Raw genomic sequence first — 121,896 nt, 5'->3', positions numbered from 1 at the left:
CTCCCCTATGCAACCTGGAGTGCTAATTTCCTGTCGTAAAAGAAAAAGAACCCATGCAAACAGGATTTATCCTAAAGGGACAGGAAGAGGGATCCTTCTGTGGACTACTGGCAGGTGAAGATCCTCCTGACCTGTTGGATGTTGATCATCATCCAGAGGTGGGTAGCTGGCTTGTTTTCCCTGCATTAATTGAGTTCCCACTATGGGCCAGGTAGCAAGCCAATCAGCACTGAGAATAGAGAGCAGAGAGAAATCCTTCTTTTCCTCCTAACCACCCCGAAATGCAAGTTGAAGGGAACAGTGCCACCTGTCCAATCAGCGAGTCGCTCAGTGCCCAGTACCATCCACCACTGCAGGCCCTGCTGCCTCCCAATGCTCCACCCCTGTCCCCAGCATCCACCAGCCGGGGCATCGGCACTGGGCAGGGGAGCCTCTGTTGGAGGAAGGCAGAAGTGGGCACAGGACTGCTGGCCAGCCAGGAAGCAGAGGCAGGGGCTGTGGGACTCCCAGAGAACCTCTCAAACAGCAGAAGGTCAGTTGTCTTATTTCTTCCATGAAACACTCCTTCCCATTTTAATTTGGGATACAGCTTGTAGTGTATTTTACACACATGTGCGCGCGCGCGCGCGCACACACACACACACACACACTTTATGAGGCTGGTAGTGTCCCTTTTTTCCTTCAGCGATGGCTAAATCAAGGCTGAAGTCACCAGCATGTTACCTGTGAGCTGCAGCAACGCCCTCAGGACCCTGGGGACACTAACATGTTAGTGGCACCAACAAAGTGTGTTTTCCAGCCCTATTAGGAGGTGACCAGTGCCTTTCTCTTTTGTATTAGCATGCAGCATCCTTCTCATTTATTAGGCAATTGTGACACCTGCTGTCAGAAGTAAAGAACTTTCCCTCCTGTCAGGAAGCAGGTTCTTGAGGAAAAGGCAGAAGAATTGCCAGACCACGGAAACTTCTAGGGAAAGATGAGAAGATCACAGTAAAATTTGCCCTGGTTATTACAAGTCCGGTTTTACCCAGGTGGTGTTTTGTGCTAGAACACTGTAAACAGCCCCAGGCCTCTCTTTACCTCCTGTCCCTGATTTTACCGAGGATACAGTAATAAGCCATTTTGTGACCACTAGATGGACAAACACTTGCATTCATCCACCCAACCTTTGGACTGGACCATAGCATTCTCCCCTAGTTTCTGGCTCCCTCTGTAACAGGCGCACACACACATACACACACACACACACACACACACACACACGTAGTTTTAAGCAACTTGACTGAGTTATAATTTATGCTATTACCTGAAAGTGTAGTTCAATAAACTTTGACAAAACGTAACCACTCTCCCAACCAACCCACGGAACATCTCCATTCCCCATTGCATCTCCGTGTCTCTACCCATTCAGCCTCGGTCTCACCCAGGACCCATGCATCACTGACCCGTTTTCCATTACCATAAATTAAGTTTGTCTTTTCTAGAAGAACAAAGGAAATCATGCAATATGTGCTTTGTGTCCAGCATCTTTCACTCACAAAATGTTGAAGAGATTCATACACTGCTGCAGTTACTATTGCTGAATAAGTAGTTTCTTCAAACTCGTGGCATTAGTCAGTTTCTGTTACTATAACAAATAAATGAGGTGATCACTTGTAAGAAGAAAACGTTGGCTTTGGCTCATGGTTTTGGAGGTTCCAGTCCATGACTGATTGGCCTGATGGCTTTGGACCTGTGGTGGCACACCATGGCAGGAACACGTGGAAAGGAAAACTATCCACTTCTCGTAAAGAAGACAAAGACACCAGGGTCCCACAACACTCCTGGGTCTGCTAGCTTGCAAATTAGTTATTCTTCTCTTTCTAGTTAGTTACGTTTTGGATCTTTCTTCCTTTTTTAATGTATTTACCATGATAAATTTCCCTCTTGTCTGTCTCTGTCTCCCATGAGTTTGGGTATGGGTTTTCCTTTGCATTGGTCTCAGTACATTTTCTGATTGCCTTTGCATTGGTTGTTTTAGAGGGTGGGGCTTAACAGCCATACAATTGTGGGGTTTCCAGTTTACTTTTTGCTATCATTTTTCTAGTTTCATTATATTGTGACATGGGAAGATACTTGGTATGGTTTCAGTTTTGGGTTTTTTTTTGTGTGTGTGTAAGATTTGTTTTCAGGATAAACATGTGGTTTATCTTGAATAATGTTCTGTGTGCACTTGAGAAAAACCCTTATAGAGTGTTGGATGGAGTAATTGGGTGGAGTTTTCTGTATATGCATGTTAGATCCAGTTGGTCTGCGGTGATGTTCAGGCCCTGGGTTTCCTGTTGGTCCCTCGTCATGGAAAGTGGGGTACAGAAGTCTCCTGCTATTACTGTCAAGCTATCCACTTCCATTATGCTTCCTGTATTTACGGGCTCTGGCGCATGATGTTTACAGGCGTCATATTATCCTGCTGGGTGGACCCTTCCACTGTTGTTGCTTGTGTGTGTAAAGGAAGTTTCCTGTGGAAGTCATACAGTTGGACCCTGTTTTGGGTTTTGTTTTGTTATTTATCTATCTATGATTGAGGAATTTATCCCATTTATACCAAAATAATGACGGACTCACTGTTGTCATTTTGGAATCTGTTTTGTCTAATAGATTTTATTCTTAATTGCCTCCCTTACTGCCTGTGTTTGGGTTAAATTGATTTTTCTTTTGTAGTAAAATGTTTTGATTCCTTGTGTATATAATCCACAGTAATTTTCTTTTGTTTTTCCCTGGAGATTACATGTATAATATTCTAAAGCTATAACAGTCTAATTTAAATTAATATCAACTTTATATTTCTTCCTTCCTCTCATGGTATATAATTGATAACACAAGTAATTAGATCATTATACAGAATAAACCCATTACCAGAGACTAATAATTGTTTTATGTTTTTCATTTTAAATCCCATAAATGAATAAAAACTGGAGTAATGAATTAAAATTATAATTCTCATTTACGTGAGAATATTTGGTTATACTAAAAAGTTTGTTAATGTATGGCCTCAATGATTCTTCTTGGAAACATTTTAATTCTATGAATATTTGGAAAATTTTTATGCATTTAATCTGAAAAGATTAATGAGATCTGCAGTTAGTATAGTCAAATATTTAACTTATCACTTGCAAATTTAAATTACCTTCATTTATCCTATATATAACCTTCAACAAAATCCCTCAGTGTAGAACTAGTACAAATAAATATCAGAGCTCGCTGCTTAACTTATGGATCTCTTTCTGTCTTTGTCTTTTTATGTCTATTTCATCTCTTCTTCCAACTTATTATCTTATCTACACGAACCTACTTATTTGTACATAGTTTTTTTTTAAGTTTAAGATAACTCACAGGGGCTGGGGCTGGGGCTCAGTGGTAGAGCGCTCCCCTAGCATGCACGAGGCACTGGTTCGATCCTCACCACCACATAAATGTAAAATAAAGATATTGTGTCCACCTAAAACTTAAGAATAAACATTTTTTTAAAAAAAGATAACTCACAATGGCACGTGATGTGCAAGAATAAAGCATAAATATGAAAGAAGAAGAAAAGTGAACCTTGGGTTTTTAATATTCATTATTATTACTTTTACTCCTAATATGCATAAGAGGTGTCCTGGATGAGAGTGAGGTTAGTTACCAGTATTTTCATAATGACAACACTGCCCCCTTGTGGCAGCTCTTACCCTGGGATGACACACTGACAGCCAGATGGGAAGACCCCCTTTGAGAGGGCCAGACACTCCCTAAGCAGGGATGGGGAGATCTGGGTTTTCTTTGCTTGCATCTAGGAGAAGGCCCAGTGCTTCTTTTACTTTTAACAGAAGAAGGAGGAACAGCCTTTGCTCCTCTCAGACAGAATGAAAAAGACCCTGGATTTTCACTCTAATCTTTTGGGATGTAAAAATACACTCACCGAAGTCTCCAGCTTTGCTAGGCTGGGTTAAGTCTCCAAGGTCCTGGGACTCCTACCTACAGTTAGGCACACTCCTCTGGATTCCCCCAACCACCACCTTATTGTAAATCACCTCCAAGCCTTGCTCTCAGTCCAGGGTATGTAATATGTTTAAATTTTATTCAGAAAGTTCTAAATCTTCAGAAATTTGAAAATAATTTTTATGCATCCCACAGAAATCTAACAGCAAACCCATGAAATCAATACTAACGAGAAAAGTAGATCTAAATACTGCTGGTAAAGTCCTTGAAATTCTCTTTTGGAGTACATCCCAGAAATCCACTAGTTTCTGAGTTAACTGACTCTCTAGGATCAAATGTATCTGCATATAGACCTGTGGATGTACACACAGGAAACAAAGGTGTAAAGCAAATCCACCATTCTTACTCCAAAGGAAAAAAGTGACTACATTGTTTGTTGGTTTTGTTTTGGTTTTGCATCCACTTGGGAAGTTAAAATAAGCTTCATAGAAACAGAGGACCCAAATATTCTGTCTGTAGATTAGAGAGAGCTTCACTGGGTTTACTGAAAAACGCTCTTTCAGTAATTCTACTCTTTGAGAGTGCTTCTTACAGAGCGCGTGGTTGAAGTCAGATTTATTATTATTAGGAACAGAACATTTTAGAGCTAGGAAAAAACTTTCACTACCTAACAACCTTAATGGATTTGGAGCTAATTTTAGAAAAACGGACACACATCGATCCTGGTGCTGATGAGGTTTGTGTTTCTTTAGATATATATGCTCCCATCACCTTTCTGTTTTTCCAGTTACTCAAATGACATTTCTAACTGGTCTGAATCAGAAGTTTCCAAAGGAGAAATGTGTTTGGGTTTAACAAAAAGATTATGTACCTTTGCAAGAGGTCGATGTGGTCTTCTGACCAAACCCGGACCTTGCAGGAGAGATTGAGATGGAACCCTTATGCTTACTTAGGACCTGGGTGGTACTGCAAAGCTATTGGTTTGCTGGTCTGAGAAACCCCAGCAACACCAAACCCACTGCACAGAGGAGGACCCAGGTTCACGAGCGCAGGAGGAAGCACAGTCATCTTTTGGAAGCTTTGGAGGATTTAACATTTAGCTGTGTGTGCGGGCTACAGTAAGCGCTCAGTCAGCGAAAGACGATGTTAGTAAAGGTCACTAATAGGGGTTGTGTTCATTTTGTCGGATCTCAGAGGTGATGTCTAGATTTTCTTGATTTTTCCATAGGGCCATTTTTCTTTTCCTTGCTCTTTTCATTGGCCCGTGTGTGTGTGTGTGTGTGTGTGTGTGTGTGTGTGTGTGTGTTCGCCCGCCCCTCCCCATGGGTGTGTGTGCAGTGCTGTTACAGAGCTCTTTGAGAGGTCTCTACTCCTTCTGCTCTCCAAATTCTCCTTTCAGTTCTTCTTAACTAAAATGTAACATAAGAACCTTCGAGGGACAAAAAATAATAATTCAAGACAGAAATATACTCTTGGGAAAATGATTCCTGCCCTTCTCTGCCATGGCTTCCATGTAATAAAATAGCCAGTTCCAGATGCGGGCGTGTAATTATAGAAGGTCTGCTCTAGAAGGGGATCCTGAAGCAAAGCACTACACGGCTGTCCGTTTCAGTCTGATGCTTATTTCCTTGGAGTTTAACCTGCCTAGCATTAATTTTTTCAACATAAGTTTGAGAATCTCTTTTATTTGTTCTTTTTAGTTATACATGACAGTAGAATGTATTTTCACATATTATACATACATGGAGTGTAACTTCCCGTTCTTGGGGCTGTACATGATGTGGAGTTACTCTGGTCATGTATTCCTATATGAACATAGGAAATGATGTCCAATTCACTCTACTGTATTTTCTATTCCCAACCCTCCTTCCCTTCGTTCCTCCTTGTCTAATCCAATGAACTTCTATTCTTCCCCACCCCATCCTCCTTATTGTGTATTACAGTCCCCACATCAGGAAGAACATCCAGCCTTTGGTTTGAGAGGACTGGCTTATTTCACTTAGCTTGATAATCTCCATTTCCATCCATTTACTGGCAAATGCCACAAATTCATTCTTCTTTATGGTGGAGTAATATTCCAATGTGTATATATACCACATTTTCTGTATCTATTCATCTGTTGAAGGGCACTGAGGTTAGCTCCATAGCTTAGCTATTGTGAATTGAGCTGCTATAAACATTAATGTGGCTGCATCACTGTAGTATGCTGATTTTAAGTCCTTTGGATATATATTGAGGAGTAGGATAACTAGGTCAAATGGTGATTTAATTCCTAGTCTTTTGAGGACTTTCCACACTGCTTTCCAGAGTGGTTGCACTAATTTGCAGTTGCAACAGCAATGTATTGAGTGTACCCTTTTCCCTACACCCTCACCAACATTTATTGTTACTCATCGTCTTGATAATTGCCAATCTGACTGGAGTGAGATGAAATCTCAATGTAGTTGTAATTTGCATTTCTCTGATTGCTGGAGATGTTGAACCTTTTTTCATATATCTTTCTACCTTTGTATTTCTTCTTTTGAGAAGGGTCTGTTCAGTTCCTTTGCCCATTTATTTATTCAATTATTTGTTTTTTTTTTTTTTTTTTTTTTTTTTTTTGCTTTTTGTTGGTGTTTGTTTGTTTGTTTTGGTGTTAAGTTTTCTGAGTTCTTTGTATACCCTGGAAACTAAAGCCTGATGACAAAGGTATTTTCTGTGCTACTCAGCAATGAGAGGATGGAATAGTAGAACCTTATAAACATATTCTCTAAGAGACCTGAGCTTGCATGAAGCTCCACCATTTGCTGATTGTCTTTAAATTTCCCTCTTGAGTCTCGGGTTTTTATTTCTAAAATGTCTCAATAATAGCCATAACACTGATTGTTAAAACTGAATGACTAAGTGCCTTATAGAAGCCAAAGCTCCGAGTATCAGTTTTCTTTCATCCTGGCTGGAGGGGTTAATTCAAACCTGAATCCAATGTGTGCATTCTGACCTAGGGAATCTCTGGGTGCCCAAGTACCCTCCGAAACTCTCCCTGGTGTCAAAGTTAGCAGTGGGGAGTTCCTGGCACAGGCTTGAGGGCCTCCTTGGCCTCTGACCCTTGAGCAGTGAAGTGCTGCCACTCCAGGCACACAGAGATCCAACTGTGCCGGAAGGTACACTTGTGGGTGAGTGCGATCTGCAGGCCCTGAATGGGCAGATCACAGAGATGCCCTTGCTTTCTTTTCTACTTTCAGATGAAAAACATGATGGATGTCCCAGCCATCTCAGATTTTAATATGACCCTGGCTCCCAGCATTTGATAGTCCACAAATAACCAGGGAACTCTGGGGCTTTTAAGCAGTCTTGGGTTTACACTATGGAGACCAGGAGTGGTCCAAATTTTACCAGAAAAATGAAGGTTGCCGTGAACACTTTCAGTCACAGTAACAAGCGAGAGTGATAAAGTTAAGATAAAATAATCAAATTATTGAACTCCCATTTGAGTCTGTATCTGTGAGTATAGCATGCTTGGACTGGTGGTGTTAGACCCTGCACAGGACAGACGGATAGGAGCCACAGATTCTGTCTTCCAGAAGCTTGCACATATTTCCAAAGATAAAGTTTTCAAAGTTTTCCTAATAATTCCTAATTTTACTAATCACTTGCAAATACTTTGGAACAGTCATAGGCAGAGACAATGTGACTTTACAGATATGACTTTAAGATCTAAGCCAACAATTAAACTTAACACCCAGACCTGACTGCGACTAGTCCACACCAAGAGGTAAAGAGAAGAGGGGACCCTCCCTCCAAGCTGCTCACCACACACTGGCTACCGACTGCTGGGCACAGGCGGGCACAGTGTTAGCACTCGGGGAAGAGAGACTGGTGTCATGAAGACCATGGGGCCAGACCATGGAGCTCTGCGTTCTAGAGAGGGACTGACCATATCGTCAAGCTGAAGGAGAAGGGCATGGAGCGAGACTACCCCAAAGCCACCACGGAATAACGAGGGCTTTCTGAGTTCCGCTCAGTCAGCTTTGAAAACGTTGCTTCAGCTGAAACCGTAGGCAGATGAAAGGCGAGTTGTGTGGGAGAACCCACCCAGTGTGACCATCAAGGGGTCAAGGGTGCCAAGAACTGGGCTGATCACCAAAAGGTCATTTGACTAATGGTAAGGTCCCTTCTCCCTTTCCGTGGATGGCTATAAAATAGTTTGCAGATCGCAACTGGACATGTCTTAAGTTGGTCTCAACATGCTGCTAGGAAATCCTCCCCAGGAAGTCAGAGGAGTCTAGAGTCTCAGAAACTCGTTTATGAGACTCGGGTTCTTGAAAATAAAATATAAACTAAAAGGACAATATGGTTCCATGAATAACTTTCACTACAAGTCGCTACTGAGAGTCTACCCATGTGTGAGGGATGGTTCTGGGCATTGGAGATGATGACTTGATAGTAGACAAAAATCTCTGCATAGCATTCCAATACCTGTAGATGGATCATCCCTCCGCAATGGGGAACCCAAGGAAGGCATCCTGGGTGACTTGGTCAGGGTGCAAACATCGTAGGGTGACCTTCCATAAACCAGAGGTGGGTGAGGTTGCTGCTGGAGTGACTCAGTGTACAGGGTCACAGAAGACTCTGTATCATTATTCTAGCACGCTCTAAAATAATGATACAAATATATGACTTGCCAAGTTCAAGGAACGCAGAAATAGCTCCTTGCCGTCACTACAGAGTAAATGTGAGAGTGGAATAGCCTCCTATTATCATTATCAAGCATTAATACTGTACATTAATTATATGGCTACACTTTGATGGGAGTGGCAGTGCAGTAGGCTTTTATACACCAGCATCACCACGAATATATGAGCCATGTGTTGTCACCCTGAAGGGGTGGCTTAGAGAGAATGATGAGAAGGACAGGGATGGTGGTCCGTGTTAACTCTTGGAGAACATTTTGAAAACCACTGAGGTTGCTGGAGCGGGATTTGAACTTCAGAGAGTTAACACGACATGTTTGTAGATGAAGGAAGTTAGACCTGGATTCCTCGCCTGTGGACATTCTCTAGGACGGAGGGGAGGGAAGATGAAGGAGGGACCCTGCCTGCTGCTGTGAGGTCCTTGAGGAGGGGAGAGGCTGGGGCCTCGTGTTGTGGTAGAGATGTTGCTGCTCCCTGAGAGCATGGCCCCTCAGCCACGGTCACTGAAGCAGTCAGAGGATCTGGGCACAGGAAGGTGGCAGACACAGTCGGGAGCTTGCCCTTCTGATGGTCTGTTTCTTCAGTGGATCAGAAGGAGGAGTTCATCACTGATACTAGATACCAGGAGGGGAGTGGGAGGGCGCAGGGGTGAGGGGAGGATGGGACGCTGTTCTGCAGGAAGGTGGGACTTAGGGAAATGTGAACGCCTTCTCCTGGGGCCTGCTCATCCACGCAGGGGATATCAGATCAGACTGCATCTCACGTGCTGTCACCACGAGGACTTCAGTCTCCACTGTGTAAGCCACTTTGCTCTCCCAGAAGCCAGGGGACTCCTTCCTCAAAGCTGTAGTGAAACCGAATGAACTTGAAAGTGAGAAATAACATCCACTCTCTGACGAAATTGATTGCCGTACATATGCTATGAATTCTTTTTTGTTCATTATCTTACTTAATTTACATACTGATCCTGTGTAGAAATCACTATTGTTCCCACTTTACAATGAGGCCACCGAAACTCTAGAAATACTAACTCGTTTAATGTCCTTAGCTAAGGAATGCGATTACTGGGATTTAAGGGTGAAATTGTACCCCCTGCTAATGCTGGGTCTGCCACTCCCCAGGAATAAGATCCTCCCTTCACGTAACAGCCTGACTCGGTTTTTTTAAAAAAACTTCTTGTTGCATTTATTACAGGAGATTTACTGTGCAGGCTAATTAATAAATTCATGATATTCCATTTGCAAAATGGAAACTGTGATAGTGATAAAATGCCCTTGATTTTTCATAATCATATTTTATCTTTTATTTTTTTCAAGTGAAAGTTTTTGCTTATAATAGAGGAACTCTAAGAAAAGGAGGTGGGGAGGAAGTAAAAACATGGAACCGAACACCTTAATATTAAAAAAGACTTTAGACATCAAACATGACAACAATCTCAACTTATAAATAAGGCATCATCGGGGCCCAAAGAAATCAGTAACTTGCCGAAGGAAGCTGAATTACTTACAGGAGAACACAGAGTTCCTGGTTTTGAATGTGGTGTTCTTTTCAGTGCACTTAAAATGTAATTAGTAGGCTGCGATTGACTTCTGAACCTACCAAGAGAATTACAGGTTGACCTCAACTAATGTGGCTTTGAACTACTGTAGAATATTTCTTTAAAGTCAGACAGAAATATCTAATTTTTAACCCCATGTTAGATGTGCAGTTGACAAACACTTCCTCCATTCTGTAGCTTCTCTCTCTACTCTGGTGATTATTTCCTTCGCTGTGCAGAGTTTTTAGATTGACATCATCCCATTAGTCTCTCTTTGCTTCTGTTTTAGGGTCTTATATAAAAAGACCTAAATAGTCTGGAATATTCCCCATTTTCTTCTAGTAGTTTCAGGTCCTATAAGTTATGTCTTTTTTTTTTTTTTTTTTGAGTTGATTTTTTTTTTGTCTGGTGAGAGGGTCTAGTTTCATTCTCTACATACAGATGTGCATCTGCACAGAGGTACAGGCGCTCACTTCCCGGCTTTCTGTTCTGTTGCCTTGCTCCACCTACATAAAATGGTCCACCTATCTTATGCCAATGTGGGATGTTAACACTGCTGTAGCTTTCTGGTATGTTTTGAAGTCAGGTAGTGCAATGCCTCCTGCTTTATTTTATTTTATTTTTTTATGATTGCTTTGGCTATTTTTTTGTTTCCATATGAATTTTTGAATTACTTATTCTAGTCTGTGAACACTATCTTGGGTGTTTTGATAGGGAACGCACTGTGGACCTTTTCTCCTGATTGATTCTTCCTAACATAAATACGGGAGGTCTTTCTACTTCTAAAAAAACTTCTCTTTAACTTCTTTCAACAGTGCTTGTAGTTTTCACTATAGAACTGAAAGACCTAAGCAATCTCATTCTACTTGGGACCTCATTTGACTCTGAAACTTAATCTCTGACCTATTGTAGTCCTAAAGTCAGGAAAATACTACAGAAAAGCTCTGTGGAAACAGTTCTCGGAAAAGCCCAGATGGTGATCACCTAAGATAAGCCAAGATATCCACATATCTGGCATTTGCTGGTAAATGGATGGATCTGGAGACTATCAAGCTAAGTGAAATAAGTCAATTCTCAAAAGTCAAAGGTTGAATGTTTTCTCTGATTTGCAGAAGCTAATCCAAAATAAGGGTGCTGATTTAAAAAAAAAAAAAGGATAAAAGTAAGATTAGATGAGTCGACAAAGGGGAAGAAAAGGAAGAGAGGAGGAATGGGATAGGGAAAGACAGTGGAATGACTCTGACCTGTGTACATATGTGAATATACCACAGTGAATCTCAACATCATGTACAGCCCCAAGACACTAATTTTTAAAAAGTAACCATAAGTAAGTAACAGAAAGATCAGTAGAGTAGAGAGAAGGGGAACAGGGGGTGGGAGGAAGGGAGGGGAAGGGGAAATACTGGGGACTTTTATAATTATGCCATACTTTATTCTATTGTCATATTCTATTGCCATACTTTATTCTATTTTATTCATAGAACTAAGAAGAATGAATAAAAAAAGGAAAGAAAAGAAGGTTTCAAGAGCTTGCTCTTCAAGTTGCCAGCTAGGAGAGTGGAGTGGGGTGAGGAACAGAGAAGAGAAAGCTGAGGAGGGCAGGCCTGAAGAGGTATCTGGGTGGTGAGAGATCTAAGGAGAAAGAGGGCAGAATCTGGGCACGGCAGGAAGCCTCCGGACACGTGCTGTTGAGGATTCTGTAAAGGGTTCACACCAATGGCAGTGAGGATCTGCACAAGTCAAAGTCTCCCTCCTGGTGGACACCAGGATAGGAGTCCACTGAGCACCTTCTGGGAGAGGTTGCTTGGCTAATTCACAGCAGGGGGTGGAGTGGGGCCGAGCAGATGGGAAGGGAACAACACACTCTCATAGTTGCTTAATCTTCTCTGAAATCTGCTTTTGTCTGACATTTAGACTCCAGGGAGTTCCTTTGATATGGAAATCTGTTTCAGGGTTCATTGTTTTATTTAAAAAGCTTTGTATGCTTTAGTGAGCCCATTAATTTAAATACAGAAAGCAGGGACCTGAGAATGAGAATAAATTATAGACTTTTATAAAATGTTTTCTACCATCCCAGGCCAATGACCCAGTGGAGTTCAGAATGGAGGGATAATGTTTTTTCAAAAGATTGATCATGCAGCGATTGTGAGAAAGAAGAATTCTCTGCCTCCATCAATAAAGAGATGTCCTGATATGTAACTTAAAAGAATATGGAGCAAGGCAGAACTTTTCTGATTCTCACTTATTATGTGGCTCAAATAAGTTGCAGAACTTTTTGTGAATTCTGTTAAAGTTATGATTCGCTAAAGAGTTGACCATAACTTGCTCAATGATGTCAGACAAATGGCTGAAAGCCATATTGGTTAACATGAACTATGAATAATTAAGATGCCATGGCTAGTATTCTAAAAATTGATTTATTCTGTTTTCCACGATTTGAGTGTAATAAGGGAGAACCCAAATGTATTTCTCATCATACAACTTAAAATGTTCAACTGTCACTGTGCATGAAGTTGCTAGTTTCTAAGGAGGTTTGTTTAGTGAAGGGCCATCAACTGAGCTGATAGATGGTCAAAAATTCTAGTGGTAGAAACGATCATTAGGTTAAAGTGGTTTCACTGGTATATTCTAAACTTCTGGGAAGAGGGGATATAGTCAGATAATAATCATGATGCAAATTAGTTTAGTAATCCTTTTCCTTAATTCATAGCAAGTGTCTATATGCAAGACCCTGATAGCTTCTTGGTGGTGCAATACCCAAACACAAGGGTTTCCTGGAACTTGCCTTTTCTAGAGCAGACAAATGCTCAAATAATTGGACAAATCAGTGGTTTACAAACCAACCTAAGTTTTCAGAAGGAAAAGTATCTTGTTTCACAAAGAAATATGGCTGTAGACTTGGGGGTTAGGGAGAACTTTCTTGAGATAGTGACCCTAGAACTGAGAACTGAAGGATGGGGAGTGAATTTGGCCACAAGGAGGAGAGGAAAAGACTACAGAATGTGTCCCGTGTCCCTTTAATGGGAGAAAGGGTTGAATTTTGGAGTAAAGACAGACATCCAGAGAGGCTGGAGCTCAGACAGAGAAAAAAAGAATAATAACAGTTGAAAACATGAAAGTACCCACACTGAAGATTCATATTTAAATACTCCTTAAAATATTCAACATTCATCGACTTTTAATATGCAGGAGACATTGCTTTTAAGTGATGCACATGAATTACTTCATTTATTCTTTACAACCGCTACAAATTAGATACTATTGTTTTCCTCATTTTGGGAAGAAAAAAAATCTTAGGTGCAGAAAAATCGGATATTGTCTAAAATCTAGAGGTAGGAAGGTTAAGTGCTGGGAATTGAACCCAGGTGAAGGGGCTCTGAGTGGCTATTTTTATCTACTTTATAATTTCCCTCATAATTATAATAATAATAGTTTATTTTGATGAAGTGCTTTCTCCATACCAGATATCTTTCCAAGTTTGAAAATGTATTAATGTCTTTACTGAATAAAAATCTGTTGGCAACCTGTTGTTCCAGGCACTGATGATATGGTGGTAAACAAAACACAGAACAGACACCATATTGTCCTCCCAGACACTCCTTATATTTTAAGGAGTGGAGGGGTTTGGGGAGGAAGGCGGAAAGTGCTGGGGAGTGGTACTGTGCGCATGCCTGAGTATCTAACAGTAAGTGCCATCAGTATGTGCAACTATAGGGCACCAATAAAAATGTGGGAAAAGCAATAAAATAATACAAAAAATCAAAAGTAAATAAAAAAATAAGTACATTTCTGATGGTGACTAACGCCAATCAACCAAGGGCCCTGCAGTGCCAGCACGGACATGGAAAGGTCTATTTGGCACAATGTGCTTGGAGTAGACCTCAGTTATGAGATGATGTTTGCGCAGAGACCTGAAAGGAGAGAGGAAGCAAGCACGTGACTATCTTCAAGGAGAGTGTCCCTGGCAGAAGGTACAGCAAGCCAAGACCCTTGAAGCGGAATGTGCCTGGCATGCTCCATAAATACGCATGGGCACACAGTAACTGGCTCTGAGTGGAGAGGGAGGGGGATGGTAAGATGTGAAGCCAGAGAACATCAAGATAAACCATGTAGGTCCTGGAGGCTATGACAGGACCGTGGCTAGCACTCTGAGAGGGGAAGCCATTGAAAGGGTCAGAAGAATCACATAAGTGGTGCATCTGGAAGAGGCACAGAGAACACATGGCGAGGGACCAAGAGTAAAACTGTGAGATAAGTGAAGAGGTGATTTCAATAAACTAGGGTAGAGATGATGGTGTCTTGGATCAGCACAGTAGAAGTTAAGTGTGGGAGGTGGTGAGAACCTTGATGTCATTTCAGGATAGAAGCAACTAGATTTGCTGACGAGGGTGCAGCCAACTGTCAGGAAAAGAAGGGATCAAGGATGATTCCTGAATAACCAAGTATGGAGTTGCAATATCCCAGATAGGAAAGTCTGTGAAAATACCAGGTTTGGAGGATGAGAGCAGGATTCAGACTTTGTGCTTGTGTTTGAGATCTCGACTAGACCTTCAAGTGGAGAGGTTCTGAGTCTGAAATTCAGAGACCAGGTTAGATGGAGAATTTGGAGGTCATCATTTTATACAGGAATGTCTAAAGCCAAAAGATGGCAAGAGAACCACCTCCTTTGGTGAGAGAGAAAAGTTTCAAGACTTGAGCCCTGGGAATCTGGAGCATTTAGACACTGTCCTGAGGAGGCGAGTCAAAGAAAGAAGACTAAGACGAGGCAGGAAATAGCATGGAAGAGATGCACTGCTTACAAGGAGCTAAGCTCTTTCCAAAAGATGGAAATGGGCTAGGAGACGTGGTGCTCACCTGTAATCTCAGCTAATTAGGAGGCTGAGGTAGGAGAATCACAAATTCCAGGCCAGCCAAGGAGAATCAGTGAGATATAAAATAAAATAAAGTAAAGTAAAGTAAAATAAAGGGCTGGATACACAGTTCAATGGCAGAGCACTTGCCTCAAACCCCAGAACCTCAAACACAAACAAAAAAAGATACAAATATCAGTTCTATCAAATCCTGCTAAAAGGTAAAGTGAGTGAGTATTGAGAATGGACCACCAAATTTTGCATGGCTCAAATCACTGGTAACACCCACAAGATCTGATTTGTTGAGTAAGATAAACTGACAGGGACTGGAGACCAACTGTGGGCTCATTCATTGAGAAGTTTAATAATTGTTAAAAGAAGCCAAGAATGGATAGTAGCTGGGTAAAAGGGAGAGTGACATTAAAAATAAATAAATAATTTTATTAAAGGATAGAAAAATGTTCACAGTGATGTATGCATATATTAATTGAAATACAGATGAGTCAGGAAATAACCATTGATTTGGGGCTGGAGGAAGGAATAGAAGTGAATACTTAAGTGGTGCATAAACTTTCAAATAAGGGATGGCACATCCATAGAAAACAGGAAGCACACAGACAGACCATCAGGGCACAGGTATTGATTGACAGCAAGGTAGCAGTGGTAATGGAGAAAGTGAGAGCTCTTCTGATGGCTTGTTTCTCAGTGAACGAGCAAGGCAACTAGATAAGAGCAAAGAAGAGAAGATTGAGAGATTTGAGGACAGAAGAAAGAGTGTAAAATAGCCAACTGAAAGAGTGGACAGTGAATGAACCAGGAAATAGAAGATTGTTTGTCGCACAGATTAATTTACTTCTCATGTCAGCCCCATGAGATAAATATTATTATGCCCATTTTATAAAGGAGAGAACAGAAGTATAGAAATATTTCACTTCTTGCCTGAAACCACAAACTTAGTGACATACAATACAGCTTTGGGAACTTTAAAGTCTACTGGGTCTTTCTGCTAGCATCAATGAAAAATTACTGAAGCATTTTTTAACAGGGATTTGACATAATCAAGTTGGTCCTTTGAGAAGATCTCACTTGCTAGACTTTGTCTTAGACTAGGACAAAGACAGAAAAGATAGAGAGAAGGAGATGGGATTTTTTTTGTAGGTCAAATAAACAGCCTTAGTGATGGAAGGATTGTGAGAGATACAAAGATGGTAATGACTTTGAGAGTTGTCATGCTAAATGGAGGGGGATCAGTAGCTGAGACAGAGATTCAGTGGTGGGGGTGGGGGGTAGAACTTTAAGTCCTGCTCATGTGGAGCTTGTGTCTCCCAAATAAGAAAGTTGAATAGAAAGTTGGCTGTAAAAGTTTGTTGTTTAGATGGCTAGAAACATAAAATCTGAGGCATAGAGCAGAAAGATAACCAAACCATATCTGAACACGAGATGGTTTGGGAATGAGCATAATTAGAGGAAAAGAGGGTATAGGATAATACCTGGAGGAACTCCAAACTTAAAGGCTAGATAGAATGGGTATGTTTACCAGTTGCCGGAAAACTAGGAAAAAGGTAAGAAGTCTGTTATGTCAAAGGAGCTAAACATAATATTTTTATATAAAGGGTAGTAAAAGGACAAGTAAGATGAGGAACTAAAATGCCCACTGGATATAGACACAATGAAACCACTAGAGACATTAAGCCACTCATTCAGATCATAATAAAGGTAGATGCCATCCTGAAATGTAGCAGCAGGAGTTGGATATAAGAAAAGAGCCTCAAGTTGGGCGCAGTGGTGCAAACCTGTAAACCCAGCAGCTTGGCAGGCTGAGGCAGAAGGATCATGAGCTGAAGCCAGCCTCCGCAAAAGTGAGGGGCTAAGCAACTCAATGAGACTCTGTGTGTAAATAAAATATAAAATAGGGCTGGGGATATGGCTCAGTGGTCGAGTGCCCTGGAGTTCAATCCCCAGTACTACCTCCACCAAAAAAGAAAAAAAAGTGGCTCAGAAAGTCCTGGTAAGACATAATAGCAGGATTGAGAATTAAGGATAGGATTTTTCCAAAAGGGGAGTTTCAAGCTTGTTTAAATCTCAAAAGGACACTTGCAGTTGGCATGGATTGCTTCAGTTGGTGGGAATACTGGGGAGACATTGCGAGTTGCAGGAGGGACAGAATCCTAAATGCAGACCAAGGGCTGGTACTAGCAGGGGAAGTTCTCCTCTAACACCTCAGGGAAGCCAGACCTTATAAAGAGCTTCACCCCAGTCCTTTGTACACTCGGCTATCCGTATTTTCTTTTTTGTATTAATTTGAAACTACGCTATGTTGAAAGGCAATTCACACCTTTTGTTATATGTTTTGCATACACATCTGGAGTTTCTGTCTTTTATGTGATCTATGACATATACAAATTTTCAATGTTTTTATCTTATTTAGTAAATGTCCCCTTATGGCTTTTACCTGTGGTCATCAACATGGCTGGGCTTCACCTTCTTCAACCAAACTAGATATCATCCTTCAATATGTTTTTTTTTTTTTTCTAAAACATTCCTGTTCTTTTCACTTTTGAAGTTTTAGTAGATCTAGAATCATATTCTGTTAGGCATGAAGTAGGAATCTATGCCAAGCCACCTCCACCACCACCTCAGGGGTTCTTTAATTAGCACACGCTGTCCAGCCCTCAGGTTTTGGCCTCAAGCATTCTAGCAACTTGTGCAACTTGGTCAGGAACACTTCCTTGTGCCAGATCAAAACTGCCCATCTAGCTGTTAGGCTCTGCATCCTTGCGGTAGACCAAGGACGAGGAGCAGGGCACAGCTCTTCTCAGGTGCCGGTGCCCCTCTTCCACCAGGACCGTTCAGAATGCTCCCCAGGTCTATATTTTTGATGATTTTACTCATTTCTCAGGTCAAAGGTATGTCTTACTCTTTTTGTCAGGGTTTTCTGGTTGTACTATGAGGCAATATCTCTTTAGCCACAAAGTTTATAGTAAATAACAAGAACAGTAGCTATGCACAGGTGATTTTGCTGAGAACCGTTAGTGTAGAACTTGGACTAGGTTATGGCTAATCCTGAGGTTTGATGACTCTATGAAATTCCATATCACTCTTAAGCACTCTGACCCATAGTGGATATTCACCAAATACCTATAATAACGCGGGACTGTGCTAGCCATTAGTCACATTGTACATTAGAATGTTTAAATTCAATAGTATCTTCTCCACTTTACAGATAAGGGACATGCGAGTAGCGTTTACAAATCAGAGAGCTACTCATGATCACACGGCTGTTAAACTGGTGAAAACTTGATTTGAATCAGAGCATGTTCCAAAACGTGCATGCCTTCTCCTCTTTATAGCTCTTTAAGGTCCCAGATCACCTCACAGGTGACTATCAATGTGATAGGACCTGAGTAGAGAAGATTGTGTTTATCCTGACGTGGGGCTACCTACAGTTCACTAGCAAGTGAAAGCCTCTCCCTTCACTATAGAGTTAAGACCTCAAGTGTAAATGTTCCTCAAAGACAAAAATTTGGTAATTTACATAGCCACAGGACCTTCCAGTTCAGGCTTTGATAAGAGGCAGAACCAGAGACAGGTCTGGGGAGAGTATCGTGACAAAGATGGCCAGTACAGAACAGGGTGAAACTATGGAAGAAGACGAGGGACGTTTATGTCTTAGACCCCTTTCCAATTTTACTTATATTTTCCTAGTTTGTAAATATCCATCTCAATGTTGTTGGGTATAAAATGAGAAATATGCACAGTCAGTCTCTGTGTGGATGAATGTTGACATCAGCTGGATTTCCCCCCTCATGTTTTTTTTTTTTTTTTTTTTTTTCCTGAAAAAGTGATCCTTGGAGCAGATCTGTACCAACTGGTCCATGTGAAACGGCTTTCTTTGATGCAGAAACGAGACCTTGACTATGCCCATGATCACCATGACGTGCCGGTAGGAGTGTCATTCAGCAAACACAGTTTATTGCTTTCAGAGGAATATGGAAAGCTTCCTCGGGGTCCAGCCAGAAGCAAATAGAAAGAGAGGAGTCTCAGTTCTTGGGAGGACTCCCATTCAGCTTACAGCCTGTGCTCAGGGGTGCACAACCCCTCAATGGGTTAGGAAACAAACATCAGGTTTTAGGGGGCGCCATTAAGCAAGGTGTTCCAGCCACACTTCTCCAAGTTGGTCTAGAGCCACCTCACTTGTTCTGAGCGGGTGCCCATGGAATGTCATCCTGAGAATTTATTTTGTTTTCCCTGAGACCTAGCATGCAGGTTTATTTGCCTTACAGCCAATATATTCTGAAGCAGAATTGGACAATTTTCTTAGGAACAAAAAGTCCTTCTTGCCCTGTACTTAGAAGGATGTTTGTGCAAGTCTTGAACTTTAAAAATATTAAAATATTATTGTCAAAAGAAATGAATGTTTATCATGGAAAATGGATAATAAAAGGGAGCAAGATTCACAATTAGTTTCTTTTCAATCCCACGGTTACGAAAAGTCTTAGATGAATGTTCTTGATGTGTATCATTAAACACTTGCAGTTTGCATTTTAGGTTTTAAATTTGGTGCATGGAAAATATGGACAGGTATTTCACTCCCACAACTATCCCAAGGCATTGAATTGTTTCTCTCCACCACTGCAGCAGCCTGTTTCCCAGGCTCTCACTTATTAGATTTCTCAGTCAAAGGAAGATAATTTTCAACTTTCCAAACTGTCCCATTGATACCTCTGTCTCAGGGCTTGAGACAAAAAGTAACTCTCCCTCCAATCTCATTTGGTAATGATGTCTATTTTTCTCCAATAATTATCTTTATAAATAATTTTTCTCTTGATTTCCAACTCCTTTTTCACCTTCCCGTCATTTGTACTGGTCAAAGGCTGGTATCCAATCAAGGATGCACAACCAGTTTTCTACCACAGTGAGCTCTCCTGGAAACTATTGTCTTAAGCCTTCAATATTAATATTAAAATTTCCATTATGAATATATAGCCTGAATACAGGTGGGAAAGATTCAAGATGAGCCTGGAGCATTTTGTAGTACTAGAAAGTGCCCAAACAAATGAACAACCCCCTTTCCCCCCCAAAAAAAAACACACAAAGCTCCAAACTCACATTGATGAACTCAGGAAATCACTTAAAAAACTCTCAAGGGCCAAAGCTAGGATAATTTGAACAAATAAATAATATGGCCTTGTACTATAACCTGAAGAATAGACTAAGATCTGTGAGTCCATACAGACATAAATAAACCAAGGTGGAAGAATAGGCAAATCTCTCATCTTAGAAGAATTAAATAATTTATGTAGACGTATCTGTTTCCACGAGGTGGAGCATGGTCCCCACCCCTTAAGTGTGGGCTGTGCATTATGATTTCCTTACAGAGAGTACAGTATGGAGGGAAAGAAGAGAGCCATTTCACACAGGGGAGAGGTAGCAAACGCCACCTCAGCCCCGTGATGAAGGCCAACCTCGTGAATGCAAGGTCCTCCTCATAGCAAGGACTCTGGATGTGACAAAATGGCACTTTCTCTGGTGGCTTTCACCCTCATATCCATAACTACAGACTAACCATAAGGGAAAAAAACATCAAAAAATTGAGAGGCATTCTACAAAGTACCTGTTGAGTAGACCTCAAAATTGTCAGTCATTGAAAATTAGGAAAATCTGAGGGTTGAGGAGGCTGAGGAGCCATGACAGATAAACAATGCGGTGCCTGGAAAGGGATTCTTGAAGAGCAAAATGTCATTATGTAAAAACTAAGAGAATCCGAATAAGTTTGGATTTTAAAATAATAAAAACATATCACTCCTGGTTCATTAGTTGTGACAGAAATACCACAGTAATGTAGGATGTTAACAGTAGGGAAGCCTTAGTGCAGAATGTATCTAAGTATGAGGTAATGTCTTCCCAAGTATTTATAAGTCTCAAAAAAAAACCCTAAAATGAAAATCCCATTAATTTCTTAATTAATAAAATTTCACATTCAAATATTCAAATGATACAAAAAGCCCCACTGTGCCATCCTTATGCTCACACATACGCATATATGTTGAAATATGTGACTCGACTGTTCTGGATGGAGCACATTGCTTCTTGCCTGCCCGCCTGTGAATTCCGTCGTGTCTTTATTATAAGTCCTTTTTTTTTTTTTAAGTTAAACTTGCAATCAAAAAAGCCTGAACTGTGCACACCTCACGTCCAACAAATACAAAACTAAGGTCTCCAACACCTCAGAGCCGTCCCTCATCAGATCCTCACCTGGTCATGACAGAGTTAAACAGGATACCCCAAACCCTGGGCTCCTTCCTGACAATCAATGTCTGGTGCATCTGGAGTCTAGCAGGTGCATATCTTTGAGGTTACCTACTCCTCTTTACTCCCCTGCCAAGGCACCTGCTCTGCACCAGCCGCCTTCCAGGGGCTTCCCCCTCCTCAGTGCTGATTTCTCAGACCCATGAAATTCCATGCTGGCCTCCCCTTAAACCCTTTGCTTGTCTGTTCTTAGGAGGAGTCTCAGGCCTTCACCTCTGTGGGCTGTTCTTGTTAATTTTCTTCCTCTACCTCTCCCTCCCACTTGTGCTAAACGTGTCCTTGATTTTTCTAGCAACCTTGAACTTCTCCCTCCGTGTTCCTCCAACCAGCCGGGTTCCTTCCTATCTCAGAATCTTCACAAACGCTGTTTCTTGCCTGTGATGCTGGAATACTGCTGTGGTTCTCCTGTTACAATGCTTATCACACCTGATTCTGTGGCTATCTGGTCACCTTCTTTGCCAATCTAGAGCTTCTGTGAGGCCAGCGGCCTCCACCTTGTACACCACTCTGTCTTCATTATTATCACTGTACTTGAAGCTGCAGCTGTCAAATAAATGGACATTGAGCTCAAAGAAATTTTTACAATGAAGACCGACAACTTAAATTATGAAAAAATTATTATCAATCATAAGAAAATAAAATACTACCAAAGAGAATGGTAAATGGTCATGAAGCAGAAATTCATATTTTAAAAAAACTACAAATAATGAAACACACAAAAGAAAATTACCAATACCAATGGCTATCAAACAGAATATCACAACAAGTTATATTGTTTAAAAAAATTTATTAGTAGTAATATCTATGACTGCAACGTTGCCTACCATCTTTTACTGGTAAGCAGTCAACATACCAGTAATAGATATGAGTGCTGCAAATAATCACATGAAACCAGTATTAATTTTTGGTGAAGTTCTACATTTAGATTTCCTTTCTTTAGGATATTTATCAGTATTTATCAAAAGCCCTACATTTTTTTCCAAGTTGTCAACATTGCAACTCTAAGTACAGTGAACATCCCAAAACAAATTTCTGATAATTGATTCAGATTAAATAAATGATGCATGATGTTTCACTCACATTTTGGGGAGGGGCAGCCTTAAAACACACTCTTGCAAGAGAACATTTGTAAGGGAATGGTCATGATTTCTTAATTGAAAATGGAAACTATAAAACAGCATATACAAAACTGCTAAAAACAAAACCAGAAAACAGAAGATCTATGTGTTTTGGAGGCACTCTGTATGGACATACAGGAATTTGTGTATGGCTGGATGAGGGGAGAATATTTATTGTATTTTATTATTGTTTCATTTCTAGAGAAAAATGTCCTTTGAAAATTTTAATTAAGAATAACTTGGGTGAAATCTTCCTTCTAATACTAGCTCTCTTTAAGTCAAGCACGCCCAGTGTTTGCTCCCTGTAAGGACGGGTAGGAGCTGGGGATCGGTGACCACTCCTGCCCCACACCACCCACTAGCAGCAGGCTCCTGACCAGCATGTGTGGAAGTCACATGACAGATCTTGTTTTTTCAGGAAGCCTATGAAGAAGAATTGTTGTATGAAATAAAACTCAATAGAAAAACCTTAATCCTTCACCTTCTAAGATCAAGGTAAGTTCTAGTGTGATTCCATCACTTATAGATTTAGTCATCTCTGATATCCCAGTTTTTCTAAAACTGCCAGTAAAGTTAATTCTTCAAGTCACTGTTACCTCTGTATTATGTGAATTCTTCCTTTTCAGATATAAAGTCATTGCCTTTCAACGACTTAGAGACAGCTATCAACACTCTTCTGTGGTTTCTAAATAACTCTTTGTTTGGGGCACTTGGAGTTCCTGAGCTTCATAGAGACACTTTAGGAAAAGAGTTGACACATTAGTGCTTTTTGAATCAGTAGAACAAAAGAATTTTGAAACCCATGGTTTTGAAATTGACTTCTAAGTTGTTTAAAATAGATATAGAATCAAGTGTTTTGGAGAGTAAGCTAAGAACTGGGAAGAATTTGAAATCTCTTCTTGAGTCCTTCCCTTTGCTGTTAATTTTCACAGTTTTTCTCTGAACCCTTCCTACATGGGATAGCTGTATCTCAGAGACCTAAACTATAAAAGCCCAGGTTGTTGTCAATTGTCAGTCACTTGGAATGGTGCCACTATTAGAGAACGGAGACTCAGGTCTGTTAGCTAAAACAAACAAACAAAAAATACAGAAAAACGTCCTTCCCATCCTAAATTTCCCACTAGACAAACATGCAGAAAATTCAAGCCTAATAGCATGATCATATTAATAATATTTTCAGATTGCATCTTCTCCACATGAAGGGAGCTAATATTTATTAAGTGATTTCTGTTTATTTTTTATTAAAGTTATTTCTTGAGTCTTACAATATCTATATGAAGTAAGTACATTAAAACAATAGCTTATCATATATAGCACTGAATCCCACTATTAGGTATTATTATAACACACCAATAAAAATATGGAAAAATAATAGCTTACCCAGGGTCACAATGAAGGGGGCTTTATGTTTCTGATTAAAATTTAGAGTCACATTATCAGTTGACTGAAGGTCATTCAGATTCTCTATTTCCCTTTGTGTCAGTTTTAAACTGAGACTTTCATGGAAATATGGGTTTTGCCTAAGTTGCCACACTTGAGGCATAATGTTTCATAATATCCTCTTGCTCTTTTTAAATGTCTATAGTATCTTCAGTGATAATCTTCTTTTAAATTCTGATATCAGTAATTTGAGTGTTTTTTCCCTCTAAGAGAGTTTATCAATTATTGAAAGTGTTAAATATTAAGTAATTAACATGACATTACTTTATAGATATGCCATTGATGCTATTAAGAAGTTTGTTCCAAGTGTTTTGTTTGCATTCATCTAAACATCAATACTGGGATTTACACTGATTTATTGTACCTGTTAAACTATGCTTGCATTCCTGAGATAAAATTTTATTTGCCTATTATTCATTATTTTAAATTATATTGTGGTATTCAACTTACAACTTGTTTATGGTGTTTGAAATGTGTTGAAGTTGACATGAGATGACATTGGTCATATAAAATTAGTAGGAGCCCAGCACTGTGGAGCTTGCCTGTAATTCCAGTGGCTGGGTGGGCTGAATCAGAAGAATCCCAGATCTGATGTCAAATCTGGGCAAATTAGGATACCCTCCCCCCCAAAAAAAATGTTTTTAAATGAGAGCTGGGGATGTGGCTTTTACCAGTAAAGAACCCCAGGGTTTAATCCACAGTTTAATCTATTCATTTTAATAAATAAAATGATTTGGGTAGTGTTTTCTTATCTTACATTTTCTAAAGATATTATTCTTCTAAAATATTTGATAGTACTCACAAGTTTTTCACATAATATTTGTTACCTGATATTATGTGTAGACTTCCTATGTTTACTATTTACATAATACACTATTTTTCATTCACTTTTCACTATGCTTTTGTCTTTACATTTAAAATGTGCATTTTGTAAGATGGCAGTTAGCCGTCGGCTCTTGATATTTAATGAATTCTGTCAAAACCCCCTGATTTTTAATTGGGATGTTTAGTCCATTCATGTTGCACGTTGTCATCGGTAGGGTTGGATTGTAAGTTTTGTTTGTTTGTTTTGCTAATATTTGATCGTGGTCTGGAGGCCGCTCATCACATGGTTGCCTTTATTGCTTAGAGTTTTAGAGTGAATCGTCCTCACTTCCTCTCTGCTCTCTTTTTTAGGGAGTTCCTGTCCTCAAATTACAGTGAGACCTTCTACACCTTGAAAAAAAAAATGCTCGTCCATCATCCTCTAATCACGGTAGCTTACAGAACCTTTCCGCGTCACTTTTCTGAAACTAATCTTTCCTGATGTGATTTCAAAACTCAATTCAAGCCTTACCAATTGCTCCAAAAGGAGCAAACCCTGAATTGCCTCATCTCACTGAATGAGGCCCGAATAGAAAACATGCACCTTTCTCTAAAAAATGATCCCCATAATGTGTCTTTCTTTAATAAATGGACTCTTCTAGAGTCAATATTGTGCTAAGCCTGGAGGAAGGGCAAAGCAGGACCCCAAAGAAGGCTAGAGCATCCTGGTGGGATCTACTTAAGCTAGTGATGGTGGTCTCTTCTTATTTTCCATATGAAACTTTGTTTTAATCACTATTATTCTAGAGGATATAGATTATATTTTTTACTTCACTTTCCTTCCAGAACATACCGTCTGCCACCCTCTAGCCAAGAACAATATAAGTCCTTCTTACCAAAAATATGTTTAAAAAACTTATTTCCTCTATTGGAAGCAAATGCCAACCTCTGGGAGATCTCAGTTATCATATTGAATCGTCTTAAGACACAGAACCAGAGGAAAACTGGGTGACATTCCTTTATGCAGGGGCTGTGGTCATCCTGTGAGGGTGTGAGGTCCCCAGAAGGCTATGCACGTTATCCACAGGCAGGAGCTGAACAGGTGGAAATGGTGGGAAGAGTAGCACCGGACAGGACAGGCTCCCCATGAGCAAAACACCATGAGGAGTTGTGGGGTTGCCAGCAGGATTGAAGCAGAGAGGCCGGAAAGAAGGGCATGAGGGGGGCTGGGAGGAAGGCAGGGTCTTCTTACAGGAAGCATCAAGAGCTTGGCTTGATTTCATAGGCAGCTGGGAAATTGTAATATTCACCCAAGAGGGTCAGCATGGCAAAGATTTTAGGATGAATTGAGGGAATGATATTTACATAGAAAAGGTTTGCATATCTGAAACTGGTGTCATCACCTAGCAGAATATTGAATGTGTGATGAAAGAATCCATACTTGGTTTTACACAAAGTAATGATGTAATTAAGGTTCAGGATCTCTAAAGCAGACTCAAATGTTTCCAAGAAAAAGAGTGTAATTCAGAATGCACAGGAAAATGTGGAACCTAGGAATGAAATACTAACGTGTCTGAAAAGAAAATAATGAGATACTAATATTTACACAATATTGATATTCATACTTACATCAATCCACTCTTCTTCTACGTTAGGAGCACTGCTTTTACCAAGGATCTATTATACATGAATTTGATTCTGCAGCCAGCATCAGCACGTGTAAAGGTCTAAGGTAAGGCAGAGTATTTTCCTCTTTCTTACCCCGCCCCCCTTTTTTTGGTTTCTTTTGGTTCTAGGGATTGAACCTAGCAGTGCTCTACCCCTGAGCTACAGCCCCAACCCTTTTTATTTTTTATTTTGAGACTGGGTCTCATTAAGTTGCTATGGGGCTCACTAAGTTGCTCAGGCTGCACTCAAACTTGTGATCCTCCTGCCTCAGCTTCCCAAGTCACTACAGGCATGCACCACCCCTCACAGCTTCCTATTTCTTTTATAACTTTTCCTATAAATGTTTAAAGACATGTTTTTTACTTGTTTCTTTTTACTAACTCTCTAAATAGAAAACATAATGGATAAAGGGCTATAGTATATTTTTAGCAGTGAGTGTGAGCTCCTGTGATTTATGTTCATTTTGACAAAAAGATGTCTAACACACAACCTTCGCAAGAAGAGATTTGCAATGTATGACCAGAGGATTCAGAGCTGGGGGTGGCCCTGGAAATCTTTTAGTTTGTGCTCTTATGTTAGAGAACAGGACACTACATCAGAGACTTGCTCCTGAACATTCGCTAGAGTAGAACTGAATCCAAAGTCCAATTCTCTTGAATGCTAGTTCTGAGTTCCCACTATACCATGGCACTTTAGTGAGTTAGCATTTACTCAACTGTGTTTACGATCTCTAAAGGGTTGGGGGGGGTGGGTATTGGGAATTGGGAACTCGACCACTGAGCCACATCCCAGCCCTATTTTGTATTTTATTTAGAGACAGGGTCTCACTGAGCTGCTTAGCACCTCACTTTTGCTGAGGCTGGTTTTGAACTCTTGATCCTTCTGCCTCAGCCTTCCAAGTCTCTGGGATTACAGGTGGGCGCCACCACGCCCACAGCTCTATGATCTCTAAAGAGTAAAATGTCAGAGGTAATTCTCTATAGATCTTGGACTCGAGGACAAAGAAAGGCTCAAGGAAAAGAAGGAAGATGAGGGGTCATAGAGGGTGGGACAAGGAGCTTTCCCTTGAGTCGCCCCCCCATGTTCCAGCCTTTTTAAGAAGGAGAACCCCTTTAGTGACAAAATTTCCCCAAAGTAGTTCTGTATCTTCATATATTTATTCTGCACTTAATGCACAGACAAAAGAATGAACAAAATTTCTGCAAAACTTGAAGCCACCAGGGTGGGAATTATTATGGTACCTAGAAATTGGATTGTCAAACTTCTGAAAATCCATGTCAACTGACTTTTAGAAAATGTTCTTAATTCTACCAAAGCCCACATGCTATCTTGCTTCTGTACCGCCAGGAAACCTGGCTTCCTGTTCATGAAGTCTTGACTTTGTAATTTCTCATTTTTCAAAAGATAAAAGTCAGTAAAATGGAACAGGATAGTTATGGACCTTGAATGCATGTGGTGTTCCAATTCCCACAGGGGATTCTTCAGGGTTCGTGATCAAAGGTACCTCATTGAACCAGTGAAATACTCAGATGAGGGGGAGCATTTGGTGTTCAAATACAATGCCAAGGGGCCGTATGCTACCAATTTTACTTGTGCGGAGCTCAATTTTACCAAGAACGCTGCTCCAACGGACTCCTCACACAAGGGAAACTACAAGATGGAAGTGAGTGCTGTGTTTAAGTCCTCTTACCCCAGGGGAAACACACCCATCCCCGACATTTCCTGGTTTCCTGTAGGCTCTGGAGATTATGAGTCAAGCCAGTGAGCACATCGCAATCTGTTTCATCAGTGTCAAGAAAGGGGATGTCTACAGCCCTCTATATCGAAGACGGAAATTTTCAGTGTCTTGAAACCTGTCTTAGACAATGTCTCTCTCCTTGCCTCCCCTGCCACCTGGGGACTGTCAATGACAAGCCCTATTCTCCCTTCCCTCAGGCCAGATGTCCTGATGGTGAAGGATAACTAAGAACAACAACAGGTCTGTTTCTGATGGGATGGTGGCAGAGTCCTTTGGTTTTAGACTTATATAATAACTAGTTGTGTAGAAAACTAGTTCTTATCCCAAAAGAACCAAGAAGATATTTGCAAGAAGAGATTTGCAACATATGACCAGAGGATTCAGAGCTGGGGGTGGCCCTGGAAATCTTTTAGTTTGTGCTCTTATGTTAGAGAACAGGACACTACATCAGAGACCTGCTCCTGAACATTCGCTAGAGTAGAACTGAATCCAAAGTCCAATTCTCTTGAATGCTATATACCATGGCACTTTAGTGATATGAACATGAAAGATCCATGTTTGTTTATCATCTTCTCAGGTCCAAGGTCCAGTGTCTGAAACTTACTGGATGACTAACAGGAGTCTCCTGATAGAATCACTCAGGGAAGAGACAATTCCTTAGCTCATGAAAGAATGAATGACTTAAATCTCTGAACAAGTCCCTTTCATTTGTCCTCAGAGAACATGCCCACTCCTCATTTATGCTGAAATCATAGAAGAACTTCCTGGTATTGGTGTTTTCTAGAAATAAGAGACCTAGATTTAGCGATATTCATCTGTTTCCTTGGAATTGAGACCACTGCCAATTAGGAGTTTGGGAGGCAGGAAAAAATTAGGAGGGACATGGTCAGTTCTGTCATTCAGTCTGGTTGGAGCTCTCACTATATATATATATATTCATGGGTGCTTCCTACATGAACTTGCTTATGAACCATTTAATCTGTACATGAAAGAAAAAGAAAAGGAACCTTAAGTATTAAACATGGGATTCATGATTATATTATAACTCTTGTCTAACCTTAAAGACTAAACAAAGGGTAGTCAAATATGGAATGTTGCTTCAGGATTATTAGATATACTCATTTAATTCACCTTCCAGTGTCAGCAAGATTAATTTTCTTATCTTAAAAATGATAGCTTTTCAGAAATTCACTGTTAAGTTTAAAAATGTTAGCATACTTCATTGAATTGTTCATCAATTTCCAGAGCATCCATGAACAAAAGTATATGGAGCTGTTCGTTGTTGCTGATGATTTTGTGGTAAGTTTCCAGAGGAACGTTTTCGCTTTTCATTCATCCTCATGAAACCACGGATGTGATGGAGCCCAGAGTAGTGGTGCTCTAATCAGAGTGCTATTCTGGTCTCAAACTTCTGTTTTTAACTTCTTCAAAATACATGCATATAAGAGATGATTTAGGTCTTTTGATATTGCAGGGGACTAATCCAAACTAGAACCCTCCTCCCCACTGTGAACATATGGAGATGCTGAGCAGCATATGAAAAGTTGCAGACTTGGCAACACTCTGTTGTGGATCTCAAAAGAAAACATTGAACATTTCCAGATAATAAAAATTAATAAGAAAATCTCCATCAGAAAAGGAAGTCAAACCCAAAGCCTTGGTGACCCGTGACATAGAGAATACAGTTGTGATGAGTGAGGAATTAACCTCCTTACAAGCAAAAGTCTGGCCTTTGGAAAAGAATCCTCCACATAATTCTCAGAGCTAGAAAGGGCTGCCCCATCCCTAAAAAAGAAAAAGCTCCACTGAAACCGTAAAAGATAAAGGAAGTTTGGTTTGCCCATAGGCATGGGAAGGGAAAACATCACCCAAGAGAAACCAGAAATTCTAAGCCTGCACCATGCACAGAGAGGGAGCATGGTAGTTGGTGATTTTGTTTTGTTTTGTTTTTCTTCAGCTGCAGACATATCACACAAAGCTTTCAGCATAAAAACTAACTAGATATCTATCTGGTAAACAACTTGAGCTGAAGTAAAAAATGTCCTATAAAGACACTTTAATAATCCAAGACGAAATGAATCCCATGAGGAAGGGTCAGCCAGCATAGTGAAAAGGAGACTACGACTACCAAGAACTATCAGTTATCCAGTGATACCTTCAAATCATTCTTCATCACGAAAGTATAGGTTTACAGTTATCAGAGAATAAAGAAAGTGAATAGAATAGAAATTACAAAAAAAAGAATTAAATGAGATGGTAAAAAATGGCCAGCTTCCTTGCAAAACTATTCCACATTGATAAAAGGAAAACGCATATATCCTTGAATGAATGAAACAGCAGATTAGACACAGGTGAAGAGAGAATCAGTACACTGGAGGATGGAGGTGACAGGGAAACAACCACTTATTGAGCACAGATAGGTACAGTTGAAAACTATGAGAAAATAGGAGACATTAATGCAGAATAGAAGATTTCAGAGACTGAGTGTGGGTTTCTGGATGACAGACACTCTTTGAGAGGCAATTCTTGAAAATGTTCCAGAAATAAATAGGACTAAATAAATTAGTTAACAATGTAGAAAAAAATACAGAATAGTGAATATGAGGGGGGAACTGTAACAAAATAAACACTTAAATATTAATTAGAACAAAGAGAGGGATTTGCACACTATTTAAGCAAAAAAAAAAGAAGGCTTTTTTTCTTTATAACAGCTCATGATGGATGAAGCACTTTTATTGAGCTTTTATGAAGCTCCTACTATGAAAGCGTGTTGATATGATGTTTTTATTTCCAGTATCGTAGGAATGGTCAACCTCACCATAAACTAAGGAACCGAATTTGGGGCATGGTCAATTTTGTCAACATGGTAAGTTTTGCTGTAGTTTGAGTCAAGCTGAACATACAAAGAACATTCTGGGGTCTGTCTCCATTGGATTCTTATAGTAACCTTGATACAGTGGGAGTCCACATCATAAAAATTCATCAAGTAAAAATGACTGACAAAAATCTATTGAAAAAATTGTAGCAACCGATGACAGCTCTGAGTTTTTGGTTCTCTATATCAATAACATTTAATATTCAAATAAGTTTTAATATTTATCTCTAACAAAATTGATGAAGCAATATACAAAAAGTTTGAAAGCCAATCACATATAAACTGAGTCTCACGTGTCGTATGACCTTGTATGAAAAAATGTCTCTTCAAGCTAAAACTTATTGCCCAAGGTTTGGCACAGAAATTAGGGTAACTATTTCAATAAAATATATTAAGATGACTGCTTTTGGTAGATTTTAATGAATTATAACTCTTAAACAAATTGTGAATTTTATACATCTCTCTTTGCTGCCTTCTCAGACACCCCAGCCCCATTACTAGGATAGAGAGGAACTATGGGAAGATGCTGGAAGGAACAGCTAGTGGCTGTTTATTCAACAGTTGAGGAAACCTTAACTTAGTTATAGTTTTTGACTGCTATGAAAACAACTGCTGCAAACATTTGAATGCATCAGTGTGGGTGAACATAGAACTTCATTTATTTTATGCAGATAACTAAGAGGTGGGAATGCTGGATTATATGTCATGTGTATGCTTCCTTGATTGTTTCCCATGGATTTATATTTTATTTTTAATTTTCATTCAGTTGAAAATGTTTGATGTTCTTTATGGATTCTTTTTGTTTCAGTGCTCATAGCTAGGAAGTTGCTTCATTTGCCAATATTTGGGGATGTTTATGGTTTTTGTTACTGATTTCTAATTTTCATTCCATTAGAATTAGAGACTGTTTTGTCAATTTCAATTCTTTTACATTTGTTGAGTTGTTTGTTTTTTCTTGACCCAGAATCTGATTGTGTTAGTCAGATATTTTTTTACCACTCTGACCAAAATACCTGAAAAGAATAACTTAGAGAAGGAAAGATTTATTTGGCTCAGGATTCAAGTTTATACTGCTTGAATACTGCTTGAATTCTCTGAGCTTCTTGGATCTAGGATTCAGTGTTTCCTATTATTTTTGAAAGTTCTCTTCAAATACTTCTGCTTTATTCTCTCTCAGCTGGCTCCATGTTGGGGGGCCTGAGGTGAGGCAGAACATCATGGCAGAAGAGTATAGTTTAGAAAGTTGCTCGGATCATGGTAGCAAGAAGGAGAGAGAGAAAAAAATTAAGAGAAAGTACTCACAAAGGGCCAAGGACTTTGAGGGTTCATCCCCAGAGACCTACCTACCACTTCCAACTAGGTTCCATCCCCCAGTAGAGTCCATTCAGCTATCAATGAAATAATCCACTTGATGGCTTCATCAGAATGGATTAACCCACTGATTAAATGTATTAATCTACTGATGAAGTCAGAATCTTCATGATCCAAATCCTTCCCAGAGTCCTGCCTCTGGACATTGCTGCCTTGGGGACAATGTCTTCAGCATAAGATTTTGGGGGAACATTCCAGATCTAAACCATAACATTGGGTCTAGCATAGTTAATGTTCAAGAGTACTTGTAAAAAATATTCTGCCATTGGTGGTTAGAGTTCTCCATAAATACCAGTTATGTCAAGTTGATTGACAGTGTTTGTCAAGTTCTCTCATTTCTCACCACCACACTCTTGTCTCTGGAAGAAAGTTACCATGCACAGTTCACACTTCTGGAGAGGGGAGTCATGCTTCCTTTCCTTCAGAGTAGAGAATCTACATCAATTACTGGGAATTCCACACAAGAGGTATTTTCTTTCAACCCATGAAGTTATTTCTTCAATTGTTGTTGAATATCAATAAGGGCCATGGGGCAATATGCTAGTTGATCTGTGTGTCCCTTTGGCATGCCACTATCAAAGTGTGTGAGTGAGTGTGTGTGTGTGTGTATGAGAGAGAGAGAGAGAGAGAGAGAGAGAGAGAGAGAGAGAGAGAGAGAGAGAGAGAGATGGGGGAATGTGTTAGTTTATACTGTTTGAATACTGCTTGACTTCTCTGAGCTTCTTGGATCTATGACTCAGGGTTTCCTATTATTTTTGAAAGTTCTTGACCATGTTCTCTTCAAATATTTCTGCTTTATTCTCTCTCTCTTCTTCTTCTGGTATTTCAGTTATTCATATATTAGAACCTGTGATTTTTCTCTTCTGTTTTTTTCACTTCTTGTCTTTCAATTTGGGTCATTTCTATACAGTCAATAGAATGCTTTCCTTAATTGTGTCTTGCCTTTTCAAGTGCTTATCAAAGTTATTCTTTATCTTCACGACTATAACTTTTCTATCATTTCTGTTCATTCTTTCTTAAAATTTCCACCTCTATGCTGAAATTAAAATCTGTTCAAGAATGTTTTTCACTTGTTTTTTTTTAAATTTCTGAATAACAAATTACTACAAATTTAGTATCATAAAACAACATCCATTTCTTATCTCAACTTTATTTTAGGCCAGTCTAGGTACAACATAACTTGGTTCTCTGCTCACATCTCATAATGCTCAAATCAGGGTGGGGAATGGGGGTTCAGCTCACGTATGTTGTTGGCGGAGTTTAACTTGCTCAGTTGTAGAATTGAAGTTCCCACATCTCATACAAGTGTCACCTTGGCTGTACTTGTTTCTAGAGATCCTGGTCATTCCTTGCTGCCCAGTGCTTCCATGGACCCTTTCACAGTGTGGCAGCTTCTTTAAGCCAGTGAGGGAATTTGGTGGTCTTTTATAAAGGATTAAGTCAGGTACACCCACAGAAACCCTCTTTGGTTTAATTGCCCTGATTTGGGAATTCAAACTACATCTGCAAAATCCTTTTACCTTTGTCATATTATACCCTGATCATAGTAGTGAAATATTCACAGTCCCACCGACATTTAAGGTACTGGGATGTTTGTATCAGAAGACAGGAGTCCTTGGGGCCCTCTTAAGATTCTGAAACCACTTCCATCTTTTCCACTAGATCCTTTACATATTCCTGGTGATAAAGTTAAATTCCCATCCATTTCAACATGCAGGTCATCTGTGTGTCCAGTTCTGTCAACTCTTTGCTCTTGAACAGTGGGTGGGATTTCCTCACCTTCTGGTGTATTCTTCAGTGTTCCATTGGATAGTGGGCACTATGTGAAGATGGGTAAAAATAAGGAAATGGTATTTATACCTGTTCATGATGCACTTCTTCTTCACTAGGTCCTTCACTGTTCAGTGGAATCCTTCCTGTTAGAAATCCTTTTGTTGCTACTCTTAACTGCAGTGCACCAACATTTCAAATCCCACTGGCTCACCTCGTGCTTAGCCTGGGGCCAGGGTTGTTGGAAGGTGTTCGTCCATGTTCTTGCTCCAAGTTCACTTTGCACATTGATGGCCAGTACCCAGATCCCTCCTCAGGCTCCCTTCTGTTCCTCGGTGGTGATCTGTTGATCGATACTTGATGCTGCAAGCCTGGCTGTGGCCTCAGAGCATTCCCTTATCCTGTTCTTTTTCACCCTTAGAAAAGCACTGTGCCAGGGTTACTGGGTGGGCAGTTCTAATGACCATTCTCCTCCTCACAGACGGGAGACCTCAGCTGGGCTCGGGACATTTCCTGCTCTCCTCCAGGGGCAGAAGGTTTTTCTATTTACCCTTTCTTCAGTCACATCAGCCTTTGTCCTTCATTCTAGACATAAAAAAAAATTTTGCTGTGGTTCCCTTGAAGCTTAAGGCTTTTGCTCCTTGGGAGAAAGAGTCTGATAGATTTGGTTAAATTTTGCAAAGTAGCAGCTGCTGGTACCCTTCAGGCCTCTTCCTCTGAGGGTGTCTCCATTCTCCCTCCTGGCCCTCTCTCTTTGTTAAAAAAATTTTAAATTAACTAATTAATCAATTTTAATTAGGTACATATAACAGCAGAGTGTATTTTGGCTCATTGTACACGATTGCAGCACAACTTTTCATTTCTCTGGTTGTACGTGATGTAGCATGGCATCGTAGGTGCAGTCACACATGCACCTAGGCTAGTGATGTCCATCTCATTGCACCATCTTTCCTGTCCCCATGGCCCCTCCCCAACTCCTCCTCCTCTTTGCCCCATCAAAGTTCCTCAATTTTTTCCCATGTCCCCCCCATTCTGAATCAGCATCCACTTATCAGAGAGAACATTCAGCCTTTGGTTTGTGGGGATTGGTTTACTTCACTTTGCATGATATTCTCCAACTCCATCCATTTACCTGAAAATGCCATAATTTTATTCTCTTTTAATGATGAGTAATATTCCATTGTGTATCTATACCACAGTTTCTTGATCCATTCATCTATCGAAGGGCATCTAGGTTGGTTCTATAGTTTAGCTATTGTGAATTGAGCTGCTATAAACATTGATGTGGCTGTGTCCCTGTAGTATGCTGATTTTAAGTTCTTTGGGTATAGACCAAGGAGTGGGATAGCTGGGTCAAATGGTGACTCCATTCCAAGTTTCCTAAGGAATCTCCATACTGCTTTGCAGATTGGTTGCCCCAATTTACAGTCCCATCTGCAGTGTATGAGTGTGACTCCTGTGAACACCAGAGGAGGCTTGTGGAGAGTCTGTTCATGGATGTGGAGTCCCTTGCATCTGTGTCCATATTCTGTCCCCTGCTGGTACCTTAGCAGTTCCATAAAAACCTTGTGAATTACTCTTACCTGCTCACAAGGTACTCAGCCTCTTTTTCCCTCATATTCTGCCATCTGTCCTTGAAGGAGACTGTCTTGCCCTGGATTCCAGCCTAGCTGTAGGCCCTGTTACCTCAGCTCTGTGATGATTTCAAGAGAAATGTACAATTGGTAAGTTCTCGGGGTAGAAGCAACATTCTTTCTGGCCTTGTACTTGTCAGGCAGGAGAACTCCTTCCACATCTTAACTGTGGCTATCAATTGAGAATCCTCCCCATGACTTTTTATAATTGGTAGGAATTATTATGGCTCTGGCATGGACCCCAATTCAAGACTTTAATTCTCTCCTTGGTTTTCGACCTTACAAGTAAGCATACACACAAAATTATTGCTGAATTCTTACTAAAGTTTTACATTTTATATATGAGGCGGAGGTACATTTTATATATGAGGGGGTGGGGGTCACATATTATGTTACAAATAAAGCCAGGAGTCTTAAAAGCCCTTGAGCTTTCCTATCATATCACTTCTTTTTTTTGGGGGGTGGAGGGTGTACCAGGGATCGAACCCAGGGGCAATTAACCACGGAGCCACATCCCCAGCCCTTTTTATTTTTTATTTTGTGACAGGATCTTGCTAAGTTGCTTAGGGACTCACTAAATTACTGAGGCTGGCTTTGAACTTGGGATCCTCTTGCTTCAGCCTCCTGAGCCACTGGGGTTACAGGAGGTTACTGGGGTTACATCACCCCGCCCAGCTTCCACCATTTCACTCCTGATAATTACATTATCTCATAGGATCTCTCTCATTTTATCTTTCTTCATGCCTTCACCTCTTTTATCTCAGAAGTTCCAAGGTTCTTTCTAGATCATGAAGAGAAATTCAACTTTCTAGAACCTTCCAGATATTATTTCAAACCCACCCAAACATCTAAGAGAGAAAACAGGCTTTTGTTGTGTAGGTTCTGTCCTCACCCAACAGGATGCACCTTGGAAGACGAGTGTTTTCCACCTGCCCTTGCATGTGGTTTTATGACATTAAGCACCCCTGGGAAGGGAAACCCTCCACAAAGCTCAGATTAGAAGATTCCCCCTCTGCAGGACCCAGGTCAAAACATTCATCCCACAGTAAAGAGGAAAATTTGGGTCTCAGGCACGAGTGTCAAATTTGAGGTCCTGACTAGATGTCTAAGCTCATGTGAGTTTAAAAGAAGCCTCGTTCTCATGGTTATTATAGGTCATCATGGAGACATGAAATTCAGCATATTCATATCCTACAGGTTAAGAAAAGCAGAAAATCATGCAGGGTCATTGTCATCGTCATGATATGACTCTGAAGTGTTTTAATGACTAGTTCCAGTAACACTGCATGAGTGACCTTTCTATTTCGGTTTTTTATTTACTGTTCCTCGTTCATCTTTCATTCTCTCCTTCAACTGTGAACTGGTGGTCCTGGAAGATCAGGCTGATAGAACACATGTTCCTTTTTCTGAAAAATCTCCATAATAATTGCCTCTCTGTGTCGACTTTTGTCCTGCCATGAGACATCTGTCAGCTAGGTGTTTACAAAGCAGTTTGGAAGAACGGCGTGAGAGCTCAGGGTCTGTGACTATCTCTGCAAGCTTTGAGAAATCCCCAATAAGGTTTCTCAGACAAAAATGAGGTAGTTATAAAAATCAAGCATGAAGATCAAGCATGTCCCAGCTAAGTTTCTGAATACCAATACCGACATTCAGACTGGCTGCAGAGCCAATCCTGGGCCTAAAGTACAGAGAGAAACAAAGAGTGCTCATACCGCCCTGTGCCACTTGTACTGACCATACATTTTCAGGGGATGTATACCTTAGAACTTTAATAACCTCTTTCTTCTAGATGCATTTTGAGAACGGTGCCTGTGAGGCTTATGATAGTTCAAGGAAAATCAGACCCTGTTGGTCAAGATTCTTTGTTGAGAATGGAAATTTCCCCAGTATCTTGAACAATCAAATATTCATTCTGTTTCAATATATCAATTTGTAAAATAAGAGTTGTCTTATTTTCTTAGGTATCTGACAAGTTTACATTGCTTTTTTTTAAAGTATAAAGGAATACAGTTGATGAAGGATTCTTGTAGCAATTTGAATATGTGAAAAATGATTTCTTCTTTGAACAGATTTATAAAACCTTGAATATTCATGTAACGTTGGCTGGCATTGAAATGTGGACAGCTGGAGACAAAATAGAAATAGATTCAAACATTGAAACTACCTTAATGCGTTTTTCCATTTGGCAAGAAACAATCCTTAGAAAAAGGGAGAATTTTGATCATGTTCTGTTACTAAGGTATGTGACCCTTCTTTTCCTACCTACCTTAGGTAGATCATTTAAGAAAAAATAATCAACAAAGAAATCTTTTAGATTAATTGACTTTGGGTAAGATGAAGGGAAAATTACCATTTCTTGCTATATAGAAAACTTCTAAGCAGATTCTTTAATAATCCTTATTTTTTTATATTGATCAATACTACAGAAGAAAAATCTGGTATATTTCCTGGAAAGAGTTGAAAATATCATTAGGTGAGCAAATTGCTTTGAGAATCTGTGTATATTATTTACAAAAATCCAGCACCAACTCCTTCACCCTCTCATGCTTTGAAAACCCAGTATTACATCAAAACATACCCTTCTGGAAAACTCCTTGGTCTCTGGACACTTCTCATCAAAGGGAGGGCATCCAGCCAGTGGCCATTCTGCAAGACCATCTTCTGCACTATATAAATTGACAGACAAATAATCTGATACGTTAAACCAGCCACAGCTTCAATATTTCTAAGTTGAAGTTTGCATTCCTCTAGACTACTCAGTCATAAATTCCCTTTATGATGGAGCCACATTTTGTCGTACTGTTATTCAAAATACCTAGTATGATACTTGTCCCAGAGGGAAATGATAAGGAGTTATGAAATGGAACTTAATGCAACCTTATGTTTAGCATAGTACTGATATACTAAGAAATGTTAAATTGTGAGAAAAATGATTTGAAGTGATGGCATCTTTCAGCACATCTTCGGATGGCCCTACAGTTACAATGTTCAAACAGTACCCATTTTACCTTACTTTATCTAACTGTAAAGTCAGTATTTCTCTAAAGTTCTGCAAACAGCCTGCTGATCTTCTTTCTGGTGTTATTCAGATATTAGCTTGCAGGCTGAATTCGGAAACACAAAGCTTCTAGAGCCTACAAGGAGGGGTCAGGTCTAGTTCTTTGGTAGATTGATGGGCATGAATCAGACCTCCAAGGTAATATGCTCGGTGTTCATACTTGGATGGTCCATAGCATATAGATCCAGGGGCATAGCTGTGCCTGTCTTGGGCTTGAGTATTCATGCACTATTGTGCCCCAAATTATGAAAGTTGAAGAATAGTAAAATATCACCATAAACTTCATAGTGGGCAAGAGAAGTCCCTTAGCTCCCTGTTTGTACATGTATTTAAAAATAATTAATAAATAAGTCCAGAAGTACTTAAATGGCGATAAGTAAGTAAACTTTTACTTTCACAGAATTTCTTGTTTCTCTAGTAGCTTCTCATATCAACAGGAAGTGTGCAGAAGGGGGACTTAGCATGTTGAGTTTCTCATGTGTCTTCCCTTCTACCTTCGCATAGATTTAGAGGTGGCCAGACAGCCTGTGTGGCATTGTCACAGTGTCACTTTTCTCTCAGGGACCATGAGAGAGGTCAGTCTCTATAGGGTCCTTCTCTGGTGCTTCTCTGGTCATTCATGGAATTCTCCCAAGATCTCCAGAGTTCAGGAAGGCCAGAATTCTAAGGTCCTCCAAGATGCCCAAGTACTGATACTTGGAATGGAGGTGCAGAAGCACTTCATTAGGACAGAAAGAAACGGTGCATCTACTTGACCAAAAAAAAAATTAAAGTCCCCAGGGGGTCACCTCACCTGGCCACATTCCTTGGATTTGATCCTGTGATAGTCTAAGTGTTGTCTTCCAACCCATGGTAGCTCTCTTTAAAATTTTCCCACTTTAAAATCTGTTCCTAAATAAAATTGAGGCAGAATTCATATAATATACACATCTGACATTATTTATTAAGCAATTCAGGAATAGAACACTTTTTTTGGGGGGGGGGGTGACAGGGATAACCAGAGATTGAACTCAGGGACACTCAGCCACTGAGCCACCTCCCCATTTCTATTTTGTATTTTATTTAGAGACAGGGTTTCCATGAGTTGCTTAGCACCTTGCTGTGGCTGAGGCTGGCTTTGAACTCTTGATCCTCCTGCCTCAGCCTCCCAAACTGCTGGGATTACAGGCATGCGCCACTGTGCCCAGCTAGGAATAGACCTCTTTTTACATGACTGCTCTTCTAAATGTTTGATTATATCTACCAAATCCTTTCTGAGTTTCATGGTTGATTGAAAGTTTTAAGATTTTTCAATCACAGCTAATTGTCCAAGGTGCTACGTGAGTTCACCACATTACATTTCTCTCCATGAACTGTTTTAAATTTAACTCATTAATTTATTTTTATGTTTTGTAATTTAAGTGGTTTTGTCCATAACTGAATGCACAGTAGACTAGAATCAAGAAAGACTCTGACCTTATTGTCTTTTTTATTGAAAATAACCTATTTTTTTAAAATAACAATTTCAACCTAAAATTGGCTTTTTCAATGCCTCTCATATACCGTATGCTTCAAATGAGCTCAGTATCAACTAAGGTCAATCTCAATGCCAGAACTACAGAAATAATAGGGCTCATTCATGTGTAAAGGCCTGGACATTGTGCTGGTTCAGTGCAATTTGCTCTGTTTTAATTACAGATTTAGATTGAAGAATGTCTTTGTCTTCTGTTTGCAGTGGGAAGTGGCTGTATGCACACGAGCAAGGAATTTCTTATCCAGAGGGCATGTGCCAGCCCTACTATTCCTGCAGTATCGTGAAGGTGGGCTGTGTTTTATCTATGTTATGTTACCTAATCAAAATGTTCAGATTACATTTCTGTAATGTTCTGTGTCCGCTTGAAAGAGACCACGTGTGCATTTGTCATATATTCCCACCAAGACTTGACATAATGAGACTCATACTTCTTTATTAAATGAGAAAAGAAATGTTTTATTAAAAGAAAAAAACCTATTAATGAATGATAAGGGTAATAATGAAGTGGAGTTCCAAGTTCAAAAGACCATCATGTGCAGGTTAACATACAGGGATTAGTAAAGCTCGTCCGAATGTTAAATCCCATTATTTACAAAGACAGGAAACGTTCACAAAACTGGATGGCTGATTCAGCAAGTGAGGATAGTTGATCCTGCATGACAAGGAAGCACATGGAGCACTTAATGTCATACGATGACAGTCTTGCCTTGCATGTTTAGCAGGCACAAGACCTCTGAATGGTGGCTCCCTCATTTATCAGATCTTTTCCCAAGTCTCAAAGAGTCTAGTTAGTGCTGTTCATGTGACTTTTTTCTGAGAGATTATCACAAACATGAGGTTTTGTTTTATTTCCTGCATTCCTTTACCATCCTTGTGCCCATGATGGTCTTTAGACCTCAAACTTTGAAGCTAGTACTTATTAAAAAGACTATATGATGGATTTATATTGTAATTCATAACTACATAGTTAATTGTGATGCCTGTAGATAGATTTGCCTTTGGTATTTCATTCCTGTGAGTATTACATGAGGCTCTGATGGAGAATGTTACTCTTTCAACTACATTTTTACAAATCCGGGAACATTTAAAATTCCATATGAATAAAATGAGCAAATTTAAGGTGCTCCATTAGCTTTATCATAAAATGATAGCCTAGCTCTCTTGGGAAGTTATTTTTTTCACTAATACAGGGATTAAAACATGAACTAGAACTTTGAGCCTAGGTGACGGACAGTTCTGCCACGTGGAGTCTATATTTCTGACCTTCAGGTTTTCCCTTGTAACACAATCTCCATCTGCAACGTTGCATAGCAATTATTGAACAATGAAAGACTACCGATTAAAAACAAGAACATCACATTTGTTTTTATTTGTATCCTTTTTAAAAATCTGGTATAGAGCAGATGAGCAGTAACATTTAGTTTATTGTATAGGACACTTGTCGTAGTCCATGCAGGCCGCTGGAGATGGCAAACCCCACAAACAGGCTGGCTAATAAACATGGGAATGTATTTCTCACGTTTCTGGAAGATGAGACACCCAAGAACAAGGCATCAGCAGATATGGCATCCAGTGAGGGTCCACTTTCTGCCTCAGAATTGGCACTTTCTCTCTGTGTTGTCACACGGTGGAAAGGACAAGAGGACCCTCCTGAGCCTCTTTTATAAGGGCACTGATCTCATTCCCGAGGACTCTGCTGCATGACCTAGTCGCCTCCAACCTCTGGGGTGCGGTCTTTTTAAAGTATGGATTTTGGAGGGACACAAGCATTAGGCCATAGTGACATGAGTCAATAGTTTCTAGCTCTTTGTCAGAATAGCGGTGTGTAAATCCATTAGTGAATATTACTGTGCCTCCCCCCCACACACATATAAAAAAAAGAATGCCAAAATTTAGAGCTAGAGATACTTAAAAACTCATTTTCCCAACTTTTTTTTTTCATATAATTAAAGAAACTGGGGCAGAGGGGAGGGAAGTAATTAAGTCCAAGATCTCTCAAAGACGTGCTCATTAACTAGTAGCTAGAAATCAGGTTTTTCCAACAACCATTTCAAAATGCTATGTACTATTCAGGGTGCTTTCTGTTGGAAATTTCTAATGAACGTTCTTTTTTTCCCCGTCAGGATCTCTTACCTGACATAAACACAATTGCCAGCAGAATAGCCCATCAGTTGGGGCATAATCTTGGCTTGCAACATGACGAGTTCCCGTGCACCTGTTCCTTGGGAAAATGTGTGATGGATACTAGTGGAAGGTGAGGCTCAAATAATGTAGAGAACACATTTAAATATTTTGAGAGTAGTTTGGGGTTAATTCCATCACTTTAGGAATATATATATATATATATATATATATATATATATGTAGGCTTTTCTGTATAATTTTCTGGGAGATCTTTCAAAATCATGCACAGGGAAGAATTTCCCTTTTGGAGTTAAATCTAATCAACTGAGACTCTTTCTAGTGATACACCAGAAAAAAAAATGTGACACATTATTGCACATTGCAAACATATGTGATGGTCAACTGGTACCAATCTCTACCAAGGTGTTAGTGGAGAAATAGTTCCACACACCTTGGTTTGCTTTCCCTGCTAAAAACTAGAGTTTCCTCCTTTACATCTTTCCTCAGGTGTCATTCTCAGCAAAGCCCTTCCTGGCCAACTGCTTCAACTTTTAGTCCTTCTCCATCACATTCATGATTGGCATTTACACCCTCTTACTTATTGTTTTATTTAGTTTTTTCCTTGATACTTACCACTGTCTAAGGCATTCTACCCCTTGCATATTTAGCTCATTTTCTAGGTTACTCCTGAACTAAATCCAAACTCTGTGAAGTCAGAGGTTTTGACTGGTTTGGTCACTTTTTCATTACTGTTGTCTAGAGAAGTCCCACACACATGTTAAGATCACCTTAAATAGTCACAGAAAGAATGTCCAGTGTCCCCTCATTATTCTTGAATCACTTTGTGGTTAGGTGTTCTAGAGCCCCTTCATAGTAATGCACGGTGTACAATTAAAATGATCAGCCACTCCATGCATTCGTTAAATGATGTGAAATGGCTAAAGCACCCAAGCACAGTGGCGGGCATGGTGCAAGAATTCAGTAACTAATCATCTAATTTTACATCATTATCTGGACATTTAGCAACATTTGCAGGGTCCTGACATCCCCGTCTCATGTAATCAAGATTCTAGAAATCCTTCTGTGTTCAATCATTGTGTCAATATTACTGTCAAGAGAATCAGACAAAAGGAAGATAGAATGGAGGTGAATTTCAGTTTTAAAGAGAGTGTGTTAGACTCCAAAGGATGTGTATGATATTTTTAAATAGTTTGTTTCAACAAACATTTAGAGGAAACTACTCTGCACCAGGCTCTGTATTAACTAGTGGTTATTTTCTTTTTAATAAATATGATGTAGCCTTGAGAAGTTTCTAATCTTTCAGGGATGTTAACAAGAATATACAGTTATTATAAGATTGTTTCAAGGACACATTAGAGGGACTATGGGAGCATCACATACAACCAGTCCAAACGGTGGCTTCAGGTAGGATTTGCTTTGGAGGGAATATATAGCCAAGTACTTTCTTGAAATAACATGTGTTAGCAATGTTTCAAGAAAGCATTTTTGGTAATAATGATCCCAATTCCTGCTCTGCTCTCAAACTTAACATTTATATGGATTTGTTCTAAATTCTTTGTAAAACTTTCACAGGTGCTGTACCACAATGATATGATAAATCTTTATTTTTACCCTACCCTATTTCTAGCATTCCTGCACTAAAATTCAGTAAATGCAACCAGAACGAGTATCAGCAATTCCTGAAGGATCATAACCCAACGTGCATGCTCAATATTCCATTTCCTGGCCCGTCAAATGATTTTCCAGCTTGTGGAAACAAGAAGGTGGATGAGGGAGAAGAGTGCGATTGTGGCCCTTTTGAGGTAATTTGCAATTGATGATGACCTGAAATTACCAAGTTTATGCTCAGCTAGAATCTAGATAGGGGTGTAGCCCAATCACATCAACCATCATCTTCCTTGTCCAGCTCTGGACTCTGCCTTTTCCGTTTTTCATTTGGATACAAGATGTTGGGGTGCCTCATTTCAAGGGTACTTGGCAGATCATGCATGGTGCATAGTGGTCTTGCTGGAGTACACAGCATTACGCTTGTCTGCTTTATGTGTTAATTGGCTTGTCTGTGAGAAGGACCTGAAGGTGTCATCAGGTCTGACCTCGCATGCACAGTAGGACATAACGTCCTACAAGATCTCACAGAGTCGATCGGGTTCTATTCAGGGCCTTGGGAGGTTCATCCGTATCACAGCTGGACAGCTCCCCTTATTAGGACACTTTCTTAATAGAGCAGAAAACTTCAAACCTTTCATGTTTTATTTCAGTCTGGAGCATTTAGAAAAAGCCTTTGAGCAAATTTTAAAGTAATTCTTAATCTGCTTTTTCCCAAGAGAGAAACTATTTTCTTCAGAAGCACATCTAATAAGTGCATGTCCTAGACTCAAATTATCAAGTGCATATAAACCACTGCGGGGTGTTGTTAAGGTGTCGAGTCTGGTTTAGCAGTTCTGCAGAGGGGCTGAGCTCTGCAAACTTACTGAGCTGCAAGCTTCTACCCTTGAGCTGGTCTGAGGACTACTTTTACACTGTCTATGCTCAAGGACCGAAGCCAACAGACCCCTTAATCAGAGTGGAGATGGTGACCTGTCTAGAGACATGAACTAATCTTATAATGGCGCATATTAAAGGTGAAGAGGCTCTTAATTTTGGAAACGGATCCTCTTGCCCATGCACATTCTTTGGATGGGTCTTCAGCTTCACCCTACACATGAAGCACTTCACCTGATTAGATGCAGACAATTTCCTTTGCATTTGGTCTGATCAGACAGGGTCCAGGTGATCGTCCTGCTGTTGTTACATAGTGATGTGTTAAAAAAAAAAAAAAAAGAAAGGAAGGAAGGAAGGAAGGAATAAAGAAAGAAAGGAAGGAAGGAAGGAAGGTAGGTCAGCCTGAACTGAAATACTTGGCATCTTGAGAAAAAGGTAAGATCAGAGCTTTAGAAATTATACTACTCACATCAAACTCTAGCATGAGGCAATGGGAGGACCCTTTGAGGAAGAGGGTCCCTGGGAGAATGGCAGGTCACAGACTTGGGGCTCTGAGAGTTCATAACAGTAGGAGGAGAGGAGGTGTGATGAAGTCCAGGCAGCAGCTCCAAACCTTTTTTCCTGTGCCACACGTGACTAAGGATGACACATCTGGGCGTTGCACACAGAGTCGCACAGAAGCACAACCAATGCTCTCTTCACCCAGGAACCGGATCACAACCCGCCTCTGACATTTCACTTTGGTTTTTGCCAGGAGTGCACTAATCCTTGCTGTGACGCACACAAGTGTATACTGAAGCCAGGATTCACGTGTTCAGAAGGACCCTGCTGTGAATCCTGTCAGGTAAAAGCCTGTGCTGGGAGAGACAGTGTTTGTTTCTGTTTTCACTTTAAGTCTATGTAGGACCAAAGAGCTCTCCAGCCAGGGATGACTGTCCCCATCACCAGTTTGTAGACTGGGCCTTGCTAATTCCCCCCAGGGCTTGTTCAGGAAGGCCCAGACGTGGGAGCATCGTGGAGTGCTAGGGTCTGGGGAGGGACAAGCGAGTAAGCAGACACGTGTGTTTTAGGAGTGAAATCACCTGCCCAACCCTGTTCTTACTCCTCTGCAAATCATTGTCAAGCTCTTTAACCTCAGCTGGGAGGGAAACTGGTATTCCAACAGCAGGGAACTATAAAAGGAAGGGATTATCCTTGGATTGCAAAGCAGTAGTGGCTAGTGGTTAGAAAAAGTCTTAGGGAAGAGGACCAGAAATCCACATGGTTCTGCCTAAGGATTTATTGACAATTTTTCAACTCCATTGAAAAGAAATTTGTCACAATGAAAAGAAAATTGCCTTTCTCCCACCTGCAAGGGGCTTCAGAATCAGCGCAAATAAATGCAGATTGAACAGCTGAATGAGAGAATCGGGATGTGCTGTCCTCCAGCTGCGAGAGCCAGCCTATTCCAATTCATATGCAGGGGTCTGAGTTGGTCTACTGGAGCAAGAGAGGAAGAAATAACAAGAGAACTCCTGCCAGTTTCTCTATTTTATGTCCATTCCAATTGTACCCAGGGGGAGTCTAACATCAGATTTCAAAATCACTATTTCGTGATGCTTAAAATTACGTAAAAATCGAGGCTTTATAAATTACAATAATGCTCTGTGGGATGAAGAGGGAAGTTAGGTTCCACACTTAAAGGCATTTTTGCACATGAGAGTCTCTGTTTTTCTTCAACAGATAAAAAAGGCGGGGTCCACATGCAGACCAGCAAAAGATGAATGTGATTACCCAGAAGTATGTACTGGCCACTCACCCGAGTGTCCGAAGGACCAATTCCAAGTCAATGGTTTTCCTTGCAAGAATTCCGAAGGCTACTGCTACATGGGGGAATGTCCCACTCGCAACAATCAGTGCTTGGAATTGTTCAGTGATGGTAAGAGATGGTCACGGTGAAGGCTGACAAGGAGAATAGCCTTGTCACCTCCCTGTTACTATCCTGTAGGTCTTGGGGGCAAGATTGGAGATGATACCGCCTAGCATCTCTTTAGCTATTACCTCCATTATTAGCTGACCTTACCTCCAGTATTAATGGACCTGCTCAGTATTGAGCTGGTGCACGTTTGTTACTGTTTGTATCTCTGTCCTCTTCCTAGAATATTCTCCTGACTCAGTAGAACAGTTTTTGAATGACTTATTTATTTCATTCTCCTGCACCATGACACTATAGGACATGATACAGAAAGTGCAGTTGCATTAGAAAATAAAGTTTTATGATTCACTAATATTCATGCCTTTGTAATTTTACTTTCATCCTATCATTTTGGATCCCAGGAGCAAAAGAGAGCCACAGTATCTGCTACAAGATGAATAAGAAAGGAAATAAATTTGGTTATTGCAAAAGCAAGGACAACACATTTGTTCCCTGTAAAGAGAAGTAAGTGTCCTGTCATGGTGGTGGTGGTGGTGGTGGTGGGAGCAGAAGTGTTTCATAACAGGGTTTTGAAAACTCAGGAGGCTGCTCTTCTGACAGCTGTCAATCTCCTGTGCTCAGAGATCAGGAAGAGAGCGGGCGGAAGAGAGAGTGTGCACTGTTGCTGGTGTGGGCTGATATTCACATACCCCGTCTACTGCCTGACAGTCATGGATTACACAGAGGAAAGACAAACAGGGGCCCAAGGGAGATTAAGATGCTCGGGAAGGAAAGGGAACCAAAGCATGCTGCCCCAAAAAGGGAATGGGGCAAACCGGACGAGAGAGGGCATAATTCAAAAAAAGGCGGGGAGGAGGAAGGAAGTGAAGGCAAGGAGGAGGAAGTTGAAATTAGGAGAGTGGGAGAATTTGGAATGATTTATTTATTTCATCCTCCTGCATCATGACACTATAAGACATACATACTGAAAGTGCAGTTGCATTAGAAACTAAGGTTTTACAATTCACCAATAGTCATGCCTTTGTAATTTTACTTTTATGTGGACAGACCTGCCCCCTTTCTCTTCCCCTCCCTTGCAGTCTCATGGCTGACGTGCTCAATGCAAGAAAGAATAAGAAGGAAACCTCTTTCTGCTCCTTAGAGTCATGCTAATTCAAATCGCTATTAAGGAATAGTCTTCTGTAAACTTGAACGAGTGCTGATTTCTGAGGATCACAGAGGAATGTTAAAAATGCTTTTTGACACTGTATCTACTCATTTCAGTTCCAGGGTCAGGGCTTAGCTGTCTAATGGTTTTCTCAGCCTGTCTTGGTCCCTCTGCCCTGCTGGTGCGCCTACAGTGACCGGGCCACTTGGCTGACAGCCTGATCTCTGAAGCTCTGTTTTTGCTCCCAAGTTTGAGAATAACCCCCCACCCCTTCTCTTCAGAGATGTCAGATGTGGGAAGATATACTGTACCGGGGGACAGAAGTCATCACTTCTTGGAGAAGACAAGATCTATCACATTAAGGCTGCAAAGCAGAACATTACTGTCAAATGTAAAACCATCTTTCTATACCACAATTCTGAGGATATTGGCCTGGTGAATACAGGAACAAAATGTGGAGATGGGATGGTAAGATTAAAACCCTTTGTTTATGAAAGCATCTTTGGTTAACTGCTCAAAAACATCACTGGGACCTGTAATTGGTTCCGGAGGGCCTTATATATGGGAAAGCAGGCAATTTGTCTTTATTATTGAGGAACAGAATAGCAATAATACAGTAATACTCTTTTATTTAATTTTAGTTATACTAAATGGTATGACATTGTTATAAATATGCTTAATTAGTATATTTCAGCAGACATCTAATGAAGTTAGACATAAGATTTTTCTAATTAACGTAACCATAAATAGTCATACATTCATTTACTTGATCTGTCCAACCACGCTTACTGGTGAAGCCTAGGTTGTCAGTAACTATGCTGGACACAGATCGTTTAAAGATGAGTGTATTTGAAAATTTTATACATTCACTTAAACAGATCATTACGATTTAACAAAAGTGCTTTCCTAGTATTAGGATCAGCAGTATGTACTTGGATCTAAAAAGAAGTAGCTGGTTGCTCTTAGAACACATGTGGCATCTTGAATTTCAGCTTTGGCTTGATGAACATTTAAAAGAATTTTTTTATTTATTCTTTTTAGTTATACATGAGAGTAGAATGTATTTTGACATATTATATGTATATGGAGTATAATTTCCCATTCTTGTGGTTGTACATGATGTGGAGTTTGACTGGTGGTGTATTCATATATGAACATAGGAAAGTGATGTCCAATTCATGCTAATGTCTTTCCTATTCCCATCCTCCCTCCATTCCCTTCATTTCCCTTTGTCTAATCCAATGAACTTCTATTCTTCCTTCCCTCAACCTTATTTGTGTGTTAGCATTAGCCTTGGTTTGGGAGATATTGGCTCATTTCACTTAGCATGATAGTCTCCGGTTCCATCCATTGACCAGCAAATACCATAATTTCATTCTTCTTTATGGTTGAGTAGTATTTAATTGTGTGTGTGTGTGTGTGATACACACACACACACACACAATGTCTCACATTTTCTTTATCCATTCATGTGTTGAATAGGTTGGGATGAACATTTTTTAACTCAGAGAAAATGGGACATTTTATTTATTTATTATGTATTTATTATTTAACTTTCACCTTTGACATTATTTTGAATTGATACTTAATAATTGTACATGTCTGTTGGATGCAACATCACATTTTGATACACGGGTGAAACATGTGATGATCAAACCTCAGTAGTTTGTTATCTGTCACTTCAAATGTGATTTCTTTGTGTTAGAGACATTCAAAATCTTTGTTCTGTTTTGAAATAAACAGTAAATTGCTGTGAACTGTAGTCACCATACTGTACCATAGAACACAAGAGCTTATTACTCCTAACTGTAACTTGTACCCATCAGCCAAACTCTTCCTGTCCCCTTCCTCTTCCCTCCCTCCCCAGCCTATGGTGACCACAGTTCTCCTTGTTACTTTCATAAGTAACATTTTTAAAATGAGATCAACATTTTTTGTCTTCCACATATGAATTAGAACATGCAGAATTTAATCTCTTTCTCTACCTGGTTTGTTTCATTTAATATAATATCTCCCAGTTTATCTGTGCTGACATAGATGACAGGATTTCATTCTTTCTTATGGCCAAGTAATATTCCATTGGTGTATACATAAAACATTTTTTATCCATTTATCTGTTGATGGACACTTAGCTTGAGTCCATATCTTGGTGTCATGCAGGGGCTCTGACCCAGAAAAGAGAGTCAGGGTGTGGCAGGTGCAAGAAGATGCAAGACATAGTTAGGATAGTAGATATGCTTTATTCATTGGTGGCTACAGCCTCCAGCCTCCAGCCTCCAGCCTCAGCTTCAGCCCCCAGCCAGTTCCATTTTAGTCCCATTAGCCTATTTACCCTGGAGTCTTTCCCGACGGCCTCTTTTCTATGCAGGCCAAATGAAGAAGGCACACTGCCAACAGGTTACATAAGGGGCTCTCAGGTTAATAATGTTCATGACCTTGAGTCCACACACTGAATCAATGTTTCTGGCCTCAACTAAACATAACATGGCTGGTTCTCAGCCCTGGCTACACACAAAAAAACATAACATAGCCCAGTGGAAGTCTTGGTGAGGGAGCCTAACTACAGCCATTTGAGGCCTGCCACAACCCTTGGCTATTATAAATAATTCTGTAATAAACATGGGAATGCAGAAAAGTCTTTAGGAAGAAATGCCCACATAATATGCAAAGGTGAAAGTGCACAGCATATTCAGATAATTGATCACTTCAAGGTAGCTTGAGCTTCGGGTAGAATGGCCAAAGAAACAGCTGAACAAATAAAATGAGGCCAGATCGGAAAGAGTTTATCATACCACGGTGAAAATGCTAGAATCTGTGCTGTAAACAATAGCCAGCTCATCCAGAATATGTAGAAAGCACAGAATACTTTTTTAAAAAAATATCAACTATTTGAAATTAAATAGTTTCTCTCCAGGGCCTGCTTCCTGTCCCCCTTGACACCATTGCCCACAAATGCTACAGTGACATTTGCAAAAGGTAAAGGAGAAATAAAAATTGGACAGCAAAAATTCAGGATGGAAAGAAAGAGAGTACAAAAATGTAAGGTTTTAATGGTGAATGACCCAGTCCACATGTTTTAGCTGACCTGTTTCCTGCTAAAGCAATTCAATAAATATCAAAATGGTGAAAATTAAGGTAGGTGTATCAAACCCCAAAACCAGAAAAGTTAAGAAATTCAATGAGATAAAGTGCATAAGAAGCATCAAGTCAAAGAAAATGCCAATTTTCAGTTCACTTCAGATTTGCAAAATCCGCTGAGGTGTGAAGCCAATAACTGGCATCCCTTTTACAAAGGGCAGCAGGGACTGAGATAGGGACACTCAATCATGCAAGTGCACTGTGTCCATGCCACCAGAGTCCTGTCCCTTCATGAGAAGTTGAGGACAAATCACCAGTCCTGCTCTTGATAGTTCTTCACCAGCTCACGATGGCAGATTCATTGCCCAACAAATGCCAGTCTATGGTGACATCCCAGTGACATCAAAGAGCTTTTCCTATTATCCCCCCCCCCAACACTGAAATACAGCTTTTAAGCCCAGTGAACTTCAAATGCAGAAAAAAAAACTTTGCATTCTCTTTGTATTTATTTTTACTGGCAAATTTTAATTTGGTGCAGGAAGATGGGGAAAACATAGCATGTTTCCAGGGTCTTTTCCTTCATTACAGGACAGTACCAGGAACATAGAAAAGGAAACAAAAGAAAAGAGGGAAGAGAGAGAGAGAGAAAATGAAGGAGGAACTTAATTAGTGAGAGGGCACAGATGAACTAAGGCAAAACTGTCTTCATAGTTGTCTCCGTATTAGACCCACAGAAAGGACAAAATCAAAACAGCACAGATCTCAGTATCTTCAGTTGGGCTTGAAGAAAGCTCTGCCTGTGTTTTAAGCACTCGGTCCCCAGGCTACATCATGCAGGTAGACAGACAGGCAAAGAGAACAAGTGGCGGGAGACACAGAAGAATTCCAAAACCTGGACAGAGGAAGCCCATCTGAGAAGGCAGAGATGATAGCTGGCCCCCACTCACCACCCCCCACTGTGAAAGGGCTATACGTTGAAAAGAAGTTCTTAAAAAGCTGAATGCTCATAGTTTCGTTTTATAGAAGTTTTATGCTAATAGTCGAAATAAGCAAAGGGTCCAGAGATTGCCCTTCTCCCACCAGAGTGGTACGTTTGTTACAAGTGAGAAATCCAGATAAACACATAATTATCACCCTGTATCCTTACTAGAGTTCACTCTAAGGAAGGTGAAAATGCTGTACATTCTATAGATTTCAATGAATTAGTGACGACACGTAACCTCCATTATGGTCTCATCCAGTCGTAGTTTTGCTGCCCTAAAAAAAATCCCCTCTCTCCCTGCATCTGGAAACCCCGGATCTCTTTTCTTGTTCCCACGGTTTTGTCTTTCCGTAATGCCACACAGCTGGTATCATGCAGTATGTAGCCCCTTCTCCCACTTAGTAATAATCAGTCAAGTTTCCTCCGTGTCCTCTCGTGGTCCTGTCTTGTCCCTTAGCTTGCCAGGCCCACATAACACACCTCTGTTTGGAAGTCCCACAGTCTACTCATTGACCCCTGCTCAAGAACACCCTGGCTCTCCCCAGGTCTGGGCCCTTAGGAACAAAGCTGCTGTGGCTGTCCATGCACAGATCTCTGCATGGTGCAGGCCTTCACGTCTCCAGGGTAAACACCAAGGAGAGCAACTGTGAGGTCATATGGCAAGAACTGTGCAGTCTGGCTAGAGAATACCAAGTGGCCAACCAAGAGGCTGCGTGACTGCATTCCTAGCAGAAGGAGAGGCACCCTCATGAGTAAGAAAACATAGATATATAGACATCACTGATGTTTCTGAGGGGAATAAAAGGAAACTATTTTAGCCAGCTGGGAAATAAATTTAAATTAAACAGTTAAAAATAGGGAAATAGGATATTTAAAAATTAGTTACAAGCAAAAAAGTCTATTCAATTGAGAAAATCCTAGTTATTTATACTTAACATATTTAGTATGAGTTAAAATATGCAGTCCATATAATTGTTTTTAGAAATCTAGAATCTCAATTTATTCGAACTATTCAACATATGATTAACTAAGACTGATAAAATGCTCCAAAAATAAACATGGTTTAACAAGTTTAGATCCTTACAGAAGAAATCAGAAGAAACTCAATGGAAATATAAGAAATCATAGTAAGTATAATTGTGGTATTTTTGGCAAATTAACATTCAAAGAATAAGGATGTAAACATTTTAATAATTAATGAGCTCACATATAACAATACTTGCACATCTAATGCTTTCATCAATCATTGATACAGGATTGTTCCGTCCACCAAAGATTCTTCATGTGGAATTCCACAATAGAAAACAATCATACCAATTGCAACTAAATCACAAATACTGGGATTTATAATCTCCCATGTGATCATGGGAGGTTCCAATGTCACATATATTATAAGTCATTCTAATTTGTGTTTGCTACTTCACGTCCAGGTTTGCAGCAACGGAGAATGTGTGAACACTGAAAAGGCCTACAATTCAACCAACTGCCCCTCTCAATGCGAAGAAAATTCGGTAAGAGCGGATTGTTTCTTACGCTAATGTCTTATCAGCCAGTTATTTACATAAGCCTTGTTCTTGAGCTTGTGTGTGAGTGTGCTATTTTTTTTAATCAAATACATATTTGTGATCCCTTTTTTAATGGATTATAATTAATACAAAGAGCCAAACCAGGTATTATTACATACAGATATTGCTAGTATTATGAGTAAATGCATCATTATCAGATGGGTAATCTAGAAATCCAGTAATTTATATACATATGAAGTTTAAACCTGAGGTTTAAAATCTGACCTATCACAATGTCACATAATTAAATGACTCCATTGTCAGGATTAACCTAAAGCTTTTGAGAAAAACAGCCAAAAGTTATTTTAAAATTCAACTGTGTTTAATTCTAGCACATTATGTGACACTGTTTTCCTAAACCCAGTTAATCAAATCACTTATTAACATTTATTTGAATATGCATCCCATACTTTCAAGTATTGTATATTTTATGTGGATATATATATATATATATACACACACACACACACACATACATACATACATATATAGGAACTGTCATGCAGCCACTTGGTAAGCAGTTTGGTATTCTCTGACCAGGCTGAACATGCTCTGCCATATGACTAGCAGTTGCTCCTCTTGGTGTGTTAGGTGTGTGTGTATGTGTATACACATTATATCCACTTAAATGTTTAATAACATTTAAATAAACTTAGGAGATGAGTAGTGTTCCTATGCCCTTTGTTATAAGTGGAACTAGGCACACTGATGTGTTTTAGGGAAAGATGGAAAGCCTAGATTTAACTCCGAATGTATGACTCCTGGATCTCTTTTACCATTACATGGTGCTCTTTAATGGACTTAACCTTCTGCTACCACTTTTTCCCCATGTCAGTATGATCTCATTATTTCTAAGTTTAGTATCTGGTCTTTGACCATAATGGGTCTAACTCTAGCAGAGACTATTTTTTAAAGATATGAATGCTTTCTGGAAAGACATGGCATGCTGTCCTGTTCACCTGTCTGAATATGTTGATATAATTCTTTTGTGCAAAGATGTTCTACAAAGGTGTTTGCTAGTTGTATTATATTTGCTTACTTTTGTGCAACATTGATTTTGGTATTCAGTTTAATTCATAGATCAATAAGTGTGTGTGCATGAGTGTGTTTGGTGCAGAATTAGTATGAACCAAAATGAGGTTCAAAACATAACTTACGCCAGTCATTTGGTAAAATTGTGATTTTCCAGGTGGATAGCAATGAACTTGAGTGCCAGTGTGAGGAAGGACAGATTCTCACCGACTGGGAAGAAACCTTAAACATTACCAGTGAGCATCCTAGAATATAATCTCTTACATATACCAAAAGCTGCGTAGTGAAAAAGCCATTTCCTTATTTTCCATATTTGCTATATATTTATTATCTTCTACTGGATTTGTATGTTTTTTTTATCTTGTATGTTTGGGAACTCAAATGGAATTTATTACAATCACCCTTTAGAATTAATAAGTCCTCTTCTAGCTAATCTGACTCAGTTCTTGTGAAAACCCCAACACAACAAAGCCTTTTCTGTAGTCAGTTAATAACCAAAGACCAAAACTCTTCTTACCATTGTGGTTCTCTTAAATGTGGTGGAATCTTAGGTGAGTGTCAATTGGCAATACAGATGATAATCCGTGTAATGTTTTGGCTTCTTATTCTGTATAAAGTACCTGGGGGAAGGGGAATTATAAAGTACCTCAGGAAGGAAGAAGTTGGATTTCTAACTGCTCCATTAAATGTTGATACTTCCTCGCCCTAAGGTCGTCGCCCTGATCAAAACCCATGTTTCTTGACGTTGCAGATATCACGATCATGGTCATTGTGCTTGTCCTGGTGATTATTGGTGCTGGAATTATCATGTTATTTATTCGTTACCAAAAATGTATCAAGTCGAAGCAAGTGCAGAGGTACGTCTACAATTTTTGTGAGAAAGGAACCGTGAACAAGAATATATAAGCCTTGTGGTCTCATGAGATATTCAGTGGAGGAAACTGTCTCTTACTGAAAGCATGTAAGATTAGTAGGAAATGAAACTTTTACATGCTATCTCATGTCCATATGTTTATCCCAGTGGTCCCCAAGCTTTGCTGCACACTGAAATCATCTAGGAGTCTTGGAAAAATTACTGATGTTGATTCCTTCCCAATATATTGTGATTTAATTGTTTTACAGGGCAATCCGAGCATAGCATTTAAAATTCTTTTCTAGATGATTTAATATTTACAGCAGTCTTTTCCCATGGCTGTGCCAATGTTCAATTTCCCTCCTGACAGCCCGCCTGGAGATACACGGGGAGTGGAGAACAAAGGATACTTCGGTGATGAGCAGCAGATGAGGACCGAGTCAGTCTTGCCGGACATCCACCCCCTGCATGTAAGGCACTTTCACCTGCCACAGTTAATGAACTGAGAAGCAGAGCTGACCCTAAGCTAAGTGAGGCGAGGCAGGCAAGGAAGCCATGTAACAAGGTCCCATACAGTAAGGCTGTCTGTCTGTCTGTCTGCATGTGCAGACAGCAGTAACCAAGTCACCATTTCCAAGCAGAATAAGCAGACTAAATATAATGTTTATTTTGTGTTCTAACCATGAACATAAACTATATTCTAAGTCATAAAACAAATCTCAATAAACTTAGAAGAATCAAAGTCATGCAAAAGATGTCCTCAAAATAAAACATTAGAAATCACTTACAGAAAGATATTGAAAAAATTCCTAATTAGAAATTAGATAAGAAACCCTAAAGAGGTCATGCATCAACCAAAAGATAATTAGAAAATATATTAAATTAGATGAATATTAAACTCATATCAAAATATGTGGGGAACACTGAAATTGGTCATTAGAAGAAAATTTATAGCTCTAAAGGCTTATGTTATAAAAGAAGAAAGATGTCAGATTAATGATATAAGCCTTTATTTTAAGAAACTGGAAATAGGAAAGCAAATAAGCCCATCAAATGAAGAGAACAAGAGACTTCAGATAAGTCACCAATGAAATAGAAAACAGAAAAATAACAAAGAAAATCAATAAAACCAAGAGTTTTTTAAAAATGTTTTTTCAGTTGTAGATGAGAACAATACCTTTATTTTATTTATTTATTTTTATGTGGTGCTGAGGATAGAACCCAGTGCCTCACATGTGATAGGCAAGCGCTTTGCCACTGAGCCACAACCCCAGCCCCCTAAGAGTTGTTTTTGGGAAGATTAATAATTTTATAAACCTCCAGCCACACTGTTTAAAAAAAAAGAAAAGTCAGCACCGATTATCAATATCAGGAATCAGAATCAGGAGATTCTATATGTATTAAATTAATAATTATAAAAGATGATGAAAAAGCATTATTTTAGTATATTTACAGATGTAATGAAACTTTAAAATGTTCTGAAAGATACAAATTATCAAACCTTATGAAGAAAGAGATAATCTAAATATTCTTATATCTAATAAAGAAAATTGAATCTGCAGTAAAACAGAAGACATGGTCCTCTACAGAAAAATTTTGTGGAATCTCAATAACAGTGAATTTAGTAAGATTTCAAGATCCACAATTAGTGTACCAAAAATTATTGTGATTCCATAGATGAGCAAGAAACAATTCCAAAAACAAAGTGAAATAACAAAATAGCATAAAAATACAAAAAAAAGGTTAAAATGAACAAATGTTGTGCAAGAAAAGCTATAAAATATTAACAAAAAAATAATTTAGTGCCAAAATAAACAGAAATACATGATCATGGATCAGAACACTCACTGTTGTGGGGCTGTCAGTTGTCCCATATTGATCTATAGTTTGAAAACAGCCCAATAAAAATATCAACAGCATATTATTGTAAAACTAATTAGTGAATTAACAGAATAACATGATAAGAAAATCAGTAAACATAGCCTGAGATCCAGTAATTTCTGACATGAATTCACCCAACAGAAATTTATACCTCAGAGAGCATTTACAGCAATCTTCCAACAGCATAGTTTGCAAAAGATTAAAAGAGAAGACATCCCAAAGGTCTACCAACAGTAAAAGGAATCCAAAATTGCAATACATGCATCAATGGGCCACTTCAGGAAAAGGATAGTAGTTGATTGACTGATGTATAACACTTGAATAAATCTCTCAACCAGATTCTGAAGCTAAAGAATCCAAATCCAAAAGCAAACTGTTAGATGATAGATGATATCAAGCTCAAAATCTGGAAAAGCAAACCTGTGGTAATAGAAGTCAGCATAGCGGTTACCATAGGGGAGAGAGGATCTGCAGGGGGGGATTTTAATTTTCTATTTTTAGAGCTACGTGGGGGCTGGTCACAAAGATGGTTCATTTGTGCAAATTCATCTACCTTTACACTTAGTATTTGTGCATTTGTTTGTGTATACTTATACAAAAGCAGAACATTTGTTAAAATACCAGCCTTAGCAATGCATAAAACCTGAGAAAGAAGCTGTCAAATCCCGCAGAAGTTCCTGCAAGTAGCGGCTTGTTTCACGCCCGTAACAGCTGTGTTTTCCAGTGTGTTTGGCTCACTGAAAGCATCATGTGGACAGATTAAGAAGCTATGTGGTCATTCCTTTTTAAAAAACATCAATAACTGATGTAAAAAGGAACATCCTTCCAAAAATCATACTGATGAAACAGTGAAAAGCATCTTAAAAGAGGAAAAGCCTCAAACCTTGGGGCTGAGTATCAACCAACTGTTGCTGCATGTAAATGCCAGTGAGAACACGACACCAGTACTTTAGAACTGCTGTCCAGTCCTGGTTGCTGATGCTCTGTATACACAGATCCAGATGCTTTGGAAGCTTTGTCCAGGTGCAACGCACCTATAAGCCCTGTATCTTTATAGAAGAACAGGCTCCTCTTAACCCCTGTGAGCGCACAAGCCACATTTGGGCAGACATGCTTCTGTTGAATTTCCCTGGAGTGTTCAGAGAGGGACAGCTTTCTTTGTTATATGAAGGTTTGCTATCATCTTTATGCACGTGTATGTTTTATCATGATAACAACAAGAACAACAAAAGTCTTTGTTTTCTTCTGTTATGTACAGAAAATATATTAGAAAAAAAAAATGTAAGCCTATGCTGAAAGTTTCTGTTCTGAAACTACATGAAGCTAATATCAATCTCATATGTTGCCCCCAGGTTGAAATGTTTAAATGAGAAACTGTATGTTACAGTGTTGGGTGTTAATTATATTAATTATTCTGTGCCTCACACGCTGATACCATTACTTTGCTAATTATGGTTTCCTTAAATTCAGATGTAAGTTAAACACGCTCCCAGAGAAGGGAATCCATGATGCATAGTTATAGAAGCCAGCCTGAGATTCAAGCAAAGCAGAATCTGGGGTACCCGAACAGGTGACCCCGTGATGCATAGCTATAGAAGCCAGCCTGAGATTCAAGCAAAGCAGAATCTGGGGGCATATTTGTTACATTTCAAGACTAAAAATTCCTTAAAGAGTTTTGGGGTTAAATGAAAGGCACTAAGAAGAGAAGCTTGATAAATATTTGTTGAAAATCAGGATAAATTCAATTTACTACTAAGGATGCACTGATGATAGACAGGTTTTACCACAGAGTTTGGGCCATCAGATCTCACATTCAGGGCGTTTATGGTACTTGACAAAATTATTTGAATGATGATGATTTAACTCATCTTGTTTGACACCTTAGCTCCCCATTAAAGGCCAGTCCTCTGCAAAATTGTGCTTGGGGGAGGGATCTTTGGTGTGACTTCCTTGTTACATTACTGAGGCTTGATTTTCCCCCTCTGGCATCCAGTGCCTCTCCCAGGTTTTGTCTCTCCTGGGCCACACCTTCTGGTTGTTTTAATGTCTCCTGGGGACTTAACAGAAAACACTTTGCAGAGGGTAGCCTGAGTCAAGCCCCGCTGTATTTTATTTTATTTTTTTATGTTTTTGGTACTGGGTTTTGAAGCCAAGAGCACTTAACCCACAGAGCTGCATTCCAAGCTTTTATTATTATTTTTTAAATTTTGAGTCAGGGTCTCTCTAGGTTGCTGAAGCTGGCTTTGAACCTGTGATCCTCCTTCCTCAGCCTCCCAAGTTGCTGTATAGGCATACACCACCAAGTCCATCACCCATTTTTTTAATAGGAAGTTCTGGAGATTCCAAAAGACCGTCAGGTGCTAAGGAATGTATCTGGCTGTGGAGCCTCAGGATGCAGACCTATTAAGATTAGAGACTAGCAGACCCACCTGGTGCCATACACAGCATGTAAAGGCAATCACTCTAATGTGTGTCTTGGCTTTGTAGACAGGGCTTGGGCTCTTGGATGTAAGACAACCATCCAGGGAAGAATAGTGTTTCCCTGACTTTCAGTATTCCTACATTTACGCGGGATTTATCCCAGGGATGGCCGTGGGCTTGGGAAATAGTCCTGCTTTCGTGAGTACTAATGGCAGGGAAATGGTCTCTCTTTTCTCTAGCGGAGAACTGCAGAAACCTTGGAGAGCCTCCCATCCAGTTTCTCAAGTCCCCATTACATCACCCTGGTATGTCCCTGCCCTTTCTGCTGGTTGTGGTAGCCTGTGTCCATTTCATTAATCATTTGGATGCCAGGTAATCGTCTGTTGGATCTTTGAAAAGGCCAGTCTCACGGCTTTCTGATTCAGGGTGGAACAGGTCAGTCTGGTGTAGAGGCAGACTCCTCAGCTGCGTGGGGATGAGGAGAGGAGCTGGTAAACCCTGGGCAGCCCTGTCTCTGTTTAACATGTTGGCATTTAGATCATCATGAATTCTTGTCAATTAATTTTTACCATATTAACATATTGTTTATTGGGATTATTGATTTTGTTTTTATCCCTTAAATTCTGCTCCTGAGAGGAATGCCTTTCTCACCTCCCCCTAGTCCTGAGACAAAACACAGTGAGGGTTTTCAATGAGGCTTTGGCCAGCTGGAGGGCTTTAGAAAGCTTCTTTAACCAAAGTGGTTAAAAAAAAAAAAAAACAACTTTATAAAATCTCAGAGAATCACCCAAATTGCTAACTTGTACATGCAAAGTTGTTATGTTAGCTGAACAACTCTCAGAACTGGGCCTGAACACATCAAGACTCTCAAATCTATATTTCAAAATGAGCAATGGTCCTTGAGGTTTCTTTAGGGATTGATGACTGTGATCAGAATACTTTTCAGTCTGTGGTTTCACAGGATCCTCAGACCATGCCAAAGGATCTCAGAGGGGGCTAGACAGTATTTCTGGAGCCAAAGGGCAAATGCCCTTGTAGATGTCCAAATACCCGTGGAGCCAGAGCAGGCCTGTCTTTGAAGTAGGTTTGACTAGGATTCTAGTGGCAAAAGTTTCTGAATGAAGGCTCTAGCTTAAAAAAAAAAAAAAAAAAAAAGTTTGAGAATCTCCTTTATTTTTATTTGTTCTTTCTAGTTATACATGACAGTGTGACATTTATACTCCATGTATGTTGATAATATTATACATACATGGAGTGTAACTTCCCATTGCTGTGGTCGTACATGATGTGGAGTGACACTGTGTGTATTCCTATATGAACATGGGAAAGTGATGTCCGATTCATTCTACTCTATTCCCCATTCCCACTCCCTCTCCTTTTCCCTTCATTCCCTTTTGTTTAATCCAGTGAGCTCTTATTCTTCCCTCCCTGCCCCTTATTGTGAGCATCTGCATATCAGAGAGAACATTTGGCCTTTGTTTTGGGGAAGATTGGCTTTTTTCACTTAGCATGATAGTCTCCAGTTTCATCCATTTATCAGGGAATGCCACAATTTAGTTCTTCTCTATGGCTGAGTAACATTCCATTGTGTATATGCACCTCATTTTCTTTACCCTTTCATCTGTGGAAGGCTCCTAGATTGGTCATTGTGAATTGAGCTGCCATAAACATTGACAGGGCTGCATCACTGCAGTAGGCAGATTTTAAGTCCTCTGGATATTTTAAGTCCTTAGGAATGGGGTAACTGATTCAAATGGTAGTTCCATTGCTAGTTTTCTAAGGAATCTCCATACTGCTTTCCAGAGTGCTTGCACAATCTGCAATCCCACCAGCAATGTTATCAGTGGACCTTTTCTCCAAATCCTCGCCAACATGTAACATTACTTGTATTCTTGAAAATTGTCATTCTGACTGGAGTGAGATGAAATCTCGGTGTAGTTTTAATTTGTGTTTCTTTAATTGCTAGAATGTTGAACATTTTTATATATTTGTTGGCCAATCGTATTTCTCTTCTTTGAAGTGTCTATTCAGTTCTTTTACCCATTTATTGACTGAGCTATTTGGTTTCTAGAGTTAAGTTTCTTGAGATTTTTATATATCCTGGAGATTAATGCTCTTTCTAAAGTGCAGGTGGCAAAGATTTTTCTCCTGTTCTATAGGCTTTCTGTTCATGTTTTTAATTGTTTTGTTTTCTTACTATGAAGATTTTTAGTTTGATTCCATCCCATTTATTGATTCTTGATTTTACTTCCTGAATAGTTGGTTCCTAAACCAACATGATGGAAAGTTGGGCCTAAATTTTCTTCCAGTAGGCACGGGGTTTCTGTCTAAGGCCTACATCTTGATCTACTTTGAGTTTTGTGCAGGGTGAGAGATAGGGGTTCAATTTCATTCTGCTACATATGGATTTCTAGTTTTCCCAGCACCATTTGTTGAAGAGGCTATATTTTCTCTAATGTGTGTTTATGGTGCCTTTGTCTAGTATGAGATAACTGTATTTATGTGGATTTATCTCTGTGTCTTCTATTCTGTTCCATTGGTCTACATGGCTGTTTTTATGCCAATACCATTTCATTTTGGTTACCGTAGCTCTATAGAATAATTTAAGATCTGGTATTATGATGCCTCTTGCTTTACTTTTCTCACTAAAGAGAAAAATAGATATTCTGGGCCTCTTATTTTTCCAAATTTATTTCATGATTGCTTTTTTAAAATTTTTATGAAGAATGTCACTGGAATTTTGGTAGGGAATGCATTAATCTGGGTAGCACTCTTGGTAGTGTGGCCACTTTGACAATATTAATTCTGCCTATCCACGCACATGGGGGAAAATCTCTTACCTAACATATTCTAGGAAAAAGCTGCAAGTTTTTACAAGGACTAATGGTTCCAATAAGACTTCATCTAACTAGTACTATCCACTCCCTCTCCATTCCATAGCAATTTACAAACTGTCTTAGATTTTTCATGGAGCAAGAGGAAGTGTTCTGTGTGTGTGTGTATATGCTCATATGTGTGTGTGCCTGAGTGCTCATATCTGGTGCAGTTCCTGATACAACGTAATTTATTGATTACAGAAATCTACAAGTAAAGATCCCAAAGGAGTTGCAGATTCCAATCAAAGTGCCAAAGTGGTAGGTTCCTTTAATGGAGCACCTCCCCTTTTATTTTTCAAATGCTGGGATTCTTTTGTGCTTTTTATCTACTTTGGATTAGGGATGCCCTCTGAACTTACCAAAAGAACAGGATGGTTCTTTTCATCAGTCTGCTGAAATTTCTAATGTAGAATTCTGCCACGCATATTTTGTCCAAGGCTATTAAACTTGACCACAGGAGCAAGCTAAAATTCAAGAGTGCCAGGGTCTTGACACATATTACAAATAACAACAACAATGTTTCTCTCTCAGACTCTTGTGGGCCAGAGTGTACATACCTACAGGTTCTCCAAGTACATTAAGGAATAATAAGAGAAAAGGCTTGTTGTTCTGATGATTGCTTGACTAAAGTTGTTTTTTTTTTCTTACTAAATAAAATATTGGCTGTAGGTGAAGGGTGATTTCACATTTGAATTACTATGTCTGTTTAGGAAAAAATTGTGAAAAAAAGCATGATTTTGGTCAAAGAGAGAGGAAATGACTCTTGTTTGAGAACTGTTTTCCTCCAAACAGTGTTCTTAGAAGGAATTCCGCCCAATACAGAGACCCTGTCCCTGCTGAGAGAGATACAGCAGAACATTTTCTAATGACCATTTCACTCCACAATGACAGGTCTGTAGCCTAGTGAGAAGAGTGGACATGGTCCTTAGGGCAAGCAAACTGTTTGACATCTTGCACTGGAGAACACATTGTTTTCTTTCTTTTCTTGATTGGCTTGTTCATTTTACAAGTGAACAGTTAGCCATGGCTGAGGAGATTGAAAAAAAGTGTGAATCAATGTAGTACAACAGAACCCAGGAAGGCTCTCCTAGTTAGTAGATAGAAATGACTAACTGAAGTACGTGTCTGTGGATCTCCTGGAAAGCCACTTATCTCTGACCATCTGTTTCTGTTTAGACCTTGAAACTTGACATCCAGAATGGCTGCGCCAGCCTGGGCGGAGGATCCGGAATCTAAGATCTTCACCACCATCGCTCCATATTTGTTAAAAGTATTTCAGTACTTTTTCCAATGTTCTTTATCAACCCAGAAAACGTTTTAAGAGAATTTCTTTCTGTTAAAATTTACTTGTAGAATTCACAACGTACAGCATAGGCATATGCTACAGAAAAAAAAAAAAATGTCTATGGCTTTTTGAATGCTCTTTAGCTTAATATGAAAAGGAGAGTCTCTATGCTCCAGCATTAGCCTGCAAAATGTCAATCTGGTTACTTTTTTAAAAAGCCAAAACTTAGAGGATGCTAAATTACAATCCTGAGTCTAAGAAGCAAAATCGCTCATAAGTGGTTAGTTCTTTGGGGGCATAAAAGTACTTGAGTTGGAACTGGTGTCCTGACATCCTTATCACTAAATCTGATCTAAATGAAAGTGTGGCCTGGGGAAATGCCTAGGAGGGCACAGCAGGGTGGCTGGTTCCAATAGTTTATTAAGTGAAGGAGGCAGAAGAATAGTTACCTTGACTGTAGGATAATCCTCAAAATCACAGGGCTGGCAACCGAGGACACAGAAGGCTCCTGGCAGTTCTAAGTTTGTAGATTTGCCTTTCTAGAATTCCTTAAGAGGCTGATGGACAAATTGAGAGGAAACAGCATTTCAGAAAATTAGCTCCGGCCAGCTGGGAGGACATGCCCAGACCACCCGGGAGGGGCCTTCGAGGTCCTTGGGATGACACAGGAGCACCCAGGGTGCAGTTTCTGTACCTGACCTGCAGATGCCAGTCAGTGTTCCAGGGTGCATGCCTCGAATTGGGTTCTCCTCCGTTCTCAACTTTCTCTTTGTGAGCTGTTTGACCTATGGCAGTTGTTTGGTTCATTTGCTAAAATAAAGATCTCAAGTGCGAAGTGAAACTTTTCTGACTCAGTGAAACAAGGCCGTGGGTGAGGATGGCTGCCGGCTGTCCTTGGCTGGTCTCTTGCTGAGCGGACTGGCTTATTTCTCCATCAGGAACCACAGTGACTCAGCACTTGGTCCCTGTCAGCTTTCCATGAGCTTTTATTGTCCTCATCAGAACCTCCACTTAAAAAAGGAATTTCCATGAATGTGTTCTGAGAGCAAGATGCCAATTTAAATATTTTATATAAATTTTTTGGGGGTAAAAACTCTGTATCAGATGCATAGCAGCCTCATTAAAGCCCACAGTGATCCTCTGACGTCACATTTAAGGGACAGCCATGTCTTCACCTTTTCCTGAACATCACCAAGGCAGAAGGGCTGTAATTTTGGGAATATCTTCCGCCCTCCATGAAAGGGTCACCCTCCCAATTTTTTTTTTTTACTATTCCCTTATGTCTTCTAGGAAATTTAATGACTGTTGTCTACTCTTCTAACTCGGGCTCCACATTCAACTAACTACTAAATTCTGATTCCATTTCCCCTCAAATGTCTTCTTCTTTCTCTAATAATGTCTGGTACCCTGTGAGTCATCCTGCCCTGCTGTTTCCTGACTAGAGACTCTCTCTAGATATCTAATCTGCTTCCCTTTTCTTCAGATAAGGGGCCTGCTGACCGGGCAGCCCCTTTTTGATTTTAGGTCGTGTTCCTGAGCTTTGCCATCCTGCTCAGCCCAGGTCTCAGGGCTTTACCAGGCTCCTTTCAAATGCTGCCTCTGCTACCTGCTTGATTTCTGAGGAGTCCTCTCCTTCCAGGACTTTGGAGAGATTAGGGAGCAGTTCTTCCAGCTTCTCCTTACTAGTTGTCCAGCTAAGACAGAGAAGTCCTGCCCCTGGTGGTGGAGCCAGTCATGACGTCATAGGAATATGCATCAGGGGTCCCTGCTCCATCCTTTGGGATGGAGGTGTGTAAAGACTTGGAATTAAGTTATTCTGCTGACCAGATCCCATAGTCAATGTTTTAGGGGCTGAAGATCTCCATAACCTCCAGACCAGCCCCAGGGAGCTCTACTGGATGTCACCTACATACTACAGCTGCATTCCTATATCCAGCCCCAGGATGAGAGCCCTGCAGCCCAGGCCTGATCTCCAGATGCATAAATGATCTGATGCTCTCTGGCTCTTGTCGCCTCTGGGGAATTCAGTTCTCTCCCTTGAACCCAGAATTGCTGATAGGAATACTGCTATGCATGGACTAATCCACTCGACCTGTGGTCTAAGACCCTGAGCTTCACACCTGCCCTCGTGGAATTTTTGCTGCCCTGACCCACTCATAGATTTAGAATCCTTCCTGCTGCTGGAACCTGGCTAAACCAAGCTGGTTCTCTTCTGGGATGCTGGGTTTGGGGCTGTAGTGAGTCATGGCTTCTGTGTCCTGGGCAGAGGCAGAATGATCAGGAAATGAAGAAATCTTAAACTTGGGGCCCAGCAGGTTTTTAACCTGTTGGCCTCTCCAGCATCTTTTAACTAATCTTTTTTAGCACTACATCTTTTTTTTTCCATGTTCTTCAGTGGGACAGATTTGAGTTGAGGAGGAGGAAACTAAATATTTTATAAGCAAAAGTGACAAAGCTTATAAGAAACAAATGGAACTGGGTGTGGTGGCACACAGTAATCCCAATGATTTAGGAGGCTGAAGCAGGAGGATTGAAAGTTCAAGACCAACCTCAAAAATTTAGTGAGCCCCTGGGCGACTTAGTGAGACTGTATCTAAAAACAAACAAACAGGACTGGGGGTGTAGTACAGGATAAAGCACCCCTGGGTTCAATCATCCCTATTACAAAAAAAGGGGGACGGGACAAAGATTCATTTCTGCTAGCTTGAGTTAACCCTAAATCAAAGCTCTCAGCTCTCCACATACTCCTGGGTGGCATGTGCATGGGGCTGGGGACCCAAGAGAGGAGCACACAAGATAAAATCCATGAAAGATCTGAAAACCAGCTACATCATCCCAAAGGTTGAAGTTCCACACACTTCTGGGGTTTAAGCAAAACATCTGCCCAAATCACTTACCACTATACAGAGCAGGTCCAAGGGCAACTCGTAGAAAAGAAGATAAAATATGAACATGAGAATCAAAATCTGAGCAGGCATATCAGTGGCTACACACTGCAGGAAGGGGATTCCTATAGGGGGACATGGGGGCGGGCAATAGATTTTGCAGTATAAGTCAGGCAAGTCACTTAAAAAAAGAAAAATCAGAATCCATTTTTGGTAAATGATTAAATGCTGTTCTGCCGACCTTGACACATTCTCGACTATATTTTGATATAAGTTCTGCCAGGAATATGGCGCTGGTGATCCAAAAAGAAGCGAAGACCTTCACCTCCCTGTGGTGATCACCGGTCCTCACAGTACAGCATCCTGCATTCTCTCATCTCAATCATCTCAGACAGCCACTCTACCTTCTTCTCAAGGCATCTGTCTTGACAATGATTATAGAATTCAAAAACTCACATTGGCTATGCTAAATTTGGAAAGTTACATTCCAAAGAAAGGTATTAATTTCCTTAATACCATGCAAATGTCTGTGTCCCTGACCACCCATCAACAAAGTTCACAGACCCACCACTAGGTGGCCACACAGCTAACTAAATTTCACTTTAACTGCAAAAATGCTCAATGATTCTCTCCCTTTTCCAGACATCGCTGGGCCTTCACAACCTTGACTTTAAATAAACTTACTAAGAAATTTGCTAAACTGCGTTATTGATTATTAAGGATGAAAATATGGGTGGATTTGACTAGAAACCACTTCCTTCTCTGCCAGGAGTGTGGGTCAAATAGACACCAGGGACCACATGCTTAAATGAAAGGGGGTGGGAGGTGTTAGCTGCCCTGACACCTTTGAATAGAGATTTTAAATGGGAGAAGCAATTGCTCTTTACTCTCAGCTCCCAAGTCCAATCCTCTTAATTTTGGAAAGCCAACAGACCCAAATAACCTAATCTCTTGAAACCAAATTGGAGCTCTTGTTTTTGTTTGTTGGGTTTTTTGGTTGTTTGTTTGGTTGGTTGGTTTTGCTTTGTTTTAACTGTATCATTTGTTAATTTATTTCTTCAAAGGCCAGCAAATTGACATGGCCTACTGCTGCCATGTGTGGAAACCTGAACATCCCTCCCCAGCAACGTGTAATGGATAGTAAATGTCAGGGAAAGGCAGCAGACCCCATGAATTATCTGACTTTGTGGTGGACCCTGGATGACCATCGATGCCCACCTACCAATCATTGCCAAAGAATGAGAAATATTGATGAGATTCCCCAGGCTTATTGGAAGCTTCCTGATCACTTTCTAACTGAAGGCCAGCTTTTAGAAAACTCAAGGGCCTTTATCTAAGGAAGTGGCTATCTTGTGGGCTTGACAGGCTCCATTAACATCTTTCTCCAGGAAAAGCTGTAATCATGAGCTACATGTAATGGATATTGATTGCTAAGAAAAGATATATATATAACTTTAAACCTCTGGGGTTTCCAGGGGCTAAAGGTATAGAAAGGGGGTCTTGAGGATTCCAGGAAAGCCATCTGGACAGATACTGTATCGGAGCCGTTGGGAATCTCACATAAGTGAATGCAGAAGACAGGGCACCATGACTTGCTGTAGCCACCCAAGGACAAACACAACTTACTGAGCATACACTGTTGTCAGGCATCACTCTAAACTCTTCCTTTGTATCATTTCATTTAACTGAAAAACAGATCTATGAACTAACTACTATTATTATTCTCATTTTGCAGCTTGAGAAAATAAAGGTCAATGATTTGCCAAGAGAGAGAGAGAGAGAGTTGATTAAGCCTTGTAGTCAGAATCTCAAACCAGGAAGTCTGCCTGCAAAGGTCGTGCCTTTGATTATTATATGCTGTCGGTGTCAGCACAGTTTTGATAGGGAAGAAGAACTCACAAAAACAACCACCCCACTGCCACCGTCACCACCTCATTTAGACGTGTGCAAGTGAGATTAATGTATCTCTCCCCCACTTTCCATCTACCAAGCTTCTCAGCTCTCGCAGCCATAGTCACAGTGCTGTATGGGTTCACAGAGCAAGGAAGAGAAAGCAAAGACAGACAGCTGTCACCACAACCGAGGTTCCAACCACAACTGAGGTGCTGTTGTAGAAGATGTGAAGGGATGTGAGACTCTCAAAATCCACTCACTCCCTGGCAGGCACTTTGCTGTCCTGAAATCTTGTTTTACAGAGACCTCAGGTTCTAAAGGATTCTTTTCCAATGGACAGGCATCACCCTGGATGGTGCCTTGATTCTGCTCTGTGTGCCTGGGCGGACCTGTCTCTGCTCCACTGTGTGGCAACAGGAAGGCAACAGAAAATTGATGCTTAGCAGCCAGTGGATCAGGGGACATCAGGTGCCAGTAAGGAGGGCCCTCCGAATGAACCTTCTTCCTTGCTTTCACAAAATAAAAGATGGAGCCTATGAGTGGTCACTTTGGACACCTAGGGAAAAGGAGAGCATCTTTATAGCACATTGGTGGCCCTGGGACCCACTGAGTCATTTCACATCTGTGAAATATGCAGAGCTCTGTAGCAAGGATTATTCTAGAGAGGAGGAGACTAGGGATAAGAGGTTCTCAAACACACAGCAGGTAAAAGGAGTAGTAGAAATCTGAATGGACCCCAGACCAAGGCCCTGAATTTAACCATTTCCCACTCCAGTTTTGAGCTGACCCATGTAACTGCCGAGTCACAGGGAACACCTGCGAGACCTGAGTCCATATGGGAAAAGGCAGCTTTGATCTTAAAACTAGCTGGCCAGCAGAGAACACTTAGTGGCCCTCTCTGACCCTAGTCCACGCTTTCCCCTTAAAGCAGCAAGTTATCAGTTCTATTTTTCCATCTTCTCCAGGTTCATCAAAGCCATGACTAGAGGGGAGAAAAATTTCAAAGGTCAATTGTCATTCTTAATTGGACTCAAGAGAGAAATCACTGCTCACATTTTGGAAAAATATGAATGGTCTGAGACACGTCTCCAAGTGTTAAAAACAATGCTCATCCATATTTCAACTATTTTTTTCTCACATAATCAGTGTTGGCCTCTTGTTATTAAAGTTTGTGTCAATAAGCCAAGAATGGGGAATAACAATTTGAGTAACGACCTGAGCTTCCAGGTTGTTCTCTCTTCTCCCAGGGTCCCGACTCTGCAGGTTCATCAGAAAAGCGAGAAAGTGGCTCTGGACTAATTTGATTTTCTCTGAAGTGTCTCTGATGTTCTCTCTGCAGAAGGACATAGCGGGTTCAAGATAGCATTACCTGCTCCAGTTTTGGGGTGGGCTGAGAGGAGGGAGGGATGATCTCATAAGCAACCCACTGAGCAAAATCTTATGACTTGATATCCAGGCGCTGCCACGCAATTCAGAAGAGAAATAAATCAATTTCTTCCATCTCGTTAAAGCTGCCCTGGTGGTTTGACAGGTTTCGGTGCTGAAAATATCACCAGCTGGACACTGGGACACTCGATATCCCACCTTCAGAAATGAATTATCAGGTGCAAGCCCAACCAGATGCTGCCCCGGAGTTCACTTCAGTCTTCAAGTGGGAGAACACGGAGGCTCAGAAGCACAAGGGCAGAATCAAATAACAGCATCTCCCGTGTCACAGAACAGCCAGTGATAACTTCTCCATGAGCAGCTCTGGGGTCTCTTCTAAAAAGAAACAAACAAAAGTAGGGACAAAAGCCAAGAAGATTGTAGATTTCAGAGGAGAACAAAATGGTATGAAAATTTAAAATAAAATAATGAGAAGAATGCATTGACACCATTTAGGTTCTGTGTACTTATTCATTTATGTACTTATTCATTTAAGACGGAATACTTGTCGTATGTGGGTATTGTTCTAGGGACGGGAGAATATATACAGGTGCATAAAGCTCCACCCTAGAAACCCAAGCCCCTCCTGGGAAAGCAAAACAGGCTTCTAAAGAGAGGGACACAAAGTGATGGGAGTGAAGGATATAGAAAATGACATCCCCCAGGATAGAGAAATGACCACCACCCCCCAACACCGTCTGACGGGGAGGAAGAGGGAGGAGGAAGACAATCATTAATCCTCTCCCAGTAAAACCTGTCCCAGTAACAATGGGTGGGAGGGGATGGGAGCAAACTTTCATGCCCTCCTGGTTCCATCCCCAACATCTCCTCCAGAAGCAAATCTCCATCCTTCCCAGCCACAGTGGGTCCTGAAGGGAGGAGCTGGATACTGAAATGCTGGGCCCTGGACTTCACCCTTTCCCATTGCCGATGAGTCCTGGAAGGAGAAAAGCAAATATGAGGCTCTGGGTGACAATGGGTCCCAGAGGAGGAAGATAAGCAGCAGGTGCCAGCTGAGTTCTGAGCTTTTCTCTCTTCCTAGTAACAGTAAGTTTCAGACTTTTTACAACTTTTTTCCTGACTGCCCAAACCAACCACTCTGCTTCAGTCCCCAGTGATTAATTCACTCTCATTGTAACCTGTAAAACGCAGAGCTCTCTGTTACAGGCTACCATCTTTCTACCAGAAAGTGAGCCCCCCAGTGCCTGAGACCGATGGACTTCCCAGTGGAATAAAGGAAAACTTGCTGGTCCACTTGTCTGCTCCTGGGTCATCCGTGCATACAGTGAGGAATGGCCCAGAGGTGGGTGCAACGGCCCAAGGGACAGGAAAGGAGGCATACACTGCTTATTGGGGTGGAGAAGGCTTCACATCGGCAGATTCTTATCAGGGTCTTCACAAGTGCCAAAGGTTCCTAAGCCAAGACTCGGCATTCCCAGGAGAGGGAGTGGATCTGAACATTCAGGAATCTGGTAGACTCGCTTGCGGTGGGTAGTTTGGTACCACAGAGGGCGTGAAAGCAGATTGAAGGTAGGCTGTGTGGCTATTCTACGCTGAGGTTGTAGTAAAGGCAGTGGACTTACTAAATGACTTAAATAAGAGCAACGTGGTCAAACTTTTGAGGTTTAAGGGGGAAAGGAACTCTGTTTTGAAGGGTGGATTAGAGGAAGGCTAACGTGCTGTCCTGGTTAGAAGATACCAAACCTTCCAGAGACCAGGGGAGGTAGACACATAGAAGAAGATGGTTCCAGGCGGATCTTTCCTGATTGGATGAGGGGCAGGGATGAGGAGGGAGAGGTGGCTTGTCTTCTAGGTTTCTGATTTACGTGGGTTACATGGTTCCTTCACCAAGAAATTAAATGTGAAAGGAGAAGAAAGTTTGAAGTGAAATGGAGGCTAACTCTGAGGTATTTTTAAACTGAATTTTATGTAAATAAACATCATGAACAAATATAATAATAAAATACATTAGGACATATTATTCATATATATTTTTCCTCCAAAAAAAAAATAAGACCACTTAAAAATATAGGCTCCATTTTACTCAGTTACTATGCCAACAGCTGACTAACTGAAACCCTGGGCCAAGATCACAGGCATAGCGCAGGGTGAATTTCTCAAATACTATTTTAAATTTAAAAGAAATGTATTCCTTTTAGAAGTAATGAAAAAAAAGCCCATTGAAGTTAAGTAACTTGTGGAAAACAACCAAGATATTGATAATTCTAGATATGGTACCCAATTTCCCTAGCTTCTCAGGCAGGGTATGGTCCCTGCCCATCCTCAGACTAGAGTAGAGTATAAGGATACTCCAGAAATTCACCCCAACTCAGAAGATTCCATAACTCTTCCAGTAAGCTCTACTGTAACTGACAGGTGAGCCCCAATAAAATCCTTCAAAGGAGAAAGGCATCCTGTTTGAAAAGACAGAGTGACACTTTCATTCAATTCTATCCAACACGATCTTCTTTGTCTCCGTTCCTGGGAACATTAGATCCAACACTAACCTTTAATATCTTTTGGGCCTCTACCTAAAGTGTTGAATGCATTTAATATTATCATAATAACTGTTGGGCTAGTCTGCCTTTGTTTGTTCTGAGTCGATTTGGTTACATTTTCTCTTGCCAAAGGTCCATACCTTCCTGCTTGTCTACATGCCTGGTCATTTTTCATTAGATGTCACACTTTGTGAATGTCACTCTTGTTGGCACTGGACATTTTTGTATCCCTATAAATGGTTTTGAACTTGGTTCTGAGAAGCAGTGACATTTTTGGGGAAACAATTTGATCCTCTGGGGCCTTGTTATCAGGCAGGACTGGAGCAGGGTTAGTTCAGAGCTGTTTATCCTCCTACAGAGGCAAGACCTTTCTCAGTACTCCGTTGAGTGCCCCAGAAATCGTGAGGCTCCCCATCTTGCTTTGGGGAGCAGATACTATTCACTCCTGGGAACCAGGCACATTTTCCCAGAAGCCTTTGAGTGTTCTCTTCCCAGTCCTAGGTGTTTCCCCACATGTACACACTGACCAGTCCACATCGCAGGTTCCACGGCTGCAGCTCTGTCTTCTGAGATGCTATTTCCTGTGAAATATAACTTCAGTCCCCTACCTGGGCTCTTGCTTCCTTCTTCTTGGGGACTCCATGGGGTTATGCCTGGGTTCTTCTCCTTGGTGCTGTAGTCTGGAAACTCTCCAGGGAGTGAGTTGGGGAAGCCATAGTTCAGCTCCTCATTCACAGTATCTAGGATCACCGACCTTCATCGTCCTTCACGTTTTCTTCCTTGCTTTATGTCCTGTGTGATTTCACAATTTTTCCAAGTGTGGAGGGTAAATCTGGCCTCTGTCATTTAAACTCGTGCCTGGTTGGGGACACAAGAGGAATGAAGCCAAATTGTAACGTCACTCTGTCAAATGGTAAACTAGAAAGCTGAAGATATACCTTCAAAAAATTATGGTGACTTTTTTTTTAACCCTTAAATTTAAAACTTCATGCTGCTCTGGTACGCAAGCAAAGGGAATCCTCAGTCCTGGAACAAGGAGAAACATGGGCCCAGAGACGTGAGGAAACAGAGCTCACTTTTTCATAATTCTAATTTTTTCACAATGATGTTCTCATGAACATGAGGCCACCTTTTAGAAATTGCAAAATAAAATTGGAATTAAGCCATCAAGAGCAAGAATCCATAGAAAAGTAAATAGTAGCCATGTTAAGATTCACAAATATAATCAAATTGGAATTAAAAGGTGCAAAATATAAAATAAGGGCATTTCTTACATTTACAGAGTCACAAGATGACCACAAAGCGGAAATAATAAACAAAAATAACCTGTATGATTAAAAATAGATACAATGTCTTAAGCAAGTTATTGGAGGATAGGCACCAAGGTTTAAGAGATTAAAAAAGAAAAGAAAAGAAAAAAGATTTGAGAAACAAGGATTCACCATAGTAGAAAAGCAAAGGAAATTCTCCCGATATGGGTGGAGGGAGACCCAAGGTGACTGTCACTGAGGGTGCTCTAGGGAGGCTACTTGTATTGCAGCAGGAGGATGTGGAAGTCTGGAAGAGGTTTCTCCAAGAGGAGATAAACCAAAAGGGAATTGTTGGGTTCAAAGTGGTCCCTGCTGTTCTGAGATGCAGTTTCTACTCCCAAGGGAGTGGTGGGTTCTCAGCAGGGGTGACTTTGCCCCTCAAAACCATTTGGTGATGTCTGGAGACATTTTGGGTTGTTGCAACCGGATGACAAGGGATACTGCTGGGATCTAGCAGGATGACATCAGAGATGCTGCTGAACATCCCACAATGCACAGACCACCTCTAGGCCCTGCACCCTTCCCATCAAATCATCATCAGACCCAAGCATCAACAGTGCCAAGATGGAAAACTGGAAAGTCTGAAACAAAAATTGTAAATGGGTTAACTTCAAGGAAAAAGAAAGTATATGGAAAGAGATGTAAATCACATGTGGTAGGCAGTTCAAATATGAGCAATATTTAAAGCAACTGCCAAAACTTTTTTAAAGGTGGTGAGAGAAAAGATGAAAAAAGAATCTTTTTCTTAGTTGGAAAACACTATGTATTCTTTAAACTTAAAATGCACCAATGAAAGTATAAACAACTTATTTAGAAATACGGAGATAGCTGGTATAGAAACAACAAAAACTGTTGAATGTGTAATATGTAACAGTGGGAACCAGGAATGGGAGAGTATGGGGCACAGGTTCCTGCATTACAAACCTTTTAACATTATTTGATATTTAAAACTATATATAATTGGTATTAAAATAATAAAAACCCTCAAACTAATTAAAAATTAGAGTCTGTTCAGGTAAATAGGTAACTCGGACAATTTTGATGACAATTTACTATCTCTATTCCCCAGTTGAAACACCAAAAGATGCAGTTTTTCTAGCCTTCTTCATAGTTTTTCCAATTATTTTAAGTTGGTTTCCCCTAATGGAAAATTAAGACTGGGAAGGTTGAGGGGGGGATGCTTTGTCCCCTTGTCATTGATTCATAGTGCCAGAATGCCAGTGCCAACTTGTGATGGGTTCAGGATGAGCCAGAGAGGATAGGCATAAGGTGCCCTTAAAACTGGACAGAGGGAGCATCGAGAGCCCACATACTGAAATCAATGGGAACTGAAGAGCTAGGCAATTTGGAGAGAATCAGCTATAATCTGTACATTCTTTTTCCTTGAAGTTAACCCATTTACAATTTTTGTTTTAGACTCTCTAGTTTTTTCATCTTGGCACTGTTGATACTTGGGTCTGATGATGATTTGATGGGAAGGGTGCAGGGCCTAGAGGTGGTCCTGTGCATTGTCGGATGTTCAGCAGGATCTCTGATGTCATCCTGCTAGATCCCAGCAGTATCCCTTGTCATCCAGTTGCAACAACCCAAAATGTCTCCAGAGGTCACCAAATGGTTGTGAGGGGTAAAGTCAATGTCTGCCATTAGGTTTGTATGAAATTTCCACATATTTATTTGCATGTGTGAGTGCATCCAGTTTTAGGGGATAGGATAAAAAAAGAACTTAAATCAATCATGTGGTAAGAGGGCTCAGAAGTTGAACAAATATACATACATAGCACACAGTTTGCACAAAGGGTAAACTCTTACTTTGAAAGTCAACTCATGGCCTCTGTAAGCCAACCAACTAAACTGAACAGATTAGATGAGCAGTCTACAGTGATTAAAGCAAAAACATCATTTGTGCAACGATGAGATGGCATTGCTGGATGATAGCATCACTTGTTTTCCATTCACTGGATGAAATATCAGCATCTGGCTTTCAATTAAAGAGTGGAGCAGCCAGGGCTGATTCTTCTGGTAAGGTGAACTTCTTTGCTCTAAGTAGCACTTTTTAAATAAGACTACTAAAGTCAAGGCTTCAATAATAACCCAAGGATTCTTTAAATGATTTACTCTTTTAATTAGATGCAGTGGCTAGAATATCTTGTTCTACATTACAGAACTTGGAGGGTGACAATGCAATTTCCCTTTCTTCACTAACATAATAATTTTTATTAGTTTGGGACTCACAGGATGTCCTTATGTTTAAGAGAATTTGGAAATAGTTTTTAGAATAGTTATGTTGCAATAAGAATTTCAAACTCTACTAAGCTAATGATATTAATATTTGCTTCCATTTGGTTAAAAATATTTCCTTTTTCAACTCAACTATCTCAATGATACATGTTAATGTATTATTTTTTATCCTTAATCACAAAAGGTACAAAATGGTTCATTATGGTGGTGGCTTCTTTATTGTTTGTTTCACTTTTTGTGTTGTTTATAAAGTCAATGATAGCCAAGGAAATTCTAACCTTTTCAGTGGGTCACCAGTGTGTGGTGGGATAGGCCCAATGCCCAAAGGTGCACCTTGGTGCTGATGAGTTGGGGTTGGCTTGGGAGGTGGGAAACAGAGGTGCCCTAGGTTGGGATAAATACATGCAGGGAAAAGGAAATAATCCCATGATAAGCAGCTTGCACACAGACTAGAAGCATGAAGTGAACTCTCTAGTGAGTGTATGAGTTTTAATACTAAGAGCCTTGAGAAATTATTTTCCTGAATCTAAACATTGATTAGTGCAAGGAAGGGAAAATAAAGGAGGTAGGGAGATTATTAAATTCCTCTGTATAATTTTACAATCATTCACTGGTTAAACTCAGTGGGGATTAGTTTTTGAAAATGAGTGATCCGTGATCTGCTGTGTTCCCTTCTCGGAAAATCCTGTGACCTCTGTGAGGCCCTAGAACAGTCAGAACCACAATAAATGATCTTGTACCACAAGGGTGTCCCCTGCTCATCCTCCCACACACAGCAGGTGAATCTTTAACCATACCACTGCCATCTTTTTATGGCATTTCTCAGAAGTTTTATGTGGATAAAATAGCCAGAAGCAGACATGTGCTTCTATTTACATATGACTGAGTTTTATAAAATTCTAGTTTTCAAAGGCAGGTAAGACATCAAGAAACATTTAGTTAGTACCTACTATGTGCTTAGCTCTTAAAAGCATTAAATTTCTATGATAACTATTTTTTAAAAAGTAATTTTTAGGATCCAACCTGGGCACGGAGAGATCAAGTCTCTGACCTCTTCAGCTGCTCGGGCATAGGGAGTCGTAAACTGTCTAAATGCTGTTTGCTCAGGGTCACTAGGCAATGCTGAGCTGACGTGGATCTGGGGCGAACAGTCTGGGCCTCTCAGAATACACACTGAGCCGGGATTGGCTGAATTCAAGCTCCCGTTCGCCTGCTTCCCGCAGACAAACCGCTGTGACTCAGCACTAACGATCCCGCTGAAACAACTGGTCGGCCCTTCTGATCCTACGGAGGTAAATGCCAACCGAGCCTTCATCGGCAGTGGCCACAGGATTGAAACGGGGCTTGGGAGAGACAGTCAGGACCCACCCGTTGCATTGGTCACCCAGCAAAGGGAGTGAACTGTCACCATTTGCATGGGATACCACCATGTTAGAGAACTGACGTCACCAAAACGTAGCGGAGGAGATAACTTCATTGAAACCAGTGGCGTCAGGTGTGTAATCCCCTAGCCTTCCCTCTCCACACTGCGGAGAAACCTTAAGGGCCCCTCCCAGCTCTCCCGTGAGCACGATAGCCAGACCGAGGGAATCAGGAGTGGCTCAGGACTCGCAGCGCGGAACTCCCGGCTACCGCTTACACCAGTGCTGACAACCAGGTCCCCTGCACGAGCTACCGGGGGCATGGCAACCGGAGGGCAATCAAATTCGCTGGGGGTTCTCAGCCCCAAGCTCTACAAAATTAGGGTCTGAGGGAATGGCAAACAGGGAGAGGGTGCCCAATCGTTCATGAAAACAGGGCTCCCGGTAGCAGCAGACCTGGCGTGTAGCCAGTATTGTGGTGAGCGTCACCTGTGAGTGGGGCCTGGCTTGAGGAAAAGTGGGGAATTGACTAGACACAAGAGAAGGCCCTTGGCACTCAGGATTGGAGACCCACCCAGTCTGGGAGGAAGAGCTGATGCACATTGATTGGTTCCCGCCTATTGAGAGGAGAAGCTTGGCCCAGTGGGCACAGATCCACCTACTGGAAGAGAAGTTAATCAAACTCTAAGACTGCATTTATTATTATTTTTTTTTAATTTGGTTTTTTTTCTTTTCATTTTCATTTTTTTGTTGTTGTTGCTTTTTAAATTTTTTAAATTTTTTATTCTATTTTTTTAATTTTAATTCTCTTTTTTTATTATTTTTTTTAAATTTTTTTCTTTTCTATTTTTTCTTTTGTCTTTTCATTTCTTTTCAATTCTCTTATTCCCCCTTCCTTGAATTCAACCTGCTTACTTTCATTCTCTTTAGTGACTTCTTCCCTTCCTTTCTAATACCTTTCCTCCCAAGCATCAAATAAATTTATAGGAGTAAACAGTAACTCAGCAGTCAAACAGAACAAGAAGTAACATGAGCAGCATGAAAAAGCAAGGAAGAAAAGGAGTACAAACAATGCAGGACAGCCTAAATATTCAGGAGGACCTAGAGTCATCAGAAAAATGGTCATATAAGGAACTCAAGGAATACCTTAGACAGATGGAATGGAACCTTAAAGAGGATACGAGACAGCAAATTCAAACAGTGAAAGAATACATTGAAAATGGGTTACATTAACAGATAAAAGAAGAAGTTAAGCATCTTTATCAGGAGATAGAGATTATAAAAAAAATCAAATAATAATTCTAGAAATGAAAGAAACTATAAACCAAATTAAAAACTCAAATGAGAGTATCACTAACAGAGTGGAGAAAGTAGAAGCCAGAACGTCAGATAATGAAGACAAAATATATCATCTTGAAAAGAGTCTAGCCAACTCAGAAAGGCTGGTTAAAAATCATGAGAAAAACATACAAGAGATAAGGGATAACATAAAAAAAACAAATTTAAGAGTCATCGGGATAGAGGAAGGTATAGAGATTCAAACCAAGGGAATGAGTAACCTGCTGAATGAAATAATTACAGAAAAATTTCCAGAAATAAAAAAGGAAATGGATATACAAATTGTAGATGCATACAGGACACCGAGCACACAAAATCACAGTAGACCAACACCAAGACACATTGTTATGAAGATATCCAATATACAGAACAAAGAGAAAATATTAAAAGCTACAAGAGAAGGGAGGCAGATTACATTCAGGGGTAAACCAATAAGGTTAACAACGGATTTTTCATCACAGATGCTGAAAGCAAGAAGATCCTGGAACAACGTATTTCAAACACTGAAAGACAATGGATGCCAATCAAGAATTCTGTATCCAGCAAAATTAAGCTTCAGGTACGACAACAAAATAAAAATCTTTCATGATAAACAAAAGCTATAAGAATTTGCAGCCAGAAAACCAGCATTGCAAAGCGTCTTGAGCAAAACACTACACGAGGAAGAAATGAAAAACAATAACCAAAACCATCAGTGGGAAGTGCCTCGGTAAAGACAGAGGGTGGGGGAAAGCTAATCATGGAGAAACAAACTAAATTAGAAAAAAAAGATAAATAATCAAACATGGCAGGAAGTACAAACCATATATCAATAGTAACTCTAAACATTAATGGCTTAAACTCTCCAATAAAGCGACATAGGCTGATAACAGGGATTAAAAAACAAATCCAACAATATGCTGCCTCCAGGAGACACACCTGATTGGAAAAGACATACACAGGCTGAAGTTGAAAGGTTGGGAAAAAATATACCACGCACACAGTCCTCGTAAACAAGCAGGGGTGGCCATCCTCATATCGAATAAAATCGACTTCAAGACTAAGTTAATCAAAAGGGATAAGGAAGGACATTATATACTGTTAAAAGGAACCATTCACCAACAAGACATAACAATTATCAGTATTTATGCACCAAATAATGGTGCTGCAACGTTCATAAAACAAATTCTCCTCAAGTTCAAGAATCAAATAGACCACAACACAATAATTATCTTCACCTCTCTCACCATTGGACAGATCCTCCAAACAAAAGTTGAATAAAGAAACTATAGAACTCAATATCACAATCAATAACTGACATTTATAGAATATATCAACCATCATCAAATGGATATACTTTTTTCTCAGCAGCACATGGATCCTTCTCAAAAATAGACCATATATTATGCCATAGGGCAACCCTCAGTAAATATAAAGTGGTGGAGATAATACCATGCATTTTATCTGATTATAATGGAATGAAACTGGAAATCAATGATAAAAGAAGAAAGGAAAAATCCTACATCACATGGAAAATGAACAATATGTTACTGAATGATCAATGGGTTACAGAAGACATAAAGGAGGAAATCAAAAAATTCTTAGAGATAAATGAAAATACAGACACAACATATCGGAATCTATGGACACAATGAAAGCAGTTTTAAGAGGGAAATTCATCGCCTGGAGGTCATTCCTCAAAAAAAGGAAAAACCAACAAATAAATGAGTTCACACTTCATCTCAAAGCCCTAGAAAAGGAAGAGCAAAACAACAGCAAATATAGAAGAAGGTAAGAAGTAATTAAAATCAGAGTGGAAATCAACGAAATTTAAACAAAAGAAACTATTGAAAAAATTAACAAAACTAAAAGTTGGTTCTTTGAAAAAATAAATAAGATCGACAGACCCTTAGCCATGCTAACGAAGAGAAGAAGAGAGAGAACTCAAATTACTAACATACGGGATGAAAAAGGCAATATCACAACAGATGCTACAGAAATACAGAAGACAATTAGAAATTATTTTGAAAACCTATATTCCAATAAAATAGAAGATAGTGAAGACATTGATAAATTTCTTAAGACATATGATTTGCCAGACTGAGTCAGGAGGATACACACAATTTGAACAGACCCATATCAATGGATGAAATAGAAGAAGCAATCAAAAGACTACCAACCAAGAAAAGCCCAGGACCGGATGGGTATACAGCGGAGTTTTACAAAACCTTTAAAGAAGAATACCAATACTTTTCAAGTTATTTCAGGAAATAGAAAAAGAGGGAGCTCTGCCAAATTCATTCTATGAGGCCAACATCACCCTGATTCCAAAACCAGACAAAGACACCTCAAAGAAAGAAAACTACAGACCAATATCTCTGATGAACCTAGATGCAAAAATCCTCAATAAAATTCTGGCAAATCGGATACAGAGGCACATCAAAAAAATTGTGCACCATGATCAAGTGGGATTCATCCCTGGGATGTAAGGTTGGTTCAATATACGGAAATCAATAAATGTTATTCACCACATCTGATCCATATGATCATCTCGATAGATGCAGAAAAAGCATTCGACAAAGTACAGCATCCCTTTATGTTCAAAACATTAGAAAAACTAGGGATAACAGGAACTTACCTTGACATTGTAAAAGCTATCTATGCTAAGCCTCAGGCTAGCATCATTCTGAATGGAGAAAAATTGAAGGCATTCCCTCTAAAATCTGGAACAAGACAAGGATGCCCTCTATCACCACTTCTATTCAATATAGTTCTCGAAACACTGGCCAGAGCAATTAGACGAAAGAAATTAAAGGCATAAAAATAGGAAAAGAAGAACTTAAATTACCACTATTTGCGGTTGACATGATTCTATATCTAGAAGACCCAAAACGGTCTACAAAAAAACTACTAGAACTAATAAATGAATTCAGCAAAGTGGCAGGATATAAAATCAACACTCATAAATCAAAGGCATTTGTGTTTATCAGCGACAAAACTTCTGAAAAGGAAATGAGGAAAAACACTCCATTCACAATATCCTCAAAAAAAAATAAAATACATGGGAATCAACCTAACAAAAGATGTGAAAGATTTATACAATAAAAACTACAGAACCCTAAAGAGAGAAGTAGAAGAAGATCTTAGAAGATGGAAAAATATACCCTGTTCATGGATAGGCAGAACTAACATCATCAAAATGGCGATATTACCAAAAGTTCTCTATAGGTTTAATGCAATGCCAATCAAAATCCCAATGGCATTTCTTGTAGAAATAGATGAAGCAATCATGAAATTCATATGGAAAAATAAAAGACCCAGAACAGCAAAAGCAATTCTAAGCAGGAAGTGTGAATCAGGTGGTATAGCGATACCAGATTTCAAACTATATTACAGAGCAATAGTAACAAAAACAGCATGGTACTGGTACCAAAACAGGCGGGTGGACCAATGGTACAGAATAGAGGACACAGAGACTAATCCACAAAGTTACAACTATCTTATATTTGATAAAGGGGCTAAAAGCATGCAATGGAGGAAGGATAGCATCTTCAACAAATGGTGCTGGGAAAACTGGAAATCCATATGCAACAAAATGAAACTGAATCCCTTTCTCTCGCCATGCACAAAAGTTAACTCAAAATGGATCAAGGAGCTTGATATCAAATCAGAGACTCTGCGTCTGATAGAAGAAAAAGTTAGCTCTGATCTACATATTGTGGGATTGGGCTCCAAATGCCTTAATAGGACACCCATAACACAAGAGTTAATAACAAGAATCAACAAATGGGACTTACTTAAACTAAAAAGTTTTTTCTCAGCAAGAGAAACAATAAGAGAGGTAAATCCTACATCCTGGGAACAAATTTTTACTCCTCACACTTCAGACAGAGCCCTAATATCCAGAGTATACAAAGAACTCAAAAAATTAGACAATAAGATAACAAATAACCCAATCAACAAATGGGCCAAGGACCTGAACAGACACTTCTCAGAGGAGGACATACAATCAATCAACATGTACATGAAAAAATGCTCACCATCTCTAGCAGTCAGAGAAATGCAAATCAAAACCACCCTAAGATACCATCTCACTCCAGTAAGATTGGCAGCCATTATGAAGTCAAACAACAAGTGCTGGCAAGGATGTGGGGAAAAGGGGACTCTTGTACATTGCTGGTGGGACTGCAAATTGGTGTGGCCAATTTGGAAAGCAGTATGGAGATTCCTGGGAAATATGGGAATGGAACCACCATTTGACCCAGCTATTGCCCTTCTCGGACTATTCCCTGAAGACCTTAAAAGATCGTACTACAGGGATACTGCCACATCGATGTACATAGCAGCACAATTCACAATAGCTAGACTGTGGAACCAACCCAGATACCCTTCAATAGATGAATGGATAAAAAAAAGTGGCATTTATACACCATGGAGTATTACGCAGCACTAAAAAAATGACAAAATCTTGGAATTTGCAGGGAAATGGATGGCACTAGAGCAGATTATGCTTAGTGAAGCTAGCCAATCCCTAAAAAACAAATACCAAATGTCTTCTTTGATATAATGAGAGCAACTAAGAACAGAGCAGGGAGGAAGAGCAGGAGGAAAAGATTAACATTAAACAGAGACATGAGGTGGGAGGGAAAGGGAGAGAAAAGGGAAATTGCATGGAAATGGAGGGAGACCCTCATTGCTATACAAAATTACATATAAGAAGTTGTGAGGGGAATGGGAAAATAAACAAAGAGAGAAATGAATTACAGTAGATGGGGTAGAGAGAGAAGATGGGAGGGGAGGGGAGGGGGGATAGTAGAGGATAGGAAAGGTAGCAGAATACAACAGTTACTAATAGGGCATTATGTAAAATTGTGGATGTGTAACCGATGTGATTCTGCAATCTGTATTTGGGGTAAAAATGGGAGTTCATAACCCACTTGAATCTAATGTATGAATCTAATGTATGAAATATGATATGTCAAGAGCTTTGTAATGTTTTGAACAACCAATAAAAATAAAAATAAATAAATAAATAAATAAATAAATAAATAAAAACTAAAAAAAATGATTTTTAGCTCTCTACTTAGACTGTGAAAAAATCTACCAATCTACCAATACATAACAGAAAAGAGTACGACACTCAAAACTGGAATTTAGGGCGCATTCCATAAAGTGCTGTGCCGTTCAATATTCCAAGTCTCCACATATTGTGACTTCAAAATAGAAGCAGAAAAGTGAAGCCATTGAAAATGCAGACTCTGCAGTAAAACCCCCCAATTAGAAGCTCCAACTCTGATGCACACTGGAGGGTGTCCTTGGTCACTGCTTGACTTCTCGGGGTCACCTGCCAACATTCGATGGGTGCATGGGTGACATCCCTCATGACACCGGCAGAGATTATTTTCTTTTCTAAATTCCCTTCTTTTATTTCTGAGGGCCCAACGGGGTTCTCACGTGTGTCCATAAATCACAGATGGGCTGCAGTCACCACAATAGGGGCACTTGTCTGTCCACCAGGCTTCGGCTTGCTCATGTCTGCCGCCTCATCCTTCCCACCAGCCCTGTCCACACCCTCTCTGGCTCATTCCTCACTCTCAGTCCCTGGAAGGCCTCTGCAGGAAGCCTCTGTGTGGCCCCCAGATCCCCTTTCTGCCTCGTCTATGAACTGCAGCCGGGCACCGTGTCCCGTGTCCCCCAGGAGCAGCCAGCAGCAGGTGGAGAGGCCGGGGTGCCTGGGCTTCTACTCCTCCCTCCCTGTCCTGCAGGGCTGCGGTGGGAGTGGCTCTGCTTCTCATTGTCAGCCACCCACTCCCCGTCATCTCTCTCTCCCTCTCTCCAGTTGAGTCCCTTCCTTCGCCTCTTCAGGGTCATGGCAATAAGGGCCAGCTGCCATGGATAGCAGGGGGTTCTTTGATGTCCTTTTTGAGTTTCTTAAAACCAGAAATATAAATTTTTATAAATTAGCCAATCTTCCTCCTCTTTTCAGGACACTATCAATTACCCGCATCTGTGACCCTCCGGGGACCCTGACGGCCACAACGTCAAAACTCTATCACCTCTTGCAGAGAGAGTGAGCATATCCATGCTCTTCTATGGGGTGCCCACAAATCTAGGAGCCCCAAACAGACCCACTGATATCCAGCTACGTCTCCTCACAGCAGCTCCACAGAGTCTCCTAAGACTCCATTCCCTACAGTTGGGAAACAGACCAAGTAAGTGGATCAGTGCAATCAAATCAGTCTCTCTGTCCTGCTCACAGGCCCTGGACCCACTCATGACACCCCGCCCATGCAGGAAACACACTGGCTTTGTGTGACTACAGATACAGAGGGACATGGCTGGTGATTGTGGGAGGAGGGAAGCCTGGCTTCAGGGCATTCATTCATCCGAACACAACGTTCTCAACTCCACTAACAGCAAGAGGAGATCCAGAAACTCCATGCACAAAGCTTGGACCCATCAGAAGAGGCTTCATGGAGAAGATAAGAATGACCTGACTTTGATGGATCAAAGGAGTCAGGGGTGTCAGAGTGTGTCTCAGGGAAGCTTCACATTTGCCCAACAGGCAGATATAGGCCCATAAGAGATGGTGGGGTGCGGGTCCCAGGAACTGGATGCAGATGAGGTTGAAAGGCCACTTGATTCAAAAAAAGTCTTAAACATCACATGGAGATATTTAGACGCTAAGTGGTCATCAGTGGGTAAACATTGAAATTATAAAATCAACTTGAAGAGGCAAGCCCAGGGCCCCTGGAAGCAATTCTGCTCTGGCAATTGGTGAATTGAGCGGGAACAGGAATTCTGATAGCACTTTTTTTCAGAACAACCTTATTTGACTTTCAGGATCATGGAGAAACCAACAGAAGCCAAGCCAAGCCAACATTCCATCACAGCACAACTGAGCACCTTTAAATCTTTAGTTCAGGGAGGCTTACAAAGAATTATGGCCCTTTGCTAAAACTCTGCTCACTAGAGGCAATATGACAGATAGATGGGCCTTGGACACAGTTCTGCACTTGGAAACTGCAAAGCTGTCAAAGTCTTCAGAAACTCAACCCAAAGTGGTTGCTACACAGGAAAATTTCCTAATTTCCATTTCTTGAAAAATGAGTAGATAATAATTCTTTAGACCCATGCTACATCTATAATGGGGCATGGTATGATTTGCAGTCTTAAAAAAAAAAGCAAAATATAGAAAAAGGGCAAAGAATTGAAAATGATCAAAAATAGCTATAAAAGAAGTCACTCTCTCATGAAATCCAGTGAGATTAGAAGTTGTAAAGTGGTCTATGCCATCTGATCACCTGAAAAGTCTGCATATGACTTTTTCTTTTTATCTCCATAAACAAGGATAAAAAAAATACAAAATCTTTAAAGGAAAAAAAAAAACTAACAGGTTTTTAAAGGAAAAAAAAAAACTAACATAATCCAAGTTCTGGATTATGTTCTTTGCCCTTCTTGGTTTACTAACAGCATTATCAAGTCCTTGAATGTTACATAGTTTGCTCAGGATCACACAGAATAAGTTTTAACTCAGAACACTTAGTCCAACAATCTATGCCATTTATATGCTACCCACTTGGTATAACTGAGCAAAAGTAGTTTCCTTAAATTTATGCGTGCCGTATTAGTTTATTTTCTGTTGCTATAACAAAATGTTGGATATTTTATAAAGGAAAGTGGTTTATTTAGCTCACAGTTTAAGAGATTCAGGGACATGAAGCTAGAATCTACTTGGCTCTGGTAAGGGCCTTCTGGCTACATCACACCATGGGGGATGGCATTTTGGTGAGAACACAGGATTGAGAGGGGGAGAGCACATGATGAAACAGAAAGCTAGAGAGGTTCAAGGACAAGGCTTGCTTTTTTTTTTTTTTTTTTTGGTACTGGGGATTGAACTCAGGGGCATTCAACCACTGAGCCACATCCCCAACCCTCTTTTGTATTTTATTTAGAGACAGGGTCTTATCATGTTGTTTAGGGCCTTGGCATTGCTGAAGCTGACTTTGAACTTGCAATCCTCCTGTCTCAGCCTCCCAGGCCACTGGGATTACAAGTGCGCACCAGGGCACCTGGCAGGCTGGCTCTTTTTTAAATAACTTTCCCTGAAGGGAACTTGCCATGGTTCACAAAAATTCCATTAATTCCTTCCAAAGACTGCATCCTAACCACCCTGTGTTAGATCCCACTTCTTAAAGGTTTTGCCCCTCAACCTTCCATATGAGGAGCTAAGCTTCCCATGCATTAAGCTTTGGGGATATATTCAAATGTTATCCAAACCACTATGTGTGTTCAACTCAATAGATCAGAGACTCATCAGCAGGGATACTCTAAAGCTGGGCTCCTGCAGGACTATAAAAAATTCTGTACCTTTCTGATCTAAACTGGATATCTAGCTAAACTAAATATACTCTATATCCCTTCCTGACTCTACTAGATTTCCTTATTTTAAAAAATTCCTTGATTGTGTGTATTTGAAAGAAACTCAGATTTGGAGACCATTTATTCACTCGTATTTTATCATCTATTCAATGCAATTTGTTAGTTAAAATTAAAAGAAAAATATAGTGACAATGCTTTATTTAAGAAGTTGAGTGAGAAAATGGGTAAGTGTGCTAAAAATGCTATTGATCCTCTAAAGTTATACATTATATGTTTAATATTATATTTCAATTGTGACCCTGAAAAATATAACACGTTGAAAATGGTAAATTACATTCTGTGAAGGATTTGAACAACCAAGTTTAAAGAACTGGAAATTTATCTAGTCATTGGAGAGTCATTTTATATATTTGAGCAGGAAAATTATTTTAGTGTTCTTAAATTTGTGTAGTTTCCGAGTACAACTTTGAGGTTATCTATACTCCCCATATAGAGTAGAATTAAAGCACAGAATTCAGAATACAGAATTACCTACTTCTGTCCTCTCATTGGATAAGGAAGATGTTCTGGCCCAGAGAGGTGAAAATCACTTATCTGGCTGTGATAGGGCCTGAACAAGGCTTCTTTTTAAACTTAAATTTCTTGATAAATTGACAGTGAACTGAGTGTCTGCTAAGAAATGGATACTTCATATAATCTATGCATATTGACTGTATAAATAATGACTTGACCATGCATGCTACACACTGAGCATAATGAACAAACACACATGGCCCCTGCCCTAGATGACCTTCACGAGATGGAGAAGGCCAAAATGCAGAGCAGTACATTCGTTAATATATTTGAATTCCCATTCAGAAAACGGTGGAGGGGGTTCGTTGCCTCCTTTAAACATTTCTGACTGTTTTGTAGCAACAGGCCAATTTGCTGAGCTGTGGAAATCCCTCTTCTATAAAGAGATTTTACCTCCCTGGTGCAGAGGGGTTCAGGCGGCAAAGGCCACCAGGCCACTTTCCTCGTGTTCCGGTGGGGACACTGGTGCCAGAGAGGCTGATCCCTTGTTAGCTTGCAGTCAGATGCAACCAGACACCTGAACAGCCAGCACCTGTCCCATGCTGTTTCCATGACAACACGCTTTGTTGATATGTTCTAATGCAACTCCCCATTGTCCATGAGGTCACAATGGCCCCATTATGGAGCAGGTTTCAAGAAGACGTCCACCTAGTCATTCAGCACTATTCTAATGTCCCTATGAACATTGATCCCAAACAGAGGAACAGGCATAAAAATACCCAACCATAAAACCACCGAAATAGCTTTCCTCTTTCTGGCACTTTGACTGGAATGGACCAATTATTTGTTTTTTATGTTGAACAATGATTCCTTCAATGATTTACATATAAAACCTTATGAAAACTTGAAGACATTCTGCTGAGCACCTTGCACCTTGCTTAGGTCATCTCATTCAGCCCTCACAAGTGTGTGTGTGTGTGTGTGTATGTGTGTGCACATGCACACATGGGTGGGTGGGATATCTTTATTTTGCAGATTAGTACCCAAGGCTCTGACAGATCATGTCTCTTACCCAACGAGTGCTAAAGCTGAACGTAAACTCCCGTCTTTCTGAATCCAAATCCATGCTCTTTACCCTGCTGCAGGTTACTCATCAAACACTCTTCCTAAATTAAGAAAAGCAGTATTTGTTTTCCTGCAAGATAATCATGTGTGTATGGTTCTAGGTTTACAACTCACAGAGCCATGTGTAAATCGATATGGCATTTTGAATTTGCCAAGTAGTTTGCATTCCTTTTTATTGTTTCTTCAATAAGGAAAATCTTTACAGTGAATTTTGCAAGTCATAGTGGTTTAGGGAAAAAAAAAAAAGCAAAGCAAAGCATCGATGGGCTCTGCCATTCTATGTCCTCAGACAGGGACCAGTTTCGACTTTTAAAGTTTCCTGGATGTTATTAATGCCTTGCATTGACACACCCATTCATATGACTCGAGAATCAGCATAGAATTGTCAGGGCCCTGGAGAACTATTCTCTGAAATATCTGTTCCCTCTGTTAAGGAGTAAAATGAAAAATATTATAAGGGGAGACCTGGGAGTCACAGAAACTAATGCTTGTGATTTGTGGATGCCTCATTACCATCACTGAAATATCAGTGTCTCCATGCAACCTGTAAGGAACCAGGTGGCCTTCAGGCACCTGGTGCGTGTAATATCACAGTACTCCACAGGTTGAAGGGGAGGGAGATTGAAATTGCAGCGGCCAACACACAACTGCTTTTACACTCATTTCCTTGGCTTCACTGATTATGCCACGTGAACATACAACAGCATGGCTGTCAGTCTGGTTCATACAGAATGACTTCTAGTTAGCGCCATCAATTTTCCTGCAACCCCAGCTTCACAGTTCCCAGAACTGAATGCTTGGGAATGTATATTAAGCAAAATTGAGGTACTGCAGGGTTGATCCAAAATGTGGGAGTTAGTCTTCTCATCTACCTCCAGCTACAGAAATAGAGAGGCCGTGGAAACTTATTTTGATCATGAGCAGAATAAAAACAAGAAATGGAACTGTGGCAAAGGAATTGAACCAGCAGGTATGAAGAAGTTGCTAGAACAAATTCTTCTGTACAGCACTGCAGCTGAAATCCAGGGGCCTCCAATCACAGTTGAAGCCGGGTACCCAAAGAACATGAAATTGCTCCTAGCTCTGCTCTGACTCTGAATAACCTTGGACTGAAAGTTTGAACTTGGGAATTTATTTCCACTTCTGCAGTTGGGGCATTTATTTATCTACCTTCTGTCAATATATCTAAGTCCTATTTATTACAACCAGAACACAGAAGTATGTACTTCGTAGAAGTGACTGAGATGAGGTTCATTGAATAAATTAGCATTTGGACTGTTATAACCTTTGTTGTTCACACATTATTAAGAGGCAGCAGAGTATGGTAGATAGTTTGGTACAGAAAAATCTGTGATTGACTCGAGGACACTACTTACACAGATGAAGTCAAGTTCAGGGAACTTTGTGCTTTATTTTCCTCAAAAGCAAATCATAATAACAGTTCCCAGCTCCTGAGGTTGTTATACTGATTAAATGAGCTAATGTAGGTACAGAAGTTAGGGAAGAGCCTTGCACATGGAAAACATTAGTATGTTAGCAAACATTATGATGTTAGTAGAAGCATCCTTGACTCTACAGGGAACTGTTTTATTCTCTTCCTGGAATATTCTGTTAAAGATATGCATGAATGCTGAAAACATCCATGGAAAAGCCGGATGGCAAAGATGAGGAACCCAGAGAAATAATAAACATTTCGTACATTGTTAGAGTCTGTAAACAAGTCTGGATGGAGCCTGGCATTTTGCCAGAGGGAGTGGTTTGTGAAGTAATGCCAGCGAGCCATTAAGTGTGGAGATTCCTTATTGGTTGACTGCTGTATCGAGTTTATGTTAATTAAGATAAGCTGTGTGGAATGTATAAATACCCCTCCTGTCCTACAATAAACGGCTCCCACTCCTGCTGTATCAATCTACACAAGTTGCTCGTCACCCCCCAGTTATTTTGCTGCCTCTGGCCTGTACAGACGGTGGCCTGTACAGGGAGCCTTGGGACACTCGGGGGTAAGTGAAGAAAAAAAAAGCTGCCCATCCGAAGATAGGATGGGAGCAAATCTGCTCGTCCCTAGGCAGATAGGGCGAGAGGAAAAATGGCCATTTTGAGAAAATGGAGAAGATTGATACAGTATGTTTGTGTCTTGTTTTGTCTTGGTGTATTGTATTGTCTTTGTGATGAAAATATGGAAGGGGTGAGAAGTAAATTACTAAGGGAAGGAGGCACCCCAGTGGAACCAAGAATAGTTAGGGCATGTGTTGATGGAAGCCCAGGAACTCTAGTCAGAAAGAAAAAGAAAGTTCAGAAGAAGAAGGATTAATAGGAAAAAAAAAAAAAGTTGCAGCAAAAGGCTATTACTGAATACTTTTCATTACCGGAGGGTATATGAATGGGAGCAGTGGCTGCCACGTGCGCAAGCCGGTCATGGCTCAGCAAGGACTTTCCAAGCAAAGGCAGCGGGCTCTTCCCCGCCCCCCCACCCGGGGAGCAGAACACCACTGCAAGAGCCCAAATCCAAACCTGACCTGGAGGCACAGTCTCGCAGGCTCTTGCTCCCTGTGCCCGGTGGCAGTTTGAGTCCATGACGTTTGAGTCCATGACGCTTCCCAGACTCTCCCCGGGGCCATCTGGGGCTGCTCAGGATGCTGCAGGCGGAAGATGGCCCCCGTCCCTGAAGTTTGATCATTTCCAAGGCCAATAACTAAGCTACAATGGTTCTCCCACACCTGGAAGCTAATGAGTAATGAACACTATTAAGGCTTATTTCAAATGTAAAAAACTTTGAGATAATGTGCTAAATTTTTCAGAAGGTTGTTTTCTTAGCGCCTGCTGGAATACTACAGGATTTTCTTTAGCCAGCATTGCCGGAGTTCCTGCCTTTGTACCAGTGTCGGTGAGGACCAGGGTGGAAAAATTTCCAGTGTTGCTGAGAACCGGAGGAGACTTCTTATCAAGCTAGCTGCCTGCAGAACTTACCTGGACTGTGATTTACCTGGACTGTGAGTTAATTTATTGAGACACTGCTTTACCTGGACTGAGACAAACTGTAATCTACAACAAATTGTAACTCGGTATCTTTGCTAACGGTGTCATTGCTGGTATAATTTTTCCAAGAGCTTCTTGCATGGAGCCATCAATTGGCTTGGTATTGTGGCATTTTGTATCCTCCCCTTCTGCTTGTAGCAGATTATTTATGGTGTTTGTGTAAAAACCACTATGGTCATTATTTAAATTAAACAAAAGGGGGAAATGTTAGGGTCTGTAAACAAGTCAGGATGGAGCCTGGCATTTTGCCAGAGGGAGTGGTTTGTGAAGTAATGCCAGCGAGCCATTAAGTGTGGAGATTCCTTATTGGTTGACTGCTGTATCTAGTTTATGTTAATTAAGATAAGCTGTGTGGAATGTATAAATACCCCTCCCGTCCTACAATAAATGGCTCCCACTCCTGCTGTATCAATCTATACAAGTTGCTTGTTACCCCCCGGTTATTTTGCTGCAGCCGGACTGCGGCAGTCCATGTGCATGTCCCCCACAGCCTGCTCCTGTTTGGGGAGTCTCCTTCATAAAACATGAGTTATTAGTACTTGTTAACTCAGGAATTTGAAAGTGAGAGGCATATTCTTACATTTGTGCAAGGTAAGGGGCAGGCAGGTCACCCGTGCTCCTGTTTGAATTCAGGATTACAGTCGGCTTTCTTTTTTATCACGGTGCTCTAGCAGAGCGTCCATTGTGAGCCTCCCTTTGAGGCAATCATTGCATGCTCCCTCCCCACACGTTCCCACTGCGGAAGCACTGGGGAAGCATCCTTCAGATCCTTTGTTTCACATATAGCTGAGAGGTTTACCTGTCTTCATTTCACATTCCACCGAGTAAAGGAAATTGTTTCCAATGGAATAAAGCAGTAACAGTCTTAAGTTGGTCTTTTAAACCCATGGACATGGGGCCAAAGCACTTGACAACATAGGAGCTGAGTCCGTTTCTACCCTTGCCATCCAGGTCTGAAGGTAACTCTCGAACTATTATTTGAAGTCTTAGCTTTAAAGAGTATACAATAGATAACTTGTGCTCCTGAAAAAGGGCAAAACTAAATGGGAATAGAGGTTATCTCTGGGCAGAAGTAGAAGGGACGGAGAGGAGCCCTGAAAGTGTCTTCCAGGACACAAGGAAGATGACATTATCCTGCAGGCCCTCGGGAAAGCAACCCTCTCACATTTGATATCTGGGCACTTTTCTGAATATATATTGTATTTTCATTAAAACATTAAAAATAAAACCAAAGTCTCTGTCATTAAGGTCCTTGCTACTTAATTCGGGGGCTTCAGGTTAATAAATAATACACATTATTTCCTGTGGTCATCACCCACCTTCGTTCTAGTAATGCTCTCTAGTGGCCGGATGCTCCCAAAATCTACAGCTGGGTCCCCACCATCGCTACCCTCCTGTCAACCAGAGTCGGTGCAGGCCATGACCTGGGCACCTTCTCGCCTGTGAAGGCGTCACCCACAATACCTACCGTTCCTCCTGTCTCTGAAACCTCTGGAGTCCACAGGCCCCTCTCCTCCCTGACGACCCTGGCTCCGCCTGCCACTTTGGGACTTTCTGACCGCAATTGCAGCAGTTGCCCGACTGGCCTTGTGACTGAAGTTTATGCCCATCATAAATAAACCTGCTCAAGCCCAGAAATGTGACCATGCCATTCTTTTGCTCAGAAATGTTCATGTCTAATTGCCAACTGAGTGAAACCAAAGCCCCTGACCCTGACCTTGACCTTCATAGCTGGCTCCACATGTCTCACTAGTGACTTTTGCTGTTCTGTTTCTTACGTCCTGTTCTCTAACGAGACTGGTTGTCTCAGCAATTGCTGTGTAATGTTTTTCATAATGTAATTCATAATGTTTCCTTCCCATGTTCAAAGTCGTTCCTCCACATTATAAAGGTACCTCTCTTCCGTCCAGGGCTTCAAGCTCCTGGAAGATGGTGTTGGTGGCTATTCATGGTTCCTCCTTAGCACCAGCATGTGCCTGCCACGCTGCTCCCGCTAGAGGTATTTGTTCTTTAAGTAAACCCTGCAAAAGTACCACGCATGGGCAGGGTGGCATCTTTCACAGAAAATGAGGTAAGCAAGGAATGTGACCAGGGATGGACAAAGATGCTGTGTTCCATGATAAATCAGGAGCTGCTCCCAGGTGCCACATCTCAGAGTCCAAGATTCTAACAGCATGATGGTTCTGTCAATCCTAGCTGAGACAGTGACAGGAACTCTAGTGACCACATGGCCACACCCAGCATCAGGTAGGCAAGTTTCCCCAAGTGCTGAACATGTTCCACCCGGACTACAGCAGGCAGGCTACAACTCCAGCAAAGGCCAGGTTTCCGCGCTTCCCTGGAGACTTCTTCAGACTGTCACATTGCTTACCTCGGAAGGCGCCGTTGCTAGGCAACCACGAGCTCTTTCAACCACTTAAGTTTTAAGTGCGTTTTATGAAATTTCTCTGCTTGACATCCTTGAATGATGGTGGGGTTTACTAACGAGAAAAACAAGCCTGGAAATGGCCAGTTCATGCACCTGGGGCCCTTAACTCAATCAGCTTCTCGAGGTGGAAATGGGGTGGTCCGGCCCGAGGGGAATAATGAGTAAGCAAGGAAAAGCCACTGCAGTGCCAGGCCCTGGTCCCGGCAGGCTGGGATCCTCAGGGAAGCTTCATAATCGCCTTCAAATGTAGTGACTAGTAATCTCATTATGCTCTTTTAAAACACAGGTTTTCACCAAACAAACAAACAAACAAAAAACAACATTTTTTACCATTTTGTTTTAACAGGGTTTTCAGTTGGAGATTTCTGCATTTAATCTGATTTGTATGGCAATTTAAAGCAGTACAGAGACCTTTTTCTTCCATCTGATTTATGATCTTCCTCTGGAAAACTGCTCTGGGGACCCCCACCCCACCCCGGCCCACTGCTGAACTCCTGTGCTCTGGGTGTCTTTGGCTCCTTCGCTGGGAGTGGAAAGGGAATTGGAATTGACTTCTATAACTGGATTCAGTGCCGCTGTTCCCGTTTCTCTGCAATGCACCACAGAAGCCTCCTCCAAGCAAACCTAGCTCCCCTGCACTGCGCCTCATAATCTAGAATACTTTTCAACACTGGAACTTGGATCATGCATGGAGAAGGGTTCCGTTTTTTTTTTTTCTTCTCAAATGTTTGGAGATGATGAAAGGTTTGTAACTAATTGCCCTCTGAACCACTCTTCTGCCCCATAGGTAAACTCTGAAGTCACGTGATGTGTCACAGAACATTCTGTGGAGGATCTGGGACCGTCACCTAAGACTCATAACTTCAAACCCATCATTTTGTTACTAATGATACTCTAAGTGTCAGAAAATCATAGTCGATGATCTAATGCTAACACCCAAAGTAGCTAATACATTTAGAAGTAATGTTTCATTACATAGGTGCTATTACTTTCCCCTTTTCACTGATGAGGAGACTCAGGCAATGACAGGTTACACAACTTGCCAAACATCACGTGCCTAAGAGAGGGATATGGATCAGTCCTGGGGTATCGGTGACTTTGAAACACCACTACAACAAATGTAGCAGATTTAGGGTCATGAGTAGAAGCAACTACAGCACTGAGAAGCAAGTTCACAAGTTCTTTGGGGACCCATCTTGTGGCCCCAAATTCATTAACACAGAACTAGCCTGCTACAGGCTTCCAGGTTTGGTTTGTGAAGGAAAAGTACTGTAGGCTGTCAGCACTCTGCAGTGAAGAACAGCAGGCTCAAGCCAAGCTAGAAGCTAGCCTCTTCTAGCTCAACTAGAAGAGGGCGCAACCTCTTCTGGGGCGCTGATTGGGATACTTGCTTCCGATCCTGCTATAAATTCCTAATACATCTTTCTGTTTTTCCCCAGTGAGAAAGTTTAAATAAATTTCAATACATGTGATGATCATGATTCCCTGTTTGCTCTGGTCAGCTGTTTTATGTCTGCTGTCCTAGAGTAACTGTTAAAAGTATCCTTTTCACCTTCAACTTCCCAGAATGGATAGTAGATTACATGGTAAGGAGATTAGAGTTTCTGATCTATCAAAGTTTTTAAGTGAAAAAAAAGCCCTAAATTTTGACATATAATTAACTTGATCATAGTAAATTCTAGTTAATTTTATATTGATTAGATTATCGGTTAGCTTGGTTTTTATATCTTTCACCTGTAAAATGATGATGCCAATACAAATCATGCATGTTGATCCTGAGGATTAAATGATGCACCTTCACAGTGTGGCTCAGTAAATGTTTGCTGCATTCCTCATTTCCAGTATCATTTATTCAACATTTAAATGCATGCTGACAGTTGCATTTTCATTGCTATGGAAAATTAGATCCTTTCCAAATTAGATGCATTCCTCAGCAAGCATGATCAGATGTTAAATCACTGCATATCTCCAAATACTCAAAATGCTTCCTTGCAGTGGTTGTTAGTGTAATAAATGTCTGTGGATAGTGGATTTGCCTATTAATTGATCATGTTGAAATATTTAAGCATTAAATGATACAATCGTCTCGTGGAATCAATGTTAATGCTAGAAAGCCACCCAGCTCAACCCAGTCATTTAATAGGAGAGAAAACTGACGCTCAAAAAAGAATAGATCTTACTCTCCTGGGTATAAGCAAGTCCCTCTTGGCAGTTAAAATGCTTCTTTCATGCTCCTTAGCAAGCAATTCTAATAGTTTATATGCATACTGTGCATTGCAGGAAGAAGTTTTTGCATGTATTATCTCTTTTTGATTCTTATATATTTATTTTTTACATAAAAAATAATAATTCCTTCATCAAAGTGTGAATAGTACTGCAGTGGCCTTGAAGTGGACCACGTGTTTTTTAAGAGGGTATGAGCTCTGTATGCAAACACTGCATTGAATATTAAGAAGGCATTGACTCAGTTTAGCTATACAGAAAGTCAGTTCAAGTTCAGGTTTGCAGATATGCTTGCAGATGAGGAACTGAGATATGGGGAGAGGTCTCTGCAGCTTGTAGACTGATCTGCATAGGATCTCAGGCCTGTCATCACACACAGGGAGGCCGGACAGTAAGACACAGAAGTTAATCTGAGGCACACACCAGAGTCCTGCTGGAAGAGACTGGCCTTGCTAAAAAGGGTAGTTGTAGAATTGACCAGGCAGCTATAGCAGAGTGAAACAGGTCTCAATTAAGACTTTTGAAGTGGTCAGTGTTGAGGAATAGGATTGGGTGGGGAAAGAATGGTGTAGGGAAATGCAGGGAGAAGGGGGAAAGATTCTTGGCCATCAGATAAACTGTTGCCATGATTTTATGAAATGTCCTAATTGATCAGAACTCAGGGTTTGGCCTCTCCAGGACATATGATGTGTACTGTCCTGATTAACACCCATCACATTTTATAGTAATTCCTTATTAAACATTAGTCACCTCACTAGAGTGAAAACTATGGGGAGGTAGGAGGATCTCAACCTTGCTCCTCCTCTAACCTAACCTGAACAAGCACACTGTTATTGTTCAATGCATACTTGCTGTCACTAATAGAATAACTGACAAACTGCATAGAACAGGACCTTATTCATGAGTCTAGATGGGATAATAATAAAAAATATTCATAAGGGAGGTAATGAATGGGGCAGAGAAAGCTCTAAGGTGGACTTGATCAAGGTGAGATCCTACATACCAGGCTGAACTCTGGCTGGAATGTGGGCTCACTTCCATATATAAAACCCAAGTCAACCCGGCAGAGAAGGAGACTCCATAGGACCCTTGAAACTCATGCTGGAGTATATGGCTTAACCACCATTCTACCCAGAGAGGAGCCACTACCACTAATATTCCCTGTGCTTGCTCAAATTAGCTCAGAGGACCCAAGTCGGACCACCAGTGGGTAAGCAGTGAGTGGTCATTAAAGCATTGGAGTCCTTGCAGTTTGTCATTTAAAGCATACAGTTCTGGAAGATTCTGCAAACTCTACATATTGGTTTCATATTTAATTGTCATTCAGTGGACAGCGCATATTGATTTTTTTTAAAGTAAAAGCAAGAAATACTTGGAAAGGTTTTGCTCATTTCCATTAACTTTATTAGAACTCTAACAAATCAGCCATCTATTAAGACTAAAGCTTTTTTTGCAGAGAGACCGAGTCCTGCATTAAATTTATTTGGCTGCATTCTCTGCCCTTCTCTAAGAAAGAACAGTATGTGACTTAACTACACTTCCCAGTATGTTTTCCTTTCCAATCTATCCTTTTGTTAATCTCTTTACTTTTATTGTAAATGATTTCACTTAGAAAAGGTAATTTGCTTGTTTGGTGACGAATGAAAGACTTCTGGAAATATCTAAATTATTCAACATGCATTAGGATCTGTTAAGATCTTCTTCATTTTCTCTAAACAGTTTAAGTTAGATTTTAAGGATGATTCAGGCTCAGCTATGAGTCATACTGGGATAAGTGCAGTGTGAGGTGAAGTTGAGATATGGCCAGGTCAAAACCAATGGAACTCACCCCAGTCATTTCACTCTGTATCCTGGGGCTTAGGCAAGGGTACAAAGTAGGATGTGAGCTCAGACAGAGGAAAACATGGAAGAGTGAATGAATTAACCAGCCAAGAAGGGTGTGTGTATTAACTGTAGTAATGAAAAGTAATATCCAAAAAGGTCAAAGCTTACGGCTCATTACTGGTAGGGATAACACAGACCCAGGCCAGTCTGTGGCTCATGACAGGAGATTCCCTGCTGGACAAAGATGGCCCAGCTCTGTCTTAAAGATAGGAAGGTGGCAAAGAACAATGTCTAGATCCTAGTAATGTGAACTACAGTTGAGTTTGACACTCTCTTAACATCATGGAATCAAAAAGTTGAGTAGGAAAAAAAAGTCAGAGAGAACCTGGAGCCTGCACTTAGGGGAAAAGGTGAAGGATGCAGACTTGGAATTCAGAGGCTCAGGATTCATTAGACTGCAGCAGATAGATGACAGCAAATGTAATTCAAGACCCCTTAATTCACAAGTTGGATGCTCTCAATACACTTACTGCTGGGGACTGACTACAGGCGATGAGGGAAGTCAAGACAGAAATGAAGCTTTTCAGAATCTCATGGCAGGAATGAGTCAAGTAGGGGGTGATGCTAGAAATTTCCTCCTAATGCAACATTTTCTTGCTCCATATCCAAGATGAATGAGTCCTGCCCAGCGTGAAGGAGAGACAGTAAAGAGGACAGAAAGAAAGGTGGGTCTGCACATCTGTCTGAAATCCCTAGGATCATTTTTGGAAGTAGGCTCCGTTTCCCCCCATTTTACAGACAAGGAAAGTGAAGCCTCTAGAAATCCAATAATGTATTAAAACTTTCCACACAGATAGAGACAGAGATAGGCTTCAAGTCTAGCTCTTTTCCAAGCTCACTGCATAACGACTCAAGAAACTAAGTCTGTGAAATATGAAGGAGAAAAAAGACCAGCTCTTCTCTTCTGGACTGGATGGTGCTTGTCCCCTTAGGAAGTATGGTCATCTTCTGGCCTTTATTCTGGAGTCTGACTCAAATCATCTTCATATCAGCCAATTTCTGGGTGTTTATTATTTAGGTTCTGAGTGCTGTTAAAAAAAAGTGACACTTAATTTTTGTCCTTACAGGATTTACAAGCTAATTGGTAAAACGGAATAAAAAATATTACCTAACAATACAATCAGGTCACAACTTCATCACAGAATTGTCATGAAACAGTAGAAAAGAACAAATGGGCCAGGGGTGGGGGGAGAGTTGGCAGGTGGCACCAGAATAATGGGAACTGCTATAAATAGAAGAGAAAGGATTTTACTTCTGCCTAGAGGATTAGTGGGACTGGGAAGAAGGGTATTGGAGAAGGTGTTCCTATACTGTAGAAGGACATGATTAACTACAGGAGTCTTCTAATCCCTGGACCCCTCTAGTGCTGGTCTAATCCTTTATCTGTATTCATCATTTTTTTCCACATGTGTAGATTTCTATTTAACTTTCCAACACCTAAACTCAACACTAAGCCCCAGCTTGCTGAACACAGATGGGTAAGGAGATAGATACCATGGAGAAACAGGCTATTTCAGAAGACAGAAGGTTTGGTACACACAGCAAGGCATCGCTAGGGTTATCTTTGCTCTTTTTTCTTGTTTGGACTAGAATTTTTATAGCATTCTAGCATGAAAATTGAGTCATTATGAGTCAGCAAAAAAAGAAAATTGATTTTTTTTTAATGTCACATTGACCATTAGTATTGCTTGTACATTTTGAATGGAAATAAGTGGCATTTGCTTCTTTAATCTAGCCATATGTTCTATGTATATCCCATAGAACAGCTTTATTATCAAGAGTTAGCTACAATTCTGTACTATATAGATTTATACACACAAGGGTTAAAGTATTAGAAACTTATATTAAAGCTACTTGGAAAGTGAACAGCCAATGAAAACCTCTTTTGATGAGGTAATGTTGTTTGCTTGAACTTCATTGGTTGTGTCTAAAATTCCTGTTTCCAGGAGTTGGAGGACAAGTTTCTCTGCAACCAGAAAGAACTGGATATTCTCCAATTGCTTATGTAAGATATTTTATGACCACTCAATAAAAGCAAGTCCATCCTTCATTTGCCAATAGCTTTCTTGAATTATTTCCCTACAACCCTTGAACATAAACTAGACTGCAGGGGTTTCTGTTTGTTCCAAAAGAAAACCTACAGAAGAGATTAAGGAATGCACAGATGAATTTTCTCTAATTATGTTTGTGGGTTTGCCGGGAAGAATACTGAACTCAGAGTTAACACACCTGGTTCCTCATCCAAACTTGGATACAATCACCTCTGCGACCCTGTGCTACTACTCAGTACTTCCAGTTTAGTTTTTTCTCTCTTTCCCTAAGACTTTAAATTTCTTAGCTGACAATGATAATAATTATCAGTCCCACCCACCTCATAGAGTTTCTGCATGCAAGGGCTTAAGTATTTAAATATGAAATGCACAAGAGTTCTGAAAGATATAAATGTCTACCTCAACTTCCAGGGTTGCCTATAATTTTAAGGAAAGATGACATTAATAATGTCTTATTTTTGAGGCAATGTTAGCACCCTTTGCAAGCCTCTTAGCTAGAAGTGATACCTCCATATGTTAAAAAATCCCAGGAGCTGGGAAGGCAGTCTGTGCTTCAGAGCTCAGGAGAAAAATCCAGGCTCTCTGTAGGTAGAGTTCTATCTAAGCCAAAGTGCCATGAGGCTTAATTATCTAATTAGAATAGTGCTCTTATCTTGGTGGAACCTAATAAGGCTGTCCTCAACATTGAAGACTTGAACATCCATCTTCCAGCCCACTAGGCTTTGAAATGAGCTGCCCACATCGCTTTCCAATGTCCAGTCATCTCAGCCCACAAGCCACCGCATGGGCACAGCTGCAGCTCTGAGTCGGCTGCTCTCTTGGCAAGAAGAGAGATGCAGCTTCTTCCTTTTCTAGGAGACTGTGCTAGTTATAGATTGTAACATATTTAAAGGCAAAGCTTTTGATATTCTTACTACCCAACTCCCACTTCCCAAATCACTATCCCTCCCAGCCTAGGACATGGCAATTTCATTTGTCACGTAGCTCAGACAAAACACCTTGGGGTCATTCTTGACTCCTCTTTCTCTGCCCTCAAATCCTGCAGACCTGCCTTCAAAATGCTTCCACAGTCCATTCCACTGCTCACCATTTCTTCTCTCACCACTTTGGCCAAAACTGCTATCATTTTCTTGCTGGGGCATAACAATAACCTCCTAACTACTCTCCCTGCTTATGTCCCTAGCCCTAATGGCCTATGCTTCACACAGCAACCTGAGTGATTCTCCAAGAAAGTAAGTGAGCTCTGCCACTCATCTGCTGCAGGCTCTCAGGTGGCCCAGTCTTACTCAAAGTAAAAGCCAGAGGCTGACAGTGATCCAGCTCAACACCCATCTCTTGCTCACATACTATTGCCCACTTCAAATACTTCAAGCTCAAAAACATCAAGTACACTTTCCCCTGACCGGAACCCCCTAGCTCCAGTTCTTAGGCCGTTGGCCTTGGATTGACAGTTGCTCTATTGGTCTTTGTGGTTCTCAGATAGAATTATACCATCAGTTTTCCTGATTCTCCATCTTGGGATTTCAAAGCTTCCATAATCACTCCCATAATTCGAGCCAAATCCCATAGTAAATCTCTTATCTGGATCTCTATCTATGCTATTTTGATTCTGTTTCTCTGAGGAAACTTGACTAATAATTTAGATATACATATACATAGATATACATATCCTTACATTCATTATAAAACCAAAGCCTCACATATATATGTATGAGCACAAAAGTACTAATGAGACACTAAAAGTGTTGTCTATTATCCTGGCTATAGACACTCAAATGCTAACACATGAATACGTCATTCTCTGAGAACAAATTAAAAAAAAAACAGTTTCATAGGTTGCAATAATAATGAAATATGTTCATCAGCTTCAGATATGTAGAAGTTAAAAAAAAAAGATCTGGAAGAATCAGCTTCCTCTCAAAGTTTTCATTTATGTGCAAAAGGGACATAAAAGAACAATGTGGCAGTCAGTGTTAATGAAAAAAAAATTATTCTGATATTTGTTATAATCATAAGGAAGATTTTTTCAGGACTATTGCAATAAGTGTCAAGAGTATTGACATCAGGGAGAGAGATAACCTACAAATATAAAACACAAAAGACATTTGAGGATTGATAGCTAAGAAGCAGAGTGAGGGAAATGGAGGATAGAAAATCACTAAGAGGAGGTATCCAGGGGAGGGTGATTCTTGCTAAACTGACGTAGCAGGATTCTTGCTGCTACTCGACTGGATAAGCCTAGGACCAGGCCCAAGGACCAGGTCTTGCCTGAAAGAGGACTCAGGGGAGCCTGACTAAAGCTTGGCAAAGGTGAGAAACTTTGTGACATAAAAGAGGTCAAGAGCTTGTCTGAAGCCCATTTGTCTCCAATCATCAAAATTAAACCAGAGAATTTTCCTGGCAGCATTGTTGGCCTGTGTCCCTTTCTGGCTTAGCCTCGAATGCCCTCTCCGTCCTGTTGGCTAGCTGCTCTTGCAGCCCTCTGTTAGGAGCCCAGCGTATCACATCGCAATTAGCATAAGGTTTAAGTTGCTAATTGCGATGTGATACAGCTGGGCTCTAACAGAGGGCTGAAGAGCAGCTAGACAACAGGACGGAGAGGGCATTGAGGCTAAGCAGAAAGGGACACAGGCCAAGGAAGGCTGCACAGGGAAAATTCTTCTGGTTTAGATTTTGATGGAAGGTGACAGGTTTTCTGGTTAGAATGAAACATTGGAATGAAAGATTGGACAGCATCTTTCAAGGCAAAAGTAATAACATTTAGACAGGTACAGAAATATAAAAACAAAAAAATGTAATAAAGCTCACTGAAAAAGGTGGGAAGGAACCGGACCCCACGTTGGGTTCCTGGAGGGACTTGGAAATGGGTAAGGCTGGTGGCCACCTGAAGCCAGACTGTGAAGGACTTAACTCCAAGCCCTTATACTTGGGCTTGACCTTACAGAAGGAGCAGAAAAGGGAATGTCAGATTTATGGTATAGAAAGATTTCTCTGGCACAAGTGGAAGACCAATGTACTAGAAGTTTAACAGCTCAAAGGCAAAAGGGTAGTTTCTAAAGTCTAGGGAGAACAAAATAGGGTTTCAAGGAGGGCTAATGCAGTTGGAAAGGAAAGACGGAGAGAATTCAGATGTCCATTAGCAATCACACGTTCATTATAAGGAAACAGTGGGATTTCATATGGCTCCCAGATAACTGAGTATTTGTGAAGATAGTGGTGGTATTAGAAAGTATGTAGAGTATAGACAAAACAAAGTGAAGTAGGTTCCTTTGGGATATATAGTGATTTGCTTTGAACATGTTGAGCTCAAGGTACTTGAGAGGCTTCCAAGTCTATATGCCCATAAAGCTGGTCTGCACAGGTGGTTGCAGCATATAGAGAGGTAGAAACTGAGAAGGAATTTAGAATCGCTATACAAGGAACAGGAGCTGGAAGCCCTAGAGAAGAAAAGGGTATACAGCAAGAAGATCATGTGAGAAGACAATGAAGGATGGTACCCAGGGTACTCACACGTAAGAGGAAGCATTATGTGTCCAATAAAACAAAAACAAAAACAAAACCCTCATGATTTATGCTAAGCAGCTCCAACTGTTTCTAAGGAAGGTATATCAAGTTAATGAGAAAAGCCTTGTTCAGAAAATATACCAATAAGTTTAGATGAGCAAATTTAATATGTGCAAATCTATTGAATTATTTTACAAATTGGAGACTTGAAATGTTTTTAGATTAAAAAATAGGGGGAAGAGAGTCAAAAGGGAAGGTCAGATGCTTTTTAGCCTACTGTTCAAAGAAACCTTGGTGGCAACTTTTTAGAAAAAGCACAGGCCAAAGAGAGATTTGGAGTAAGTTCAATCTTGCGATTTAAATTCTTCTCCCCAAATGAAAACTTTCAGAAGTCTTCAATTCATCCATGTTTTGTCTGTGGGTTCATTGGTTGGGGGGGGGCGGGGGCAGGAGTGGTCAGTTATCAAAGAGCGATGGTTTCTATTTTTTGGCTATTTAGTGCAGGTAGAAGACAACTTATAAGACAGAGAAGGCTATGAGAGAAGAGGCCTCAAGAACTGACACAAAAATTAGTGTGGGGCCTCCTATGACCCCCAGGGACAGGAGAGTTCCCACTGACTGGTGTGTTACTTGGTGTAGACATTCATAAATGATGCATATGAACAAAACATATTCGTATAATGAGCTTAGATATCTAGCTGTGTGATCCTAGGCAAGTTGCCAGCATTTACCCATATATTGATTCACATATGCCTCTGTATCCATATATCAAATTCAAATTCAAAATGATTGCCTCATTGAGATGCTTAGCATGAACCATCATGTCTGGCTATATATTTAATTGTCTTTTTACATTCATTGCCATGTGAATATGCAAAATGTTGCTTTACTATATGCCCCAAAATAATACAGGAGCACTATATATGTAGTTTTCAAAGCTTTCTATCTCTCTCTGATTTTAGAAAATGTCAATTTTAATTTTATAAATATTTTGAGATAACCCAGTCATGTAAAACAGTTAATGGAAGCTTTTAAATATTTCCATGATATAAAAAAGTAAATCAGAAAGGGTTTCCTATAAAAAGCAACACAGGAAAGCAGATCTTATGTACATTCTTCAGGCAGCTGGTGTCAAATTTTCATGTTGCCCTGTGAATCCCAGAGGACACCTTTATTCATGCCGCAGAGACTGCAGAGATGTGGGTGTGGTTTCTAATACAGAAGCAACTGTCTATGAATATTCATAGACACACGCTAGATAAAGCCCTCTAATGGTTTTCTGGGAACAGTTAAAATAGCAACAGTAAATTTTGAGCTAACCAGATATAAGTAGTTCAGACAAGATGCTGAACCCTGAAAATGAATGTAAACAGCTCTCTTCTCTTGAAGCCTTCATGCCTAAGGGAGTCACCTCTGAATCAGTCTCCTCTGAGATAAGGAGCATGTTACTTGAAATGAATTAGTAAGAAACAAGAAGCACAATTCACAGCTGCAAACAATAGAATCACATTTTCTTAAGACAATGCCTTATAATTGGATATTTCTGGATGTCAGAAAAAATACTCTAAAACTCAGATAACCTCAAACTTTCCTTACATAGTTTTTATTTTAACAAAATTGTGCATTTAATTGGTGTAATGTTTTTCCTATTCATGAGCTGATCTTTGCCCAAATAGGGAAAAATATAAAATTGCATAAAGTCAAAATACATTTAACTTCCCAATCCAAAAATTATAAATACTGCAAAATGAGATAATTACTATCACATAGATAAATTGCTTTATACAAATTTATCTGTGTATACATCTATCTGCCATCTATTTATATGCACATACACATATACATAATATTTTACATATTTAAAGACATTAGTAGATTAACTACATATTGTTTTATCTCTTTCTTTTCAAGTTACATCAAGATAATTTTTTAAATTTATGAAGGATCTCAGAATTCCACAGTATGGATATACTAACACATATTTAAATGTTTAATTATTTTATACTCAGTGATTTCTAGTTTTTGCTATCATACATAAGAATATAATAAATACTATTTTACATAACTCTTTGTGGGGCATCTCTGAGGATTTCTTATAAATAAATCTGTTTATTAATACTAGTCAAAAATGCCTTCAAAAACTTGGCAAATTAAAGTGTTCATGGGCATGGTGCCAGGCTGGGATGACTAGCAGCCATGTCTCCCACCAGGAGAGAATGACAACTTCCAGAAAAGGGACTGAAGCCAACACACAAGAAGCAGAGGTGAGCAGGTAAGAGGGAGAAATGGAGATCGGTTAGGGAGAAATTAAAGAAGACATATTTCAAGTTTGGGTTGGAACACCAGAGAGATACAATGTTTGAAAGCAGAATTCTAGATCAAGAAGCCACAAAAGTAAATATCTTCACTCTTCCCCACCATGCCTTATAAATTGTGGGTACATGAGGAAGACTTCATACTTTCAAAGTCCACGGGCTCATCTGGAGTGGAAGTGCAGTGGATGAGTGTTCCCGTGGCTCCACATCGTCACCAACGTTTGGTGATATCAGTGTTCCGGATTTGGTTATTCTAATAGGCATATTGGGATCCTGAGCATAAAGGGATTTGATAGTGGTCAGACTCTTCCAGAATGATTTCACAATCAAATAATTTATCTGGAGAACGAATTTGAGAATCTGTTGTAGTAATCTAGAAGAGATGTTGCACAACCCTTTAGAAGAAAAAAATCTTCCAACTCCCTTTTCTTGGGTACTAGACTGATCCCCAAGATGATTCCTTTTAGCCAGCATTTCTGCAAACCATTTGTAAAACTGGGCAAAATTTTAAAAATAAGAATTAAATCTTTAAAGTAGATGATGAAAATAACCAACATAGCATAACATAAGATGGTAAGATAAAGTGGTATAAAATAGGCACTGAAGAAACCAAGATGTGATAAAAATCAGATAATGAAAAGTGGAAACAAAGATTAAAGAAAATCTTAGATTTAAAACACAAATCTTAGCTAGCAGAGTAAACTAAATAAAGTCATAAAATATAAGGTATCAATAGCTAAGAGAAGGTAATAAAAATAGCCAGAGTAATAGGGAGGACAGAAATGAGGGGTTAGCGGAGGCTGCTGTGGCCTGTTCCTAAGCTTCATACTGGGTTCTTCTTCCTGGCCGGGAGTTGGTTGGCTGGGATTTCTAGCCTTTGAGGTTCTCTGATAGATGATTTCAGGGGAGCAGAACCTTGAGGTTTGGGCCATAGAAGTCCCTTCTTGCATTTCCCCTAACAAGACCTCCCCTATCATTTCCAAAGTTGACCTCAGCACTCTACACCTCTCCAAACATGATTGATGCAACCATCAATATATATTTAAATACCTGATTTTTAAAATACCAGTTTATTTGGGAAAAGGGAAAGATTAAAATGAAACTTAGCAAAAAGCCCTTGTGTTTACTTTTAGCCATTACTGACTTTTTCAAAGGAAGAACTATTCCACACACGATACCTTCCCAATTTGTAAAACTGGTTTAAATTACTGCTGTGCCAGTCCATTACAAATCTTACTGTTTATTTCATTTCACATACATGACGTTCTTAGAAAGCTGATATTCCTTCTATTATCTATTCTATAAAGTAAGTGGCTCAGACTGGTTTGACTCTCAAAACCTATGAACAGTTTTATGAAGGTTTCTTTTCATTTTTATAAATAAATGCAAACATTTCTTAAATGAAATTGATAGCATGGACATACAAATAATGAACAAACTTTTTCTTATTTGGACTAGTTTGCATTCATTTTATTTGATCAAACTGCAAGGATTATGTCATAAGCATGATTTAAGTTGAGCAAATGTCCTTGAATAAAATTTCACCTTGACTTGAAAAAAATTGAGGAATTTCTGCTCACAAATTTATATTCATTATTTCTCATCATATTCAACACAATTAATAAACCTGATAATATTATAATCATGATTACAAAAAAAGCTTAATCTGCAATATTTGATTATTAGAAAAGTCAAGTTTTTATGACTATTTATTTTCTTCCCTTTTTATTCTCAGTGCTGAAACAGCTTTTTAAGGGCCCAAATCAGTTTTTATAGTATTTAGTTTATGTATCCTTAAATAATAGTCTCTCTCTTTTTCTCTGTCTCTCTGTGTTTCTATCATCATCAGGCATAGATTTTAGGAGTAAATAAATTTTTCACTGAATTAATTAGGAAGCTTTTCATCTTTTTTTCTTTTAACATAGCTTAATTTATTTGTTATAGATATCAAATCTTTTTGGATGTTCAAAATAAAAATGGAGATGAAATTAGAAGTTGGGACAGCAGTATTTTTCTTTTTTTGACAAAAAAAGAGTCACATTTCTTCATATCTATGGTCAAATCATATCTTCTATTTTTTAAACAAAAGAAATCATTAGATTGCATATGTATCTTCTGTCAAGATTTCAAATTAAATAACATTTATTGGTAGAAAGTTATGCATAAATATTATCTACTAAAAATTCATTTGATTTAATTTATTCAGAAGTTTATTGTGTTTTTTTCCCTCTCTTTTTAAAAGAGATCACAAAAGTTTGCTCCAATTGGGAGTCTTTTCAAAAACCAATACTTCATTTTGAGGAGACTTGAGATTAATTTATAAATGATCTTCTCTTACTATTTAAAACTTTTGTTCTAGAATTCTTTCTACTTGAAACATTCTCTCCATCATTACGCTGGGCAATGCTCTATCTCGTCTCCCTTTAGGAGAGTATGTGTTGGATTTGTGTTGTACAAGTTGAGAATGGAGGAACTAATTTTCTGTTGTCTGAATTTCTAGCCATTCACCCAAATATCAATCATTGGTTAATCAATCCTTGCCTACTTGGGAAAGCCACCCAAATATACTTGTACTAGAGATGTCTTCCATCACAATACTTTATAAAATTAATTTCACAATGCACTTGTACATCTTTCACAGATGAGGAAACCGTAGGTAAGACAGATAGCTGTGTCTTCCCCCAATGACTCAGATTATTTAAAAGCATCTGTCTACAGCTCTCTGGAATGAAGCCAAAAACCTGTCAGAGGGGAAAAAGGCCTTGGAACACATCAGTGAGAATAAGCCTGGAACCTTAGCTTCCTTCTTAGAATCCATGTATTCTCCGCTGAGGTTCCACTCAGGCGACCTTCATCGTAGAGCTCCTGCATCACTAAGATTAGAAAGTGGGGAGGGAAACAAGAAATGATGCCCGTCTGTGGTGGTAGATATGTCTATTACCTGCTCTGATCATTGCACACCCGTACCTCTCTTGAAATGCCACGCTGCACCCCACGAATGTGCGCAATTTTACTGTGTATCAATCAAAAATTAAAATGTGCTTTAAAATGCAGAAAGGGAGTTAAATCTAGAAGACTTATTGGGAGCAGTGAGAAATGTCACTGAACTCTGACACTAATGGAAAAAACAAACAGAGCAAGGTACAGACATGGGACAAGAAAGGCAAGAGCTAAAGACCCTTCAATACAGTGGCAGATGATTTTACTCACCTCAAAATGCTATAAAAATTTATTTTTGCGTCATTAGTGATAAGCCAAACTTTATGTGTCAGTTTAAAGTGGCAGGAAATAAAATGTTTCACCTCAACAAGGTGACTTCGATGGAATGCAAAACAATGGCCAGAGCTTTATGCATCCATATACCAAAATGGACTTTTGTCAAATACATCTGGAAGACCCTGGACTAAAAGCTTTCTACTGGTTGGAACAGAGTCAGTTCTGTTGCTGGGCAGTGGGGAGTTAACTCAGTGTGGGCTTGGGCATGTAAACCCCGAATGTCCAGAGGAAAGACTGGACTTGACCAGCTCCTGAGAGATGACCTCTAAGCCCTTGAAACTTCTTGATGAGGGTTCCTTGTATACCTGGAGCCTGGATGCCAACCACTTAATGGACTAGCAGTGTGACCCATGAGGAGCACCTGTTTTCGTTCATGTGGGTCCCTAAGCCATGTTGTATCAGTTGTCCCTGGGGCAGGGGGAGGCAGCTAGAGACTGAATGGTTAAGGTTGGTCATGGAGGCCCTCCATGCCTAAGTGACTGAGCTCCAATAAAAACCCTGGACTCCAAGGCACAGGTGAGCTTCTCTGGTGGCAATACTTCAGACATGGCATCACCACTAGAGAACTGGTGCTGTCTACCTAACCCATTGGGAGAGCACAGCTGGATACTCAGGGCTGGTTTCTTCTAGACACAGCCTGTGCACATCTTTCCTTTGCATATATTCATCTGTAACATTAATAATAAACCTGAATTGTGCACATGATGGCTTTACTGAGTTCCATGAATTTTTCTAGCAAATCATCAAACCTGAAGGTGGCCTTGGGACCCCTGGAAATTACAGAGAATGTGGAAAATCTTCAATAGATTCTTGGTTAATGCTGAGAGAGTAACTGGTACTTAAGCTCGGAAAAGGCTACCAATGAAGTCTGGGATACAGGCAGAGCAATAGCTTGGACACTGGATCTCATGTCTATTACTGTGTGGTCATAGGGGGAGTTGGATGCCAGAATTCTTATACCCAGGAGTATGAAAAACTCGTCTAGCTATGAAAAACCAGGGGACCCAGAGTGGAGTTCGGGGCTGGAAGTAAGAGTGCAAATATTTGGATTTTGCACCTACTGCCTCTCATCTCCGTGTACATGTGCAAATGAATTAACATAAGTGAGCCCTAGCTGTGTCTCCTGTAATGTGGATGTAATAGTAGGTTGTATGAATGTTGTTTTAATGTATGTAAATAGCTAGAAGCAGTATGTAATATTAGTTCAACAAACATGGGTGATCATTATTACCCTGATTACATTGTTTTGTGGGTAAAATTCCAAGGAAGCTATCACAGAATTAATGATGGAGTTATTTAGCTCATCTAGGAAAGAAAAGTCCCTCCATGATTAATAAAACTAGCCTCGTCTTATAAAATACTTCAAATATATTAAAGCAGTATTTTAAAACAAATATAGAAAAATTTTAAAAGTAACTGTGAACAATATTAGCATATAGAGATATGAAGTCTTATCCCACAAGCCTTTCCTCATTCTTCCTTTTGAATATGCATATTGATAATTCATTATTATGTCCTTGTATTGTGGCTTTCTTTCTTTTGTTGAATTATTCTCATAGGATATACTGCCAGGGGTGATATTACTGCTATAAAGGATAATAACATTTTTTATGATTGTGCTATTTATAATCATATTGTTTTGTAACAAATAAATGCCACAGTTCAGTACTAGCTAGACAGTGCGTGCAGTGGTTAGGCCGTAGGGTCCTGAAGTCACTTGTAAGCAGCACCTCTGCTGCTTACAAGTTTGTGACACATCCTTCTCCACTTATGTCCTGAGCATTACTTCTTTTTAGCGTTCCAAGGATGAAAATATTTGGATTATTTGGATGTTGGGAGGATTAAATGGGAAATTTACAAGAAGGTGGTTAGAATCATCCTGGCAATTGATACTCCCCAAAATATGAGTCACTTTTGTTAATGTTAATGTCAGTCATGCAGGATTATGCTCCATGTGCTTCTATTAGGCTAAGCATGAGAATACAAGGATCTAACGCATTTTAAGATATGGCTAAGTATAGATTCATAACCATGAAAATAAGTGTGTGCCAGAGTTCATGGTTTAGGAAGGAAACAGATCTAACCAAGCAGCTTAGGCAGAGGAAATTAATCCTGCCCAGAGGAGTCCAGAAAGGGGTATCTGTGGGTTGGGGAATGACATGGCAAGTAGACCCCACCGTCAATCCTCGGGTGTATATAGGTTTCAGGAACAAAGAGACAGTGAGAATTATGAATCCCAGTAGCAGGAAACTAGACAGTGGGTAGAAGTGGGGAGGGTCAGCATGGCAGCTGGATGCAGGCAGTGCACTATTTCAGAGCATCTGTCTTGAAGCTGTGGTACCCCTCAGACTGTGCAGTGTCTTCCTTCAGGAGCTAAGTGGCTTGCCCTTTTGGGCATGTGGCTGAGACTCCTGCAGAACAGGCTGTCTGCAAGGCCTGCATTTCCAATGAGATCCTCCTGATTTATTTCCTCTGCAGTAATTAAACTTGCCTTCCTTTGCAGCAATGACTTAAAATGCCAGGCGCTCTGGGCCACAGTGAAGGTGTTTGTTCTTGTCACTGTTGGGTGATTCAGGGACAAGTTTAGATGTCTCTTAACCCCTGCTGAGGCCATTTAACAATTTTCCTGCAAAAACCAAGGGGAAAGAGCCCCTCCACTACAATACTGAGGCACACCGCCCAGCCATCCTGTCTATTGAATTGAAGACTGGTGATCAAACTGCAATGATTATGTCATAAGCATCTATTAGTGTACAGACAGGAGATGACCCCACCCTCTCAGGGTGTGCTTGTCCACCCAGGGCAGCCACAGGGGAGCAGGCCTCTGCCAAGCTGTGGGGAAAATAACAATTGGAGGGACATTTTGTGTAAGAAAGTACACAAAACATAGAGACTTCAAGCCGAAAAAGATACACAATAAGCTTTTCAAATATTTTTTTTTTAAAGAATGCTATTAAAGCGAGCATTTCACTTATGAAATCCATGGACATTTAAAGTAAGATTCTGTCTCCCATCTGCAAAGGCGTGAACTCAATGTCTCGCTGAAGAGTGTGCAGGCAAGTTTGAATCAGTGCAGAGAAAGATAAGGGCATCAGCTTTTTTGTCACTGTGATCAAAATATCCAAGAAGAGCAATTTAGAGGAAGAAAAGTTTTATTTTGGCCCATGGTTTCAAAGGTTTAGCCCATGGTGGGCCAATTCCATGGCCCAAGGTGAGGCAGAACATCATGGCAGAATGGATTGGTGCAGGAGGCTGCCAGGAAGTGGAGAGAGGAGGACAGGTGTCACAGGGAAGATGCACCCTTCCAAGGCACACCCCCCAGTGACCCACCACCTCCCGCCACGCCCCACCTGCCTAGAGTCAGTGACCCACCACCTCCAGCCACCCCCACCTGCCCAGTTAGTCCTTTCAAGCCAGGTGGACTGATGAGGTGATGGCCTCACAATCTGATCACTTCACCTCTGAATATTTCTCCATGGATGCAGGAGATTTGTGGGCCACCTCACATCCAAGCCATCACAGAATGAAAGGAAAGACACAGACAGCAGAGTCAGTCTTTGCAAATCATCTCCCAGTCAAGTTCAAAGCCAGGTAAATAGGCCCTTGGGAAGTGGATGTGGTGGAGCAAAACCAGAAGGAGACTGTGAGCAGGAAGGTGTCAGAGATCAGAGCATCAACACTCATAGAGCCCCATCCCTCCTACACTCCCCCATGCTGGGGACTAAGCTAAGCCTGTCATATGCTTTATCTCATTTAAACTTTATGATGGCTGGCCCTGCTAGGTAGGAATTTCCTCATCCCAGGTTTGCCATGGAGGGGCCTGAGGTTCACAGAGTGGACTGGTCAAGGTCATTCATATCAGGAACTGGGTAAAGGCCAGTGGTCATGGCTATAAGTTAACCACTCAGACTTCCAGGTTCCCTCCGAAAGCAGTGAGGAGATGCACGATCAGTTCTACATAAAGACAGGCCTGGAGATGGAGGTAGGAGAGGAGAGGGGGAGACAGGAGGGAAGGCAAGCCAAGTAGCACCATTTAGAGAGCTTTAGGTGACATCTGGGGTTAGGGAGAAGTTGTTTCTCTGCTGAGAGGGGAATCCACTTGGGGGAGAGAAGGAAACTCTAGTGGCCCATCCTAGGCAGTTCAAGAGTTAAAGCAAGGAACAAAAGCAGATATTAAAGACAATTCATTATTTTATATTCCCCAAAGGATGATAGGAATCTGCATAATTATGCAGGACTTATAATCTATAAATATTTACTTGGAAATCTGGAAAATCTCATTAGTGATTAATAGACTGGGTTATTTTAAATTCATGGGCCATGGTCATTAAGAAAGAAGAAATTGTCTCCCTTCATGCATTATATTTTAATTCCAAACAGGAAGACTTATTTAGCAGCCTTTGTTACAAAGCTTATCAACACAGTTGGAAAATGAGATAGCATGAACAAGGGTCACCCCACACTGCTTGAGCCAGCTCTACAAAATAGGACAGATGTATTTCTATAGTCCAAACCACTAGTCAGAGCTTCCAGAGAAGATACCGAAATGGCTCATGCCTCTTTGAGAAAAACAAACAAGAGGTTGCAAACTGATCTATGAGGACTTCAGTTAGAACAAACAACAACAACAACAAAAATCATCAACTTAGCAGTTCCAGGAACAGTTTCCTTCAATTTCTCTCTGATATTATGATTTTATGTCCATAAAATCTGGCCAAGGATTATTACAGTTATGGTTTTCATTTTTTTAAAGGAAAGCAAACACAGTAGCTATTTACAGTTTTCCATGGTAAATGGGACCAGAGAACTGTGACTATGAGAACACAGTTTGCCTGGCTTCAGGATATTTACACGCACACACACACACACACACACACACACACACACAAAAGCATTATGGGGTTTCAGGTCATAAAATAATTTGATGTGTTTCACAAAGGCCAAGTGGATGTTCAGTTCCTTCTAAATCCTATTTTTGAAAATTGTAACCTATAAATAGATTCATCATTTGTGTTGAGTTTTCATAAATCATATTCAAAATAAAACTACATATTTGGAAAGCTTGAGAGCTTTTTGAGATATGGCATATAAGCTGATTTTAAGGTAGGAAAACTGAGAGAAGTTGATATAGATAATTGTTTAGGTATATTTCTTAAGTATAAAAAGAAACAAGACAACTAAAAAAAAAGAAACAAGAAGGCATGAAGTTAGATATTAGAAGAGTATCATGTAGAATTTTTTGAGCAATTTGATTTTTTTGAACATACACCAAAATGTGCACAGATCTTAAAGTGTACAACTCAATGTGCCTTTACAAGATGTGTGTGTCCACGGTACCAGTGACCAGATCAAGAAAGCCAACTTGGCCAGCTCACTTTGGACGCCTTCCAAGAACTATTTTCTCCTGAACAATGATGGTATGAACTGAATAATTTTGTCCTACCTCCCAGTTGGTATGTTGATGCTATCACCCCCAATGTGATGGTCTTTGGATGTGAGGCGGTTGGGAGAGAGCCTGGGTTAGGGTGGGGCCCTCATGATATAAATAGTGCCCTTCTAAGATGAGACACAAAAGTGTCTGCTCTCTCTCTAAAAATGCACCAGGCGTTCATGAAGACAGAGAAAAATGGTAGCCACCTACAAGTGGGGAGAAGAGGACTAGAAATGAACACACCTTGCTGTTACCTTGACCTTGGACTTCTCAGCCTGTGGCACTGTGAGAAATGAATGTCTGTTGGTGAAGCCACCCAGTCTATATTTTGTTACGACAGCCCAAGCCGACTAAGACATTCTGACTTCTGACAGCATAGATTCCTTTTCCTTGGTTTTAAATTTTATATAATTGGAACTATAGCAAAGAAATTCTTTGTTTGGCTTCTTTTCTTTCATGAAATGAAGAATTCATTCATATTAACCAGAGTAAGGAAAGGCTTTTTCTATTTCTAGTTTGTGGAGGGATGTTTTTCTTATGTTTTGCTTTTCTTTTTGTTTGTTTTCCCATGAATAGTGTTAAAATTTCTCAAATTTTCTTGAAACTAAGAAAAAGGCGATGTAATTCCCCATTCCCACTAACAATTTCCTGCTAATAGGGAGAATGACATCAGTTGATTTTCAAATGTTAGCTAACTCTTACATTCCTAGAATAAGACTAGTTTAGACAAGACATAGTCTCTTTTTTCTACATTTTGCTAAATTCGCTCTGCTAAAAATTTGTTAGAATTTTTGCCTCTGTATTTGTAAGATATACTGGATTATAATGTTCTTACTAAATTTGGGGATCAAGGATATCACAAAGTAGTCTATGGCTGCCTTTATTTCAATAACTTGAGTGAATTTTTAAGTATTGGAATCATTTTTTTTTTATTTTGGAAGAATTTACTGATAATGCTATGTGAGTGTGCCTTTGTTATTGTTTTGTGTAGGTGGAATACATTTAGCAATGAGTTCAATTTATTTACCAAATATCAGGCTATAGAAAATTTCCTGAGGCTTTCAGTTTGCATAAGTTGTTCTCTGAAGGACTTCATCTATTTCATCCAAATAATTTTTTTTTGGCAAAATTTCTTCCTAATATCCTCTTATCACTTCAAAGTTTATAGGATATGAGGTGATTCTCATTCTTTTTATTGGTAATTCGTGTTTCCTTTCCCTTCCTTCCTTCCTTTCAGGCTTCATTCTTTCTAGTTATTTATCAATGCTATTAAATTTTTTAAGGGTCAACTTTTGAAAGTTGAAAATTAAAAATTTGCCCCAGAACTGCAATTAAATTTCATAAATTCTTCTTTTTTTAATATTGTATCTTCCCTAGAATTGAATTGAGAATATGCTTTAATTTCAATACTCGTTTCTTCTTTGACCCACAAACTACTTATTGTTCAATTTCCAAAAGGTTGAAGATTTTTGAAATATTATTTTCCTGAGATCAGACATCATACTCTGGAATGATGTTAATTCTTTGAAATTTGATAAAGCTTTCTTTATGGTCTGGCATATGGTGATTTTTAGTAAATGCTTTATGTGTACTTGAAAACCATGTGGATCCTATTGTAATTGGGTGGAGCATTCTCTATAGGTCAACCACTACAAGTTTATTCCTGGTGCTGCTCAGATCTTTTATATCTTTACTGAGTTTTGTCTGTTCGATATGAAGTTTTTAACAGCTTCTATCACTTTGGATTTGCCTATTTCTTCTTTAAATTATGTTGTTGTTATCATTATTATTTTGCTTTACAGATCATGAAGATCCATTATTGAGGACAAACATTTAAAATGTTAATATAGTTTTGACAGATCACTTTGAAATGGACCTCTTCATTTCTAGCAGTTTCTTACCTTATGGGCTATTTTGTTTGATATTTACAAAGCTACCACACCTTTCTTTTACTGTTTGCATGTCAAACACTTGTTTATTTTGATCCATTTATTGCCTTTATATTTAATATGTTTAAATATACATATTTATTCCATTAATATTTAATTTCTTATAGATCTATGCTCATATATAACATTTTAACTTGCTTCCTATTTGATTTACATGTTTTATTTTCCCTTTTTCTCACTACCATATTTTACATTATTGAAACATTGTTTTATTCCATTTTCCCTCTGTTAGCTTAGTTATTCACTATTATGACTCTTGTGTTACTACATAACAGGATAGCAGGCATTTCATTTTTTATTTAGTTTAATACAGCATAAATAACCCCTTCTCTACTTCCCAGTAATGCTCAAACTTACAACATTTTGACTCTATTTACCCCTGTGGTATTCATGTTATTTTTTGTGACACATTTTAATTCTACAGGTTGATTTAAATCCAGAAAACATTTCCAGTCTGCAGTCAATATTTCTTCATAGTTATCTACATAAATCCTCCTTTTTGATGCTCTTCAGTCTTTCTCTTATTTCCATATTTTCATTTGATTCATTGATTCTTTTAAACATTTCTCTGCATTGTTCTTTAGATACAGACCTGCTGGTGATAAATTTACTGAGTTTTATTTTAAATATGTCTTAATTTTTATTCTCATCTTTGAAGGACATATTTTCTGGGTATAAAAGTCTCTGTTGGCAGGTGTTTGTTTATGTTTCAAAGGTTGTCCTTGTACTTCTTCTGACTTCCCTTGGTTCTGTAGAAAAGTCAATGGATCCGTTATTTCCCTCTGATGACTCATGATTTTCCCTTTCCCTTTGATTTTCACTAATTTAACTACAATGTACCCACCAAGTAGATCTTAATTTACACTTATCAATATGACTTTCCCTGAGCTGTCAGAAGCCGTGAGCTGATGTCTTTCTCACACTAGTTTTAGAAACAATTCAAGTATCTTTTCCTTTAAAATATGTCTATTTTCCATCTCAAATACCAGTAGCCAGGAACATGAGTCATAGGTCTCTTGCCTATTTTATTTAACTCATTCTCCTTTCTGTGTGCTCATTTTGGATATTTCTGTTTACTGTTTTTCCTACTCCTTATTCTGTCTTCTGGTTTATTTTATTTGGTATTGAGGTCTTCATTCAGAGATTTTACTTTTTCAGTTAAAAAAAATATCTATTTGATTTTCTACATGGATATTCACTTCATGTTGAAATTCTGCATGTTTCTATTTTTCTTCTTTTTCTCATTTTGTTGAATATAAATAAATAAATATATATATATATATTTATATATTATTTATTTATTTATTTATTTATTTATTTATTGGTACTCTGGATTGAACTCAGGGCCACTTGACCACTGAGTCCCATCCCCAGCCCTTTCTTGTATTTTATTAAAGACAGGGTCTCACTGAGTTTCTTAGAATCTTGCCATTGCTGAGGCTGGCTTTGAACTTGCAATCCTCCTGCCTCAGCCTCCTGAGTCACTGAGATTACAGGCACATACCACTGTGCCCAGCTTTGTTGGACATTTTAATCCTAGTTACTTCGAATACCTTGTCTTCTAACTCTGATAATTTGGATTACTTTTTTCTTTGTTTCTAGGGCCTCTTTTGTGGCTTTAGGCTTGGGCCAATAATTCTCTCTGTTCACATGCATAGCAACTTTTTATTGATTGTCCTATGATGAGTTAAAAAATTGTGGAGACATCAAGTGATGTTGTCTTACGCAGGGAGAAACCCTTCATTTGTGGTATAACATCACTTGTGGTAAGATAAGTGGTAGCAGCAGGGCTACCACTTTAATCTGGCCAGACTGCTCTGGGCCAGCCTGGTGCTGCTGTTTTGTCAAGACTGTCAACTTCTTTTCTGTGCCTGTTCCTAGGGGATGTCCCTTCAGGGCATTCAGTTGAGATCCTTATGATTCATTGCCTCCTCCACAATCAGAAACTACTGGAACTTCTGCTCTGATTTTCAGAGGTTTTCAGCTTGGCTCTTTAACCTCCCGTCTCATACCACAATGAATGTTGACAGTGGCTTTCAGGAGGAGACCAGCTGTGGGGAAAGGCCCTCCACTTTACAATCTTATCACTCCGGCTCCGGCCCATGCCAAACGCTCTGCTGGTTTCTTTGCCTACCTTGGTGGTCCTCTTGCCGAGGTCACTGGATTCTTGGCCTGGAGCTCCACCCAGATCCACAGATATCTCTAGGGAAAAAAGTTGGAACTACGCATCTCTTTGCTCCATCTCATCTCTTCTCTTCAGCTGACTTGTTTTCAGTTCTCATCTCTTGTTTTTAGGTGTAAGTAGTAAGCATTCATTTTCCTGGATAACAGGAGAGTATGGAAAATTCCACTCAGCTTTTCTGAGATTTGGGCTTATTCTGTAGCCTCCTGTCCTGTGCAAATTTGCAGCTCTGCAGATATATTAAAAGGGAAACTAGCTATCTGTTCAAGGACTTTACATCTCAAAATCTGTCACTCAAACCCGTCACGACTCCTGAGATCACTGTTGCTTGTTTGGCACCCAGAAGCAGTTCACAGACTCTGAGCCCAGATTCGTTCCTGGTCTGTGCCCAGAATCAGACGATATCCATGGAGAAAGCGAAAGATCCTGACTTCATCTGCTAGGTGTTCCTGTTCCTCTCCCAAGGATTTTCCCCTGTGTTCCTCATATTTCTGTGGTTCTCTGACACTATTAAATCTATAAAAATTGTATTTTGTGTGACTTCTCTAGTAGGTCTCAATGGGAGCATTGATCTGTAATGAAATTCTTCATCTTATTCCAAAGTTGAAAATCCTTGTAAAATAAATGTCATTCTTCAGTTTTTTTTAACTTCTTCAAATCCAGTGGATTTATTTAGGGCATCTCTTCACAAAGATAAAGATGGGAAAAATAATTTTATTTCAAAGGAAAGGAAGATTCATACACCACAATTTATTGTATCATTGACAAAAATTTGGGGGTGCTTTTAATATAGAACCAAAGGTAAAAGAGACCATTAAAACTCATTTTTCTATAAATGTTGGTACTTGTTCAATGGGGTATCTCTATTTATGACTTCTACATAGGAGGTTTTTTTTTTTTAAAAACTCTTAAATTTTGTGGATGTGTTTTCTAACTGTGCATCAAAGGGTTGGTAAAATCAACTGTCCTGACTTCTCTGTCCCCTACTGCCTCTTCAGTGACAGTCTATACAGGTTAGCCCTGCTCCTGCCCCAGGCTTGTATCCAAACATTCCCTATTCCCTTCTTCTCCAGTGTAATCCATTAAAAAAAAATGTTGATGGTTTTCTGTTTCATAATGTAATTTGAGTCTTAGAGAGGTGTTGGCAGAGGGATTTGACTTTAAATACACACAGGCTTTTGAGAGCAATAGCATGATATCATGACTTAAGTAATTTGATGCCTCTTTACCTCTATAGAACAACACGGCAATAGTGTAGCATTTTCACTCACAAAGTGGTTTTACATGACCTCCCATTTGCATCTCATCAATTTCATAACAAAGTTGCTATTATTATTCCCATTTGAAAACTGGTAATCTGAGAGGTTAATTGATTTTCCCAAAGGACGACAGCTGGAAGAAAAGATACTAGACTGAATGGGACTCAACCTCAGGTCTTCCAATTATAAATTCTGTGCATTTTCATTGACTTCAGTGATTTAGTTCGGATAACTAATATACCAGATATGTGCTAAGAACTTGAAAAACATAACCATTTAAAGTCCTGATATTATATCTGTGGAGTCCATGAACAGTCAGACAATAACTTCCAATTTCCAGAATGTAATAGTAACATGCCATGCGGGTGATGATAAGTGAACATAAAGCATTCACTTTTAAACAACAAAAAAGATGAGTCAGTACACACTTATCTAAAGAATAACACTTGTGCTGAGTTTTATAGGTTACAAAGATTGTGTGTAGAATAGAGGAGGAACAGAAGCAGTAAGGGGTAAGAGAGGTAGCAGTAAGGGGAAAGACGCAGAGGTGTACATCACAAGCGTTTGAATATTCTAAATATAATCTATTTGGGGAATCATTCAGAAAGCAATCATTAACCTATATTCTATTAAAGATTCCTAGAGCTAGAAGGGTTCCCCAGGGTCTGCAGAGTCAATCCACCTGTCAGCTGCCCCACAGCATCTTAATGAGACCAGCCAAGTGGGTCATTTGTTCATTAAATAAAACTTCAAAGTCTTTTCAATACTATTTTCCACTAACTAACAATGTTTCTATTATTTCTTAGTTATTTTAAGAAATGTTCTTTAGAACTTTCATTCTACTTATTTCTGCTTTGGTGTGATTTCTTTTTTCTTTATATCATCACCGACAAGTGAGAACACAAAGAATAATGTGCAATTGCTCCAATTTTTAAACTCACTGTATATTTTACCAGCTATTCTTGAAAAAGTCACTGTAACCTTTGAAGACATCAGTTTCTCTCCAGGTGGTCGTCACAGATTCTCACCTAAATTGTTATGTTAAATGGAAGAACATTTATAAGCTTTTGTTCTGCAGATTTTTCATTCATTTAGCAACAGTTTTCTAGTATAAAAAAATAAATAAAACAATGCAATGGCCATTTCTGTATCACAGGTACTATGTTGAATTGGAATGATTCATCAATCCTAACTGACAAATGTTTATAAAATGTATGCTTCCCAAAGGTAAGTTGTGTATCTTATCTCCTTTCATTGTATTATCACTTTTTTTTTTTTTTTGACAGATTCTGGGTCACAAGCAGACACTGGGTCTGGGTCTGCCTTGCCCTTAGTCACCAGCACTGAGCCAGAAGTAAACCTGGTTTTTAAGGCAGTGATATCCCCATTACTCATGCTCTCTGACTGCTAGCTACCTCTCTCCTCTTTTTATTTTATT

At 40.0% G+C, this 121,896-nt stretch overlaps 1 protein-coding gene across 1 annotated transcript; it reads left to right on the top strand.

The window, feature by feature from the left end:
- The first annotated feature begins 281 nt into the window (after positions 1 to 281).
- On the top strand, positions 282 to 63,924 carry Adam7 (ADAM metallopeptidase domain 7). Its single transcript, XM_077792464.1, has 24 exons — positions 282 to 532; positions 17,914 to 17,920; positions 18,805 to 18,957; positions 22,860 to 22,936; positions 25,058 to 25,136; positions 26,341 to 26,417; positions 27,827 to 28,016; positions 29,337 to 29,390; positions 30,886 to 30,957; positions 37,811 to 37,980; positions 40,514 to 40,598; positions 42,436 to 42,566; positions 44,085 to 44,259; positions 45,693 to 45,782; positions 46,661 to 46,856; positions 47,255 to 47,357; positions 48,282 to 48,468; positions 53,491 to 53,571; positions 54,815 to 54,893; positions 55,409 to 55,514; positions 55,881 to 55,980; positions 60,052 to 60,117; positions 62,890 to 62,946; positions 63,865 to 63,924. Exons 1-24 carry the CDS (start codon positions 282 to 284, stop codon positions 63,922 to 63,924), a joined length of 2,646 nt encoding a protein of 881 aa, XP_077648590.1.
- The last annotated feature ends 57,972 nt before the right edge of the window (positions 63,925 to 121,896 follow it).

The sequence above is a fragment of the Urocitellus parryii genome, chromosome 14, assembly GCF_045843805.1.
Source record: "Urocitellus parryii isolate mUroPar1 chromosome 14, mUroPar1.hap1, whole genome shotgun sequence".
Classification (NCBI taxonomy): domain Eukaryota; kingdom Metazoa; phylum Chordata; class Mammalia; order Rodentia; family Sciuridae; genus Urocitellus; species Urocitellus parryii.
This window is presented reverse-complemented; position numbering and strand designations above follow the sequence as displayed.

Bases quoted from the DNA above. Each gene is read 5' to 3' on its own strand.
- Adam7 (XM_077792464.1), top strand. From the start codon at position 282: ATGCAAGTTGAAGGGAACAGTGCCACCTGTCCAATCAGCGAGTCGCTC. The intron at 42,567-44,084 runs GTGAGGCTCAAA...CCCTATTTCTAG, and splicing joins GTGATGGATACTAGTGGAAG to CATTCCTGCACTAAAATTCA. The intron at 45,783-46,660 runs GTAAAAGCCTGT...TTTCTTCAACAG, and splicing joins CCTGCTGTGAATCCTGTCAG to ATAAAAAAGGCGGGGTCCAC.